We start from the raw sequence: 121,896 nt of genomic DNA on the forward strand, positions 1-121,896 counted from the left end.
CTTTATGAAATGGTGGCACTGTGAATGACTCATACAGTCTGTATTGTTGTGACTTCTGCATTCGTTGCAGTTGTCTCAAGTGTCATGAGTGTCAGCGAAATTGTGCGAATATAAAGAGGATGCTGTGCTTCCATCCAATATAAACAGACTGCTCATATACACTGATAATCTCCGTCCTGCAATGACTTCCAGCTCTGCCGTCTGATGTTGATGTGCAGGAAATGTTGGGACCGTGCTGAAAGGCAAAAATAAACCAGGTTTAATGAGGGAGAATATATTTACTGTGCAGACAATTAAGAAATGACAGGATGGCACTTAAAGTGAGCAGTGATATTCAGGTGGTTGAGACCCAGTGGAGCTTATTTTAAGTCTCCACATAGACCCTAACCCTGGGGTCTAACCCTGATCCCCTAACACAATTATGCAGGTGTAATGACAAGATGTACAGTATTCATACACAATTCCAGCACAACAATGAGTCACTTTTTTAAAAAGAAAAAAAGCCAGTACATTTCTGTGGCACAACCAACATACATACCATTTTTTAAAGGAATTAAAGGATAACTTTTTCTTTCTTGCTGAAACTTAGACGAGAAGATGGATAGCAATTCATATCTGTACAGGAAATATATCAGTCAGTCAGCAGCCAGTTGGTTTAGCTTAGCATAAAGACTGGAAACAAGGGGAAACAGCTAGCCCACTCTGTCCAAAGGTAACAAAATCCACCTAGCTGCACCTCTAAAGCTCATTATTAACAGGCTTATTCCTTTTAATCAGTTCAATCTGGAACTCTTTATGTTCCAACAGCCCGCCTGAGGGCCGCATGAAAATGTATTCTGTATTCTCTATCTGCTGATAATACTGGACTGGTATGAGTTAAAATTATTTATTACTTTTAAGATTCTAGGCAGATGCCACTCGGTGGGGCTGCAGCCCATGTGTGAATGAAAGTTTTTATTGTTTTATATGTACTGTAAAGTTTAGATGTATTCTGTATGTGTTGGTGTCAGGGCGTCATTGCAAAAGAGAGCTTTCCCTCAATGGCCTTCTCTGTGTAAACAAAGATAATACATACTGGCATTCATGGCTGTTCTCAATGACAAAATGAGTCAAAGCAGTTCATTTCAGCTCCTGTGTAAGCTGTCTTCTTTGGAGATTCATGCACCGTCCTCATGATCTGTATGTGAATACACTTGTTCTGATACTCATCTCATGCTCTCGTCTCCTCCCACTGAAAACATTTAATATGCCACACTGCGAGTTAGAGAGAAGTACATGACCGTCGGTGTAGTAACTACTTCATCTAAATCCGTCCAAAAAGACATCCTGGAGATGCATTGTTGTTGATGCTGTGCATACTAAATGCATCCTGTCCCTCCGAGCAGACTGAGCTGAGTTGTTTGCAGCTCCAAACCACTTCTCTTCAAAAGTTCTGCAGCGGCTCCAGAGTCTGAGAAGCTCATCCTGCAGCAGACTGACAGATAATTGCCACAGAGACTCGCGTGTCCCCACAGCTATCAGGCTGTACCTTAGCAGGCCCGAAACAGACACCACGAACCCACCAGAGCAGGGCACACTGGACACAGACTGGGATTGTTCCATTATGTTCAGTCTTTCTTCCCTCTCTCCATCTAATTCATCTCTCTGTCTGCTCGTCTCTCTCCAACTCCAACTCTTTCAAGTCATCTGTCTGTCTGTCTGTCTGTCTGTCTGTCTGTGTCGGAAAATCCAAATGTTCTGAGTCAAACTTTTACTTTGTTTTTTGCATCACTTAAAATCAACATACCAGTGTAGTAATGTGGGTTAAACGTGCATTAGTAAAATGACTGAAGCGAAAACACAGGCTTGGGGCAAGTTGGTTCAACAAAAATGACGTTTTATTCCAAAATAACTCATGAGACGAGCTGAACATCACAGATCCGTGATAAGAGAGCGTATCCGAGGGAGGATTTGCCCTTTAAATTATTAATTCTTTTTAACATGTTTAGCCTTGGGTTTCTTTGTCTTGCTAATTTGCTGATGTCCCCTTGCACTGGAGAGCCATGTTTCTGCCTCACAGGGAAGTGGTTTTCTAAATCTGAGCCTGCTGCACGGAGCTGCAAACTCTCCTGAGGATCTGCTTCTGCTGGAGCTTCCTGTTTGATCAACATACTGATGAAAACTAAACTGCCTGTCTGTCTCCTTCCCATAGATGCTCTTTTGTTTTGCTCATTGGAGCAGGAATGCCAGATATTCCCCGTTTTTCAGGCATTTTTTTTCGCTTTTATTTGATAGTGACAGTAATGAGATGACAGGGAACGGACAGGAGGGACAACAGATGAAAGGTCACACGGGAGAGAGAGAGAGGGCTAAGATATGCAACAAAGGCCGCCGTCTGGAATCAAACAGGCGACAGTTTCAACCATGCAGTGACGTGGCACGCGCTGAAACCACTCCACAGCCGAGGCACTCTGTTGAGCTGTGTCATCACGAGGACCCGAAGGCTCCTCCTGAACCTGTCGTCTAATCTCACAGAGGCCAAAAGTAGTGAATCATTCGATCCTTGAGGTGAAATATTTACAGGTTTATGATCAAGAGCTTTGCCTCGAAAGGCCACTGATGTGTAGGACTAGAAACTAGGAACACTTGGGCAATGACCCAAAAACAGACTTCAGCATGCAGAGCTGGTGCAGTTCAAAACATTTGTTTAAACAAAAAACCACAAAACAAAAGGCATACAGGATGGAGAGACAGGCAAGGGTTAAAACCAGAGGAAGTCATTCAGACAGGCAAACAAATCAAACAGGGAGCAGAATACAAAAATCCCAAAACAGGAAAAGCTCAGGAAGAACAAAACCAAGGTCCAAAAACAGTGGAACAGTGGAAAAGACTGGAAAGAGCAGGAACACTTGAGACACAAGGAGGAATGACAAACTGGAACACACTGAGGGAAAACAGACTTAAATACACCAGAGGGAAGACAAACGAGGGACAGGTGAAACACGTCAGCAACCACAAAGGAGGGAAAACACAGGAAGTAAAGCGACAGATGACACATGAGGAAAACTTTCAAACTAAAACAGGAAATAAAACTGAAACGCAAAATCATGATAATCAAAGAGTAAACATTGGCGACAGTTCGAGGAGAGTTTGTGATGATGTGAAACTTCAGCACGTGATGGAGAAACAGTGTTATTCTGTATCTGTAATCTAAGCTGGAACACAATGAACAAACCTGAGTTCCATTCACTGCACAAGCGACTAATGGCCACTTTCGCTCATGGTCATGAGATTTTTCCCAATATTACAAGTTGACGAGGACGTAGGATTGATTGAAGGATACAAAGGACTGAAAAGGACACACAAGTACCAACTATGGTAGCATCTAATTCGGACAAAGGAAGGCTGCATTTCAATGGGCTTTCACATTGGAACAGGCCTTATTCATCTGATGTATTAAGTCTTACAGCGGTCGCTGGCCCTGAACTGGATGCAGCATTTCTGTCTTTTCTGCTCCATCTTTATTTTCCTGCTGCTGTACCGACAGCGCAGTGCTGAAACCTGAAGGACTGTCAATCACGGCGAAGGCCCCCGAAACACAAACCAGTTTAAACTTTTATATCTTCTTAATGGAACGGTAATTTTCAGAATCGCCACAAGACACACTGTAGACGAAGTGAAAATCTAACATTTTAAAGCATAAATTCTTGTGGTGGAAACTCAAGAAGTTTTCCTAATTTTCTCCTGTACAGTTGGTGTCTTTTGGAGTTATAGCAGCTGGAGTGTTTAACCCCATCAACTAGAAATTACATTTATATGCATCACTTATGAAAGATTTATGCCTGGAGAGAACTTCCACACACCCCTGCTAACGATAGCAAATATAACATCTTTTATGAACTTGCTGTAGATTAAACCACTGTTGGGATTTATACCTTTATTTGGTGCCGGAGCTGCGAATGTGACACGTGGCCCGCTTTCCCTGGAACACCATCAGCTGTTTCATTACACTTTACAGCCCTAATCATTTTGTGAGGCTGCGTGTCAAATGGTGGATATCTTTATTTAAAGCCTTCTCTTGTTTATCTTTTTCTTTCCGCTCGCTGACAGCTCACGAGCTTCTCATGCCTGAAAAACAAATTTTAAAACCGAAAAGCAAATCTGGAATATCTGGAATCAGGCTCTCCCTGCAGAGTCTGTGTCAGGCATGTATGAAAGACCATGTAGCACAAGATGAAAGACCAATTAATTCAGAGCTTCTGGGGGCCCCTGTCGTAGCTTGGGGCCCCCTTAAATCGTAACCCACTTTCAGGCCACTTATAGAGCCGGCGGTGCCTATGCCAAGTCAAAGCCAAATGATTAATGGTGTTATTAAACAGTTTAGAGAGGGTTGTGTGTTCTTCTAGCTGGAGCCAATTTAGAGTGATTTGTGAGGTGAAACAATGTAGTGGAATGAAGTGGAGCATGTTCGAGTGTGTGTGCATGCGTGTGTGTGTGTGTGTGTGTGTGTGTGTGTGTGTGTGTGTGTGTGTGTGTGTGGTTGTAGTTGCCGCCTTGTGCTTGGTGAATGTGTAACAGTGTGCATGTAAGTGTGTGCTGTCAGTGAGTGAGGTGTACATGTGGGGAAAGATAACTTGAGTGCATGTATGACTCTGTGTGTGTGTGTGTGTGTGAGAGAGAGAGAGAGACATGCAAAGGTCAAACTGGGGACAGGTGGAAATAAGCCAATAAGGCAGAATCTCATTTCCTGTGAGCTGAAGGGGAGAACGAGTGAGAGATGGAGAGAAAAAAGAAGGAGGGGGAGTAAGAGAGAGGGAGAAAAGAGAAAGAAGAATGTCATTGATCGAGTTTGGGATGGAGGAAGTGGAATAGAAAAGGTGAACGAAAAGGCATGGTGAAAGAGAGAAAATGTCTAAATGGAGAGGAGAGGAGAGGAGAGGAGAGGAGAGGAGGGGGTGATGAAAGGAGTGAAGATGAAAGGGAAAAGCAGGAAAAAAAAACAGGTGAGGAGACACAAGGAGAGGAATGAGAGGAATAATAAAGGAGGAGGTGGGAGAGAGAAGGAGAGGGGGACAAGGAGAAGAGACTAAAGGATATAGGCAAAGGAGAGGAGAGGAGGAGAGAGGAAACAAGGGGGAGATGGAAAGAAAGAGAGGAGAAATAAGGAGAAGAGAGGGAACAAAGCACGAGGAGAAGAGAGCAGAGAAAAAGACATGAGATGGGATGAAAAGAGGAGAGGGGAAAAGAGGAAAGGAGACGAGAGAAGAGGAGAAAGGAAAGGAGCAGATGAGTGTGGACTAAAAGAGACAAAGGGAGAGGAGAGGAAAGATTACGAAGGAGAGTTGTCATCTTTCCTCAAAGATATTCTGAGAGGAGAAAGATAACAAGGAGAGGAGAGGAGAGGAGAGGAGAGGATAGAGAGAACATGCAGAGGAGATGAAAGGAGAGGTGGCAAAGAGAGGAGAGAGGAAGAATGAGATGAAAGACGGGAGAGGAGAAAGGAGGAGAGGCGATGACTGGAAAAGACTCGAGCGAGGAGGAAAAAAGGATGAAACGGAGAGGAGAAGAGAAAGAAAACAAGGAGACGAGAGAAGCCAGTGGGAGGGAGGTGAGAAGGAGAGAGGAAGAAAGGTGAGCAGACGAAAATAGAGGAGAGGGGAGCAAAATGTGAGCGCGAGAGGATCGACAGCTGCTCGGGAGATCCTATTAGGGCTCAGCCAGCAGAGAGACTGTAACACACACACTCATACACACTCACTCACTCACACACACGCACGCACACACACCTTGCTTATTTACATCCCCCACATTTGTGTGTGCACAGGGCAGAAATTCGCCCTGAACACACACACAAACACGCCTCATCGCTCTTTAGCGGTGTGTGCAGTCATAGGCATGCATAAAGAGGGAACACACACACACACACTCATTTCAATGCACAACACACAGGTATGAACAACCAGGTGAAAACATGCAGGTGAGCTAAAGCTGCTCCAGCATCTGTGTGCTCTGATTTGAATGAGAAGAAGCTGGCAGGAAGTTGAGCTCCGTGTTCCATTAAACCCATTCAGACACCACCATCACACACCACCCGAAGACCCCCACCTCCCCACCTCCCCACCAACACCTCCCACTGCTGACTCCGCTTTCAGACTAACACTGGCCGCGCTCTCTGAGAGGAATAATGGAAACGTATGATTTCCACTCTGAGTGTAATGTGCAGGGAGTGGTTTGCTCGTCTGCTGCCTCTGCTCACGGTCCTCCGCGGGGCTCTGCTGCGCTGTACCGGCCCGACGCTGCCCCCTGCCGGGACGCCAGGGAACTGCAGCTCCAATCCAACAGGAAAGCTGCACCGGTGTGGCAGCTTGTTTTCCATCTCTTGTTGGTTTAAGGTTTGTTTTTGTGTGTGTGGAGGATGATTCTCAGCAACATTTCAAAGGATTTCAGCCTCTCCAGGCCTGTTTTGTGGGCATATCCTGTGATTAACGCACACAAGCTGCTGATGCCTCATTCATGTGGGGTTTTTAAAAGGGGCATTCAACTGATTTTACTCGTAAAGTTCAGGTTATTCATCATAAGGAGTTCTCCTCAGCTGGTGAAAAGTGGTATAACATCTTCTGTGTCTTTCCAAAGTTAGAAATAACGCACGACACATTATAAACTGGCGGCATGGAGTCTTGAAAGTAGTCATTTCAGAGGCAGGAAGGATCGATTGAAAGATGCCGTGGAGCTGCAGGACCAAGCATTTGTTTGACGGGTACATTTGTTTGACTGTTGCTGTTGCTGGAACCCTCCAGTAGACCAGCAGCAGATGATCACGGTGTTCTTGAAGGCAGCGGACAAAGGACTTTGGTTCTCGTCCATTAAGGGCTTTGTACACGAGGAGGGGGACCTTAAAATCAATCCTGAGTGTTACGGGAAGCCAGTGCAGAGCAGCTGAAACTGGGCTAATGTGCTCTCTGCTCTTGGTTGGAGTTTTGAATGGGCTGAGGTCTCTCAGTGTTTTGTTTTTTTTTTCAGGAGACCAGTAAATGCTGCGTTACAGTAATCGAGTCGGCTTGAAATAAAGGCATGAACCAGTTTTTCAGTCTCTTTTTGATTTCTAAATGCTTGTACTTTGGCTGTTTCTAAGGTGGAAAAATGATTTTTATGGCATCTTGTTGATGTGGGACTTGAAGCTTAGATCTGAAACAAAGATAACACAACAAACAAACAAACAAATACTGTTTATTGCTACAGGACATGAGATTCACACAGACTCAGCGACGGTCCAGAGACACGACGTGACGTGAGCTCTTTCCATCAGTGTGACAGCAGAATCCCAGATCACAGACATTATGTGCAACCTCGAACCAGGAGGACAGCCTTATTGCTGCAGTGCTCTGATGACAGATAGATATAAAATGACCCAGTGTGTGTGTGTGTGTGTGTGTGTGTGTGTGTGTGTGTGTGTGCGCTGCTGGATGAGGAATATGAGCTTCACAGCTTTCAGCCCTCTGCTTTCATCTCACTGTGACCTCTCCCTTTCCCAGCGTCCACACAAGATGGAAACGCCCTCACATATTACTGGTGTGTGTCCTGTATCTGCAACGCATCACACACACACACACACACACACACACACACACACACACACACCTCCACTCCCTCCACCTCAGTTTCAAATGAACAGAATCAGCTTTTCGTCCTCTCTCTGTCTGAGTCTATGCATCATCAGGGGAAAGAAGGTGCTGGCTGTTATTACAGGATGGAGCGCTGAGTGGCTTCTTGCAGCCCCCCCCCAAAAAAAAAATAAAAAGAGAGAGGAGAGAGAGGGACGTTGCTATGGAAACAGTCCGGACAAATGTAATTGTCTCCCTCCACCTTTGCAGGTCAAGGCAGCGGGCATTTCAGCTCCATAATCTCTCGTCTCCTCTATATCTGCTCAGGCCTGTGAGTGTATAATAGGTTTCTTGGAGTCGTGAGTTACAAATGTGCTGCATCATATACAGGGTGATTTCAAAGCCTTTGTGTGTGCTGTGTGTGTGTGTGTGTGTACGCTCATATCTGGTTTTGCACTAAAATGAGATACTGCATCTTTACAACCCAGAGGAAAACTGACAGCAGAGTGTGTGAAAACCTCTGAAATTGGTTATTTTAAGTCTCTATCCTTCAGTTTTCAGATGAAACCCTTTATCTGCTCTTATCATCCATCTGACAGCAGCACCATCCTCCTTAACTCCTGAACATTTTTAACATTTTAGGACAAACAAGTTAACCCGGCTGCATTTTTGGACTTCAGTGTCTCTTATTGGCTTCAACACGGAAATACTGCACTGTGGTGTTTCAGGGTAATCAGGGGTGTTTGGAGAAGATTTCTGATTGAAAACCGTAGAATTTAGGTTTATGATGATAATAATGCTAATAAACTTTATTTGTATAGCACCTTTTATACCTTTTACACACAAATTGCCGCTCATATCAGGTGAACCAAGTGAGTCCGTCACATAGAAAAGACAGAGTGGACATAAAAACAGGGAACAATGCACAACATGGGATGGAAAACAAAGCCACAGAATAATCTATCGGTAATCAAACTGTGATCGTTTTGGTGAAACTGGACTCAAAACAGCTTCATAAGCAATAGGTGAAAAGGGCAATAAAACAATAAAAAGTAACTGACTTCATAGAGGTCAAGGGTCAACACGAATCACCATTCAGCTCAGCCTCTGCACCATCACGGAGACGCAGGGAGACGTTACAGCCCGGCGTGACGGCTCTTTTTTCTCTGAACTATCAGCGTGATTGACGGGCTGATTGCCAGATACACCAGTTTACGTGCAAGCCTCACTTACACAGAAATGATGGTGTTAAATGGCGTTAAACACACGCGTGACACAGCGTGTTTCCTCTCTGACTGAAAATGTGAAACTCAGTTCTATCCACTTTACACTGTAATCCAACTGTACATTTTACATTTTCAAGTAATTCACAATCATATTTTTGACTTTAAATTAAAGCTGTGTGTTGTTCCATATAGAACCAGAGTGGACAACATACTTCAAACACCTCCTCATATACTGGAATGCAGTATATTAACAATATGAGAAGGTGCGGCTGCTGGATTTTTATTTTTCTGGTCATCTGATATATTTTTGTCTGAACTTTTAGCTCCACATTAGCATGGAGGAAAGACAGCGTGAGTGATATGGTGACACAAACACTACTCTTGGCTTGGTAAGGGAAATATTAAAGGGTCATCAGAGAGGAACTGAAGTTCCATTTCAGAGGAACTGAAGTTTCTTCTTCCTTCAGATGTCATTTAGAAGTTTTTCTTTTGGCCTAAGTGTCCAAAAGTGATTCAACTCTGCAGACTGAACATGTTAATGTGGGGAAGATCCGGGCGTACGTCACACACGGTATGTGGTCCACATCCAAACATCTGTCTATGATCATGTGTCACTTTATCAAAAGCACATAATATCTGCTCATGTTGTCGTTGGTGTAAACCATCCAGGCAGAAATGCTGTGAGCAGTATTTCTGTGAATAAATGCAATTTCATGCATGGAAAACCCAGATAAGACAAATCCATTGCAAAGTTAAAAAAAAAACAAGCAGATGTGTGATAATGGGCTTCATTATGAGGCCGTCGTCTTTGCCTGTTGACTCGCGCTCTGCTGTGATCATCTCAAAGAAAACAGCAAAGAAACTCAGAACACATCACATCTCTGAAGGGTTTGTGTTCTGAGGCCAAAGACCAGAGGAAAACAAAATGTAAATGCATGATATCAATGTTTCATCAATCAAAACTTGAGCTGGATGCATGAGAAGAATCAATGAGAAGTGTTTTTTAGAGCCAGCCTCAGTGGATGCAGAGAGAAGATAAAACAAGACAAAGCAGCAGATCCACTTTCTCAATAGTCTTTATTTCTTCCCTGATAACTTTGATGCTGATCTCAGAGTTATGACAGTTGGCTTAATTCTGTACAAACTTCCTCCCAAAAACCCAACAGTCAAACTGTGCTGCGTTTCTGCATTTCAGTGTGATCATTAAAGTGAAGCAGTGTGAAAGGAGTCCTGTGAACCGACGCACGAAATATGACCTGACCGACAAAACAAGCCCTTCTGAAGTCATCAGCACGGCCGTCTTTTGCCATTTGAACAGTAAACAGAACAATGAACTCACAGTAAAAACGTCAGCGCTCGGGCGTGCTGAACGTTTAGCAGACGAAATACTGAAACAATCAGGCGACCGCAGCAGTAACGACCGAAAGCGGCGGCCACAAACCTGATTTAATCTGCCAAAGCCTTGAAAGATGTTACAAGAAAGCGGTTTGTCTTTGAGGCAAGGCGCACGGAAAATGTTGCAGATCTGCAAAGAGCCATTAACGATGTGGTTATTATCAATACGTCAAGCTGATTTATCAAATATCTGACAGGAGCCACTTCTGCGGTCAGCTGATGACTCCGGTGATGAACAGAGTGGCAGTTTGTGAATGTGGGAAGGAGAAGTTAACTCTCATTGTGTGTGATTAACATGTGGTTACAGCACCGTCCTGCTCAGAGACACACAGGAGGAGGCTGGATGTTCACAGCGTCATCAATCTGATCAGAGATCAGCTTCACTGCTGCAGCTAAGACTTCACTTCATCATCGAATAATCTGTCCAATATTTGACCAACTGATTGATAATCAAGTCTACTAAATGTCAGAAATCTGTTACCTGCAGCCACACGTGACATCAAGTCTGAAGCACAAAGATCTTAAATTTACAGCCATAAAAAATGAAATTTTGAGCAGCTGTAACTTTTTTTCTTTTGGCCTTTTCGCTTGATAAACGACATCAGTGATGAATGGTCTGCCAAGTCTTTTAAATGGACTGATGGTCTCAGCTCCACTGCTTCGCCTCGTTTTACGGAAACTGTCCGTTTTACGGGAACAGCAGAGCGACGCGTTTGCATTCGCTGCGGCTGCTTTGAGAATCACAGCGGAGCAGTTTGCACTGAAAGCTGCTTTTCTCCATTTTCAGTATCACGCAGGTTTCATACTTTACTGCCATAGTTTGGGTCACGCTGCCAGTTTCTCCTCCTCAGAGTCTCTCTGCAGCTGCATGCTTCAGCTCGTCGTTTTTCAACCTGTTCAACTGTTTAGCTGCCACATGAAAGCAAAGACAGGTGCTCCAACACAACACCATGATGATGACGAGGGGCGATGTGGTGGAGACGGTTTCTTTGAGCGAGGACACGAACAGGCATTTAAACACCTTCAGAGCTCAGAGACAAAAAGAACACGCAAACACGAGACACACAAACCAAAATCAAACTGCCCGAAGGTCAACAGAGAGAACTTTTCCTTCTCCCACTGCTCAGCAGGACCAGACGGCCCTTAACATCTGCATCATGGCATCAGGCGAGCATGTGAAGTCCTGTGTGACTGATGTCACTGCAGGGAGGCGGCGTAACCTCACGCCGCTTAAAAAGGGTTATTCTCACAGCAACATGTTAAAAGCGTCAATGAAATGACTTCAAGTGACTCTTTTGACGAGTGACACGACATTTATTAATCCCATTCAACAGTTTCTGCATCTCACTAAACATTTTTTTGAATGAATCCACTGAACTGAAAAAAAAACTGACCCTGAAACTTATCAGAGGTTTCCTCAGCTCCCTGACGTTGCCTTGAAAGCTGCTTCACCAGTGATGGAGTCAGCGCGGTGAGCCATCCGTCTGAGGGAAGGCGGTGATGCGGCGCTGAGTCATCAGCTCCAGCTTCAGCGAGGCAAAGGTGAAGCAATCACTCGCCTTAAATCTGCCATTAACACGTTCAAACAATTCTTTTCTCTTAAATTTATTGCTCAAGAATCACGTTTTCTACATTTTCTCCCACTTCAACAAAACCTCAGCTCTGCCAGTGGTGTGACTGAAACAGAGGCTGTTCCACCGCCGTGACCTGACTCGCTCCAGGTCCCAACGATTAGACTGATTATGCGACAGGTGCATCAAAATGCTGCTATAGAAACACACAGAGGCCGGCTTTGTCCAGGTGAGGCATTTCTTGAATTAAATAATAGAAAAGGTTCTTAGGAGAAGAACTTGGAGATCTAACTTGAGGATTATTCTACTCGAGCAGCACCTGAGCGAGCGTGTTACACCTGTTCTGCAGTGGAGAGCAGTCGTCAGGTCCACTATGGCCAAGAGCTCAGCAGTGTGAAGAGGAGACCTTCAACCCCCCCCCCCAGTCAGAGACGATGAGACCACTTCCTCAATCTGTTTCTCCTGTTACCTCGGCGGGTGACATTTCGTGACGTTTCCTGTTAATGAGTCCTCTTTAACCGGCGGCAGACGCGTTCCCGGCCCGCCCTCAGCCTCCGCCGTCCCCACAGCTCAGCAGCTGCTTCTGCTGAAGCGCCCTGAAACATTTGATTATCTCTCATCAGCAGTACCGACGGAGGTCCGCTGACACATTCTCTGGCGTTTAATTGTCTTGAAACATCACACGCCCACTCCTCGACAGCTGCTGCCACCCAGGAAAGCTGCACTGAAACGTTCCAGCGCTGCTATCGCTGAGGCGGGAAAACACCAGCCCGGTGCTGACTTATTTTGGGTGGGGGGGTGGGGGGGTATTGGAGCTCTTTCGGCCACCAAACCATCAGTAAATGTTCACTGAAGGTCCTGTTCTGCCATGAAAAATTGCCTTTGTCACTGAAATGAAGGTGGCTGCGCTGAGACATCTGAAAGTGTTACGGCCTGTACAGACTCCTACTGTGGCAGCCGGATCTGAAACATTTCATTAATCTTCCTGAATGCTGCCTCCCGGTCAACGGCAGCCACGGTGGGAGCGCACTCAGAAGCATTTCATCACGTTGCCCGCCCCGATCACACCTCTCCAGGCAGTCGACGCCATAATGAAATCTGACCCAACACATGTAATTACGGTTCTGCCTCCTCCTCCGAAGCCTGAGCCCTGAGACTGAGTGGGCAGAGGTTTGTGAAGCAGCTGTGTGAGTGCTGGGTCACAGATCCTCAAACTTGGAAAGATCGGGGTGTAAGACTTTTTTCCCGCCCTCGCCACCTGCTGTTGAGGCGAGACAAAAAGCTGCAATGAAAAGTCCGGATTTCCAGTGTGGCTGAAGGAAACGTTTAAGGGAAGAAAATGTGGCAACTTGAAAGTGTAAACGGGAGCACTGATGAACTTTCTCTCCCATCAGCGGCACCCGCAGTGGAAGTCAGCGTTGGGGTCCTTCAGGAGCTTCTTGCGGTCCACGTGCAGACAGTCTATGTGGTACCAGGCGTCGCACACGTCGCACTGGATCCACTGCACCGTGTCCTGCTGGGGCAGCCGACAGCGCGGCGCCGCGCACGGCTCCACCGCCCCGACGGCCACCTCCTCGTCCTCCTCCTCATCGTCATCATCCTCATCGGAGGAGGAGGAGGAAGAGCCGGAGGAGGAGGAGGCCGAGGAAGTGGAGGAGGAAGATGAGGAGGACGGAGAGGGCAGGGAGGGCCGCGGAGGGAGAGGGTGCTTCCTGGGGCGGCCTCGGCGCTTGCTGCGAGGAGAAAAGAAAAAGAGGAGGAGGAAGAGGAGAGGGGGAGGAGGAGGACGAGGACGAGGAGGACGAGGAGGAGGAGGGGGAGGGGGCGGATTGGGCAGAGAGATCAAGGGAAAGATGTTTACGGATGGTTTAATGTTTAGATTTAATAAAATCTGTGTTTTCACTCAACATTTGCCAGATTCACTTCAAACAAGGACTCTTCTCACCCAACACTATAAAAAGTCTCACTGTGTCCTGATTTCTTACAGTCCTCCTTATATCAAACAATTAACCTGACCGTTTACAGACATCAGCTGTGAGAAACATGTAGAAAAGTAATGCTTTGACGCTCTGTGTGATGACAAGACAAAGCTTCACAGTGGTGTCAAGCTTTCAGATCGTTTGCAACAATCAGGTAAATGTTCTTCGAGTCATTAAGGAGCTCTGGTTGGTGCAGAGACAGATTTCCACAGACCGAGCTCATCTTACCTCGCTGGGTGGTGAAATCTGTTGAACTGCACCCTGCCTCGGTCCTCTGTCCGGATCCTCACCGACGGCGAGGCCAGGCTGTAGTTCTCCCCCCCGACCACCAGAGGGGAGAAGACCGGAGAGCTGTGGGCCCTCCGCCTGCCTCTCTGCGCCGGCGGCGAACTGTGCGCAGGTTTCTGCTGGCGGAAAGCCGCGATGTTGCCGTGCATCACCGTCTGGACCCGGTGCATCGTCTGCACCTCCTGCTTGTGAACAGCAGGGTTGGTGAATGACGCCTGGAGGAGGTGGTGGTGGTTGTTGAGCCTGCTGTTCGTCATGGCGCCATGGAAGCTGCCGATGGTCCGGATGCCGACGGGGAAGGGCTTGGCCTCCAGCGGCCTCCGGACGTCGTTGTGGCTCTTGGGCTGCAGCGGCAGAGGAGGAGGAGAGCTGAAACCCTCCGACTCAGACTTGTAGAGCCGCCGCCTCTTCTTCCCCCTCGCTCGCTGTTCATCCTCCACGACTCCTGCCGGAGCTGAACAACATCACAATGACAATGATTATTGTCACAGGAGCAGCGATCACATCTACACTTTTTCTCACTCTGAATAAAAACTAATGTCCTCTTATAAGCATCTTCATTAATAGTGTTCGCCAGCAGGTGTTTTAAAGCCTCCTGTGTTTGCAGAAAGCTCAGGGAGTCTACAGTGGACTCACCTCCTCGACTCCGGGGCTCGTCCGAGCTGTCGTCCTCGAGGAGCACCGTGTGTGCGGACTTCCTCCTGCTCCTGGAGGCCGACTGGAGGGACTTCGTCAAAGGCACCGAAGCTGCAGTGGAGAACGGTGGAGGTGTGGAGGGAGGGAGCAAAGAGGAGAAGCCCATGGCCAGAGGAGGCGAGGAGGAGGAGCCGGGGTCCGAGGCCGTGCCCTCATGGCTGTGGCTCCTCTTGAAGGTCCAGGCGCTGCCCTTCATCTTGCTCAGGCTGCCGATGGAGTTGAGGATGACGGTGGCCCGGTTGATGGACAGCTTGGACAGGTCCAGGTTGGCGGCCACCTTGCGGTCCAGATTGGTTCTGATCCGGTTCTGCAAGTCTGAGGAGAAGGTTCCCGCCTGGCGGACAAGACATAAATACACAGATTACAGCTTATCCACAGAAACTGAAACGACCGTCTCTGCTGAATCTGTCTCTAACAATAAAGATTACCTTTGGAATCGTGATGGCGTCGAAGTCTAGCGGGCGAACTTTGACCTTCTGGAACAGGAAATAGAACTCAGGGCTCCCCGGAGCCGACTGGCCCCCGAAGGTCAGCGTGTCACCGTCTGAGAGCTCCCACTGGGCGCCAGGCTGGAGGCGGACCTCATTGACCCAGGTGCCTAGCAAAAAGAGGCAACAGGAAGTGTTTTAAATCAAATGTCTCCAGACTCTGATTGGGTCCCGGTGACGTGCAAGTGGAAGGAAACTCTTCTTCGAGTCACATGATCAGACCAAACGAACGACCTCTGCAGTCGAAGGCGATGTCCCCTCATCACTTTTTAGAACTTTTTAATGTATGAAAGTCTGACAACCAAGACGGTATAAATCAAGCGAGCGGCGCCTCAAAATAAAGTCGTTTGTTGACTATCAGTGTGTTTACAGCTTCCAGAATTGCGGCAAAATGTAAAACAGTCTGTGAAATGGACCTAGAATTGAGGAGCTGGAAGGGTACAAGGCAATCAAACGGCCATGACGGCGCAGCACAAAATGAGAAATGCGCGGTGAATACTAAAATGTAATTTTAATAGCAGGAATGAAAAATGTGTGAAACAGACTGTGAAATTACTTGAAAAATTAGACAGTGAGGGCGCAGTTTAGATCCGCAGCCTGTCAGACACAGTTCACCGGCCTTAAGAGAAGACTTTCGCTCTCAATCTCCTCCCTCGCTTTGTGCCGCTTCCTCTGCTCTTCAGGTTACACTTCAGACTGTTAGCAGGCCGAGGCAGCGAGGTGTCGAGCCTCTGACCTCCTGCACGTACGACGGGAGGCCGTTCGCCTCTTGTGTCTGACGCCTACTTGCAGACATCATCTCCGCTGTCAGCGCCGCTTAATCGTGAATTTGCTTCAACACTGACTTTCATCCAGAGCTGAAGACGCCTATGACCGCTTGATGTCTTAAAATGACATCTCAAAACTCGTAGAATCTTTTCATTTCTTTCAAACGGGGCCGAAATTCAAGTTTATTTTCATAGCTGATGATTTTCTTGATTAATCAGGGATGGATTTGGTTTACAAAAAGTCACAAAATAGTGAAAAATGTCCACCGCAGTTTCCTAAAGGCCAAGGTGACATTTCCAAGTGGTGTGTTTTCTACAATCAACAGCAACTCTGTCGCTCTGTAATCAACTAAGCAATTAAATCAGCTAATTGTTTCGGCTCTGCTGCTCAAACACGATGCTGCTTTGAGATGGAAAGACAGTTACACACATAAAGATTTACTTCTCAGTCTCTCAGCCTTTCATAGTCAGCAACCTCAGCCCAGCTGGACATCTGTGGGGGGTTCGGACAGACGTGTTTGAAGACATTTCACACAGGCTAACAGCTAGCAATGAAAACAAAAAACTACTGTTTCCTGCATTGACGAGGTATGTCCTGTGACGTGTGTGTCAGGGACACATCAGCGTTTACACCACAAAACACATGAGGTCACAGACCACCTCGGCTAGTGGTTTGAGTGATCGGATCTCAGTGCGGCGTGCTGGTCTTGGTGGTATTTCATGCTATTAATGGAACTGTGAAGACGCCACGCACCTCAAAAGGCTGGGAAAACCCTGCAACCAGTAACAGACTTTGCGTCTTTAGAGTTGAGGTTTCAGGGGTGCGTTGAACTCCCGCTGTGGCTGTTTGTGTGTCTGAGGCTTCACCTTCACTGCACGTCTGCAGCTGTGTTTGGGCAGCTAATAGCAGAGTATGTGTTGGTCTGCGGGGCTCAGCTGCTGTCAGGCTGCAGCTGCTGGTTCTGGTATTCCTGTCAATCACGCAGCAGAAGACTGCGTGTGTGCGTGTGTGTGTTACAGCATGTTTCACCTGTCCACGATATTCAACATCTGTATTTTGTCCATCCAGACGTGTGTGTGAGCCCAGGTCTGCTTAAATCTACACTTTCATTTGTTCATCTGTCTTTCTAAACACAAATATTTGTACCTCTCTCCATGAACGACTGGCAGACTGTGAGCGCGTGTGGTGTCTTAATGAGAACGTGATTATTTCTTGCGTCACTTCTGTCTGTAGTTGTGGATGTACGTGTGAGACTCGCTCACCGTGGCTGCTCCTGTCCTTGATGTGGACCCTCCAGCCCTCCTCCTGCGGCGTCGCGTCGCCTCCGCTCACCTCCTTCTCCGCTCGCAGCTCGGCGTGGATCCGGGACACCGACGTGGAGTCCAGCGTGACGTCGCAGAGCTCGGCCGCCCGGCCCAGACGGAACACGGAGTGGCTCAGCGCCGGCCTGAAGGTGTACAGGTCCCGCGCCGAGTCGCCGGCCGACGAACCGATCCGAAGTAACTGGAAGCATGGCTGCACCCCGGACAGCATGACTGAAGGGTTTGATTGTCCGCCACCGCCGAGCCCTCACCTGCCCCGTCCAGAGGCCACACCTTATCTGCGACAGGCCCCGAGTTACAGGAGGCTGCGATCCATAGCGAGACAGAACTCTTTGCTAGAGGACAGAAGCTAAACTGAAGGCATTTGGGTCGAACCAAGGAGCGCTGCCTGCAAACATAAAGCTATAATACAAGATTAAATGTCCCAGACACAGACCTGAAAGCAGCGAGTGTGAAGGTTAGAGGCAGGCGCTCTCAGCAACAGATGTTCGCATTAATGTGGGGATCTGATGGCGTGTTGTGTCCTGCTGTGAATACATGAATAAACGATGAGGATGTAAGAGTTCGGGATAAGCCGGTGAAGTGTGGAAACGAGCTCCTGCACTCTGTTATGAGCTCAACCTCTAACAGACTAAATCCCCCACGGAGAGAGCGGCACCGAGACGGCGGCTGTGGGAACAGAGAGCCTCAGCGAGGTGGACAGGCTGCGTGTTACCGTGCTGCTAATTCGAAAGGTGCAGTCAACATTAAAACCGTGAAAAGTAAACCTGCCAGAAAACCTGACAGCCGTGACTTTTAGAGTTCTGACGTTTAATATTTCCAGGTGTGAACAGCTGTCATCTGAGAGCGTGTGTGAGAGGGAGATTAAAATCCCCGGCTCTTGACATCAATTGACATCAGCCGTCTCACAGGTGGGAAGGCTGACGGGGTGTAACGGCTGAGGAGCGTCTGATCTGCAGGAAAACAAAAGAAAGATCCGTGAAACACAAACGGCTCGTGCTTAATTGCTCTACTTAGCGTCTGAGAAGCAGTTTAGACTTTCTAAATGTGATTCATTGGACACTTCAGACGACATAAAGGCATTTCTCTACAGGCGCGCGTTAAACGGAGCTCATGTCAGACTGAAACAGAAACATACAGATGCTAAATTTACAGCAGATCATAAAAAGCTTCAGTCTGAAGGTTTGCCGTCTGCAGCGCGCACCGCATGCAGGGGATCAGCTGCCAAATCATGGGACCGCGACACAAAGCGAGAGACAATAAGCACCACGAATCAACGCTGTTGGAGAAATAAACCCCTTTTTTCAACCATAACTGCATCTGCCCTCGTGTAATCCGCGTATTTACTCGAGCTCACGTTGATTAGCGCTGAGGTAGCGTCGCGCTGGCTTTTAGCTTGTCAGTCACACACAGGTTTAAGCTAGCGGACGTTAGTTCCTCGTACGACCAAGTCAAAGCTGCCACTTACAACAACAACGACGAGTTTCACACGAGCTCGTGTGGAAAAGTCCAGAAACGGCGTCGCCGGCTCCGCCTCGCGCTTCTCCCCGAGCCGCGGAGGAGGAATGTTTCGGCTCGTGCAGGACTTTTTCGCCGTTGTTTTTCGGGCTTCGGTGGGGCTTTTCGCCTTCTTTCCTCCCAGGAGGAAGTCCTTTGAAATTTGGCGCGCCACTCCCGGGGCTTCCTTGCGCTTGAAGCTACGTCATTTCCTGCTCCGCCCCGATTGGCTGGCGGCCAGGGCGCCTTCAGCGGGAGCGGACCGCCTCACTGGATTGGATGGTATGAACGAGTCCTTTCAGTGGCAGTTCAGTGTGGAATGTAACTAAGTACAATTACTCAAGCACTGTACTAAAGTACAAATATGAAGTACTTGTACTTTACTTGAGTGTTTCCCTTTCATGTAACTCTGTATTTCTAATCCACTAGGCCTACATCATGGGGGCAAATATTACAGTTTTTACTCCACTACATTTGTATGACAACTTTAGTTACCAGTTACTTTTCAGATTACAGTTTTCCTGTTCAGTGAAAACCACGTATCTCCAAATTAGGTGATTTTGAATGTGGAGTTTGAAGGATGACTCGTTCCTTTGTGGGTTGAGAAGATTCTCCTGAATAAACTCTTAAAAAGCCTCTTGGATCAGATGGAAATGCATCGTGACAAAGCTGAAAACAGGCTCATGATTTTTAGAGATACGTGGTTTTCACAGAACAGCGACGCTACAAACATGATGATCTGATAGAAAATGATGCATTGCTGTAGATTAAACTAGCCAACAGAATATAAAGTAGTTCAAATGAGCCCAGCCTTAAACATCTACTGCAGTAAAATGCAGCAAACACATTAATGCAGCAGGAATATGAATCCAAAGACATCAGATATGATAGAAAAACACCATTTCACCGCATAATGAGTACCTTTACTGAAGTAGATTTGTCCGCTCATACTTACTTTTACTCAAACGAGGTTATAAATGCAGGACTTTTGCAGCAGAGTATTTTCACTGTGTGGTGTTAATACTTTTACTAAAGGATCTGAATACTTCTTCCACCACTGATGGAGCTTATGTACGTAGGCTGGTTCACTGAAAGCAGTATCACACTACCACTTGCTGTGTACAATAGAAATCAAGGTTTAAATACCCCTTTCATGCATGTATAAATACCTTAATGTTTGGTATTCTCATAAAATACACATTGAGAAATGCAGAAACTGTTTTTATTTCTAAAGTTTACCTGCAGGACACAAGCTGTCTCCTACTGCATTTTCATTTCACACCTCTGTCAGCTGCACTGGCCCATGACTGGCCTCCACAGAATCATGCTTGTATTGACACGAGTTAAACTCCTTTTAAAGTGAACGCAGAGGAACTTTCCCTCAGCAGGAAGTGAGTTTGAACGCAGCCTTCTCGGGTCAGACTCATTATTCTGCACAGCGGAGCTCAAATATTCAGGTGAAGTAACTGTGAGCAAAAAATATTTCTGAGCAGAGAGAAACTTTGTTAAAAACCTTTAAAACAACGGGAGCAGCACACAGATTCATGCTACACTAAATTCAGCAAGGCCTTATTTGCTATTATACATATATATATATATATATATATATATATATGTCTCTATTTGTCTCTATCGAAGTAAAAGCATGCGAATACTCCACTACAACTAAAAGTCCTGCATTCAAAACCTCACTTAAGTCATGTATCTGTCAAATTCACTTGAAGTATCCAAAGTAAAAGTACTCATTCTGCTGTAAAATGGTCCCGTCATCAGAAAGAAATCACGAAATTTGTAAATATGAAAAGTAACTAAAGCTACAAATGTAAAGCAAAAAATGTAAAATTTGAGATGTAATGGAGTAGAAGTATAGAGCTGCATAAAATGGGAATACAAGTACCTCAAATTTGTGCTTAACTACAGTACTTGAGTTACACAACTGCTTATCATAACTTCTATTTGCCACAACGTCTGGGTGGATTTAAGTAATCTCAACGTTGAAGAGGCCGTAATGTGTCCTATGAGCTGGTTTATCTGGAAAACGGTTGAAGATTTGAGGTTTTCTCCAAACTGTTTATCCAAACATGGTTTTCTGGTGTCTTTTAGAAATGCTTGCTAACGTGTTACTGACATTCAAATGGGCATCAAAAGCAGTGACACAAAAAATAAACCCTTTGATTCGCTCTCTGATGAAAAGTCATTTAATTGGAATTGTTCATTCATTACAGAAAAAAGAGAAGCTTTACAAAAGTCTGTGCAGGATGCCAAAAGGTTTTATATAATACTGGTATATAAATGATTTATTGTTCAAGCAATCGGGGGGGTGTGGTCGCCTGTTCATGGCGGTGCCGTGAAGTATCATTAGAGTCAACATCACCCAGCTTTGCAAAAACAACACATGAGATCTGAACTCTCAGATATGAAGCGTGATTCTTCCAAAACAAAACCAACAACAAGTAACGACAGAGACTTTCATGCAGGTGAACCAGAATTTCGGGTAGAACATGGAGGTGTGAAACACTGTGATGTCTCCTTCTTTTGTGTGTGTTTGATCGATGACAATACTTCAACAAATACACCCAAACTATCTTGATGTGATCTCACTTTTTTTGATATAACCTCTGACATCTGATGACCTGAGCACCAACCACATGCTTCGCTTCCCTGATTCTCTTGTGCTCCACGCAGACATTCCTGCCTTTCTTAAAGACTAAACATCATCATTTTACCATCAAAACCAGTGTGATAATAATGGAAATGAAGCTGTAATTACTTGAATGCGAGAAAAGGAAATCATCTGCAGACACATTTTGAGATCAAGTGAGAAGGAAACCTGACTTTTCTCATGTTAAAGGCTTTTTTTTTTGTTATTTTTGCAGAAGCAACATTGACAGTGACGATACTTCCTCTGCCCGAGTCATGAGCTACAACAAGCAAGGGGATCTAATTTAGCCTCATGAGCCATCCTGACTTTGCGGTTTCCCATAACCAGATTAGAACTAGGAGAGTGTTTGCATATCACCAGAGACGATGCATGTTCAAGGTTAAGAATTGGAGCCGATGCACATTAATCAGAGGTGATGTTAAAGGAGAGAACCAGCGCCGTAAATCTTCACTGCGTGTCATTTGATTGGTCTTACATTAAAGGTTAGCATGCCTCAGCAAAGACGCCTTAGATAAAAACGTGAATGACATATTAGAAACTACCCTCATAAAAACTAAATACCATGAAATAACAATAAAATAAACACAATGGAGGCTTCAGGTTTTCGTATTTCATAGATTTATCGCATATTTTTTACTGCAAAATACTGAATGGCAGCAAATGGCTTCCACTGAAGGAAAACAAGCTTTCCTGTTTCAAGCTACACTGACCGCGCTAACACCAACAAGAGATAAAAACACCCCAAATGACCTGAAGCAACCTTTAAAAACACCAGTATTCTCCTTCAACCATCACTCTGAGCTGAAAGCCAGCGCTGAGGGGTGATAGGAAGAGTCAGGAGGATCATGGGAAACCAGAGCCAGACATCGACGGCAAGATCAGGATGGACTCAGGAGCTTTACAGGAAAAGTGCAATTCATATTATGACTATGATTATTAGCTATCAGCGTCGCGCCTGCTGTCCCACAAGCAAATCTACAGGTCAGCATGCTGCAGTTACACTAACTCTTAGGTATACACTGGGACAGCAGATACAGGTTATAATATCGGAGTAAGGAGAAATACGAAGCACGTTAACAGCGAGAGAAGTCTTTTTGGTGCTAAATGTGACGCTACAAAAAGTCCTCACAATGACACGTATTCAAGCATGTTCATTCACTCACAGGAGGTGTGATTTTTTTTCTCCAAACGCACTTGTTCAGTTTGAAATGACACGTTTCTCCCAGTTATTATATGAAAATTAGTTCTCTGACTTCTTTTTCTCTGGTATAAAAAAACATTCTCAGGTGCTGGGAGCGTCACGGTGGGGACAGACGTGTGACTGAAACACTTTCCGAGCAGACAAAGAATGCATGTCTGAGCTATTCTCAACGCAGCCCAGAGCAGGAGCGCCGCTGAACTGGGATCAGCTTGTCAAGAAAAATTTCCACCTGGTGTGAATTCGTGTGTTCCTTATTCATAAAAATGTTCTTACAATATGCTCAGAGTGACAAAGACCAGCGGTTTTCAATTATTTCCCCCAATTATGTGTCATGAATCAAAGATAAGACTACATTCAATCACAGTATGAGCCGCTGAATTGCACTGGAGTGAATTAAAACTAATTGATCTTCAGTGCAGTTGACAGCTCCTCTGTTATTTTGCTTAAAAGCAAACTTCCATTGTGATCAGAGGTATCGGCAAGCCGTGACACCGCAGGCATCATTTCATGGTTTTTCATTGGATTCTTTGGAATTACAGAGAATAGTAGATTAACAGGAGCAGATCGACCAGACGTGAAAGAACATTTCATGAAGTCTCCCCCCGCCCACACACAGATCAGCACTTCTGTTCTGAGGGGCTTTGTGAATAGCGGCTCTGATGTGCAATGAAACAGGAAACATCAGACAAGGTTGAATGACAGGAAGTGAAATCCTTTCATGAGGCCTTCATCAGCTGTGATTGCCTGAACTTTAGTTTTATTATTCCAACAAATCCTCTCTATAAAGGCGCGAATTTGTTGAAATTTCTAGTCGGTTCATTAATCTCAGTGGATGTGACCTAAAGCAGTGAAATGGGGGTCAAACTCTTTACGCCCCACATCATTAAAGAAATACATGGCGTTGATTTGCTTCCTTATGTTGCACAATGGGAAGAACAGGAAAACCTCCCATTATTCCAACCCGCATGAAAGGACTGCGTAAGTGTTAATATGGGTTTTTACTGAGATGTAACTGTCAGCACTGAGCGATGGTGATCACAATATCTCAGACTATTACTGCAACACAGAGGCTGATGTAAACAGTGCTTCCCACTCCGCGTGTGATTAGAGTCTGTACAAGAGTTGGGTTGAAGGGTTTTTATCAGTTTGCCCTCAGTAGGGTTATCTGGGACATGTTAAGCTACTCTACCGTTACAAAAAGTTCCCTTTATGGACTTCAAAGTGTACGTAATGAGCACACGTTGAAGTAGGAAATGAGACATTGTGGCTTCATGAGCATTTAGCAGACGCGACATGCATCCAAACACCTCTTGGAGCAGCTGGTGCGCATATTTTTCACGTTTTGACGGAGGCTAGCGCTTTCCCCCTGCAGTCATTGTGCAAAGCTGAAATATGTAAGAGTGTTTCTTCAAATTAGACATTTTCCTTCAACAATTATATTTTTACCACCAGTTTTAAACAGAACTGAGATATGACCGGCGTGGTTTGTCCTTTGGCTGCTGCTTCAGTAATTCTAATAATAATATTCTGACATCACTGTGGAACATGCAGATTTTCTGTCGTTCGTCTGTCTCGGTTCTTCTTTGCTGGACCTGAAAGGAGGAGTCAGACTCCACGGTGGAGCACAACACCGATGCCGTGTCGAACAGTGCCCCCCAGAGGTGACCGCTCATACTCCAACACAGCTGAAGTAAATTCTAATGAAAGGATTTCTCGCAGCATCACGGTGACTTAACCTGTAAACATGACATGAGCTCGCCCGGAGAGTCTTCCCAGCCGATCTCCAGGCTAACGTGTTACTTTTCTACCTACTGTGGATGAGTGGTTAAAGGATCAATGCAGCGTTTTGATAGTATAAAATCTTGCATAAGCCTTGCAGTAGGAAACATAACTATTTTCACACTATACACATGCAGACCACATATCTTTTATATTTACATCAGTGACAGAGGGGTGGCTGAGAGTGACTGGTGTTCGGGTTGGGGGGTTACATGTGCTGTGTCAGGCTCCTCTTTCCGCCCGGTGGATGTTAGAGATGTCTCAGTGCCATTATCAGTAATATTGCTTTAGATTTAACAGAAAATGCTTTGACCATCAGTCTGTCAGCAGCCCACCTAAAATTCCCATCAGAGCTTCTTGGAATCGACCTGATATTTACATCCGACACAATGCCAGTGTTAAGAGCCTTACTGCTGCCTCTGTGTTCGTATCTGTTTAGGTCAAGAAGTCCCTGCATGTGCAAAAGCACTGTGCCATGAAACAGCCATAAGTCAACAACTCAGTGACATGTAGGTCAGGTGTTTTACACTCATGAAACCTCTGCAGAGGATAAAGACCCAATCCAAACTACACTTTCCTGAATAAGATGGAAGCTAGTTAGTCATTTTTTGCAGATCCATAATGTATTTACAATAGCTGCGACTTATTTTCCCCCCTTTTAATGACACTGTGAACCTTTTCCTGGTCTGAAAGGGATCACACGTGTGAAATTTTGTGCTTTTCTCGTCCAGACACCAAACATTTGTGTCTGACATCAATTCAGTTGCAGCATGAGGTAGCCATGCTGCTAACAGCTGTCAGTGGAAACAATGACAGTGCATCTAAATGGGACCACTGGGCCAGAGGATGTGGATATAATGATACCGCTCTGGTTCCCTAAAGGTGTCATAATGCTGCACTCTTAGTGTGCAGGGGCTCTACGTCAGACTGTTTGGCCCTGTGGACAGGGGACACGCTTGGACGGAGTCTCCTCAGCAGGTGTCTTTGGTGTAAATCAGTTTCCTGTGACCTGGATTAGCCCACAGGCTTCTTCCTCGGCAAGAAAAGGGAACTAATTAGCAGAAAGCAGTTGTTAGGCCATGAGAGCTTCATCTAACTGACTCCGTTCCTGCTTCTCTGGAGATCCGTTTGAACTTGTGTCGCTGTTTCTGCGCTCTCACCTGTGTTTCTGCGGTCCATCGCTTCTGTCTTTTCTCTCCCTATTTTCACACAAAATGTGTTTATTGTTGTTAAGCGTGTAATTAAATGAGCTGCCGCTGATTTACTCTTGTGTAAAAACGAGATGCTTGAAAAAGAAAACCTAAAAAAAACAACAGGACAAGCTGCCTGACTACATCTTTGCCTCATCCTGGGAGGGGACAGAGCAGTTTTTTTTAACTCACACATGCTTTAGAGATCTTAACTGTAAACAAATCTGAGATCAGTTTTTGGGATTTGAATGCCTTTGACCCAATAAGAGGCGTAACATGGCCACAGACTGGCTGAATACATTTAAACTGAAATATCTGTAAACACTTGACCTTCTTTATACTGATGATTAAGCGGATGTTGAGCCAGACATCTTTATAATACTGCCAATAGCAGCATCAGCGTCACTGGGTCGTATGGTGGGCTTGGATTCATGAAGCAGCAGATGTACAGAGCTGCTGCTTCTTAGTTACTGACATTACTTTAACCATTAATTCAGGATTTTTATGCTCTGAGAACGTCCTCCTCTTTTTCATTTCCTATTTTTCATGGACTGAAGGGGACCATGTCTCCATGCACTGAAGCTCTAACATTACTGGTTGTTTTGTGTGAACCCTCCCCTTTCACACACACACACCCACACACACACCTCTCATCATCACGGTTAGTCAGTTTCATCCGGTCGGGGCTGCGGGCTGCGTTGTTACCACAGACTGGTCCGGCTGCGTCTTTCCAGTCACTTCATTTTGGCAAACAACTGGTCTTCAGTCATCAGAGCTCTGTCCGCTGGATGGAGGCTGAGATGAAAATAGGAGGCTTTAAATCATGCAAGTCATTTATCTGTTCCCCGAATAGTAGAACAGTACCCGGTTCCATCTCTGTCGTCTCTTTTATCACCACTCGTCACTCTCTGGTGTCTGTGAATCGGTCCTTCTGTGAAGAGAACAAGAATCCAATTATGTTCCCCAGAGCTGTTCCAAAAGTACCAGGAGTGTTGCACAGGATTCGTCAGGTTTCATGTTGCTCTGACGGGGCTTGTGACAGCTCCACCGGGGATCAAATAAAACCAGATGAGGACAGTTTCTACAGTCAGCTGTTGTTCTTGTGGGTGTTTTCTCAGGCATTGATCATTAGCGAGAGTGAGACGGGGTGGACGCTTCGACGGGTTTCTTTGGATGATGCCTTCCAGCGCGGCAGATCTGACAGCCGAGATATGAGAGGAAGGAAAACAACCAGCGGCACTCGCACAGGAGAGGCGGTATTCAATCTACAGAGCTTGTTTCAGTTTGCAGGGTTTTTTTAGAAAGAGTAGGTTTTTCTCATGGGTAGTGGCGAATGAGTGCTGAGACAAGCACTTCTGTCTGAGAGGCAGGCGGAGACACTTTCTGACATACTTGTACTGTTAATAATAGAGTCTCTGTGTGGGTGGGAAGAAATGCAATCATCGCGGTGTTTGTCTGATGCTGTGAGAGCAGACAAAAGCGCTGTCAGAGGCAACACATTGAGATTCGCCTCCATACAGGAGAAGCTCTTTGCTGTTGTTGTTAGTAGCCTTGGTCTTGGAAAATAAAGTCTGATTCCTTGGAGCGTGCCGACTGGACCTGTCAGACTCATTTTTTTTGACAACCTCTCGACAGGAGCTAAAGTCATTTGATCCCATTTAGGTGCTTTCCTGAAAGTGCTGAGAGTGTTTCACCCTTTTCACATCATCATAACTTCTTCTCGAGCCTGTGCTTCTTTGGCCCATTGAAGCTTGCATGCAGTCAGTCTACTCTAACGTCAGCAGTTTCCTGTAGATCTGAACTACGATAACTAATGTTTAATTCAAATGCATGCATTTTCCATATGTACAGAATTGCTTTGTTCTTCTTTTGACAGAGCTCGGGGTTACTCGTTTGCATCTCCTTTAGTGCATTGAATTTTGGATTGTGCATTATGTGCAAAGTTGCCTTTTCGTTATTTTTCTTGTGGGTTAAAGTGACATCTGGATCCAAGCATGAATATGTTGCCTGTGAAGTTGATTTCAAATGTGGTGATCAATGACTTGGTGGAGTTTGGATGATAGGCTTCCTGGAAACACAGAGCCAGATGGCTGTAGATGTCATTACTGTATAAGGACCATGAGCTAAAAAAATGCACCGTGGTGCCTCCTCTCAGGTGCTCTGAGCGGATCCCTCCATCTGCCCGGCTTCTCCGCTCTCAGCCCCTCCCTCTGTCTTGGCTGAATCCGACCCAGCAGTGCCCCTGGAGGCTGCTCCTGGTGACGCAGCGCCGCACAGGCTGCCATCGGGGGTGGCAGCCGCGATCGAGCGAGGATTGGAGGCAGGGCTGGTGCTCATGGCGGAGTCAGGGGTCCGGCTGGCGCTGAGGTCGCCGTGGGGGGCCAAGGTGGCCTCCAGGCTGTCGGAGTGAACCCCTTCGGTCATGGCTGTGGGGGAGACGGCGTTCAGGAGGGGCTTGTGGGAGGCGTAGGTCATCGCAGCATCAGTGTCACTGTCCAGAGGGACGCCAGAGGTGGTAAACTCCACCCCGGAGTCGCTCATCTCCAAAAAATTGTCTGAGGTGAGAGTATGGTAGCGGCCTGGTTTGGACACCTCAAGGCCCTACAGAGAAAGAGGGAGGAGGGAGGAGGGAGGAGAGGAGGTGAAGGTCAAAGGAGATGAAGGACACGAGGAATGTGAGATTATAAAAGGCAAGGAGGAAAGGAAAGAGGAGAGAGTGGAGGAGGTGTAAAGAAGACGACAATAAGAGGAGGCACAAGAACAGAGAGAGCGATGGAGAGTCCCCCACCAGCGGGAAGGAGGAGGGGGAGGGAGGAGGTGTAGGACCGAGGAAGGGAAGGAAAGGGAAGAGGTAAAAATCGAGGTCAGGGAAAAAGCAGCATGAATAATTTAAGCGCATGTTTCTCGGACCATATTTATAGATTTACATGGCTTCGTCTCCCCTGCAGCCACCACTGCTTATTCTCCATCTTACGTGTTCTTTAATCCACAGGAATGGACTTAAGTACGTCGTAAGAAAATTAATCTGATTTATAACAAAGATACAGGCCTTAAAATGTAGGTTATGGATGAGAGGCTACGCCCGCCTTTTCCATTAAATATGGAGGCCTTGTTTCATCATGTAGACAGAACACGTATGTTACAGCAGCACGTAGCTTTCCTGCTGAAGTCGAGCAGTTACTGGGGTTACTGGTCCTGACACTAACAAGCTGGTCTGAGAACTGCCTCTTCTGCCTGATAACACACATATGTGTAAGCATTGATTTGGTGTTTTAAAGGTCAGCAGACATCACGACATCCAGGTTAAAACTGGGCTAAATTTGAGCGTCATTTAACATTTCAAACAGTCTTTCACAGACAGCATGTAGTTCATACCTGCTTCACAATGAAATATTCAAAACCTGCTAAAATTTCAAGCCTTCCACATTAGACAAAGCTCTATGCAAACCACTCAAAGAACTCCTTACACTTTTACTTTCTTTTCTTCTCTTTATTTCAGGTTCACTAAAGGTCCTTCCATAAACTTTAATCTAATCTGTTCCACTGCTGAGTGCAGAGTGTGAAGCTGATTGCCTTTTAATTGCACTTGGCACTGAGGTGACATTATATAGTGGGTAGTTTCTGCCAAGCAATCTAAAACACAAAGATAGTTAATGATCTCTGTTTTTCAATCAATACACCGCTTTGAAGGAAAGCTTCCCTGACAGTAAAAAGGGGTTTTGTAATCAGGTTTCAGACATTACTCAGCTGCAGCTCGCTCGAATAATCAAGATCAAGACTTCAGCCTGAGGCGTTATTGCTCTAAAGATTCTCATATCTTATCAAATTAGTCCCCAAAATGCTGTTGGAACACTTGTTTTGTTGACCCATTAGCCTGATTTCCACTCCAGGACCGAACACTCTCACACCGTGATGAAGAGCTTATAACATCTGAGTGTGACTGCATCTGTGGTGCCTCTGCACGTCCCACCACTGACCTTGATCGTGACCTCCGTGCTCTCTGAGGTCTTATCAGCAATGGACTGCATCAGAGATTCCTCAGTGAACCTGGTGTAAGCCTCATGGACCACCTGCAGACCCGCACACACACACACACACACACACACACACACACACACACAGGAAACATGTCAAACTGTGGCTCACATAATGTCCCAGCAGCTGAGCTTTTGCAAACTGCTCATCAAAAATACACAAACACTGTTAGAGGAAATACACACACACACATACACACACGAGACACCTGTAACTGCACAGACAGCTCTTAAACACACATCTAAGATACTGAAGGAGAAGCTTGTGTGACATGACTGAGACTTTATTGGTCCTCGTGGAGGTTGAGAGGAAACAGAGCCAAATGGGCTGCCATCGTTCAAAAGTGTCCGTTCCACTGAACTGCAAGAAAGACAGCATCAAAGAGGGGAAGGGATACGGGAAATCAAGATGCACCTGGTCAGAAGAGTAAAAGTGGGAGAGCAGGAGAGGGAGGACCGTGATGGATGGGTGGAGAAAGACACAGCCAGTCGGAGGCAAAGATTTGAGAGAAAGGGGTAAGAGATGAAGTGAGGTATCTGAGAGAGAGAGATGGGATGGAGGGTGAAAATGGCCTTTTGGCAGCTTAGCCAGCGGATGGGAACACACTGTGGACGGCAGAGTGGGACAGTGAGAGGGAGAGAAGGAAGCAAGAGAAGAAGAGCAGAGAGCACGATGTGGAGAACAAGAGAAGAAGAGCAGAGAGCACGATGTGGAGAACAAGAGAAGAAGTGAACGCTCATGGACAGACTGGTGGAGACACAGAGAGGCAGAGAGACATGGAGACGGAGGGAGGGACTCGGCACAGGCAGCGAGCCAGGCGCTACCATTGATTTCAGATTCATGTCGGTCTCTTGGGTTGAGTCCCGAAAGGTCGCTGACGTCCTCTCACACATGCTGTCTGTCCTCAGCTCTATGAGGAAATCCATAACATGTCAGACATGAAGGGCGACTGCTGTCGTCTCAACCTCCGCTGTCAACACACAAACACCCGGCGCAGCTTCCCACGCGCACAAGGACATTTCACGGCACATCAGAAGCATCTGCGCACACACACGTAATGTAAGCATATACACGAACATACAAGGACACACAAACGCACACCCACACAATACATGTACACACAGACACACACAGTGGGCGGAGGAGGATGACCTGCTGATTGGACATCTATCATTTACTCGTCAGTCGTCTTTAAACGTTTCATATTTGTGCTTATTTACAGTGACTGACCTGTTTAACACTGTAACTTTCACTGGTCATGTTTCACTTCTTAAAGAGCATTTCTACTTGTTGTCTTTTCTTAATGTTGTTTTATGTTGGTACAAACAGAACTGCTATTTCTCTCAGTATAACACTATTTATTTATTTATTAGCTTCTAGTGATAGCGTGGCGACATGAAAGAAGTCATTACAGAATGATCTTTTTGTGCTAAAAGGGGGGAAATAACCGCTATTAGTAAATACTGGAAAGCTGAGAACTAAAGAGCCGAACGACAGTGTTGTTTTCAGTGTTGATCTGAGTGAAGTTTTATTTCGTAGTACAGTCAGATACAGACCCACAGTGCAGCTGGTGGCTGTGGGCCACAAACTGGGAACTAGAAACAAAAAAATACGTTCACGTTCTTATTAAACGATGCCAAACGTGGCCACGCAGGTGAAAAAATACACTTAAATTGTACCTTTTGAAGATGTACTCAGTACACTTTGTGCTATTTTTGTGGCCTTCGTGTATACTTAAGTGTATTCAAGTTGTCCTTGAGTACCACTTGAGTATAATTGAAGTGCAAATAGTATGTTAGGCTTTACAAATTTAAGTGTACTGAGGTACACCAGTGAAAATTATTCAAAACACACTCGCAATACAATTGTATTATATCACCAATGTGTTGGAAATACACTTAAATGTACTTCAAATGAAGTGAAATTAACCTAGACTTTAATTAAACATTGTCTTACAAAGAACCTGAAAATAAGTATACCTGCCATAAGTACACTCTGTTAGATTTAGTTTAATGCAGTGCTTTGAAATACAGCTTCAAGTACTGCAGAATTAGTATATTCATTTTTAATACATTGAAGTAGACCTTTAAGACATCTAATTCAAAGTACACGTTTTAAAAGTACATGTCAATCATACTTTAAATTAAGCAGAAAAGGTAAAAGTGTACTTGTAATGACTTTTCTATGCTTAAATTATATTTCTAATACACTAAAGGACAAAACTTTTTGACGGGCTCATTAACATTTCACTGACCAGTGAGAAAGAAGCAGCTAATGAGTGAAGAACACGCTCAGTCACTCAACGTCAGTACTGCATCACTGCTGACATTTGGGAATAAATGTAAAACCAGCACGTCACAGAGGGAACGTCTCAGTGTCATGTCACATGTTGATCTACTGCTCTGCATCACTTGAAAACTAGAATACGAACACTTAAACACCTGATGCACAGAAACGAGACGAACATAGACAGACACACAAAAAAACAGCGAGGGCGCACCCACTGACTGTCCGGGCAAGTAGTTGATTACATCGTGGAAGGTTTAATGAAGCCTGTTCAAACATGTTAATCACTACTGCCCTGAACACGTACGGCACACACAAAACCAGCACAGATACCCACACACACACACACACACACACACACACACGGCATATTTACCTTATAATTCACCCACACAATAAAACAACACTGAAGGGAGAGATGCAGTATGTTCATGTGTGTGCGCTTAGCTGGCTGAGTCACCACGTACTGTAAGCTAAATACAGCAGTGAAGCCACAGTTATCATAACTCGATGGTTTATGAGTAACTGCAGTGCGAGATCTGTGCCGTTTACCAGCGGAGAGAGAGAGAGAGAAAGAGAGAGAGAGAGAGAGAGAGAGAGAGAGAGAGAGAGAGAGGGAGCGACGAGGAAGGAAAGTGAGAGGAAGCAGAGGAGTGGGCGACGCTAACATCTGCTCACAAACGCTGCAAAGACAAAGTCACACATGACGTCAGTGTGACTTTCTCTGATATCAGTGCTCAGCTGCAGTTACACACACCGATGCACGTGGAGGAGATACAAACCATCTCAACAGGTTATTTAGTCTCCATACTTAAGTTTAAAATCTTACTTTCTTCAAGCAAGTGAAAAGAACTGGCCTCCTTTCGCTTGTTCAGTGGAACGGAGCCAAGCAGAAACAGCTCTCCTCCTCAGACGAGATTTTCACTTGTTTTAAGAAAACGTAAGATTTTAAGGGTAAATATCAGATTAAATTACTTGTTAAAATGGACGTTTTTTGCAGTGTGCACCCCGACCTGGTTCAAAACTGTTTCTAAAATCCTGGGAGACAAATGGCAGTCTTGGCACTGACACCTCCATTAACCTCCATTAAAGGTCCAGTGTGTTGGATTTAGTGGCATCCAGTGGTGAGGTTGCAGATCGCAACCAAGTGCACACATCTCATCTCACCCTTCACCTCTGTGGCTGTTCAGTTTGTCCATTCTGGGCCACCGTAGAAACAAGGCAGTGCAACACGGTGGGCTCCATAAAGAGACTGTTAACACAAATGTTAATGATGCCTTACATTTCAGCCAATAGATCCTCCTAAATCCTACACCCTGGACCTTTAAGGGACCAAACTGTTTAGCATGTTTTAGCCCAGTCACTGCTAAGCTACAGCCAATCATTGTCAAAGTACACCAAGACGTTTTGAGATTGATTCCCTGCGTTGGTTTCTATTCCTGCACTGTTTATATGAAATCTACTTCAGGGAAGAACCTGGTGCTATCTGACCCTCTGACACAAAAATCTACTCATGCATACTTATAGTCTGCATAAAAAGGGATGCTCATGCACAGCTCAGTCATTTGAAAAGTCTGTAAGGATCACAGAGACAGCTTGTCCCAAGTTGCGGTGCCAGATCCACTTCAGGTAATTCACTGACTTTTTGTCAAATTAGGTCTTCAACCAACTTCTGCTTGTTCGTGAGGATTGGTGGCAGTTTCTCCGCAGTGTCCAGGATTCAATTTAATGGATTTTTATCATCTCAAAAGCACCACAATTTACAAACTGCCGAACACGCCTTTCTGAGACTGTCACCAATAGTCTTGTCACACAGCAGCAAGTTGATCGAGGAACTTATTTGCGAAAAAAGCGGTACATTTCTGTAGACACCAATATGAGGAAGGCAGAAAAAGAGGCCAGAACACAGTTCTCTCACCAAGAAGAGGCTCCGTTTGAGGCTCCTTAAAGTAAGAGGGAGAAACGCAACGCACAGGCAACAGCGTTAGCTGGGCCACCAATCACAGACATCCAGCTGTTAGCATGAAGGCCTCATTTCCACAGTGGGAATTTGAACTCACCAAACACTCGAGAAACTGAAGATGCACATCATAGGAACAATAAACTGGACGAACATTTATCATTTCAGACACCTCATCCTTAAGATTCTTAGACATTAAACATAAATACAAACATACATACAGAGAACGCAATACGAACACGATTATTAGTTTATCTAAGAAGTGATCAGTGTGGTGTAGCCTTGACATGTGCAGCAGCTCTGTGACTGTTTTCCCAGAGAGCTGGATTTGAACTGGGTAAGATGCTGGTTTTGACACGTGAACATTAAAACATGTCTTATTCCCCCATCTCAAAACAACTAAACTGAAATGAGCTCTGCACTCCCAGGTGAGTAACGTGACATCGAATGTTCTGTGCAGAGCAGTCAGGCCGTTTCTCTGTCTTTCACGACGAGCGTCTCATCTGTCTGCAGTGGGTTTTTAATCAGCGAATGAATTCAATCAGTTTGAAACATCATTTAATGGTTGGGGGAGGAGGGACTAACCGTCATCCATTTCAAATGATCCAGTAATTTAGTCAATCAACCATTTGTGGAAGCAGTTGTGGGCTCTGTTTAGTAAAAATCATATAAAGGTAATTTAGTTTATTTTCTGGTTTGCCACCATCTTTAAACTGATGTTGTCAGGATTAAAGCAGAGTCATATTATGTGTGATAGGATAAGACAGGCCGATTTAGTCTCAAATCAACATTTTTCACACACGATTGATCCGGACATCTTTCTGGTACTTATTTGGTCTCTGAATTGGACGATAATCCCTCGGTGGAACAATCGGCCTGATGTTTGGGTGTTTTCTATAGGTGACTCAACTCTTTGTAATGGGATTTTAATCGATCCATGAATTCAGTTTGCTAACAAATCCCCAGCTGGGGATGCTGAGTGGAGGGTTGTGGTGACAGAAAGGTGACGTGCCGACTCCGCTGAGTCCTCCAATCAATCAGTGAATGAGCCAGTATGGAGCAGGTGAACAGAAGGAGAGCAGAGTGCAAACAGTCAAGTGGAAAATATTGGGGGTTTTTTTAGGTCTGTTTTTCTTCCTGTGTGTTCAGAAAAACCTTTGAGGGTCCTCGCTATTAATCCTTAATTTAAGACTTTTATTCAAAATTGACTGAATGAGAAACATGACTGTGCTTTAAAGGGATTTTTTCTAGTAAATCAACCATTTTAAAAAATTACAATAAATCATAAACAAACTATTTGTAGAACAAAAATGGCTAAAAAGCAGTTTTATTTGTCAGCTAACGACGAGTTCCCTGTCGTCGAAAAATGTCACGTATCAAAAGTGTCTCTGGAGAGTTCACGTAAACACGAGAGGAGAGAAAAGAGACCAGGGAGCAGTACTAGAAATACTACGTTTCCGTGAGCTGTCCTCAGCCACGTTGATGCCTTTAATCTGGCTGTAACCATGTGTGTGAGGTCCAGCACTGCAGGGCAGGAGGTGGACCAGCTGACCATCCTGACTCCCAAAGCAGGAACAGAACCCCCCTTTTGATTCTTTCCCATCCAACACACACTTAACTCTGTGACCGGACAATATGCCTCCGTAACAGAGAAATGAGGATGATGCACTAGGTGGGTGTTACCTGTCTGAAAGCCTCGCCGCCGCCGTCTCCCTTGCCAGCCTGCTGAGCAATGAGCATCAGCTTCTTGTTCTTCTCGTTCCTCTTATGAATTTTATAGAGACAGGACAGCAGGCACACCAGCAGCATGAAGGCGATCAGGCTCAGCAGGGAGAGGATGGCTACAGTCAGGGGAGGAAGCTTATAGGCTGAGAGGGAGCCGAGGAGAGGGAAGACGATGAGACAACCACAGAGAAGAACGGTAAGTCTTCTGTGACGGCAGAAATGCCGCTTCAAACTGGCTTTGCTGCGCAGCGGCATTTTTCATCTTAAATCCTCACGTTAACTTGCATTAAAATATTGGCTGTTATCTAGTTAAATACTAAATTTCTTCCCCTGTGCAGCTTAGGATAGTAAAATGACAGATCATCAGTCATAGCATGTTTCCAAATATAAATATAAATTTGTTTACTGCCTGCTACAAACAATGGCTTCCTCTCTAAAGCTAATTTGCCCATTCATGACGACTGTACGGACACTACGTCCATGTTTAAGGCAAGGCAAGGCAAATTTATTTGTAAAGCACAATTCAGACACCAGGCAATTCAAAGTGCTTTACAGAAGCATAAAATACATTAAAATCATACATTTCAAAGAAAGAAAGAAAGAAAGAAAGAAAGAGATTAGAAGAGAACAGACAAATAAAAATTAAATACAATTAAAGGGAAATTAAAAACAGAAACCAGTAAAAGACAATAATTTAGCATTTAGAATGATTATAGTCATTGAGCAAATATATTTACTTTAAGTAAAAGCTGTAGCAAATAATGTTTTCAACTCTGATTTAAATGAGCTGACGGTTGGTGCAGACCTCAGGTGTGCAGGGAGAGTGTTCCACAGGTGAGGAGCATAAAAACTGAAAGCTGCTTCACTTTGTTTGGTTCTCGTTCTGGGAACACACAATAGACCTGTCCCTGATGACCTGAGAGGTCTGGATACTTCATATGGAGTTAATAAATCTACAATATATTTCAGTCCTAGACCATTTAATGCTTTGTAGACCAACAGTAAGATTTTAAAGTCTATTCTTTGACTCACAGGAAGCCAATGTAGTGATCTGAGGACTGGTGTGATATGGTCCATTTTTCTGGTGTTTTGTGGGTGTCTGGTATTTAAATTCCTTCAATATTTCAATGATTAAAAATAGAAAATAGGCAATATCATAAAGCAACATGCTGTAATATTGCTCATAACAAAGCAAGTTCAAAACTAAATACAGTAATTAATCATTAAAATGTTAATGTTAAATGTTAAAGTGTTTTGTCTCTTACCGTCTACCTCTATGTAGACATGAGCCACAGGAAACCCAGCCAGGTCTGTCACTTTGAAGACACCCGTGTCGGCCACGTGGACCTTCTTCATGATGAGCTCGGATCCCTCCACAGTCAGCCTGCCCTCCAGCAGAGGGTCCACTGGTGTCACCAGAACCCCCTGGTCCACGATGACCCGGTCCTGATTGTCTGATTTGGGCCTGTAGACAATGTTAACGTTGGAATGGTCCAGATAGAGTTTCATCTTCAGGTTTCCTCCATAGGAGAGCTGCAAGAAGTTCTGGTGCTCTGCGGAGAATCAGAGGAGAAATGTCAACAGTCGCTCAGAGTATATGAATAACTTGCCAAGCAACATGTAGGCCTCCTAATGTGAACACATTTCTAGGATTTCATTTGATTTCAACCTTTCCTGATTTCCCAGAGTGAGGAAAATGTTCTTTTATCTGTAACTGTCTGTAACAGTGAACAGGAACTAGCCATTAATGCTAGCTGTTCAGTGTTAGCAGCAATAGCACAAACAGCTGAAAAATGCACAATTTCCACCACCCTGGATATCTAATGAAGAGGACAGGCCACAAAACACGTGCTCACGCTTTGCAGATAGACTGCTAATTAGGAGATAGCCATGCTAGCAACATGGCTGATCAGGCTGATTTACTAACTTTAATGATCCTTCAGCACCATCATCACATTAAAGCTTTGATTACGACTGAAAACCATCAGCAGTACCAGCCTTAGCTTACCTTAGCTTAGCTGTAGACTATTTTGACTTCAGCTATGATGCTAATTGAAACCGACATCGTAAAATGCTAAACATTACCTGCTACTAAACATTAGCATGCTAACGCCGTCGTTGTGAACATGTTAGCATGCTAATGTCTGCACTTAGCTCAAAGCACCACTGTGCCAAAGGTCGAGGATCAGTCACTGGTGGGCTGCACACAGTCAGTCTTAGAATTTAGCGGCACCTAGCTGTGAGGTTGAACATTGCAGCCAACGTCTCACCCCCCGCTATGGTGGCTACAAAGCTCATGGAAACACAAAAGGTTCTGTGTTACATTTGTCGCTTCTGGGCCACTGTAAAAAAAAAAAAATGGCTAATTCCATGGAAGAGGACCTGGCTGCTCTGCACACATAAAGAACTGATTCTAAAGACAACACAGCTACACAAATACTGTAAATACAGAACAGTGAATATTACATCACACTTCTGTTAATAGATCCGCCTGAATCCTACACACAGACCTGGAAAAGCATCGCGTACAGAGAACACTGTATCTCAGTATTTACCACATTTTATTCCCTTAGCTGCCTTGAAGTAAATGTGTTCTTGATATATTTTTATCTACATCCTATTCTTCACTGCTGCACTGCTCCATCCTGCAGGCAGGTTCAACCTCATTTTAAATACATAACAATTTGTGACCTTTTCTGAGATTAAGGCATTAGGATTTTCTCAAGGTAATACACTCAAGAATCATGCAGACAGTGACTCCAGGCCAAACTGAAAATGCACAAAAGGCCCAACACTACTGGTATATTTATGTCAAAGGTATCCACCTAACTCTGCAACTATTAGTAATTACAAAGGCTTATATCAAAGACCTGGCTCATCACATTTCTCAGCAAATTAATCAGCACTGCACGTAAACAGGACACACAGTGTGTACAGAATAACGACACACGCACATGAGTCTGATAGAGTGAAGTAAATCTGCCAGGAGGCAGCAAAGCTCAGATCTCTCCTCACCTCTGACGTTCAGGCAGTTCCTCCTCCTGACTTTGCCCTCGCGGTCCAGCACCGTAAAGCTGCCCTCGTCCGTCATCCTGACGGCGTGAAGTGTCACCCGCTTCTCCGACACGCTGAGGCGTCCCACGTATTCTTGTGCCAACACCGCCGTCTGGTTGTACAGCACCACGGGTGGGGGCTCTGTTGCATGGTGTAGCTCAGTCTGATTGACCTGAATCAGACTGGGCCTTCACGTGGTTAAAAAACCAAACACAGGAGAAAAGAACGGATGTTACCTCAGCTTCCACACCTGTAGTTCAGCTCATTTGGTCCAGAAAAAAAGACTACACTCGTACATTTTGGTTCTGGTTCGCTTCCAGTTCACGTCAGCTTTTTACAAATGAACCCAGAGGAGGAAACATGAAGTTATACGGACAGGTAACTTGTTGACTGGACAGTTTTGGCGACTGTCATCATCAGGACCCACGTGAGGAAATCAGATTCTGGTGACTGACACCACATTCAAAGATGTTCCCTTTTCCTTTGAGAAACTGAGCCATCCTTTCTCAAGTAGTTTTTTCTTATAGTCTTGTATGTATTGAACATACATCCAGTTGATTTTATTCTGAATCCTTTTTTATTGTCCTTTTTGTTCTTCTTCTGTCTCTCTTTTATTCTTGCTGTCTGTAACGATGTAGCTTCTCCGACGTGGGATCAGTGAAGTCTTATCTTTAATACCTCTGATGTGTATATTTATATTCTCTGGTGTCTCAAAGAGTTCACAAGTAACTGGTTCAAAGCATTATTAGTATTATTAGACTGCAAATTGACCTCATGTATGAATAATGACAAACAGGTAGAGACAGGAGGCGTCTTGTACAGTCGTGATTTAAAGCTTATTATTTTGGCATTGCTGTCACATACTTCTTAATGGACTTAATGAAGGGACAAAGCACACGCAGCAGGACACGTGCACAGCAGATTTAACAGCTTCTGACCTATTAATAAGGGAATATACCCACACTAGCATGCATATGTGTTACTGTAGTTACCAAAGAGTTTGCATAAATATACACATGGCTTATTGATCATCAACTAAAAGATCACTTCCTGAACAGATTTCACGATCAGCATGGATTTATTGGCAATTAAGCTTTTTAAATTGTACTGGCGGTTCGCTCATTTGCTTTCACTTTGCACTTTCAGTGACCGTACCTGAACTCCAGGGTGATGGGGCCTTCGACATGGTTGAGATGGATGTTGTAAGTATCTCCATACTTCACCACTTGCTCCAGAGCGCAGTCTGATCAGTGAGGCGAGAGGAAGTAAAGGTCAAAGCAGGGTCTTTGTGACAGAGCTCTGCCATGATGTGGTGGGAGTGACTGTGTACACATCAGCTCTGCTGTCGAGTATCAGCGGTGAAACAGCTGCGCGGTTGATTGTACAGCCCCGTTAATTTAACTGTAAATCTCCAGACCTGAACAAAATCTTCTGTTTTATTATCAGATCTTTGAGAATTTGTGTTGCACAAATGAAGCTCATGATACATTCTGTGATGCAACGTAAGGCTAAACACTTTTTATCATCATGTAAGACATAATTTGGTATTTGTGCAGTCATGTGTGTCCTAAATATTCCATGCACACAATGTGTATATGTTCATTTCTGCATTATTTGTCTTTGCTTGTTGCACCACTTTTCTAAATATGAACAATATTCACTGTCAACACTACGACTTTGGACTGCTGGGGGACACTTTCTCAGGCTCCCCTCGCCCTGTGCAGCAGACAGCTCACCTCTGACAATGAGGATGAGGTGCTTGGCTGTGTTGGGGTGGTTGATGTTCTTGATGACGTACACCCCCTCGTCCTCCTCCTGCACGTCCTCCAGCACCAGGTCGCCCAGAGAGTTGATGCGGCCCCGTGGATTCACCCGGCCTGCACGCAGCAGAACCACCTCAGCGGAGCGATTGGTCCTGGGTTTGAACACAACGTCACTAAGGTTCCCCGGCAGCACGTCGATGTGAATGTCCTCCCCAAAGAAGGCCGTCTTGTGTTCCTCTTTGACTGGCAGAAACAACCAAGATGTTTGATTAAATATTATAAATATCCTGTGATTTCTTATCTGCTTTCCCAGATTTGAACGTGAGCTTCATATCATTTTGCATGCGTATAATGTGCTAATTCTCAAAAAGCATTCCTTGTCATGCATTGCAATTCAAACTAGCGTGCAATGTTACCTTTCAAAGATGCTGAAACAACTGCGAAGGAAAGAATAGAGAGGGGTTATTTCAAAATGCATCTTTTTTTTAGTTCTGTGCTGATTCGTACAAAGATGTCTGAGGAAGTCGGAGTTCCTTTGTTCTTATTGAAAAACCACTTCCCCAAAAAGTGTGAAAGCATTTGAAATGTAAATGCCTCACATAATGGCATCTAAAAATACACAGGAAGCAAATACAATCCAACCTTTCTCCTAAGAAAAGAAGGGGAAGCAAATAAGTGAAAATTAACTATATGACAAAATAACATATAGCTTCCTTTGATGTGCTTTTCATAGAATCTATGCAAATCATTCAGTTGAAACAAATTCAGTTTTGCAGGAAGTCTGTTTCAGCCATTCATTTATCCGAACTCGCTCCCGAGTGGCTGATTATGTTTGCGCTTACCAGTGCAGAACAGGGCGCTGAGCACTGCAGCGCTGATTGCTTTCATCTTGAATAATCTGCCTCTGGAAAAGAGAAGCACACACACAACCGACGGCAAATAAGAAAAGCTTGTTGTAGCAAGATTATGGCTCCAAAGGATCACATCATAACTTTGTCAAAAGATACGTCTTCCTTAATCATTTCAAGATAAGACCGGATCATTTTATTTGACATCGTTTTCTTTCAAAGACTTTCTTAAGGCAAAGATGGTTTGCTAATTTGGGATCAGTGTTTAAGTGAAAAACACATCTGCAAGGCAGAAGCATACCAGCTTCAATCTGTGTCCTCAGGCTGAAGAGAAGTTCCCTCCCCCTTCTGCTCTGCACCACCCTGCTACAGTAAATGGCATTTCCCAAATTAGCCCTGTAAATACCAAAGGGAGAGCTGCCAACGCTCCATGACAAGAACAGCTATTGTGCTGTTGGAAAGTGAAATATGCTATTCAGCCAAGTTTTCAAGTGTCTTCAAAGCAGAGTGATGCATGTGTGAGTCAAAGACATGACACTGCGTGGGGAGCCAAAGTCCTCCATGGCTCCTGCAGCATGACGGGTCAATCAGCTCTCCACACGACCACCAACCGGAGGGCGTCATGAGGAGGAGAGGGAAGGAGGGACAGAGCAACTGAAGGAGGAGAGTGAAGGAGGGACAGATAACTACTGAAGGAAGAGAGGGAAGGAAGGACAGAGAACCACTGAGGGAGGAGAGGGAAGGAAGGACAGAACCACTGAAGGAGGAGAGGGAAGGAAGGACAGAACCACTGAAGGAAGAGAGGGAAGGAAGGACAGAGAACCACTGAAGGAGGAGAGGGAAGGAGGGACAGAGAACCACTGAAGGAGGAGAGGGAAGGAGGGACAGAGAACCACTGAAGGAGGAGAGGGAAGGAGGGACAGAGAACCACTGAAGGAGGAGAGGGAAGGAGGGACAGAACCACTGAGGGAGGAGAGGGAAGGAAGGACAGAACCACTGAAGGAAGAGAGGGAAGGAAGGACAGAGAACCACTGAAGGAAGAGAGGGAAGGAGGGACAGAGAACCACTGAAGGAGGAGAGGGAAGGAGGGACAGAACCACTGAAGGAAGAGAGGGAAGGAAGGACAGAGAACCACTGAAGGAGGAGAGGGAAGGAGGGACAGAGAACCACTGAAGGAAGAGAGGGTATACCAGAGAGTACAGGAGGGAGTCGGAGAGTCATCCCACTGGGATGATGAGATGGACAGGAGCCAGCTGGCATGAGGAGACTCTCTGACCTTTCACGAGTGCTGCACTGGATTAGGCTAAACAGGAGCAGCACAGTGTAATTAAGGTGGGATAATCAGAGTGATAGATAATGGAGGAGAAAGAGCGGGAAAGCTAATAGAACAGAGAATTACTAAGAGCTCCTCTCAAAGTACTCTGCCAAGCCTGGTCGAGTCGAACTCAACTAGTTCTGAAAGGCCGTGAGGTTACAGAACGGAAACGATGGATGTCAAATCCCCCAGAACAACAATGGGAACAAAAGAAAACAACTACTTACCACAAGAATGACAACCCAACATATTCTCTTCTCCAGTTCTCATTTTCCAAGTTTTTCTTTGCCACAAGAATGTTTTCAAGTACATCTTAATATAATACTCACGTGTACTGCATGTGCTAAAGTTACCATCTCTTAAGTATGATGTCACGTTTCCCGGAAGTCATGTGACTTCTCAGTTTTGTCGCAGAGACAACTACAGTACAACTCCACTGTCTGAATGAGGCAACCCAGACATCTCCAACCTCCCCACAGTCTCACCAGCAATGGTCAGCAATGAGACGACTGACTGCAAAACGCCAAATGAGTGAAATTAGGAAAAAACACCGGACCAACAGTCATGGTTAGCTCATGGCTGCATATATTTAGGGCAGCAACGACTCCTCGAGTCACTTGATTACAAAAAATCCTGATTAAATTCGTTTTAATTCAACTCGGTTACACTCGTTTAATCTGTACACTTCTTGTTAGGAACTTTTCCTCCAGCGCAGGGCTTTCTACCAGAAACATACGCAGCACATCGTGTTTCACACAGATGACTTTCACTGTGGCACAATGCGTTCACACGGTTAGTGGCGCTGATTACAAAATGGAGCGAGAGCAAGCAAATAGTGGGGAGGCAAGAGGGGAGACAGGCCAGAGGAAACGACAGAAAATGTCTGAAGTTTGGGATCATTTCAAATTGAAGAAAAATTTGCATGTCAGAAAGTGGTTTCGTTCTTGAATTTCTATCCAAAAGCCTGTTGATTACACTGAAAATGAGATCGCCTCCTGCTTAATATGTCCTATATTACAGACGTTCAGCTGCAAAAAGCTGTAAAAGGTGCAGCAGGTTTCAGAGTTCTGCCCCAAACTTGAAGTCTGCAAAGTTATTTTCCTGTTTGTATCCAGTGCAGCATTATGGAAAAGAGTGAATCACAGCATCTTTAGACTCTGACACAGGGAACAATAAAAAGCCGTTGAATTTCTGCCAGCTCCATCAGATGAGGGATGAGAGTGCTATTTAAAGAAAAAAAAAAAGAAAGCCCATCTACTTTCCCCTGCACATCAACAGACGCACAGTCGCTTCTAAATGACAGCCTAGCTTTAAAATGGGCTGAAAAATTGCTCAAGAGGCTCTTAGTCCTTTAGCTAAACACAGTAATCACAGCATATTTTCTCATCGGTGCCCTGTGTAGCAGGTTTGAATGGTCTCACTTTAATGTTCTACAGAGCCATTAGCTTATTGCATGTGTGAGTGCTCATATAAGGGTGCTGCAAAGACATAAATCACAGGTTTGATTCAACGATGGCGACAACTATACACCTGTCGAGAAAATGAGAGGTTCCTGCTGATTAAATAAGGCCACTGACAAGATGCACACATTCACATATGTACATTCAAAAACTGAGACATGGAGAAAGTCTTCAGTGAAGTGCAGTCAGACCAGCGGTTCTGCATCTGAAGATTACAACTGAGCTGAGACCAGTCCTCCCTGAACCCCCCGACCTCTCAACCCCAAAAGAAAAGTTCAGAAAACAAAATTCGAACACATATTCAAAGAGCGGCACACAGTTTGATTGGAACTGGAGGACTGATGATATGTTTCCCACTGTTTTCTCCTTCATGCACGCTGTGGAGGTCCTGCTACGACCTATCAGATCCATCAGACTGAACGAGGCACAGCATTCACTGAAGTGCGGGTGACACATCCAGCAGCCTCCGCGGGGTGAGAAGCATGGAGGTTGCCTCTTGATGTCAGGCTGAAGAGATCAGCCTGACATCAGTCCTGAACGATGGACTTAAGAGCCTCTCCCCCGCCTCACCTCTCCTCCCCCACACAAGGCAGGTGGGCGGGAGCACCATGTCTCCATCCTCCTCTTGATACAGTATTGTCTCTCTCACATTTCTGCTCTGTCTCTGCTTTTCTGTCTCATCTTCCTCTGAAACACTTCTGTCCTCCCTCTGTTCTCTTCTTAACTCTCTCCTCAATCATCCCTCGAGCTGATTCCTGTGGTCAGACTGATGTGGGCAGGCTGACACACTGGGTTAGTCTTGGCCTATAATTAAACACAGCTCATATGATGGTTTCTCCTCTACGGGCCGTTGCTGCAAACTGCTGATTTCATTTCATGAGTTCTCTAGTGTTGCTGTCCTGATGTTCAAAAATGCTAATGCAGGTTCACCAATGACTCCATTTAATAATCACATGTTGTGATTTCAATGATAGAATCTTTGATGGAAACTATGGGTCCCCTGTCCTTTCCTCCTCTGCGTCTCCACCGCCGCTCCCCCTCTCTCCCCCTCCTCAACCTTTACGCAGCCAGGAGCAGCGGCTGGTGCAGCCAAGGGTGTGTCACGACAGACACGAATGAGGGCTGCCCCGTCCCGGAGACGTCCGGACGGAAGATGGAGGAAACGAGAGGTGCAGAATCACCACAGTCAGACACACTCTAACGCCAGACTCCATCCATAAAACACTCATTTTTTAAGCCCGTGCTATTTCATTCTTTCACAGTTGGGCTATGGTTCGCCATCCCATCGCTGGGCCTGTTTGCACTTCCAGTTTGAGCTGAAGCAAAAATTGATTGAGCAAAAAGATTTTTTGCTGGAGGAGATTTGTTACAAAACAAATGGCACCGAGATAACCTGGTGCATTCCGAAGACATCAGAAGACTGTCCTCATCCCTCACTGCACTCATTCAACACTCCTAATTGACTCTTGCATGTGACAAATACTTAGTCAGCGGCTCTAACGTGTGCCGTAGGGCCGAAGAACATTGCGTAACCATTTCCACCTGAACGGAGCAGAAAACACCCCTTAATTCAGAAGGATATCCCGCATACAGGACGCGACAATGCACCACAGCCTGGGCAACACAGGCTACACAACATTACTACCGTATCCTGCGTTAAAACCACTTGCAGACCTGATTATCAGCAGAAATATCAGTGCATTTACAGAATTAACCCAAAATTGGTGGAAGGAATGAGGCCATTTGGAGCGCAAATCCCTCACAAAATAATGTCTCGTCTGAGCAGTACCCGGATTCCTGTGAATTTGGTCGTTTTCCTGGTGAATTTCAGAGAGATGACCGTATGTTATACGTCTGGAAACCGATTGTGATGTTAAGGTGCCTGTACTGGCTGCCATCGTGCGCGCCTTCGCTGCGTTGCTGATGGTCACACGCCCTAAATCAGCCGTTCATGCCGTGTGGGAGAGCTCAACACAAGCAAAGAGTCAAAACAGCGCAGGAAAAACTGCAGAATTTAACCCACTATGTCCCTGTTTGAAGCCAAACACCAAGCGAAAGACCAATTGTTGTAATACGGCCTACAAAATTATAATCGGATGTAATTACCTTTGTCAAGCCTCGAAGTCGAAAATCACTGGACTGGGAGGGGCTCACGAGTGATGCTTTCTGGAAATCGCCTTTCCCCCCCTTTATTTCATGAGTCTCGTCCTCCCCATCACCCCCAACCCGACAACAACACACTTCAATGGGGCCGGATCGGGAGTAACTGGAGAGTTTCGGTTGCTGTCGGGTTTGTGGACCGTTTGAGATCGGCGGAGTTCGGAAAGCTCGCTCGGTAAAAATCGTCATTTGTGGCTCGGAGCCCCAAGCAGCCGCGCACAGGCAGATTTCTCCGATCTGATGTTCATTTGGCCAAGCAGACAATAGTTTGAAGGAGGAATCTTACAAATCAGACTGTGCTGCTAGTATGGGCACGTTTTAAGAAATGGACAATTTTCTTCCTCACTGTTACAGGATGAGAAGTTTCATATTATCCGTGTATAATTTTAAGATACATCGTATAAATTTATGAGGAGCATTTAAAGCCCTGTCCATTAGCAGATGGGGAAATAAAGATTGTGTCCAGCTGACGTTATGACGGTCCTGCTGCTCATACTGCCAACATTACAGGGGGCACAGCATTTGTTTATTTATAACAACTCATTATCTTATTATCTGTTAACCAGAAAAACTTTGAGCAATTATTAGTGGCATAATGAGAGAAGAAATGTTTCAGTAATGTTGTTTACATTTGCATATAATAATAAACAGGACATACATCACTTGGAAATGTTTGCCTGGAGATAGTCTTTATTTTTCCATTTGCTACTCGAAAAGTACTGTGAATGACGAAAAAAAATGTATATAATACATAAAAATCATACACGGATATTATCAAACAGTGAGGAATGAGGAAATTAAGAGCGTCTGTCTTCTTTACATGTCCCTATACCGCCCCCTTCTGGAGAGACATGTCACTGTCCTCTGAACTGAGTCAGCGTCCAGTTTTCTGGATTTTGATCACATAAAGTCTTCAGATTCCATTAAACATCTTTGTCCTCCCGGAAAGTCCCACAGTCAGATATTTTTCTTCTATTGGTGATAAAACTTTGGTGCGTGTGCGTATTTGACTTTCCGTCGTCCTGCCGTGCCTTTACGATTCAATTCCATATTCCTTTATTTGTCCCGCGAGGGGAAATTAGTTACGGTTGCTAAATTACTATTGGACAGTCGTTGTTAGGGGGCGGGGTTTAGCCCCCCCTTTTGTTTTGTTTTGTTTTGTTTTGTTTTGTTTTGTTCAAACTTAGAATTCCAAAGTTCCAAAGTTTCGTTCAGAGTTTTCAGAAAACATTCAGGACACGAACACAGTTGGTTTGCGACAAGCTTGAAAGCTTTCACATTAGTACTGAGTTTAATTTAATTCCGTTTTTAGAAAACATTCACATCGCTCCAATGGCGGGAACAAAGACTCTTAAAACAGATACCATGACCCCCGTCATTCCTCTGACAGGGGTCGACGCAGGAGAAGCTTCCTCTGGCAATAGCTTCGTAGATAAAACCACCGAAGCAGTCAGGACGATCCTGGCGAACCAGGTGAAGGACTTCATTGCCGTGAATGAGGACTTCACAGAAGAGGAAAACAACCTGCTGAGGATCAGGGACTGGAAGGATTTCGGCGATGCGGCGTCTGAGATCGTACGAGTTGTCATGGACGAGCAAAAGCAGAAAATGTTCGCCAAATCAGAGGCAGAGTCCGGCAAAACATCCTGCTGGAAAAGGGTGGGAAATGAAATCATGGCATGTTTTTTCCGCAAATTTGCCAGAAAGTCCTTCATGAACTCCGTGGCACAACTGAGGAAGAAATTCGACTGCTTCCAACAATCTGAAGAGTCGTCCTCACTGAAGCAGCTGCTTGACGTGTTGGATTGGAATATGGAGGACATGATCCCACAACAGGAAGGTCGGAAGAAAAGGAAGGCCACAGACAACGTGTGCCTCTACCAGAAAACTGCCATCGACATCATCAACGACAAGCACAAAGTCATGGCTCACCGGCTGGAAAAGGCAACTTTGCGCCATCTAAATCCAAAACAAGAGCGCAAAGAGCACATTTTGGTCGAGGTTCAGATAAAGGTGAACACTTTCATGGAGCTGATGCTGAACTGGCTCAACCAGCAGGCACAGGAGCATGAAAGGAAGAGGGACCCCGTGAGTGCTGCTCTGGAGCAGATTCAGGAACTCCTGGTAGATCTGCCCGCGCTCACGGAGGGTCACGCGCCAGCCTCCGTCACTGACGAGACAGCTGTCAGTGATGAAGCTGAGGAACTTCCACGTCAGGCCACATCACAGCCTGGTGGAGGGTGGGACGACCTTGCTTTCACCATGATGGCGACAGCAATGGTTGAGCGGATTATGAGAAACACATCGTTTAGGCCGCCGCATGATAAGATCAGAGCCCTCACGCTGGCACTGAAAGCGACGCTCTCGGCAAAGATCGCGGAGTGTGGCTTCACCGTCAAGCCAAAGCCTCCCCACTTTGAGCGGATCGCCGAGGAGGCCTACAAGGACCTGTGCAAGAAGATGAACACTCCAGGGTTAGTGAGAAGGTATATGCTGTTAGAGGATGAAATCATGAACGAATACATGGTTGACAGCGTAATTAAGAGCCTCCCGAAGCCCAAAAAGACCACGAAGTAAGCACAGTAACCATCGCTGGACTTCGGGGGGGGGGGGGGGGGGGGGGGGGGTTTACCCCGAGTGCTTCGGTTTCTCCCATGTTTAAATAAATTCCGACATTGATTTAAATGTAATTAACATGTTTCTTTTCTTGTTATTTGCTGCATAGCTGTAGATGTATAACTCAGACTAAAGTTCTGCTGGTTGGCAGGTAATAATGGGTTGTTACCAATGAACTTGATGGATGGTTTTCAGTACAAAATTCAGTTTTAGGGATGAAGGTTAAGAGTATTTCATGTCGGCTGAATCAGCGGCAGTGCAGTCATCGTGTCAGCTGCCTCTGTCCAGGGTCCTGAATGTGTCCCAGTCCTCTGAGCTGCCTCTGTCCAGGGTCCTGAATGTGTCCCAGTCCTCCGAGCTGCTGCTGTCCAGGGTCCTGAATGTGTCCCAGTCCTCCGAGCTGCTGCTGTCCAGGGTCCTGAATTTTGGTCTCAGTCTCATTCATTTATTTTGAATTCGGTTTTAAGTTAAACCAAATGACATGTCATGGTTGTTTTATATTATTTACCCACTTTTTATTTCAAAACTCACTGAAGGATTATTTCATCATTCATTTGTATTATTTACCTATTTTCAGCTATTTTAAGGAGAGGTAATCATGCTCTTTGGCTCTGGTTGTTCTAAACCTCGCCTTTTGTGCCTACACTTTAAACTGTTTCAATACAGACAGGGGAAAAAATTATTTACTTGTCCTGCAAGACATTCTAGAGTGACTTTTTTGTTCAACCACAAATATTTAGCGAACACATTCTCCGACATTTTGCAGCCAAACTGTTGCAGACTAAAAAGTTCTCATTACAGAACAAACAAATGTAAGCATGAGCACAAAAAATGAAAATTAGTGATCTGGATTCCTCCCACATCCAAAAAAAAAACAAACCAAAAAAAAACCTATGATAAAAACAACAATAAAATACAAATAAGGGGGAAATAAATCCATTGAAAATGACTTTTCTGTTTTAAAATGTTTCTTTTCTTGTTATTTGCTGCATAGCTGTAGATGTGGCTCAGACTGAAGTTCTGCTGGTTAGCAGGTATTAAGATAATGGGTTTTTCGAAATGAACTGCATAGATGGTTTTCAGTGCTGTGCAATCTTTATTTGCAAAACACCATAAAATTCAGTTTAAGGACTGAAGTGTTAGAGTATGTTGGCACAATCAGCAGCAGTAAAGTCACTTTGATTCTCAGTCTCATCTTTGGTGTCGTTTTCTGAAAAGTGGTTTCAATCACACTTGAAGAAGTTCATCAATAACAACCAACACTGCAAGCGTATTTTTTTTCCTACAAATGCTTTTTTATTTCTGACAAAAGTTTCACAGTCACTGGGATCCCAAGTAAAACTGTTCCACAGGAATTAAGGTCCTAACAACCAGTAAAGCACACACAGACAAAGACAGCGTGCAGAGGATCACATGCTGACCACAGACGACATCTGTGTGATGTGAACATTTACCAGAATGTTAAATTGTGCACTTCTTCACAAGACAAAACATTTTCCAGATGACATATAAAAGCACAGACTGATGTTTTTCCCGTACATTTCACGCGTTTCTAGAAGCCTTAACGATTATGAATGAAATAAAGTGTTAAAATGACTCACTGTCCCGTCAAACACGTACAAGCATCAGAGGCTGAGCTGCTGAACTGAACATTTTCTGTGGATTGAGAAAAACTCTGGAAATTGTCACTGTGCTAAATGTGTAGTGAGATATGAACACCAGACGCCACCTAATGACTCTAACGGCAGAGATGGTGACTGACAACACGTTCACTTAGTAGTGATGCAGGTTTACTCCATGAGGACAATGTGAGAAAGAAGTCCAGTGCTGAACAGGAACGGAGAGGTTTACATTTATCTCTGGGTCCTGAAAGCTGACAAAAAGCTATTTCTGAAGCTTTACTTTCAAGGTTCTTGGCTTGGTGCAAAACTACATTTTAAATCAGTAATTTTAGCGTTTAGCATAACATTTGTTGGTGGTAGAATTAGCTTTACAGTGCAAAGCTTTTTCCCAGTATTCCTTCTTAATTTCTGGGAAACAGTACAAGACAGTACGTGATGGAAGTGAATGTGAGAAGTGCTTTTGATGATTTGTACATTTGCAAAAAGATGTGAGTGTAAAAAGATTCTGCGAGGCTCGTCTTGGTAAAACCGGCCCACATGGCGTCACAACAAGCTGCAAAGCATGGCACGAGTTTGGTTTGAATGAATGAATTCTCAGCCTGCCTCTTTCACGTCCTCTTTCTCATTTCTTGCCATTGTTTCTATGCCTCCACTCGCCAGTTCGGACCCCCCTGCTTCTCTAACCGGCCTTCCTTATCGGTTCTGCTACGTGCCTTCAATTCTTACAAAATACTTATTCTGTTCACATTTTATGAGATTTGTTTTTTCTTTTTGGTTAGCAACTTCCTCGATCTTCAGCACTTGTTGCGTCGTTTGTTACTTTTTTAGGCATCCTCTTCCACTTCTTCCTCAAACTCCCCCTCCTCCTCAGCCGTGGCGTCCTGGTACTGCTGGTACTCGGACACCAGGTCATTCATGTTGCTCTCCGCCTCAGTGAACTCCATCTCGTCCATGCCCTCTCCGGTGTACCAGTGGAGGAAGGCCTTCCGGCGGAACATGGCGGTGAACTGCTCAGAGATGCGTTTGAACAGCTCCTGGATGGCTGTGCTGTTGCCGATGAAGGTGACGGCCATCTTAAGGCCACGTGGCGGAATGTCGCAGACGGCCGTCTTGACGTTGTTGGGGATCCACTCCACAAAGTAGCTGCTGTTCTTGTTTTGGACGTTCAGCATCTGCTCATCCACCTCCTTCATGGACATGCGGCCACGGAACACAGCAGCCACCGTCAGGTAGCGTCCATGGCGAGGGTCGCATGCCGCCATCATGTTTTTGGCATCAAACACTTGCTGGGTGAGCTCGGGTACCGTCAGGGCGCGGTACTGCTGACTCCCCCTGCTGGTCAGAGGGGCAAAGCCCGGCATGAAGAAGTGGAGTCGAGGGAAGGGAACCATGTTGACAGCCAGTTTCCTCAGATCAGCGTTAAGCTGGCCGGGGAAGCGCAGACAAGTGGTCACTCCGCTCATGGTGGCTGAAACCAGGTGGTTTAGGTCACCGTAGGTGGGCGTGGTGAGTTTGAGAGTGCGGAAACAGATGTCATAAAGGGCTTCATTGTCAATGCAGTAGGTCTCATCTGTGTTCTCCACCAGCTGGTGGACTGACAGCGTGGCATTGTACGGCTCGACCACCGTGTCTGATACCTGAAGACAAAGAGACAAAGAACAAACGGGTGTTTTTGGAGCAATAATCCAACAACATGGCACAAGGATGTCATTTTGTTTGTTAATTATGTAACTTACAGGTATGTAGATCTTTTAAAAGACATAGATAACATACATGTAGCATGTGTCCTGTACTGGTTTGCAGTCTTATGGACTTAATGCACAGAGACATTGTGCAAAGAGACAGCCCTAATTTGCAAAGGCACATGAACAAATTCTTTTATTTTTACTGGACACAGTGGGACGATGTTTTCTGAGTTACCTTGGGAGAGGGCACCACACTGAAGGTGTTCATGATGCGGTCAGGATACTCCTCCCGGATCTTGCTGATGAGCAGGGTGCCCATGCCAGAGCCGGTGCCTCCTCCCAGGGAGTGCGTGAGCTGGAAACCTTGCAGACACTCGCAGCTCTCAGCCTCTTTTCTCACCACATCGAGGACAGAGTCCACCAGCTCTGCCCCCTCTGTGTAGTGACCTTTGGCCCAGTTGTTTCCTGCTCCACTTTGACCTGGGCAATAAAAAAAGAGGCTAGTATCTCTTCTTCCCTGCCACGAGAACCAGTGCTTAAAAACACTGCTTCCATTTTGATGATTAATGTTTAGATGCAGGAATAACAAACAGAAGATCTTTTTTGAAGCTGATCTGAGGGACTGGGATTTTATGGTGGGAGTGAGCTTGTCTGTGCCACACAGGAAAATCAGTTGAGTTCTATTTGTCAAATGGAAAAGACGTGATTAAAACCACAAAATTGGGCAAAAGGGACACCGAGAGTTTATCCTTCACCTGGAGGCCAAATCCTTAGAGCATCAGACTTCCAAGTGTCCTCAAGCAAGATGTTCAAGCTCCATGACTGCGGTTTTGTATCTCGCTGTGACCTCTGACCTTTGTTAAATGAGACCACTTTAAAGACTCTTCCCCAGTGGAAGTATTCTTACCAAAGACAAAGTTGTCAGGTCTGAAGATTTGCCCAAAGGGTCCCGAGCGGACCGAGTCCATGGTGCCTGGTTCCAGGTCGACGAGGATGGCTCTGGGCACATATTTCCCACCTGCACACAGACAAAGACACCACGTCGGCTCAGCGCTTTAAGAAGCAAGGCGTCACAGCCACAAAACCAAAGTAGAAAAAAGTCGAAATGTACGGACAAATTTAATAAAAGTTGGTATTTTGCATAAACACTAAGAGAGAGCTGAGTCTCTCTGTGTGGTGCTACAATGTGGGCTGTATTGTCCTCATCATGTCCACTGACCCTTATTCAACTGGGGTTTCTGACAAATATTCTCACTTTGTGCAGTTATTTACAGGTAAGAACGCTGTGAGCGTCTCATTCGGTTGCTGCTGGACTTCAGTTCAGCACCAGCAGGCACACGGGTGCAGCATCATCTGCGGCCACAGGGTGGAGTCAAACACTTTCAGACTCCAGGAGGAAGCTGTCAAATCTCCATAAGGTTAACATTTTGTGATATGTTGTGGCCAAATTGAGCAGCCACATATCGTGTTTTCAGACTATTTAATCCATCTCACAGCATTATTTCACTCATTTTCAGAACGTAGACTTCTCATACCTTAAACTCTCGGGTCATATCAGGTGAAACTAAACCATCGAATGTTTTTGTATTAACAGCACGGTGCACTCTGGTGTATGCAGAGCTACACAGCTAATCATGAATATCAAATACAGTTTCTCCGAATGAGTGTCAGTGTCGGTGGCTCTTTAAGGCAGCGTGGCTCTCACACTGAATCTCATTGAGTGAACAGGTGAAGACATGTCACACATGTGCACATCTGTAATTTTCAGCATGTGCAACACCAGCATGTGCTTGTTTAAAAGCAGCTGTGCTTCTTCCCCGCTCCTCGTTCCTTGCAGCTGCAGTGAATATATCTGTCCACAGGGGGGACGTCTCATCTCAGACCTCAGGATGTGTCAGGATGTGCTCACCAGTGGCCTCGTTGTAATACACGCTGATCCTGTCCAGCTGCAAGTCGCTGTCTCCGTGGTAGGTTCCCGTCGGGTCGATGCCGTGCTCGTCGCTGATCACCTCCCAGAACTGAACACACAAACACACGAGCCAGCACATGATCAGGGCAGAAGCTATGGACTGTGATGAATGTGGCACTGCTATTAAAACATATCTGATGAGTAATCAATCCTCCCCTGGGCCTGAAACTTCCATTTATAGCTTTAATTCTGATAAATGTACTCAGTCAGTGGTCTGGAACGCCTCAGAAAAAAGGCGCCTTGTGTGCTGATTAAGACCAGAACTGAAAGCTAGTTTACCAAGGAGAGAAGAGAGTGGTCTACAATCAGCCTTCTGTCTGTGCTTCCCAGCAACAGGCCAGCGTCTGATCACCTCTTTCAGTCACAGGATCAGCTAAAAAAGCAACATGTCCTGTAAAGAAAATGCTGTTTCTTTCTTTGGATTTGGTCAAAGCAGGCAGCAGAAAACAGCCGAGAAGCAGCTCTGTTTCACTGAAGATGTAAATATTCCACCAGATTTACAAATGAACCACATCTGTATAATGTCTGTCCGAAAAATACAGAAATGACCCTGATTATATTCAAGTCTCATCAAGTTTTTCTGCTTCCGCTCTTGGGAAAATGACCAACACAGAGCAAAACAAAGATAATTTTAAAGGTTTGAGACAACAAAAGGAGGAAGTGCTGGGGGCAGAGTGAAAACCCGGATAACTGTGTCACAAACAAAGCGAAGAAGAGAGAGTACTGGAACCACAGCAACAAGAGTCTTCAATGTGGATTAATGTGGGAATTCATTTCTCAATTAATGCGTTCATCACTTTGATTAAAATGTTAGGACACTTTCTCAGATGTAACATAACGTCATATCGTCACGTGACGCACCGAGCCAGCGGTCTGTCTTATGGCAAAGCAGCAAAAATGGAGGAAGAAGTGAGTCTGGTTTTCTTCGCATGAAAGAGAAGAATTTGCACTTCTGTCTCTGAACCAACATCAGAAAATCCTTTGGGCAATCAGGGCTAATCTGATGTGTTAATTAGAAGTCACAAGATATTCTTGTCTTCAACACAACGTTGGCATTTTAGCTGTGGTTTATTTATTTTTATAGGAAGGCAGCACGCTGTTTACTGATCCCCACCTGGATTTGCTGGTTTGGGGAAATCACACGCATCAACACAAACTGAGGCCGCCACACCACCTCCACAGCTTCTGAGTGTGAAGACGCCTCGGTGCGTTCGCGGGCGGGGGGTCGGCGAGCTCAGAGCGTTCTCAGAGAATTCAGTCGGCCTCCTTTCTGCAGGCTGAGACGTTAACGCCAAACTCAGTTAAGACGGGAGCCGACTGTCACAGCGGCTCAGTCAGCTGACCCTAATCTGAGCCGCGGACAGTGTGTGTTTAAGAGAGAGAGGGTGAGATAAGCAGGGCGAGGGCGGCTGTGCATGTGCGAGGGAGAGGGAACGAGACACTGGTGGGCAAGAAGTCCTTTAAATCCTCACTGCTGTCTCCTCACCGTCTTCGGCTGTCCCTGAATTCACCCCCTGTGATCACCATGGCAAAAGGCTGGTAAGTTTAGTCAAGCAGTTTTGGAGAGGAAACACCTTGACTTTACTGGGCCGCCACATAACAGACCTGAGCAGATTTCAGTTGGATCCAGATCGGGTAAGTGAGGGAGTTCAGGCAAAGTTAATCCATTGTGCAATGAGGATGACCTCAGTCTGACCAAATCCTCTGTAAATACACTTGTCTTCACTGATCAGGGCCATTGAGCCGTGGAGGCAGAGTCACCCCATATGTTGCTGCCTCGCCTCTTGTCGTCCAGCCAAGAACCTCAGAGCAAGTCTGCTGGATTCAGATCCTCCAAACCACCAGACTGTTTTTCATCTGCGAAGGACTCAACAGCCAGTTTCTGAGTGACAACGTGACACACCTGAGCTACACTCACACTCAGAGAAACACATAAACAATATATAGAATCTTTTTTGGTCCTTGATGACTGGTTGATTTAACAGGTTCCACTGTACATCCAGCCGAAACACTGGTTCACTCTAAGGCTGCAAGTTTGATTCAAAGATTATCTTCTTGAGCAGTCAACTCATCCTTTAGCCTACAAAATGTCAGAAATCGTGAAAACTGGTCAAAATCAACCAACAGTCCAAATACGTTCTCATATTTCAAAGACTTCTCAAAGCCCATTAATAATTTCATAATTCTAAATAAAAAAATCAAATATGCACATTTGAGAAGTTGAAACAAGCAAAGGTTTGGCATTTTTGGGAAAACACAATAAACTGATTCTGAAAATAGCTGCAGATTAACTTCCTTTGATGGACTCGTCAATGAATCGTGCAGCTCTGATTGGCTGACGGTGGATCTCTGAGGACTGAAGTGTGGAAACGCCTCGTGACGTTTAAAGCACCTCATCGAAAAATAAATTAAAAATGCTGCTAAAAAAGAAAAGACTGATTTTGCAGATAACCACTCTTCACTCACATGTAAACAAGGTTTTCAGGGTCACTGGTGGTTTGGGGCCCGGGGCCCGTGCATGTGATGCACTGGCTGGCAAAGCAGCCATTTAAAGGCCTCTTCTGTGCTTTGAAAGCAGACACTGACACACTTGTTATCTGGTCCCCTTCAACCCCTCCTGCTGCATTCCTCTCCTCTGCCTCAGCAAATTTCTCCTTTCTTTTCACCCTCTTGTTTGTTTCCTCTCCCTTTTCTCGGCGACAAAGCGTCCGGCTCTGCAGGCGGCTGAGACAGCAGCTGGCCCCGAGCGTCTGCTCGAGTCCGGTCAGCTCCGTTAATCACGGATCAATGACCCGAGTCGCTGTTTTGTCAACAGTCCCAAATGTGTGAATTGTTACTGTGTTCATATGCAAGAACGCTCTGAGATCACTGTTTGGTTATCCCAGAAATCACTGCTGCTCTCTGATGTATTAGTTTTTGCATCGCTTCCTATAGTCTGACAAATACACACTTGCTTACACAGATTCTTTTGTTGGACTACAAGTGTGTTTGGGTACACCTTCCTGTACTTTGTGGCACTTCTATGACCCATCTCTAAGATATTTTGGTCCTGTCTGGCACTTCGTATCCATCTCATGATAATTTGAGTGTTCTCTCATCCATTGATAAAGCTCTACTGAATTTCTATTTTGACTCAAATGTTACTTCATAGTTTTGCTGATATCTTTGTGCATTAACTTTGTCAAATGTATTCTACAAATACAAAACATACGTTTGGGTAAGAAGTTTGGGTAAAATAAAAATTAAAAAAATCAGACATGTTAGACAAACTTTAAGTTCTGCTCATCTTAAATGGTTAACAGCCTTTGAAACAGAAGGCAGGAGTGAAAACAATAGAGCTGCATGATGTCTGGGCCTGTTACATCTTTATGCCAAAAAAATCTTTTGTTCTGTACTTCGTTTCGCAAGAGACAAAAACCAAGCAACTGACTTTAGCATTTTAATTAAAATTAAGCACTTTCTGAAAAACAAAAGAAAGGCCTCGTTAAAAAGTTGAAGAAATAAAGAAAGCTTAACAAAAGTGCCCAAAAAAAGAGGAATAAACTACTTGTTAACAACAAAAAGTTCATTTGTTCCCACTCATTCTTCTTACCTTAGCACCAATCTGGTTCCCGCACTGGCCGGCCTGGATGTGCACGATTTCCCTCATGATGGATGTCAGTCGGTGGTGTGTGGAGGCGATGCGCGCTGGTCTCGATCCGCTGTCTGATCTCAGGCAGACTGAAAGCAGGGCTGAAGAGGCTGAGCGCCGCTCAGAGCTGCAGGCGGGACTAAAGCGTTCATCACGCTGATCATTGGCTACTGTCGCATTAGCCACGGTTCTGATTGGTTAAAAGGGTTATTTAGAGGGGTTTCCTTGTCTCAAAGGCAAGGACCGGAAGAGGAGAGGGAGTGCCGTGTTTGTCATCACTGCCCCGTTGGAGGCTCAGTAACCGGAATGAAAGCTAGCGGAACACAGCAGAAGAGAGAGGAGCTTAACCGACCAGAGCTGAGGCTGTGACTTAAACAGCTGTGACTTAAGAAGGTTATTATTAATCAGCACAGCTTAAAAAATGACTTGATTGTCGACCCATAAATAAACATAAATACAAGATGATCCTGTATAAATATGAAGCTAAGTTTCTAAACTCATCATTCACTGGAAGGTATTTTAAAGATCTGAGAGTTCTTGTGTGCTTAAAATAATAACTGAGTGTATTCATATTGTATTCGTTCATCATCGTTTTCTGTAGAAATTAAATGCTTCCAGACAGCAAAAATAAAAAGGAGACATACAGAAAGAAGAAAAAAGACTATGCGTGTGTGTGTGTGTGTGTGTGTGTGTGTGTGTGTGTGTGTGTGCAATAGCACAAACACTGCACTTACAATCCATATCTGACTCATGTCCTGATCAATATGATAACTGTAGTTTTCATGCAACAGTCTTCTTATACTCTTGTATATAATGTACATATATGTAGTTAAATTTTATTTTCTATACTGCATCCCCCTTTTATTGTCTTTTTGATGTTTCTCTGTCTCTCTTTTATTCTTTGCTGACTGTAACAATTTAATTTCCCCCATCGTGGGACTGATAAAGTTTTATCTTATCATTTCTTATCTTAATACTCATATAAATATTGATAATAAAGTAAAACTACAATAATAGTTTGCGATAGATTTGAAGACACTGACTGCATTAGAGCACATTTAATTGCATGGTACCTCTCGAAACCTCATGGACGCTTTAACGGGCCCGCGCCCCCGCAGGTGACCCTCAGGTGACAGTTAACCACCACGCCACTAGATGGCGGCCTCGCACAGTTTGACTGATGGGCTCTGTCGCCGCTCGGCTGCAGGTTGTGTTGTGTTTTCTGGCCGCACCGTCGTTCATCAGCTGGTGTCTAAAACGGTAAACCGTCACTTGGGATACGGTTACATTATTTTTAACCACAGACCGCTACTTATCCCTTTATTCCCACCCTACTCCGCCTGAAGCACATCGTTTATTTACTAACCGGTAAGTGTGTGACAGCCCTGCGCGTCTGTCCTCATCCATTCTCGATGTGAACACAAATGTGTGTCAAATTGATGGAGTTAATGGGTAAACTGCTAGCATCTAGCAATTAGCACAGAGTAAGGTTACACTGATTTGTTAAAGATTTCGTGGAAAATCGCTCTCATGTGCGGGTTTTCTGTTAAAAGTACGGCTCCTCTTGCGGATTTTGCTGCGCAGCATTTGCGTAAATTAGATTTTGGCCCTGCTGGTCTGCTGTCTGGTCCCCATCACGACCCCTCCCTCCTCTTTAATTATGGGAGCCATAGTGTTTCAGCATGAACTGTTACTGGTATTTACAGACCTTCATTTTGGAAATAAGATGATAAAACGTGTATATATGGCAGAAGTGAGGTGCTTATCCCACATCGATGCCACAATAATTCCTTTAATGACTGGCGTGTTGAGGTGGGCTTTAGCAGTGACTGCTCTCATGTGTTACTGCTGTCTTTGCTTTCCAGGGTCAGTAAACATGTTCTACACCTGTGGTCCCAACGAGGCGATGGTGGTGTCAGGTAAAATGATGGTCAAGTAGCCCTTCAAAATGATTGTCATACCTGTGATATATCATACCTGTAAGATGCCCCAAATATCTGGAAATATTTAACAGTGTTTAGATAATAGCAGTGGATTATTTTCTTCATATCTCTCGTCCCTCCCAGGCTTCTGTCGGTCTCCCCCGCTGATGATAGCTGGAGGCCGAGTGTTCGTCATCCCGTGCATTCAGCAGATACAGAGGTCGGCAGATGTCAAGAATATTAACGCCTTCATTTGCATTTAATGTTTTTAGCACTTGGGAAGACGTGGAAAGATGGTAAAAGGCAGTGAAAAGGTAGTAAAAAGGAGATAAATCCTGAAAATATGATGACCAAATGTGCAGTTAAAGATCTAGGATGACTGATGGACACAGATTAAAAACAGTGGACGTCTTCCACCTCTTTACCAAATGAAAATGATTATGTTGTGTTTGATGATTGTATGTAAACCGCCGCTTACCTCACAAGAGCAGGTAGAGTTCCGTCTCCTTGTCAAATTAAACATACTTGGCCTGCGTGTTGGGACACGTTTGGATCTTCCAGTGCAGCTTCATGTCAGCCCATCATTTGCCACGAGACTTATTGTTTTGTTTGTCCGAGTGTGTAGCTGACTACAAACCAGAAATGACATTATGTTGATTTATACCATCAGAGCAGTGGGTAACCAATCAATGACCGTTGTGTCCTTTCTGTTTTACCCTGCCTCTCTCCAGGATTTCCCTGAACACTCTCACTCTGAATGTCAAGAGTGATAAAGTCTACACTCGCCACGGGGTGCCCATATCTGTAACGGGGATAGCTCAGGTCAGTGAGCATCACTGCTGAGGAGGTTTTCGCTCAGGGGGCCAGGTGTAGGCTAATAGACAAAGTGTTTCTGTGAGGAAACCAACCGTCAGCTGGCAACTTAACACTGCTGAGATGTTTAATGTAGATGCAGCTGGAAGGTCGTGTATCTGCTCACGGCCCATCGTGGCTCCTCCACCTCTCTGAGTGTGCAGCATTTACCAAGCAAAGCTGAGTTTCAGCCATATTTGACCACAGATTTCTCACCTCATATGATTTTTTTAATATTGGAGCACAGTTAATTAGTTGTGGCCACGCAGAGTCAGTCACTCAGTGTTTCTCTGAATAATAAACGAGTTGCCGTTCTCCCACAGATGAAGATCCAGGGTCAGAATAAACAGATGCTGGCTGCAGCCTGCCAGATGTTCATGGGCAAGTCGGAGCCCGAGATCGCTCAGATCGCCTTGGAGACGCTGGAGGGACACCAGCGGGCCATCATCGCCCACCTCACTGTTGAGGTAAGGATCTGATGTTTTCAGTGTTCGGTTTACTGGAAAGGGTTCATGTTAAAGGCCTGTTTATGTCACAGTGCTTTCCTCACTGTAAAGGTTAGCTGACATCAGATACTGGTGCTAATAATTGGGCTGAACTTGTAAAACCGCTCTATCTTCCTCTCACAGGAGATCTACAAGGACCGAAAGAAGTTCTCAGAGCAGGTTTTCAAGGTGGCTTCCTCCGACCTGGTCAACATGGGCATCAGCGTGGTCAGCTACACACTCAAAGATGTTCACGACGACCAGGTAACCACATATCTTCAGATAACGACTCCTCAGAAGTTGAAAATTCTATATACTTCTCAACAATAATTTCTGTTTGATGTGTATTTAAAGGTTCAATGTGTAAGAATTTTGGTTTAAAACACAAAAATGAACAAAAGTTATGAACAAAACGTGAAGAAATCACAGTTCTGATGTTATGTCAAAGACATCTATGCATTGTGTTACAGAGATATCTGCTGAAGTTAGCATGCTGAGTCAGCTAACAGGACCACTAGCTGAACTGCTAACTAAGCTAACTAGAAGTTCGGCTCAGGTAGCGGTTACCAAAAACATAAAAACTGCAGACAGAAAAATAACACAGACCATCAAGGTGCACACTTCGTGAAAGGAATTCTCTGCATCTTGGATGAAATCATACATCTAACTTTTCTTCTTCTGTGTGCAGGATTATCTGCATTCACTGGGGAAGGCTCGGACGGCCCAGGTTCAGAAAGACGCTCGCATCGGAGAGGCCAAGAACAAGAGAGATGCTGTGATCAGGGTGAGCTGTGTCATGCTCTCTTCATCCTCTAGAATACTCAGATGATGTTTCCATGAAGTGCTTCATTTCACTGTAGACACCCTCTTCGCTCCAGGCAGCATCAGAGCTTATTTAAATTGTGGTCTTAATTTTTAGCATCGTCATCCTGTTTATCCCATTTTCAAGAGTTGTCCCTGTTGATCCATATTTCCACCTCATTTCTCTGTTCCTTCTCTCCCTCCCTCTCCCTCCCTCCCTCCCCCCCCCCCTCTGCAGGAGGCCCACGCGATGCAGGAGAAAGTGTCGGCTCAGTACAAGAATGAGATTGACATGGCAAAGGCCCAGAGGGACTATGAGCTGAAGAAGGCAGCCTATGACATCGAGGTCAACACTAAGAAGGCTGAGTCAGAGATGGCCTACCAGCTGCAGGTGCACAACAGTGAAGAAGAACTGGCTAATGTTATGATTTGACCCCTGAGTTGGATGTTTGCAGAGTAAAATTGGAGACAGGGTTTGTGCGTAAGTGCCTTCCATGTGCTCATTTACACCTCATCTCCCTTTTCCAGGTAGCAAAGACGAAGCAGCGTATTGAGGAGGAGAAGATGCAGATAAAGGTCGTTGAGCGGGCGCAGCAGATCATGCTGCAGGAGCAGGAGATCACCCGCAGGGAGAAGGAGCTGGAGGCCAAGGTGAAGAAACCTGCAGACGCTGAGAGGTACCGCCTGGAGAAACTGGCCGAGGCTCAGCGGTGAGTTGCAAGGGTTTGTTGTCTTGTTACTGCTCTTCCACAACAATAGGGTGATGTTGTGAGTAGGCGGTCTTCAAGCTTTCGTACTGTTTGCAGTACAGTTTCTTTGTTAATGTGCGCCAAGGCAAGAGCCTGAATCCCTGTTGTTTTGTAGCTGGGGTGACTCTGCATCTTTCTCCCTCCCTGTCCAGGCTTAAGTTGATTATGGAGGCCGAGGCCGAAGCCGAGTCCATCAGGGTGAGTCACAGATCACTGAAGCAGAATCCCGACTCGTTGTCTTCAGGCCTTACGCCCACAAGCTTTCTTCTTATGTATGAGTCTAAGAATGTTCCCTTTTTTGGGACTGCTCTCTGGTAAAGTAAGCCCATCCTCTTGTCTTCAGGTTAAAGGTGAGGCTCAGGCGTTTGCAGTTGAGGCCAGAGGTCGTGCTGAGGCGGAGCAGATGACGAAGAAGGCGGAGGCCTTCCAGCAGTACAAGGATGGAGCCATGGTGGACATGCTGCTGGACAAACTGCCTCTGGTGAGAGACGACAGACTCTCCAGTCCAAAACAGCCAGTAACACGCGTGTTTCATCTGAGTTTGTCAAGGTCTGATTGCGGTTTTAACGCTTGGTCATCTCTGTCTTCCACCAGATCGCAGAGCAGATCAGCAAGCCTCTGTGTGAAGCCAACAAGGTCACCATGGTGTCCAGCGGAGGCGGGGAGGTGGGCGCAGCCAAGCTGTCAGGAGAGGTGCTGGACATCATGACCCGCCTCCCGGAGGCGGTGGAGAAGCTGACCGGAGTCTCCATCTCCCAGGTAACACGTTCATGCACCTGCAGCCACATGTGCACTCACACAGCATTTACTAGTATATTAATTTGATCACCTTAGTAAGCTCATATGGATAATGTGTCAGCAAACATTTGCCTGTTTACACGTCCAGCAGACCCTGAGCAGAATATGATTCCAGCGGCGTGGCCATAGATTGAACATGGAGCAGCTTTCCTGGTGTTGGACAGGTAGCAAACAGGTTTTATCTGAGACTGTTTGCTGAAAACAGCTGCTTGGTGCTGACTAGTGTAGATCAGAGCAGTGAGACCATAAATGGGCTTAAAAACTCCATAGACCTGCAGAGATGAGTGGTAATGCTTTAGTGTTTGTCGCCATTTGTTGATATTGAAGAAGTGATCAACTGAAAAGCCTCTCTTTCGCTCCACTCTGCAGGTGACCTCTTGTACCGGCTGAAGACAATCAACCAGGCTGGACACCAGGCAGATCTGCTCTCCCTCTGTCTCGTCAGCTGCCTGGACTCTTTGCATGAGTCTGCTAACGCTAACAGCCTCTTTCCTCGACTCTTATTTCTGTCTCTCATCACCTGTGAAGCTGTCGCCCTCATGTAGCTCTGTAGCTCTGTTGACATTTCGCTGTGTTGTGAAAACGGCGTTCGCTTTCTTTTCTGTCTTCCTTGTTTGTTTTTTTTGGTCCAGCTCCATCTGGGCTAAAGGGCTGAGCTCCTCTGGCTGCAGTCACAGTTGTTATTTTAAATTATCTGTTGTTATTTATTCCATTATGTCCACTGATACTGCATTCAGCATAAACACAAAGCATTCAAATTACAGTACTTGCCACATGTTTTCAACAGCAGCGTCTGTGGATGCAGTACTTTTATCATTTCATCACTCTGTCCGAACAGTCTTACATCTTTTATGTGTTTAACGACCTTTAATGTCTCCTCCATAACTGCCTGCGCACTGCCTTGCTGCCAAACCTTAAGTGCATCTTAATATGAAAGTTGAATACAAGTATAACCCTCATTTACTAATTCTACTAACATTACATCGTCCAACACTAGACCAAGCCATCACTTCATGATTTTCTGACAGATTTCAGGGTAGTCACCTGGTCAGCCCTTAAGTCTTTGAAGGTGTCATGGATGGTCACAAACAAACAGATAATTAAAATTGTGATACCATCTGTAAACCATTAATATGTTTTATATTTTTGAAATCCGTCTTAGTTTTCTTCGTGTGGTCTTCATCTGCTGTGTCTACTGATGTCTTCTAGTCTTGTCCTTGTGAATACTGTTAACATTTGGAGGAGTTTAGGGAATCATTTGCTGAGGGAATATGATAAAGGAACAATCAAAGAGTGAAAACCAGCCATGTACCACACTTAATGTAAAAATATTAGCAAATGTGATGCATGTTCATTAACCCTAACACACCTTTAGTCTGTCTTCCCTGACTTCAGGTTCTACACTGAGCACTTCTGTATTAAACGTGTTTATTATCTGATCGGTAGTTTTATATTTAGCATCAGAGCACTGCGATGGTCACTTTAAACCTTACGGCTCCTTCTATCAAATGCATACAGTGTCAGCAGTTCAGGAGATTTGGCTCAATTTGCCGTTAAGCTCACTGTAATGAGGGTATGTATTACGACGCTACGAGGAAAGTTCATCGTTGAGCAAAATCAAAGTTGCTAATGGATCAAAAGCAGTTTGATTTTGTCTTAACCTGACGCTGTGAGTTAATCCCCCTCTTTTTGTCCGTCCTTAACACTGGGGTCACAGGTCAGGGTCAGCTGCAGAACTGAGAGGGATCTATCGATTCCTAAAGACACTTAAACAAAACAGATCTTGACCAAAACAGAAGCCTGGACCTGGATCAGCGAGTTCAGGTTCCCTTGGGACTTTGCCGCCGTGCAGCCCTGTAATACATACATTGTACTAAACGTATATCTTCAGTAAAGTGGTGCCGTTTGTGTTACAAAGGCCGGTTATGTAGCAGCTCTCATAAAGGTGGAGCCTGTGAAACTAAAGGTGAATGTGGTGTAAAGTGTAGCTTTAACCTCTATTGTAGCAGTGGGAATACCACAGTGTCACTATGAGAGAACTGCGTTGAAATGATCAACTGTGTGTCATTGTTTTTTGAATGAAAGCTCATGAATGAGATGCTAAGCAGTCGGTTAGATTAGCAATTGTTAGGTGAATGTCAGCTTGTACTTCAGGGAAAGAGATGTTCAAGGTTTGATATTTGACGTTAATAGCAAACAGTCCGTCGTGTCCACCTCCAGCCTCGTGGAATCATCTCCTGTGTTGTCAATTAGTCATTTCTCATCTCAAAGTCAAAGCATCAGCCACGCAGAATGTTATTCTAGTGAAGGTTTAGGAGCTCTTAGTTCCTAAAACGTATTCCAACTTGCCTTACACCCGAACCCTGTCACGCTGTCACCCTCTACCTCACCGTAACCTCTGGCTGGGTGTTCGAAACGTTTGATGTTGACACTGTATCTGTTTTGTATTGGCATGAAAGCTACTGAAACATTTAAGAATCTCGTAATCACAACAAGCACTGCAGTCCTTCCTTTGTCCTCCATGACACTCATTCGAAAAGGCTCACTAGTTGTCTGTGAATGTGTTCCCTGCACTGCTGATTACGGTACAGCCGAATGCATTGACATGGTTTTCTGAAGGTATTCTTATTTTATTTTTAGTTTGTGTGCATGCCCCGATACCTGTCACACTTCAGCTGTACTTTAAACTTGGAAATGCATATGTTTTCAGTCAGGATGCTGACCATTACTGTGGGATTACCAAAGTAGGAGGAATTACTTATTGGTCAGCTTTAGAAAAAGAAATGTGATCTTTGTTCTTCTCTAATGGGATGTTTTAAGTGTAATGATACTCTGAAGTGGCACTACATAGGGATTATAGATGTATTTCTAAAGTATATATTTGATATTTGATGCAGTAGTACTGTTAACTTCACAGGTCACCATTAACAACTCTTCTAACTGTTACTAACAGCAGCCCCAGTGATTCCCGTTCAATGTGTTTAGACTATAGTCGGGTTTGGTAGAGTTTTCTGTGTTATTTGAACTCCTGCTGTAGTTTGCTGGTGAAGTTTAGCCAAAATGGAAGGTACCACTTTGTTGCTTTTTAAGTACCGTCTGTGCACTTTAGGAAATTTGTGTTTTTAGGAAAATGTTGCTCTTGAAACCTGTACACAATAAACTTTATCATTAAATTGCAAAAGGGAAACTGCTTAAGTCCTTCACTGTTCCTGAAAGCAGAATAATTATATCCTGTATTCTGCTGTGTTACTTACTTTGCTCATGTTTTGATTCTGTTTACACATTTGATTTGTGCATGTTTTTGTCTTTGTATTTTTGTTCCAGTTTTTAGTTTTATAAATGGGAAAGTTGTGTTGCTTTTGATCTGTAACTGCATCATGTTTTTATGGGGACCCCATGAAGGACAGCTCTCACGTGCATCATGGGGCCCTAGTAAACTTTTTTTCCCCTCAATATTTGTACGGTTCTTCTTTAACTGATCGTCCAAAGAATATTTATGTTGATTTCAGGTATCTGATGGACACCTACACTGTGCAGCATCAGTGCCCTGCTCAAAGTGTCCTGGTGGTTTTGTAGCTGTTTTTGCATCTTTATTCATTTGTCCATTGATTCAAATTAGCAATCGTCTAAGCACAGCCTTGATGGTAAAGATAGACATAAAAATCTGCATAGGCTAAACAGAAATGGAATAGTCGTGATTGGACATTGTGGATTGGAAGTGTGGCTATTAAAATTAATTTAATAACTGTATTATGATGAGGAACACAGTCATATCGTCCATTTTAAGACCAAAATCAGCACAGAAACTGATAATCGTAAGGATGCACTCAACGCCGTACACTGACGGGATAATTAACAAACCGGAAGACACTGAATGGATGTTGTGTCAAGTTAGCTAGAGATAACCGAACAAGTACAGGAAATAAGAGGATGTTGTCTTCAAAAGTAACACAGAACCCGCCTGAGAAAACGTGCATAAACGTGTGTTTATAGAACAAAACTCAAAACAGTCAGTGGAACTAATACATTACATCTAGAGTGGTGTCTGTTGCCAAATAGACGGTCAGTGTAGTAGTTTGCTAATGATTTTTGGTTATGGAGAGCCAACATTTGTTATATTTGATCACAATTTCCATTTATGCAGTAAATACATTCATAATGCATTTGTAGGCCTGGTTTTCTGATTAAAACGCGATCGATATTAATCAATATGGCTTTTATTTTGAAAAACGTGACCGGACACGCAGCCGTTTAACTGTTCGACTGACTTGACTCTGCCGAGGAGAGCTGGAGGGAAAAAAAGGAAAAAAAACGAAGAAAAAAAACGCATATCTGAGGGGTTTGAGGGGCGGATTTGGACAAAGTTTCCCAACTGTCCCGACCCGAGGAAGCTCCGGGGGGGTTGACGGGGAATCGATTTCACCGGTAATTAACAAAAGGAGTTATTCGTCGGTTGTTAATTATCTGTTATTTTCAGTGTGTCTGAGAGCACTGTCGTCCCAGCCGCCGGAAGTCTGCATGAAGCTGCGTCTCCAACAGAGGCAACGGCGTCGACGTTTTTTTCTGTCTTCGTTTTTTTTTTTTTTTTTTTTATTCGACACTTTTTTTTCTCTTTTTTTATTTTCTCTCAGCGAGATGAGCAGGGAGTGAGGAATGGAGGCGTAGGGAGCGCGGATGTTTGTGTTTACTCAGCGACAAGCTAGTTAAGCATATGAATATACAGGCCTCCTCGTAGCTAGAGCAAGCCAGCGAACAAAAGGAGAAAATTAATGGAGGCAAGTTAGCTAACGTTAGCGCCCCTTGTCCTGTAGCGTTAAGCAGCTAACGCTAGCCATGTTTGTTTACAACTCAGATATCTCATTAAGCGCTGGCCGGCTGGTTAGGCTCTTCCAGGCTGACTGCTTTGCAAGGGGCTCCCCGAGTGAAACGATTTCTAATCCTTATTGACAAGATTTCATCAATCACCGCTAACGCCAGCCCGCAGCTAGCAGTGCCACAGTTTGGGAGCCAGCTTGTGCCCTTCGTCAAAAATGGCTCTTAGAGCACTGAAACGTTGACTTTGTATCGCACTAATAACAGCCCCTAAGTTGCGTACAGTCTGTGAGAAATGAATTAATTTGCCTCAGAGCCTTGCCCCATCATTTATTTATAGCTTGTGCAACTACAGAAGGGATAGGAGGCTCATGAAAATCAACGTAAAACATGCCTTGAGTTGTGCATTGCCAGTGTTTTGCATGAAATACGTCGTTGCATTAATTGCTGCTGACTTAATTTTGTTTGGGTATTACTTTTTATGTTGAAGTTTATTTTTCATGGGCCTATATTTCCCTGAAGGGCTAAACAGTTAGAGGTTATTTTAAGTGTCAGTTGAGCTTTACTAACATGTAATTACATGCATGCTTTTCTTGGTATGCGAGCAAAAAGGTTATGCATGGCATTCACGATTTTCACATGCATACAGGAACCAAACCTCAAAACCTCTTTTGCTATTAGCCGATAACAGTAGCAAAGCGAGGAGAATAAAGTGCAAATGCATGCCGAATAGTCCAGTGAAACTATGAAACTTCCTTCTTTGTGCTCCAGAAAACATGTTGCCTGTGTGTGAGTGGGAGGTGATCAGGAAGCAGAGGATCAGAGGTTTGCTAATGAAAAGATAGACAGTGGATCTTTGAAACAGTGAGTGTTGTCCTCAGCAAACCGTATGCAATCTTAGAGAGGATGTTACTCTCAACCCACACAGTACGAGCATCTAGTTTGGGAAAACAGGCCTCTGTGTTTTCCAAAACTAGACTCATTAACATGTTGCTGATGAAGCAGCTGCTCTTCAGATTGTGTAGTTTGTTAATAGCAGCACATACTGTGTGAGGGACTAGAGATGACGTGCATGGACTGAGTTACAAAACATGATCCAAAGCCTCAAAGACTGATAATAACGAGTGTTATCTCAACTCTTTCCTCTTCTGTCCTCCTGTTGATTTTTTTTTTTTGTCCATCCCTTATGTGATGAACATCTTTACCTGATTCCTCTCACATCCTCTGCTCTGTAAATCTGAACAAACATTTAAAAAATAATTGCTTAAACTTAAAAACAAGTCAGTTTTGTAAGAGCCATCTTGAGGTCCCTCAAAGCAGCGGATGCAAAGTGGCATATTCAGTAGAGATGTTAACCAGCCACAGTGGAAATTTAGGCTGCTGGCTTGTGTTAGTATTCCACACTAATCTGTGTACTTAGCATGATCAGTGCGTCAGGTGATAAGAGGAGAGGATATATGGAAAGGAAGCAAACTAAGATGATTGAAACGCAGCCGTGCATGGTCTCGTTTCACTTGAAAGTAAAAAAGAAAAGAAAAGAAGAGCATAGTAGGAAGGAGGAAGAGGAGGAGAAGGACGGGTGATTTCTAAGTGTGTTGCTTTTTAATTACAGAAATAATGGACGATTCCCATTTCAACTCATCATACTTTTGGTCTCCCGTCCCCACTGTACAAGGACAGGTAGAGACAACCTTATTGTTGGAATTGTCTTGAAATACACATGGTGTAGTGGTATGTGCTATGAGCTATGTCAAAAGCTACGCGGAAGCGATTCTCACTTTGAATTGAAATGCTTTGAACTCTACATAACACCACTGATTTGACCCTGAACGTATTGTTAATAACACACTGAATAATGCTCACTCAGCTGGTGAAGTTGGCTCAACCTCACATTGAAGTTATCTGAATATGACTTCACTTGATTACATGACCATTCCTGTCCCTCTCCTCTCTCATCTCTTCAACCTCCCTTTGTTCCTTTTTTCGTTTGCTTTTTGCATCTCACCTGGCCTCCGTTGTCTGTTCTCTCCCATTGCCTTCTTCTCCTCCTCTGTCTTCTCCCTACATGGATCTAACCCATTATCAACTCCTTCACTTCCACCATCTGCTAACTTAAATCACTCTTGTGCTACCAACTTCTTCCCTTCTTATGCCCCTTCTTTGTCTCCTTCCCCTCTTTCTTTGTACTTTCTTTGCCCCTTCATCACACATTTTCTCTCACCTTTATTGCCTCTCCCTCCATCACCTCCATCTGCTCCTGTCTTTTTCCCCCATGCAAACTTAACCCATCCTTCACTCCTCTTCTCCACTTCCTCCCTTGTGTCTTTCATTCCATCTTGTCGTTTACTCTCGTTCCTCCTCTTCTGTTCTTTCTCCTTTCAACTTCTTCCGATCTGCCTCCTCTTCCTTCCTCATACACCTCTACGCCTCTATTTATACCCCACCCATCTTCCTCATCTGTTACGGCCTCCTTCCTCATGCATTTCACCCTTCATGCTACTTCCCTGTTCTCACTTCTTCTGATCCTGACTCACTTCATCACCCCATCTCTACCCTTGTGAAATCTTTTACCCTCACCCATCCCATACTTCTTTCTTCTTCTTTATTACTTCACCCTTCCTCCTCTCCGTCCTTTTACCTCCAACCCGCCCTTGTACTCATCCCTGTCTAGATTGAGAACGCCATGTTCCTGAACAAGACAAAGGAGCAGCTAGGTCCAGAGAAGACCAATGCGCCGTCCTTCCCTCACTCCTCTGCGTCTTCCACCTCCTCCCCCCACTACCCCACGGCTGTGCTCGCCATCCCCGGCTCAATGGACGCGGGGGGCGGGGTGCGGGTGGTTCCCAAACAGGAAGGAGGTGGGGGTACCGCAGGAGGAGGCGGTGGCAACAGCGGCGGCGCACCTTTAAGTGTGGTCGGGGGACACCTGCACCAGTCGCACACCTCCCAGAACATCACCGTTGTGCCTGTTCCCTCTACGGGTATCATGACCGCTGGTGAGTGGGCCACTGTGTCCCGTTTCCCGCCTGAATCATGACACCCCCCAGCACGTTTGCCATTTCTGTACCGTCTTATTGTGTCTGATTGTTGGTGTCAGGAACACAAAACTTTATACCTGTCAAAGTCTCTGTATAAGCAGCAATTTTAAGGTACAAGATTGTGAAAGAATATTAATCTGAATCATTTGTAAAGAAAAAAAAGCACCATGTCAAGTCAGTTTTAGCGCTTTGGCTCTGACCCTTATACAAAATACTTCTGTGGCTTTAAATATTGGCCATGTCTGTGATGAAGGTTATCTGAACAGTGCACATATTGTGAGCTACTCTTTGTCGAAATAGTAGCCTAAAACGTTCAGAGAATTCATGTAAAATGTTTGTTTTGACCAAATGGACAGCTGGATCACAGTTTCTCTCTTCCTCTTAGCGGGGTTAGTGATCACCACCCCTCAAGGCACACTGGTTCCCACTGCCTCCACGCAGTCCTTTGTAACTGGACCCCACACTGCCACCACCATGATAGTGTCTGCACTGCACCCCTCAAATACAGGTAAAACACAGACGCAGTCCTTTCAACATTTTTGTTCATGTTCATAATGTTTTAACATGGATTTGTCAGACGACCGTATTAGCTTTTTCATCACATCTGCACAGTAAAACGCACAATTAAAAACTGCCTGCTGTAAACTCTGATGGTCAGCGAGCAGCTCTAGTGGAGCAGGGGGGGAGCGCTTCACTCAGGGCACCATGACACAAACATATAGACGATGATTCGTTACTCGTTTGATGTAATAAGATCCTGTTTTCTCTTGGTGTTTGGAATTCTTCAAACATTTCATCTCCTGCGATCAGACACAAGAGATTCTTGTTTTCTGCCCACCCTTCGTTTATTTTTCTGTTGTTACATCCATGCACATGCAAGCATGCACACGCCTGTGTGTCCACACTCTTTCATAAGACCTTGTGTTGCTCCTGACCAAGGCAGCACGTCTCTGCACAGCAGCTCATGTAGGTGATGTGTGGGACTGATCACGTCACGTTTTTCCATCTCTAATAGATGCTGTCTTCACACGACACTGCCCAGCGCTCCCTTTCCTCCCCTTCTTTTGTCTTTGCTTTCTTTTTACTTTTCCCTTGTTTCCAGACAAGAAGGAGGACATTGCTGTCCCTCCTGCGGTTGTGATGCCGACGCCATCAAAGCGAGGCAGGAAGAGCAAGCAGGTGATGGGAAGAGTGGCTGGAGTGGGCGGGGTCCTCCCTGCAGGAAGCGATGCATTAATATTGGCGCACCTTGCTGCTGGTGGACAGGTGAGGCTCTCATGTACTCCTTCTCTTGTTTTTGTGAGACTCCTGATATAGTTGTCACTGATTCTCTACACTGCATGAACGCTCGGTGGTTGTGCTTTTCTTCATAGCTAACACATTTCTGTTGTGTTCCAGCATCACACTGCTGACCCCTATGACCTGTCCAATGATGAGGATGATCATACCAACAAAGATGGCCCCAAATCCTACAGGTAGTGGATGTTTGGAGCCCAACATTGAGTCTGTGTGACTGTTTTGTGTGCCGTAAAGGTTTTCTCTCTCTCACTCCTCACTTGCGAAGGTGTCGGATGTGTGCAGTGACGTTCTTCAGCAAGTCAGACATGCAGATCCACGCCAAGTCCCATACCGAGGCCAAGCCCCACAAGTGCCCCCACTGTTCCAAGTCTTTCGCCAACTCCAGCTACCTGTCCCAGCACATCCGCATCCACAGCGGGGCCAAGCCCTACACCTGCACCTACTGCCAGAAAACATTCAGGCAGCTCAGTCACCTACAGCAGCACACACGGTACTGGTCTGAGTGGTTTGCGTGGTCCTCTGTCTGTGTGTGTGTGTGTGTTGATGTGGTTTCTGTTGTTAAAGCATGTGTGGTGACTGGTGTTGGGAGGAATGGGCAGGGAGTTGGGGATGTGCCGGGGTTTTGGGAGAGTGTTGACAGTGTAAAGCTCTTTTTGCACAGTCTAAGCATCACCTTTGAAGGAACACCAACCTTAAATCATGGTTCTAAGCTTGATATTTTTATGTATTTATCCTTTCTGGTAACTGATTAATTATCAGGACAGCTTCATCATTGAATTTAACAGTTGCTCTGATCACTGAAGAGCTAAAATTCTCTCAGAATCCGTGAGAGCCTGCGTGTTTGGTAGAGGTGAACCAACACCATCAGTTACCACCAAAGTATACATCCAGTGAGCAGAGGGTTGATGTCACTGTTCTCATCCTGCTGGTGATTCTGTCATAAGCTTGGTACTGCATGCATGCTGCCTTAGTTATTCTGTTTTCTTTGGATTCACCTCCGTTTTCACACTCCTTCTAACATCCGCTTTGGTTTGAAGCACCTGCTGGAGGCTTTTCTACACCTCATGTAGAGTTAAAACATCCTGTTTTCATGTGAATTGCATGTCAAATGGAAAAAGCAGTGAAAATTGAATTTTGGCTGAGGTCACAGAGTCCTGCAGGGAGGTTTGTTTGTTGGCCAACGTGGACGTTAGCATTGCAGTTAGCATTATGTTTCATTATTGAAGAACATAAGCTCTGGGGCAAATAGAAGTTTGGGATACTTACGCATTTCATTCAAGAAATTAATCGTCACAATTGAATAACACTCTTTTTGATTTTTGAAGCATAAACGCAATAACCTGAAGTAAAGCGCCAGCATTAGGCTGTAACTGAATTACACCATGGTTGCAAGACTTCAACATCACCACCACTAAGATTCCTACTACACTATAGGAGAAGGCCGTAACGGTGGACTAGGGAGTCGATGAGTTTCTGTCTCTGCTGTGGTGATGTTGAATGTCCCCGACAACCTCTGTGGTCTCATTTCGCTACTTGATAGCGACCGCCTTTTAAGGGCACATAAAAGCTTCAAATTCACGAGTTCAATTCACATCTTTTCAGCTTGTGTTTACCACAGACCTCATTTCAGACATCTAACCAAAAACCTACACGAAAACCCAACAAAGAGAACTAGTTTCCATGTTTTAGGACTCATTCCTGCAGCCCTTTTGTTGGAGAGATAACAGCACTAACTGTTTCTAAATGACAGAGTTGATTATTAGATAGTGAATATGTTGTCAGCTGGAAAGTCAGTCTCGTAGTTTAATCACACAAGTGTGAGTCCACTTTGCATGCTAACTTTGTCTGATAATTTACCCCCTTAAAACATTGCACGCCCCCTGCTGCTTTCGCCATTCTTGTACTGCACTGAGTCTGCCTGCATGGTTCACACTCCCCCATGAACAGATAAAGCCACTAATCCACCATTGAGAATGGTTTTACTCGCATTACATGTAACTGTGTGACCATGGAAGGGATGAAAGCGCCCGAGTCCCATTCATGCTGCTATGATTTTTATGTTTGACCTTGTCTTTCACCTTCTTTGTGTTCTCATTTCCCTTATTGCCATGCACTGAGTTTTCTTTGTGGGTTTCAGGCCATTAATTTTAAACAGGAGGATGCGCTCCACTGGTCTGCCACTCATCTTGAATTCACATTTTAGTTTGACTGCAGCAGAGGCTGACGTTCATAGACACACTCACACTCCACCCAAAGCAGGGCACACCAAATGGAGAGACTGCAAAAGAGAGAGAGAGTGAGAGCGAGAGAGAGAGAGAGAGAGAGAGAGAGAGAGAGAGAGAAAAGCGTGACTGTGCTTGCTGTATGTTTTTGTTCTGTGTTTTCACAACTCAGACACAGCACAAAGAGCACACTGTCGAACTTAATGATCTGTGATCAACGCAGCCGATCGCAGATCCTGTTAACTTTAACGCATGATTTCGGTTCATCGTGAAGTTTGGTCATGCTGTAGCTTAAAAATATCTCGCTTTTTCTCTCTCTGTTTCTCTCTCTCCACCTCCTCACCCCCTCCAATCCCGGTTTCCCGTGTTAGAAACCACACTGAGGCCAAGCCCCACAAGTGTCCCCACTGCTCCAAGTCGTTTGCCAACTCCAGCTACCTGTCCCAGCACATCCGCATCCACACCGGGGCCAAGCCCTACACCTGCTCCTACTGCCAGAAAACATTCAGGCAGCTCAGTCACCTACAGCAGCACACACGGTACTGGTCTGGGCTGGGCTGTGTGGGTTTGAATGTGTTTTTATGTGCATGTCTGGGAGCAGGTGTGTGGAGAGTTACTGCATTAAGTTTGCATTTTTATGCATTTAATTCTTTGTGTGTTTTTTGAAATTTGGGTGACAGGCTCTGTTAGGGTTGAGGTTTGTCTCAGTATCTTCTCAGTGTAAGATCAAAGCTGCCAAACTGAGACATTTTCAGTTGTTATACAGAGCGGCTTCAGACCTGGCCTCTGGTAATTTCCTGCCTTGGATGGTTTAATGCTTTAGATTTTTTAGTGATGCACAGCGTCTTGCCTCATCATACAGTGGTCTAAAGGCAGGGTCAAGTGTGAAGGGGTACAAATCACCCCAAAGTTTTTTCCAACTCGAATCATTGAACAGTTAATAAAACCACATACCAAAAGGAACTTAGGAGGAATGAGTACACTGTGTTTGAATTGGCACAACTCTGCTGTTTGTACGACGTGAAGAGGAAGAAGATTTATTGTCACACACACACACACACACACACACACTCACTCAGCATAACACAGTGGACTCTGGCTGCGTGTCTCTGAAGAGCAGGGATAAGAGAAAACTTACTAAAGACTCACAGTGATGCACGTCACCCTCGTTTTCTTTTTCTTTATGCAAGTGCAGCAAGAAAATGTAATTCATAGAGTGTGAGTGACTAACGGTGTGCCCAACTGGCTTTTCAGGATCCACACCGGTGACCGACCGTACAAGTGTAACCATCCCGGCTGTGAAAAGTCTTTCACTCAGTTGTCCAACCTACAGGTAAAAGACTTCACAGGTTTGATCCCTGGTGCTGAGGCTGGGACTCACCTGCCTTATGCCTCCTTAACACACTGTGTATTTAGGAAACATCACTTGTTAATTGTGCTAAAAGGCTGTTGACCCCACCCCTCACCTGTGTCTGTCCATGTCTCCCCGCAGTCTCACCGTCGGCAGCACAACAAAGACAAGCCGTACAAGTGCCACAACTGTAACCGTGGGTACACAGATGCTGCCAGCCTGGAGGTGCACCTGTCCACACACACCGTCAAACATGCCAAGCTGTTCTCCTGCGGCCTCTGTAACCGATCCTATACCTCGGTAGGGTCTCTAAGTAAACTTAAAAAAACCTCAGACACAGAATTCACACATGATTCTGGTCTTACTGTGACAGAGAAGACACAGAAGAATATCTTGATATTAATATTTTTTTTACATTGAAAGTACTTTATTACACAGAAATGCATTTGTCTTGTATTCCCACCTGATGTCCTCACGTTGGACTTCTTTTTCACCATAGATGATCTTCTATCTGCTCAATGTGCTGCTGTGAGGAAAGAAAATACAAAAGCAATAAATGTCCTCCCCTTGTATCTCTCCCCACCTCCAGGAGACCTATCTAATGAAACACATGAGGAAGCACAACCCCGACCCGCTAACGGTGGCAGCGACGGTAGCTGCTCAACAGGCCCAGGGTCTGACGCCAGGCGGAGGAGGGGGCCGAGGCCGAGGCCGTGGCCGAGGGAGAGGAGGTGGGGGCAGAGCAGGCCAGCTCCCAGGCCAGACCAACCCTAACAACGCCACCCAGAACCCTAACCCCGGACCCCCAGGCAGCTATCAGTCGCACCAGCAGCCCACGGAAGCTGTGGTTCAATGCCCATTTGACCTGCACCAGTACAAGACAGTGTCAGCCAGCGAGATCCAGTACAAACCAGTCACTGTGGCAGACCTGCCAGTGACACACAAAGACCTCTGCCTCACCGTCTCCACATCAGCCATACAGGTGGAGCACATGAACTCTTAGGCTGCGTCTTCCCGCTCTGTTCAAGGAATTACTAATTGCGTCTGCAGTGTAAAAAGGTCCATATGAACAAGTAATTTAACTGGATTCAGTGTTACAGTCTTCTGAGAAGAAAAGGCCACTAGGGTGGAAAGATATTAGCCACATGCAAATCATCAGATTTATTCATACTTTTCTGAATTTGAAAATCTAATAAGACACGGGTGGAGTCAGTTTTGATTTCGGCTTTGAGTGACATCATTTTGAAAAGAGGTGATTGGTCATTTTCAAGTTCAATTGAATCCACCCAAATCAGTTTCTTCCTTAATCTCAAGAGGCTTTAATTCTGAGTACGACGTTAAATTACTTGTTCCAACACAGATATTTTACACTGCGCTTCTCGATTCCTGAGCCCACTTACGCCAAGTATGTCTCAGTAGAAATGCTGGGCGAGGACACTGATGGAAGGAGTTTATTCCACAGCCTGGAATTACGTTCTTCCTGTTTGTGAAGACTTTACCGAAACCTAATCGGGAATCAGTTATGAATGAGATGGTGATTAAATCTAGACCCGAATTCCTCAAAACCATCTTTAGTCTAGCTGCACCTTTAATCAGCTCTAAGTCAGTGGACCAGTCTTCAGCTTACTCGCGTTGTAAAACAGACTTCACACACTGATCCTGAACCAGCAGTCCTCCTCTGAGACCCTTGATGAAAGAAGCTCACTGGTGTCTCTTCTCTTTTTTGTATTGCATTGTTTGCAATAGGCATCACAGCAGGATGAAGGTGTAAAATATCTGTAAAATAAAATTACACTATTCTCTGTACATTTATGGTCCAGAGAATTATGTAAGCTTTGAACACATTCAGATCACATTAATCTGAACATTCTCCATTATTTAGTTCAAGCCAAAACGCGGGAGAGAAACAAGGCGCGGAATCAGAGACAGAGACTGTAGAGATTCATAACAGCGACTGTAAAGCAGGGCAGTGGTATTGGTCTGACAGATGTGGAAGGACTAGGTAAATAAGCTGGAATGACACTGCCAAGACGCTGCGGACAGCAGAGGCTGGATGAAATTCACTGAAATTGAGCCTGAGAAAAGACCACAAAAGGAGGGGGGCAGCAGAACGAAAAGGACGTGGTGTGTTACGGGATTAGGCTAAAGCCTGGGGCTGAGTCTCAAAAGTGTGCATTTCAGAAATCGTGAGGTCCTTATTTACACCCGCCTCCCCTCAGACAGCGAGGAGCTGAGGAGCCATTTCTTTGTCTGAGCCCAAAGTGTTGAACAAAAGAGACGGAAGAGTCCAAGAATGCACTAAATGTGAGGAATCTGCTGCAGAGCGAGATGGAAACAGGAGGGGAGAGCGGGTGGCTGGGGTGGGAGGGGTCATAATGAAAGCACTTGATGAAGCTTGTACTTCATGCCTATGTTTGTCATCATTGTACGTTTTTTTTTTTTTTTTTTTTTAATATATCATGTATTTTTCTACCAACAGAGGAACGTGTGAACAAACTCGGAGAGAAAGCAAAGTGAGTGCATGAATGTGAAGGGAACGGAGAGGAAACATTTCCCCCCTTTTTTTTGTTACTGTTCAAAGAAAGACGGTTTACTACCCTCCAATGAGCAAAGACCCGACTCGTCATTGTCAGGGCAGTTGTTGGGGAGATAATGATTGTGTGATAAAAACGGCTGACAGGTACTGTTATCGATCTTTTTTTAAAGAACTTTTCATACATACTATTACTACTTTCATTATAACTGTATTGCAAATGTTACCCACGTTATTATCAATCTGAGGCATTATGGTATTGCAGTATGCTGTACATAAAATAGATAGAAAATACTTTTTCATCTGTAAAAGGGAAGTATGTCCTGTATAAAGCATATATAGAAACTAAAGGAACTCAAATTAACAAGTACCAAATCATTGGCTGTGTCCCAGGTCAGCTCATGTGCAGAGGAACCGTGAGTGCCGTGCTCATCAAAGTCTGAAAACAAGGGATAAATTACAGAATTGGAAGTTTGGGAATTGCTCAAAAAGTTTGTTAAACTATGAGAAACTGTTTTTTTTTACTCTTTCTGTCCTGTATGTGCAGTACTTCCTGCAGCGTGAACCACACTCGCTCTTTGCACTCGGTGATATTCGTTCTAATTCCCTGAAACAGTTTGGCCAAGTTAACCGTGTGTATGGCGCTCTTATTCGGCTTGTCAGGCGACATCGTTGTGGCACACGTTACTCACTGCAACCTGACAAATCTACAAACGATCTGAGAGTTTATCTTAACGGCTGAACAACATGAACCGAGGCCGCGCCGCAGGTGACCTGGGACGCTGCCGCCATGTTTTTGTGCACAAGCTATCTCTACCCAGTCAAAATGTTCAAGCAGCCCGTTCAGCTGGCTGACTGTCTTCATGTATACTCCTCCATGTATTTCATTGTGTCTTTTTATGAAAATAACACATTTTCAATATTCTTGTTAATGTTATTACTGATGCTCCTGATGATAATACAGTTATTAACAGCCCTCTTATGCTACACTCTTGCATACTGTATGCACAGTTACACCTCTTGCTCATCTGAACAGACTGTTTCTTCCCTTAAGGAGAATAAAGTTCGAAAACAGTTTATGATGAAGAAAACTAATTGTCTGATTGGTTTAATTAAAATCCAGACTGTGTGACACTGATCAGAATGAATGATTATCTCACTTTTTTTTTTGACTGATTTGATCAAATCTGAGGGCCGACTTGTACCTGATTTTTGTTGCAAAAGCTCTCTTACAGTTTTGGTGAATAGATTGTCACCTTTTTTCTGCACAGGCTACTTTTATTTAGTAATAAAGCTTCATAAGCAGCATGACAGTGGAGAAAATTGCAAGCTGTAGTAAACATCTGTTTTTAAAGCAGTTAACATATAAAAGAAGGAAGAGTGAGGAGAGCGTCCCAGACAGCAGCCCCCACAATTCAGAGTACTGTTTGGACAACTTAAACTGTGCTGTGAAAGATAAATAAATATATATTTTAATAGCCTATTAAAAGTTTGTCAGGGAAGTGATGCAGCGTGTGTTTTTAGCAGAGAGGTCGCTTAGTGGTGAAAAACATTTTCACAGTAACAACAAAACAAACTGATACTGAGTTTGACTTTATAATACAATCACTGTGTCTAGATTCAAAATTACAAAGCGATTAAATAATACGATTTCTTAAAAATTAATGAGTGTTGAATCAAATTTCATCAGTGCTGCAGCTGGAGTGAAGCTTAAAATATGACTCGTTTGATTACCTTCAAGCATCGGCCTGTGGCACGGAGGCAAGCCTGAGAACAGCGTTATCCCGCCCTCTCTCTGCATACAGAGAGAGGCGGGGTTTACACTCGCTCAACCAATCACGGCAGCTTGTCCGAAGCGCCCACCAAAACAGTTCAATTTCAAATTCAAACGGCCGGAGACGGTGAGCTGGAGAGATCTGTGGCGAAATTCAACTTTTGTTAAGGTAACTGTTTTCATAAATTAAAGCTCTACAATCATTTCCCTCATTGCGAATCTGTAACGGGGCAAACGAACAGGAACGACACAGGAACGATAGCTTCTGTGATTTAACGTATCGTTAGCTATTTACCTTTTTCTGTTCAAGCTAACGGCAACCAACAGCTAGCTAGTGAAAACATGAACGTTGAATCGTTTGTTTCACACGATTTACGGTAACCTAATCGGAGCTCATCTAACATTTAACACGCTCCCCTTGTGCTCATTTTACGTTTGTTTCGATAGAGATTAACGAGCTTTGGTTACGTTTCAGCAGCCGTGAACGTAACGTTACTGCTAACCATCGCTCCTGTAACGCAACCTAACGTTAGTCGTAGGTGAGGGAGCGTTGGCTGTGGGGAGTCTCGTTTCTGTCTCCGGCACACTTTGGCTTGATTATCGTCGTTCAGAGAAGCTTTATTAAAGATATCAAAGAAATGGAAAAACCCGACAGGCCTTTCCAAAAACGTCGATCTGTTTCTCATATTAGCACTCTGCGTCCTAATCCAACAAAGACAGATGTGTTTGCTTGATTTACATAACAAGTTTGACAAAATATTAGCACTTATGTTTATCTGTATTGACGTTACTATCCATTATTTTCTATTTTCATCCTAATTGTGGGTGAGTACTCTTATTCTGTTGCACAAAAACATCATGGACATCTGTCATTTCTGGCTGTCTCGATAGGAAATAGAGCTGCAGCTTGAGAAACTGGTTAAAAGTCTTTTGTTTTGTCATGCAGCGGATTTCTTTCGTCATACAGACGGTTGGAAGAGTCTTCAGGGATTTTGGAAAAGCAATGAGTGTTGTGAAACTGCCTCTTTAAGCCATAGCTGGGTGTTTATTTTCCAGAGAAACACACGTTCACGTCTGTAACTCAAATGTAATTGCAACACAAGATCGGTGCAGACTGGGGCTAACCTCGCTCCTGGAGTGGCAGAGAAATGGTGATACCTGAAATTTTTCACTGTCTGTTTTGATCATGATTTACCTTTTAACCCCCAACAGAACATGTCCCGCTTGCCTGTCATGTCAAGCAAAAGGGTCCTCACAAGCAGCAGCAGCTCGGAGAATGGCCAAGACGCTGCTCCTGCTCCGGTTCGTACTAAAAATCGTCTTTCATTTCATTGGCCTTGCCAGTTATTCTCCGTCTGTTTTATTCTGTAGCTGCTCCTCGCGTGTTTTAACCAGTTATCCAGCTCATAATTTCCAGCACCCAGATGCTGGCCGAGCGCTTAAGCAAAAACTTTTTCTTAGCTGTGAAGCTCATTGTTATGTTTGTGTTAAGTTTCTGACTGTGACACAATCACAGGAACATGTACAACGTACTGTGATATAATATATATATTCACGTTGCTGCCTCCACCTGTAACATTTCACCCCCCAGTAATGGTGATCATGCGTGACAGGTGTGCTTTTGCTTTATGCTGGTGGTGTTTTTCATGTTTGCAGAAGAAGATTCGTAAGGACCCAGAGTCTCTCAAGCCACAGGCAGCAGCTACTATCATGGGGTGCAAGCGGCCTCCTGTTGCAGCAACCAGGGCGCCAGTTTGTAAGTTGTTCACTCAAACTTGAGTTTTAGACTCTTTGTTTTTTCACCAAAGTCAAGAACTGCACAGAATTCTTCGTGCGAGCATTTGTGCAGACATTTATTTTTATTTACTCTTCTTCATTTGTAGGTTTGTCTGTTCTGTTTAGACATAACGTGTACCGCTCTGTCCCACTTTGTCCCTCACACAGCTAAGTCGGTCAGAGGCATGGGGGCTGCCACCGTGGCTGTTGCTCCTTCCAGAGGTAAGATGAGCTTTCTGTTTGTCTATGAAAGGAGGTGGGGTGCCTTTTGTTTGTCAGGATTGCAGGCCCAATGTTCACAAACCATTACCTGAGCAGTGAGGGAGCATTATGTTTAAATGTGTAGCACATTTGGATGTAAGAGCCAGAAAAGCACAATGTATTAGTATCATCAAGGCAGTCGGTTCTGTGTTAGGTGAGAGATTTTGACACGATTTGTCATGCATCCTTGTTTCAGGTGTCCTGAAACAATCTGTAGCTTCAACTGCAGCCAAGGGAGGCAACATTAACAAACCTGTAGCACCTGCTGCCACAAAAGCAGGTGAGAAATCCACCCCGCTTGGTTTTTGTACTGTTGTAAATCATGTCAAATGAAGTGAGTTCAGTTTGGGGGGGGTTACATTATTGCAGCAATATCTTAGCATACAGCACAAGGTGTTCTCAGACTGCATAATCTTATTAGAATATGTGTTACTGATCACATTAACGGTGGCTCTGTTCTGTCCAAGAGTCCAGGAAGCCAAAACCCTTTTCTAGTAATGACCTGAAAGAAAACTGGGCAAGAATCTTGAGTTCTGAATGGAGCTGTCACACCTGTTGATGATGCCGTTGTGTACAGGTGGGGGCGGGACCACCAGGCGGCATGCATGGGACCTGAAGGGCAAGGTCAGCGACATGGAGGGTAAGATCCGTAACTACCAGACCAAGGTCAAATCTGTCAACCAGGAGAACGAGACTCTGAGAGACACGATGGTCCAGAACAAAATGAGAGTGGCTGAAGTGGAGAAAGAGCTCGAGAGGCAGAGGAGCCAGATCAGGTGCAAGGACGTCTTCATTTGGGAAAATATTAAATGCTTCACTGTCGTCATGCTGCTGATTTGTCTGTTTGGATGCCAATAAATGTCTTTCTTTTTTGTGGCTTTAGTGAGTATGAGAAGGAGCTGCAGGCATTGTCAGGAGTCCAGGAGGAGTTGGAGAAAGTCTCTCATGATAAGAGCGCTCTTCAAAAAGAGCTCTCCAACTTAGAGGGCAAATACAAGGTCATTGAGACTCTCCGAGACAGCCAAGCGACGGAGCTGGAAACTCTCAAGGTACAAAGTCTGCTGCTGGATAGCAGCTGATTCTGGTTACTCTGGCTGTGTGGTATCATTACGTAAAGAGACCCTTTGGCAGACCTGATCTCACTAAAGCGCTCAACCCTCATGGAACTAGTGCCATAATCTATGGATTCATATAGGACAATAATTTATTCTAGCTCAGAACTGGGCACTTAACCAAGAAAGGTCCTGTTTTCCTGAAAACCAGCCAAGGACATTTTTTTCATTCAAAAACCATATTTCAAAAGTTTCACTTGTGTGTGTCTTCCCACTCCAGATGAAGCTTTCAGTGCAGGAGTCAACTCTGGCCCGCCTGCAGGTGACCATCAGAGACGCAGAGGACACGATCCGCTCGCTCAAAGAGACTGTGGCCCAGCAGAAGGACGAGCTTCACGCCGGCGAGATGGAGCGCAGGCGGCTCCACAACACCATCCAGGAGCTCAAGGCAAGTTACAAACAGCTCAACGCAGCCCAGTGACGTCACCCTCTGAGGCCCCTCAGCTGATCCCTGGGCCTGGTTACCTGCCTCTAGTCCTCGTCTAACTCTACTCGGTTCTCTTTAAAATTTCTTTGTGGTTATTTTTAACATCCAAATCCTTCTGTCGATTTTGCTTCAACCAGACAAATGTCACTCTTTTCTCTGACTAATAAGACTAACTTGTCTGTAATCCTTTTCATACAGGGCAACATCAGAGTCTTCTGCAGAGTGCGCCCACTGGTGGATGGAGGCCTCAGTAAGCACATCCAGCTCCCAGCCAGTGACATCAAGACGATTACACTGGCCAAATCGGAGGAGGTGAGAGTCTGTCAGCATACCAGATCTCTCCCGGGCATGTTTGAGTTTTTATAGTCACTCCAGCAAATATTATCCACAGTGTCTGTGGTGCGTTTACTGTCTAACTAGGTACATTGTGGGAAAAAGAACAGCAATATCTAAATGGGTTGGATATCAAAGCCACCATAACAAACGTGTCTCTCGGTGTCACAGTGACGTGTGGTGCCCCATCATCACAAACGCACCTAAAAAAAGAAAGAAGCAACATTTTGCTGTTGTGTAAACGTCATTCTGCTTTTTTCCGTTTTTCAGTCTCACACAGGCAAAGCTGCAGAGACTCAGAAGAATTACAACTTCAGTTTTGACCGTGTGTTTGGCCCCATGGCTTCACAGCAGGAGGTAAACAATACACACACGCATCACAATTCACAATAAAACAATCTGATCATGAATAAATACCACCTGTGTTGAAATACATGAATGTTTTAGAGGCTGTTTTCCAGCAGAGCAGGAAATTCATGGTGACTTCGCCTCTTTGTTCTCAGGTCTTTGAAGAGATCTCGCTGCTGGTGCAGTCAGCACTGGACGGTTACAACGTCTGCTGCTTTGCCTATGGCCAGACAGGAAGTGGAAAGACGTACACCATGGAGGGAGACGAATATGAGAACGCCAGAGGTGTCATTCCCAGAGCCGTGCAGCAGATCTTCAGAGCAGCGGAGAAGCTGGGAGCCCAAGGCTGGGAGGTCAGTGTGTAATGTCATGCACGTGAATACACACACAGAGACAGAGAGTCACATTCAGAAAAGAATTCTGTCCTGAGGAGAAGTCTGAAATTAGAAGAAAATATTTTTAATCAGTTAAAGTGTTTTTAACCTGCAATAAGTGACCTTTTGGGCCTCTGCATTTGCTTTGACTGTCAGTTATTTCTATTGGGACGTTGCCTTTGTATTAAATCTTATCATTCTAAACATGTAAGCTTGATGAGTCACGCACACAATGGCTTTTTAGGAATGGGCTGATGTGAAAGTCACACTTATACTGGCCAAAATAACTTTGAGATATCACAAGATATTACCCCGATAATCATCAAAGTATGTAACAGACTGATGATTAAATGTCTTAATTTAACCTCTAAAGCCAGACGGTTTTGGTCTAATGAAAATAATTTGCAGGCATCATAAGATACACTTTGCATGAAAGCTCAGCCTGCTGTGCTGCGTCGCACCAGCAGGTTCATGCTCTGCGTGCCGCCGCCACCAAAACAAACCGAGGGTAACACAACCGATGTCTGTCTGCTGTGTGTCTGTGGAGGAGATACAGCATAATGAGGGAACGGAAACATTTTTATTGAATGCTTGGAAACATTTCTGTGTCACCTCAGTTCACCTTCACGGCGAGCTTTGTTGAAATTTACAACGAGACCCTGAGAGACCTCCTCTACACCGGGAAGGCCAGCAAGAGGCCTGAGCACGAGATCCGAAAGCTGACCAACAACGAGGTGAAGATCACCAACCTCACCTACGAAAACGTCTCCAACGAGGATCAGGTACGGCGGGAAGAAGCTGAAGTCACATGACCGTTTGGTAACATAATGTGTATGTTAAAGAAATCAGCCCAGTGTTAAAGTACACAAGTGTGATTAAAGTATCACTGTGACTGTATTTACACGTTACTTTACGGCGAATACTCGATACGATCTCCTCGTCCTGCCAGGTTCTCGGCCTGATTGCGTTGGCCAATCAGAATCGCTCCACAGCCCAGACGGCCCAGAACGACCGCTCCTCTCGCTCCCATTCTGTCTTCCAGCTGGATATCGAGGGAGTGAATGCTGGCAGGGATGTCAAGTGCAAGTGTGAGTAGAATCCAGCTGATTATGCCAGTATGAGACGTGTGGTTTCACTGGTATGTGCACCATGAAAACTCTGGTTAATCAGTTGAGAGAGCGATGAGAAACTTTGGTCTGTGTGTGCATACAGCCACTCTGTGCCTGGTGGACTTGGCCGGCAGTGAGCGCATGGTGAAGAGTCAGTCTCAGGGCGAGCGCTTCAAAGAGATGACGGCCATCAACGGCTCCCTGTCCAACCTGGGCATCGTCATCAGCGCGCTGGCCAACAAGGTGTGTAAGCCGGAGCCTGGATGAAAACGACAGAGCTGTTCAGAGACGGAGCCTCTGAGTCTGCGCTGTGTGTTTACACCCCACGCTGGGCCCGACGAACCCTGAACATCTCTTCTGTTCATCTCGGTGTTGATTTGTTTGTTTTCCAGGAGAGCTTCATTCCATACAGGAACTCCAAGCTTACCTACCTTCTGCAGGGCTGCTTGGGCGGAAACAGCAAAACGTGAGTTCTTCATCAGCACGGCTTTAAGACGTGACTTTACCGTCTTCTTGCTGATTTTTAAATTCTCGCCCAGCTTAACGTATTTAGGAGAGTTTTCTTTAACGAGTTCATTTATGTTGACTGTATTTCTGCTCTCCTCATCCCAGCCTGATGTTTGTCAACATCGCCCCAGAGCCAGAAAGCTTTGGAGAAACCCTCAATTCCCTGAGGTTTGCCAGCAAGGTCAGTGACACCTGTTATCGTTTAACGTCCTGTCCTGATGAGGCAGCTGGTGCCGATGACATGAGCGCATTAATCATATGATATGAACTTTTCCCAGCGTGACTTTGATAGATGGATTATTTTGTGTTTGCTCTCTTCACAGGTGAACGACTGCGTGATTGGGACTGCGAGCGCCAACAGGAAGTAGAGCAAACAAAGCTGAACTCTGTTGTTGCTGTTTTGACCATATTTTATGGTCACTCCGTGAAACACTCAGTGTAACTGTTTGTCACGCCTTTTCCTGACACATTGTGCTGATTGGCAGACACGATTAACCAATCAGTAAGAACCAAAGTTATTATCCTTTTGTATATTCTCAGGGCCTTGATTAGTGATCACTAACACAGGCTTTAACACTTTTTATGCTTCTATGTAAATCAAGTAGATGTGTACAGATGCATATTTCTCTTTTTAACGCATATAGTTGAGACATTTAACCTCCTTTGGATATGTCATATTTTATGAATAGAGCCGTATCGTTCAGTTTTTTCCCCTCAATTTAAGCATGCTTCAGTGCGTCATGTATAATTCTCACAATAATTGGCAATAAATGTAGTGCAATGAAATTATTACTGTCATTTTATGTGTTTCTTGGTTTTCGGTGGTAGGTGGTCCTTGTTTCAGCGTGGTGGAATCAGCTACTCACTGTAGATTTCCTGTGCCGACTTATGTTTATTTTAAATAAAGCAACATTACTGAAACCTTCCTGAAGCAAACTACAGTTGAATTCCCTTGTTTTGCTTTCTGGGGAGATGAGTGGAGTGACTGGACTCAGATATGAAGGAAACTTCGGGGTCCATGTGGCTGAGGCTGACAAACTTCACTGCAGTTATCAGTTATGTTGACACATCAGCCCTGGAGGATTAAGAGCGGTTGGTGATGTACAGTGAATCTCTTGGACTTTATATTAAAGTGGTAAAGGATGGAAGCTCATTGATTAATCAGCATGTCACATGTGACAATGTTCGCTTCAGCCTCAGATTGTTCACTTCAAACATGAATCATCACCTTTTTCTTTGTAGTTATTTTTTTCTGTACAGTCTTTCATCTGTTTTTAGAATTTTTTGAAGATTTGCATGAAGGAGGATTAAGAAAATGATGGGAATGTTTCCACAGTATATGTGGGTATACGTGTACCTTTGAGATGATTTGGAGTAAATAAGATAAAAAGTGCTGATGTGGGTAAAATGAAGTTCATTAGCACCTGCAGCGTAATCATTTCATTCAGTTTATTTATTTATTTTTGCACTGGTATTAATATTAGAATATCAAGCCTGCATTTGAATGTGTTTGATTATTTAATTTATTTTTTGTCGGCCCAAGTCTGGCTCGTCTGTCTGGAAGCCTTTTAAAGGCGACGCGTCGCTGTCTGCCGCTGCAGGACAGATCAGATGGGAAGAACATTTCCAAAAAATGGTCCTGAAACTTCAGGGCCTGCAGAACCCGGCCGGACTCACTGCCCTCTGCTCGGCCACAGACTGTCCCTGTGAAGGCTGCGGTGTCCACTGAAACGGTGAGTTTCGTGTCCGCGGCGGCTCGTGCTTTCCGTAGCCGGCCGTCTGAGCTAGCTAGCAGGCTAACGCTCCGTCTGTAACGGTGCGATCCGAGTCTGAAGCTGTGACGGTCTGCAACTGTTTCTCTGTCTGCTGTCTGAGAGGAGAAGACTTGCATCAGCCGGACGTGCCCACAGCAGCGCCGGCCTCTCCTCCAGCCGGCGGCTTTGCTTTCGCGGCTTGTCAGCTCAAAGTGTGTTTGCAATCCAGCTGTTGATTTTCTGTGCAGCGGCGGTGGATGTGATGTGGACATTTTCTGTGCAGGCAGTAAACACATGATGGCTTGTTTTCTGCAAAGTACAAAATGACACTGTTGATCCGAGCTGTTCATAACTGTCATTATGCTGGCAGAGTGTCGTCAGTCTGAATCAGCCCTTATGATGCATGACATCCAGTAGATGTTAGATGCTGCAAGTAAGCTGCGAATATACAGAATGTGCAGCTTGTTGTCATTGCACTCAGGCACAGTGACAAGCAGCAGGGGCTGGCTGCACAAAGACACACTGTGACTGTGGCTGACAGCTGACAAAGACACTTCAGACACTTCAGGTCTTCAGCTGCACAAGCCGGTCAAGTTCTTGAGCGTCTCAAGTGGGAATAAATTGAGTTCTGGGTGAATTAAGAGTCTTTTCTCAGGGACAACATGGTCAATGGAGGGAGCTGCTTCCTTGATTGGCCCACTGTTCTCTCTGCATGTACATCTCCCTGCTCCCACACTGGTAGGATAAAGGATGGAGATGTGATTAAAGCCTCGTGTCTGAAAGTCAGTCAGGCTGAGAGGAAACCTTGAGTTATCAGGTAACATGAATTGTTGAATTACATTTTACCACTGAACACATCTGGGTTTTCACGTGTCACTGAGATGTGGATTTTATCTCCTCGTCAGCTAAAAGTAATGCAAAGCAACAGCTTCAAAAAGCTTATGATGTTCAGTTTTTGTCGAAATGTGTTGATTTAACTTTGAAATCGTTTCAGAAGCTGCAGTTTGTGGTGCTGTTCAGTTACTTTGCATCATATATACAGAGAGGTGTTTCTAATATTTTGTCCACCACTGTTGGCCCCCCAAAAAAAGATGTCTAATGACTGAGTCGGATTTCTCATGTTATGATTAGACTGTGGTTTTTTCCCTTGTGACACACCTTTATCTCACATCTTAGCCTTGATTGTGGCCTGAACACCCAAATTCAGCATAAACAAACCAGGAAGGAACGCCATAATGGAAGCAGCTGAACTTGATATTAAAATATCACTGTGGAGTGATGAAAGTTTTTTTTTTTTTTTTTACCTCCCAGATGCAGTCTCTGCCCATGGAAGTGGGCAGCAGCAGCAGCAGCAGCAGCAGCTCAGCCCCCAGCGACACATCTGGCTCGGTGGTGCAGGTGTGCTTCCCCAGCGCTCAGGCCTCGGTGCTGGACGGTCTGAACCGGCAGAGAGAAGACGGCAGGCTCTGCGACCTCTCCATCCACGTCCAGGGACATGTGTTCAAGGCCCACCGCTGCGTCCTGGCCGCCTCCTCGCCGTACTTCCATGACCAGGTGGGAGTGTTACGCTGTCGTGTCACCACAGAGAAACAGCCCAACAGACGATAAAGGAGGGTTTGCTTTAGGGCTTGGCTGCTTCATGATTGGCGAGTCGCTACCACAGCATGGCCTCAGGCTCTCAATCCAATCAGAATAGAGGCGTGGCAATGTGTATCCGTGACAGCTCCACCTCCTTATCCAGGTGTGGTCGCTTCTGCCTCCAAAAACCAAGATGATGACGGCCATGTTGCCACACTCGAGGCGTGGAAACGGTAGTCCACCCACCAATGGGTGACGTCACAGTGGGTTTATGCTTGAGCGAGACTCAAGTTTTCTAATACGCCCAGAGACATAAAATCTGTGTCAAAAAGGGTTTCAGCTGTTGCAGTGACAGTTGGTGGAGGTTGTATCGTACCTCCAGTTACCTGTCTGAGGGGCGGGCAGACAGATCAACATCAGCAGACGGCCTAAATTAACTAATCGGTTAATTTTCTGCCATGATAAGTGTGAGCAGTGGAGAGTGTGGGAGAGACACGCTCATTCTTTATTGTGGCATGTTGTTCTCCCCCCGCCCTCAGGTACTCCTGAAGAACATGTCGACAGTCTCCATCCCGGCGGTGATGGACCCGCTGGCCTTTGAGAGCGTGCTGAGCTGCGCCTACACCGGTCAGCTCCAGATGCTGCGGGACGACATCGTCAACTACCTCACGGTGGGCAGCGTCCTGCAGATGTGGCACATCGTGGACAAATGCACCGAGCTGCTGAAGGAGGGCCGGGCGGGAGGAGGGAGCAGTGGAGGAGGCGTGGTGCAGGACGGAGCCGGAGGAGGAGGAGGAGGCGAGGGGTCCGCTAACCTCGGGTGCAGCAGCAGCAACGGTGATGGAGGTGCAGGTGGTGGTAGCGGAGGCGGTAGTGATGGTGGTGTCGGTGGTGGTCAAGCCCAGGTCGTAGGGTCCAACGAGCCCCAGCGTGCCTCCCAGCCTCCCAGCCGCCCGTCAGTGAGTGAGAGCCAGTCGCCCAGCAGCACCAACTACTTCAGCCCCAGGGACGGGAGCAGTTTTGGGGCGGGCGCAGCCGCAGCTGGGGCCTCAGTGGACGGAGGCGGGGCGAGCAACACCCCCAGCTACTGCACCCCATCGGGAGGGGAGGAAGCCTTCCTCATTGAGGAAGAGGAGGAGGAAGTAGAGGAGGAAGAGGAGGAGGTGTTGTATCACCAGAGGAAGAGAGGAAGAGGAGGAGGCAGCGGGAGGAGGAAGAAAATGAGCTCAGTGTCAGAGCAGGAAGTTGGGGTCAGCGACAGCTTTGGCGTGTCGTCCTATCAGGTGAGGTGTGAGGGTCCAGGTTCTCCTTCCTTTAAAAAAACTTTACGGTTTACGAAACTGCTTTGAAACACTCAGTTGTCAAACTGCTTTTTCCCTGAAAATACAAAGTTTTCACTGACAACAAAGACCAGATGTCTCTTATTAAATGAATAATAACCTGAAATATTTCAATTGAAAGGACGGGGATGACTCAGCGTTGCCGCCGCAGAAGCGTCCCACCTACAGCCAGCCCAGCATCATGCCTCGTAAACAGTGGGTGGTGGTGAAAACCGAACGCATGGAGGACGACGACCTCATCGTAGTGTCCGGGGAGGAGGGAGGAGAGGACGAGGAGGACGAAGATGAGAGGGAGATGGAGCTGGCCAGAGAGAGGGAGAGGAGTGACTTCAACATCTCCAACGTGAGGAGCCTTTCAGCAGAGCTGGGGGGCAGAGCCGACAACGACATGGACTCACAGGTGAGCTGGTGGACTTTTCATGTGATTAAAGCATACTTCTAATCCAAACCTGGTGGAAACTGACTGTGTGGTTTTTATACCACCAGCGGGGGGCGCCAAAGTTGCATGTTTCAAATTGTACACAAAGAGTCTGAAGCTCAGACAGCTTCTTTCTTAAGGTCAAAGTGAAACTCGGCCCTCTCAGCCCGGGCGACGTGCAAAACAAATACGTTTCTTTAAACTTAGAAACTTTTCTAGATTTGAGCAGCACGTGAGAGCATCTGAGCATCCGGCTACACCACCTGGTGCAGACTGAGGGCTCCATGCAGTCTGGGAAAAATACATGAAGTGTTTCTAAGTAATTGTTCTGATGCAGCAAAAAGAACAACTCTTCCCTGTTTGACTGCAGGTGGACTACTGCCAGTCTTCAGAAGACTACCTCAAGTTTGAAGGCAGTTTAATGGACCAGACTTTAGCTCAGCACCTTCACGACGGTGCGGCAGGTCAGAGCCAGAGCGCCAACCGTGCCGTCTCAGCGCTGCTGGGCCAGGTTCAGTCTGCAGCCACGGCCCGGGCCCAGCTCTTCCCCCTGGACATGCAGGGGAACCAGATCCTCCTCTACAGCCAGGCCTCTGGACTCTCTCTGGACGCCGCCGCCCCTCCCCTGGGGATGGCAGGTGGTATGATCGGAGGAGCCTCTTTCAAAGGTCCCAGCCTGGAGCACGGAGCGGTCCACCTGTCGGTGCACGGCGGTTTGGGGGTTGATGGCATGGATGGTGGCGGGGTTGGAGGTGGAAGTGGGGGTGGTGGCAGTAACAGCAACACGGGGGGTTCAGGGAAAGTGTTTATGTGCCACTGTGGTAAGACCTTCACCCACAAGAGCATGAGGGACCGCCACATTAACATGCACCTGGACCTGAGGCCCTTCCACTGTCCCGTCTGCGCCAAGAAGTTCAAGATGAAGCATCACCTCACAGAGCACATGAAGACGCACACAGGCCTCAAGCCCTACGACTGCCTCGGCTGCGGCAAGAAGTTCATGTGGCGCGACAGCTTCATGAGACACCGCTCGCACTGCGAGAGGCGCAGCGGGCTGGGAGAGAGCGGCGAAGGCGGGAGTGGTGGCGAGGGAGGGAGACGAGGAGGAGGGGGAGGTGAGGATGGGCCAGATTTGATTTCCTCGCCTCACCTCCTCCTGTCCGCAGGTGAGGGAGGACAGGGCGGCATGCTGGGAGGAGGAGGCAGAGGAGGGGTGCCGGTTTCTTCTCCACACCTTTCAGGCTCCGTTCTGTCGCCGCAGCACGCCGGCGTCTCAGCCACAGGAAGTAGCAGCAGTAACGGCAGCGGCGCTCCTCTGAGCAGCAACATGGCCTCCGCGGGGGTCGTCTCTCAGAGTCCAGGTCAGGGATCAGGGATGTTTGGCGGTCTAGGGTTGGGTCGAAGCGTGTGTGACGAAGACGTGTGTGAAGTCAGTGCCAATGACAGTAGCGTGACTTAAACCAAAACTGTGTCCAGCGGGTTCCTCCTTCTCAGCAAACAGTCGTGCTTCTGGTTCCTGCTGCTCATTTTACGACATCGTAAACTCTTAACTGCCAACGCGCAGCGTTCCGAGCAGGAAGCGTGTGCGAGGCTCCCGCTGGACACACAAACCTGGAGAACCCGTCGGTGTTTGTAGAGAAATGGAACTTTGAGATTCCAGTCGACTGTTGTGCCGTGAAGTTTCTCAAATAGACTTGTGGTCGTGCCGATGCCATCTTAAATTATCCTCAATTCTCGTACCGCAAAGACTTTAGGAAACTCGCCTCCGAAAAGTGGCCTCATTAAAAATGGACCTCTTGTCTCAGTGAGTAAGCTATTGTTTTAAATATCCGAGAGGTTACTAAAGTTTATTTTTTTGGTTTTGTGTCGAGAGGAAACCAAAAATGAAAAGACAGCGCTTCACTAAACTGTTACCTTCCGTGGCGACGTTATAGTATCAGTAGAGTAGAATAATGGCTGTTCTAACTTGCTGTGAGTTTCTGCAGTGTTGTATTGTATCACTGTCATATGATTTACATGAACAAAACCACAAATCTGCCAGAGAAAACCTTAACGGAGAAAAGAAGCTGAAGTTGCAGATTAGTGTGTTTTCTTCGCTGACGGCAGCAGTGGTGCATCTCTGCCTCAGTGTCCCATGCAACGAGCACTGCCAAGATGTTTTCAGTGATACTGCGGCGCTGCTTTGCTTGAAGCCCCTTCTGGATTACAGTAACAGGCACAATCATTCGTCCTCATCGCCCTGATCGGTGGCAGACGTCGATTCTCACCCGACAGGAACAGTTCGGTCTTATTGCTGCTTACTCATTCATCTCCTCCAGCCTGTGGCCGGGGAGCTCTGCCTCATTCAGATCAGTTTTCCAAACTTAACGTGTGGCTGTCGAAGCAGCAGAAGTCGGAGATGAAGTTGTCTGTCTCTTTTCCGTCATGGTCCAGGTCTACATAAACACACTACCTGACCGGTGAGCTCAGAGCTGCTCAGCAGTGGAAGCCCCCGCTGCTCTCAGTTTTGCTGCCGTCACCTGCTTTCACTTTCTTGTTGTTCACAGAGTTCTCGCGCTTTGAGAAGTATATTATCAGTGTAAATATATAGAAATATATGTCGTTTACTCCTCAGACCTGGGACAAATACTAACCTGTAATAGTGATGCGTTTGCTGCTGTCTGGCCTGCTTTGGAAGGAGTTAATCTTCCCCAGAAATCATCCTAAGCTGCAGTGCGTCACTGTTCGATTCAGTGAAGAGTATTAAAACCAAGCAATGCTAGATGGTGGTCTCACCTCAGCTACACAGTGTGTTTACAAGCGTACCTCCTCTGAATGGTTCACCAAGTAGATCTGAATCAAGTTATGGACCCAAATGAAAAGAAAACCTCCTTTTTCAGCAACTCAAACATTAGTTTAATTCTTTTAACATTACAGATGTGTTCAGCGCTACACGTTTCATTTTCTTCTTCATGGGGAGTTCTTTGTCTTTGAATTCCAGTATTTTCCGCTGGTCCCACAATATTTTAAAAGCATCATTGAGTCCTGCGGGTCCCAACCTCCCAATAGTCTAGAAATGTTGAGAGAAAGGTTTCTCTTTATGGACAGTGGAGGCACAGTGAGCAGCGTTTCCCTCGCTGTTCGTGTGGATCAGCAGTGGTTTTCCTCTGACACCTGTTCCCGCTTTGGTCCTGGAAACAGTCCAGGAGCTTTGTTATGAGGAAAGAACTAGTTTAAAATGAGCTAAAGATTGGTTCAGGTCAAAGTTTTCTCAGAAGTGCGGATTAAGATTTCAAATAAAGAGTAAAACCAGCAGCCAGCGGTGTTTGGATTTCACTCTGTGGAACTAACTGAAGGAAATGCAAATATCTGACAAACGTCCTGAATTTTATACAACCCTGATTCTAAAAAGTTCAAGCTTAAAACAGGATGTGATCATTTGCTAATCATTTTTGACAAATACTCAACTGAAATCAGTCCAATATATTTAATGTCTAACCCCATCAGCTTCACTGATTTTTCTAAATATCTGCTTATTGTGAATCTGATGCAGCAACATGTTTCACAGACTGAAAGATGTGGAACGCTTCAAAAACACCTGTTTGGGTCATTCCACAGGTAAACAGGCTCATTGGTGACAGGTGAGAGGATCATGATTGGGTATGAAAGAGGCGTCCTGGAAAGGCTCAGTCGATCACATGATTGACTAAAGGACGTCACTACACTGATGTTTTACACAGCGTCCAGACTTCTTTGGATTCAGGGTTGTATTTCTTTTTTTGATTGTCTTCATTTTATTAACAGCGGTAATAATTTAACACTACTAACTGATTAGTTGACAGGCAAAAAAAAAATTCACTGACTCACTTCTGATACTCTATTATTATGAAAAACAGCATCAGGTGGAAGAAAATCCTAAACATTTTGCAGTTGCAGGCGTTTTTCTCTCTGTCCATTGTTGAGTCTCACCTTTGGACACCATCGTTTTATCATCACCGTCATCACTTTAGACTTGTTATGAAGAATTAATCGAATAACAATAATAGAAACTCTAGTAATAGTAGCCATGTTTTATCACCGCTGAATACATTTTTTGGGGACAGACGGTGATTTGTGGGACCTCAGCACTTGAAGTTGATCATCGTTCACTCGCAGGAAAACAAACATGAAATCAGTGTGTTTCCTCTGAACCTCACAGAACTGTAACCTCACGTCACACACACACACTCCTCCTCCTCCTCCTCCTCCTCCTCCTGTGCTGTACCTGTGCTGAACTCTTTCATTTACACACATCAGTGCTGTGTGATGCGTTTAGGGACCACACTGGACACGTACTGTTAGCACTACTGATGACACACACTGACCACAGAAGGTGCACAGTGTCAATAATTGCTGCCTGTTTTTTTGTTTTTTGTTTTTTTTTTTCCCATTAAAACACAGAGTTGTCATGTTTGTAACATTAATTATTTCTGTTTGTAATAATTTGATCTTAAAGTGGGAACGAAACAAGTCGTCGGTACATCGTTTAAAATGAACGTGTGTTTGTTCCACGACAGCAGTTTAACCGACATTAAATATTAATTCACCACATCACCAGATATCTCAGTGTTAAACTACACAAAAATCAGGAAAACACTCCAAACACAGTCCACCGCTGATGCTGATGCTGCTTCTGCTTCTTCTTCTTCTAGTTGTTCTTCTTCGTTGTCGTCTTCTTCTTCGCCGTGTTCATCTTCTAAATTTCTGCATCGTCTTCTGCTTCTTCTTCTTCCTCCGCGTTGTCGTCTCATTTTTCACGGTCGTCTTCATCGTCTAAACCTCCTCCTCCTCCTCCTCCTCCTCCTCCTGCGTCGTCGTCTTCTGCTCGCTCTTCTCTTTCTTCTTCTTCGGATCGGTCACCGGAGCCGCTTGTTGCGCCTCATTGTCCATCGCTTCTTACCTTAATACATCATCATCTTTATCAATGTGCTGTGAATCTCATCCAGGTGTAACCTAAATCTAAACATTTGGCCCACTCTAAATAAAAAACAGTGGGATTAATCAACGTTGGTACAGAAAAGGGTTTTCTGGAAGAGAAAACTCATTACTACGACCTTAAATTGAACGTTTGATCAGTATTTGCGGCCAGATGTGTGCCCCCTTGTGGTCACAGTTGGTACTGTTCCAGATTAAGACTATAGGATAACTGTGTGTGTTTATGAAGCTTTGTGGCTCTGTTCTTGTTTCACTCCCATGTCTAACGTACTTAAATTAAACCAAACTGTGCAGAAGACGTCCTCCAGTGTACCAGTGCAGCTACAGCACAGGGCAGGCAGTGATGGGAGAAATATTACACATGACCTCATCAACAGTTTGCATGCCTTCAGAGATGGTTTACATTTGCAGTTACACAAAGCAAAGAGACGTAGGATCTGACCTTTTACCTTCTGTGAAGGAGCAGTTTGGATATTTTCATACGCAGGCTCGGAGCTGGGCCTGAGTGAGAGGCCCGCTGGCTGTTGTGTGTGTTTGCTCCGTGCTCCAGATGTGTTTGTGGGTTATTTTGGTTTCACATTTGTTCCTGTTTGTTTCCTCCACTGCTGAACAGCCACAGAGAAAACACAGGATGATTGTAAGAGCAGAATGTGTGAGGAATGTGAAATGGTGATCTGAGGCCTTTCGTATGTGTGGAGTTCAAGACATTAGAAGTGAGCCGAGTCTCAGAGTGAATGTACGTGAAGAAGAGGAGCGACTTTATCTGTGTGTTGATGAGAAAGAGGCGTTTTGTGTTCAGAGGCTCAATCAGAAATATGTGGATTGTGCTTGTGAAAGCAGGGCGAGCGAGGGGAGATGAAATGATCAATGAGAAAAAAAGATTTCTCCTCTTTTCTGTAACAGCCCTGATGTTAGATTCTGTAACGCTCAGTCAGCTACAGCTCAGACGTAAACACGACACAGGAAGGTTAAATTCAAGTGGAAGACGTTTGCACTGATGTGCATCGCAGGACTTTACAGTTAACCAACAGCTCAACATGTGGTCTGCACAGTGTGAATCTCATGGAAACACAAACACAAAAACTATGTAAAAAAAAAAGAAAAAGGCTGTTGTAATTTGATCTGGTTATATCTCCTCCACATCTCCAAATTTAGCATTAAGTGCCCTCAAATTCTAAAGCGTCCAGGAAGTGATTCTTAAAAGACTTCGAGGGGCCTGACGCTTTGTTATTTCACTGCCTTCTGGAGGATTAACGCGATGGACGCTTGGTGTGTTGGTACATTCCTTCAGGAGACGGCAAAGATGGACGCATCGGCGTGGAAAGCTGCTGAAAACTGGACTGACGTTTTATTTTCATACATTCCACAAACTATGTGACACAACACGTCTCCTGACTGACCAGCTGATTGTTGAACAGAAAATTGTCAATAGACATTTTTATGTAAATCCTGAGTGGTACTAATCATGTAATAAAGTACAGTCCATCAATATTCACCTCTGACCTGTATCAAAATAATGGATTAATAAATTATTTGGTGCAAATGATGTCTGAGTTTGTCTTCAAGTCTCAGAAAATCTAAATAAATCTCGCTTGTTTGCAGCTGCGGGGCCTAAATGTCTCAATGTTCAGAGAAAACTGTAACTGCAACAGCAACAAACACATTAATTAATGTTGCAATGAGGTAAAGAAGCTCCAACAAGGGATTCAACGATGCAGCCTTTTCTCTCCTGATGCATCTCATCTGCTGACAGCGTACAGGTGTGTCGGCAGTGTCCTCTTTTATCCACGTTTAAAATCTGAACAGGTAACACGAGGACAAGGATGAAAAAAAAAAAAGGGGTGAACGGGTGAAAAATCCAAATAAACAGAGGCTGCGTAGTAAAAAAGTATTTCTTTTATTATCAAAAATGAAAAGAAAAAATTCACAGTGAACAATGGATCACTCTCCTGCATAAATGAGGCCTGACAGGTCGCAGTCACGTCAACGACATTCCAGTAAGTTTGAGGAGTGCGTCCTCCAAAACACGGTTTCACCAGTCAGCAGAACCGAAACGGGGATTCAGGGGGAGAGGACAAAAACCGGGTTTGGCGAGAGGAGGACTTTCCAGTCTAGTGCTTTGATTAAGACAAAAATAAACTTTATTTGAAAGCTGGCGGGGAAGTGTTTTATCTGAACACCCAGCCAATCAAAAACCTGTGAAAGCAGCACTAACAGCTCAAATCATGACAGAGTGTATGAGAGTAATCGTGTGTGTCGGAGTCAAACTGGACTTCCTTCAGAGCTGGTTTGACCTTCGTTCGGGTCGAGACAAAACCAGCGTGGACGCGTTCCACTTGGCTGGGCTGAACCTGTGAGGTGACATCATGCAGTTATCCGGGCTGGACTCAACTGTTTGAGACGCGTCTGCATCTTGAAGAAACACTTTTGTCCTGCAGCTGCTTAAAGGACAAGGCTTTTCTTCACGTCAACAAATCCCACGCAAAGACCAAAACCAACCAACACGTCCATGTCCCTGCTCTCAGACCCGAGCCCACCGGTTCCTACTGAGGGTTAAACCTTTAAAATGGGTCACAAACGAGGTTTTACTTATCAAAAAAAATCCAAGAACAACTGGGCACTAAAGTTTTTAGCAAACGTTACTCAAGAAGGAGTAAATGCTGAGAAAGTTTATTTGTCTGGGACTATTTTCAGCCGTGGAATAATACTCACGTGGCAGCAGGAGGGTGTGTGTGGAACTGACTTGTGCATGTTCAGTTTAATGAAGGTAACAGTGTGGCTCTGAGATCTATCAGGCTTTGGATACAGTCAGAGTGAAGCAACAATTCTTCAATGATTTGGGTCTTTTCATGGAATTTGACGACGATGCAGAATATTCCTGACCTTCTCCTTCAAACACTGGCTCGCTAGAAGCCCTCAGTCAAACCAAAATCTATCTAGAAACTATTCAGCTATCCTGCAGCAGAGATAACTTATTTCATTACAAACCTAAAAACAGAAATATGGTGGGAAACAACAGAAGGAGAAATGTTAAAACGTCAGCGTTGCTGCACTGCTGCAGTAGTACAAACCACCACACAGCTCACTAATTCAATGCATAAATAGCAACAGTAACTCAACGTCATCTCCAAGTGATACTCCATACAGACCGCCCCGTCCTTTATGAGGAAAATGCGACGGAAATATAAAAATGTAAACAAACTGGAGGCGAGCTGACGCAGCCCTCGCCATCGAGCGTCCGTGAAAGCAGAACTCCACGTCGAGGCCTCGCGTCCCGACGCACAGCTCGTTTGTTCAGGCACTGATTTCTGACCTAAACCACGCTAACAAAAGGTCAAGCCCGGAGACGATCGTCCAAAGAGAAGTGGTTTCAGCTGTGCGCTCAGAGCAGCTCAAAGCTCTCATCAGTGCTACCACCAACTGGACGCCAGGCGCATTAGTAGTATTGCACCGAAAGGCAGGAAGCAGGAAGCAGGCGTCCGGCTGCTTGGATCAGCCGACAGACTGCGGCCAAAAGGTCAGCCGAGGTCGACGTCAGCCAGCGTTTCTCCGCTGGGAGGAATGACAGCTGTGTTCTGTGGGGCGCGCAGCAGAAGAAGAAGAGGGCTCCCCAAACCCCGATTTTCCAAAAACCTCGTCCTGTTTCGGCAGCTTTCCTCCTCACTTTACCGAGTCCTTTAAAAAACACGTGGCTTTTGTTTAGCAATGTGTGATCATGTGACACGAGGTACTAAATTCGTAGCTTCCTCTGTCTTCCACAGCCATGAATGGCTGCTGTGTTTTTGGCTGAAATCTGACGTCGGCAATTTCTTCATTTTGACTCATTTTGAAACTTTTTTTGGTCTTTAATTCTTAAAGACACTCCTCAGAGAGGCCGGCCTTCAGGACATCGGGGCCAGAAAACAGGCGACATGTGGAGGATTCCTGCAGGACAGTGCGAGGTCAAAGGTCATTCGGAGTCTGACAGGACGATGATCTCATCCGGGTCACACTGGGTGGCCACGTTGACCTGGAAACACAGACGGTGGAACGGTTAGGAAACGTGCAGTCTGACTGAACTGAAACCAGTTTCACAGATCTTCTCGTCTGTTTTTGCTTCAAAGCTCTGAGTTCATCACTTTATTTCATCTGAATATCAAACATGAGAGATGACGTCTCATCCGTACGCGGCCCCACCTTGTTCTTCTTGGGAGGCGGCGTCAGCTGTGAGCTGCTGACTATTTCCTGTGTTGGAGTGTCTGCTCGGCTCGGCTCGGCCTGCTGCGGAGGGCTGCAGCTAAAAACTCCCATGTCCAGAGGGATGTCCGCCTCGCTGAGGAGGGAGCGATGGGTGGGTGCAGAGTGGGGTGGGGTGGGGGGGAGTCAAGAAGAAAGAAAACGTGAAACACAATCCAATAAATGAATCTAGAGCCATGTTATCATCAGCTGAAGCTATGCCTACCTGTCATGGACGATTATGTGCTTTGTGTTTTGGGGGTTCCCTGATGTAATGTCCTCCCTCTTCCTCTTCTGGCTCCTCGTCATTCTGGAGCTGGGAGGCGGCGACGTGCCGTTGGTGGTCTGCGTGTCGCATTTTTCTACTGTGACTGCTGGTGAGAGGGGCGCAGACACCCCATTGGCTGCTACCGGCGAGACTGCTGCGGGGTCACTGGTGCCTTTGCTGGTGCTCACCAGCACGACTGAGACGTGATTGGAGGAATCTACAGGCTCCTCTAACCCCGCGAGGTTACCATTAGACAACGGCCCCTGGTGATCAGTCTGCATTGGCTCTGATTGGCTGGGGCTGTGTCTAGGGGAGGGGATGTCAGACAGCGGCGATATTTGGGACTCGCTTTCATCAGAAAGAGGACTGAGCCCACTTGTGACCGGCTCCTCGTCCTCATCTTTCACGCTTCCTTCTTCCGCTGCAGAGACGCTTCCTGACACCTGGTCGGTCTGATCCTCCTTGTTGGCACCGTCACACGCTTCCTCGGCCTCGTTACTGTCGTCTTCCTCGTTCTCCTCATCGTCTATAAACAGACAAAAACAATGAATGGCAGTGGCAGGAAAACCGACTAAAATCACGACTTTAAACACTTCTGCGTGCACGTCTCTGCTCTGACCTGGTCCGTCCTGCTGAGTGCTGGCCTGGATCTCCTCCTCGATGTCTGGGTCCGACGACTCATCTTCTTCCTCGTCATCCTCCTCCATCTCCTCTTCGTCCTCCTCTGCCGCTCCGTTCACCTCTTTTTTGTCTTCTCCGCTTTCTGATTTGTGGCCCTGAAAATAAGATGTGTGAGGTTCAGACGAAGCAGAAGGTCGGGGACAGGTGTGGTGTTGGCGTCGTAAATAAAGATCAATCCAAACGCCTTCTGGGTTGGAAACAATATGAAGCTGCACTTCAATTTGCCGTTTTCCCACCCTGATCAGCGGTGGCTGTGTTCCTGCTGCTTGAGGGAGCACACCCATGTTTTTATGAGTTTTCACTACGAGTTATTGTTTCATTACAGCAGACGCTTTTCCAAAAATATCATCTCTTCACCACGTTTCTTGTACCTTTGAGGACACCAGTGATTTCTGATTAATTCCATGCTTTATTACTATATAGTTTGTACAATATTGTTGAGAATGTTAACAGCTCAGATGCATCAAAACAAATCTGCCGCAGCGGTGCATTCATGTGCATGTTCAAGAAAATCTGTCAAGCAAGACCCTCGTTTCATATGGAAACACGAAACCAAGAGCGTGACAGCAGGAGAAGTCTGTGATGGCTTCCCTCCTTCCACAGATGCTCTCGTACCTCTTTGTCCTTGCTGTTTCTCTCCAGCCGTTTGGTCCTCTCCTGCTCCTCTGTGTCCTCCTGTTTGACAGCGTACTTGTTGATGACCTCCTCCAGATGGGACAGAGCCACTTCTCTGTTGGACCGAAGCTTCCGCAGCAGCGATTGGTCCGACAGAGCCGGGTCTGTGGCTGCGGAGGGTGGAGGAGAAAAGGGCACGGGTGGGAACGGGGGTGAGGGGGGACGGGCAGAAAAAAGAGGGAGGACAATAAGTCTGAGTTAGAGACAGTGAATGTATATTCTGTCATTCCTGTCAGTCTCTCAGAGCCTCACCCATCCTGTAGGAGTCAGTGAGGTGCGAGCCGAAGTTGTACACCATGTCCAGGTGACGTCTGTTCTGCATAAGGGTCCCGGTCTCCCTGAAAGCCTCCTGGGCAATCTGGACCAGCTGTTTTCTGCTCAGGCACAGTTTGTGGCGCTCGCTGGCCCGCAGCACCTGCTGGAGGATGTCTTGGTAATCCGGAGGGTTCCTCTGAGCCTCAGGACTGTTGATGAACCGCTCGATCTGCATATCAAAGACACGCACTTTAAAACTAGAACTCCAGTCCACATTCTGCCAGCAGACACACGGACATGTCTGTGGTTTGTTCACTCATCTGCTGACAGCTGCTGACTACTGAACTTGGCACATGGTACAACCAGCTCACCTTCCTGTTGATCTCAGGATAACGAGTGCTACTGTAGGGGATCCTATGCTCAATGACTCGGCCTGTTAGCGTGCTGCAGCCCTTTAGTTCACACAGCTTTTCATAAATCTTCATCATCTGGAAGAGAGGAAGAAGAGGACAGATGGAAGAGGTGTGAGTTGCCACACAACGCGCTGCAATGGCTCTTTTCACAGCTGTCGGAGCCCCGAGCTGCATCAAACTCCAGCCTGACCTTGCGTTTGAGCTTGTGCTCCTGGATGTACAAAGATTCATCAGACGCCAGGTCGTCTAAACTCAGTTCGGCCTGCTGCAGGCGGCGGATCTCGTCGTTGTACACCTTCAGCAGGTTCTCCAGGTACGCTATCTGAGGGAAATTGAGAACATACACGAAGGGTGACTTCTGGTCAAGAGGTTAAGAAGTAACCCTGGTTAGCTTTGTGTTTGTTCTATCAAGTTGTATGTCCAGCAGACACAGATGTGAGTGCCACATTCAAGCCATTCCTTTGCTTTTTTTTCCCCCTCCTCTGGATCTGTAAACTGGCTTTTCAGCTCACAACACTAAAAGTGTCAACCTGACAGAAAAGGCATCCTGGCTCTCCACCTGAGAGACGCATCCCTCGTCAAGTTAGCAAAGTAACAGCAAAATGTGAAGACAACACAATGACTTGAATTATTTTAGCTGCAGATCAAGTCAAAAGAAGAGGCTGAACACAGTCAGCTCAAAGTGACTGTAAAGTGACAGACTGGACAGAAATCTCTGTAACAATTAAATTTAAAAGAAGTGAAAGTTTTAATTTTTCATGTAATCAACTGACCAACCCTGTGTGCTATGAGAGGTATCAGAAATCATCCCAACAAAATTATAACTACTACAATCAGCAGCAGAATGACTTCCTCAGCCAGTGTGTTCAGCACTAACCTGTTTCCTGGACGCCCTCTTCGCCTTTCTCTCTGCACCCTCTTCCTCCTTTTTATTGTCCTCCCCGCCCTCCTGCTGCCCTGAAGTGGAAGGTTGCTGATCCTCCACTGGCGGTTTCGCTCCTTCGTCCTTCCCCTCCATCTTGACTTCAGTCTTGTCTTTACTTTTGAGCATAACAGAGGTAGACTGGTGAGAAGCTGATGTTGAGGTACAAGGCCCGGGCTCGACCTTGGTGACGTTCTGCCTCCTCTTGGCTGCATGCTGCTTTAGTACAGTGCACAGTTCATTGATGTAGACAAAGGTTTTGGAACGATTCGCCTGGGCGCGAGTCAAACATCTTCCCAACGTGTTCCTGAACTCCACGGACGACAGATAGTCCGGGCAGGCCTTGGAATGCTTGGTTTGGAGGAAGGTCAGGACCTCGGGACAGTCCTGAGTGAGAGCTGAGCAGTGCTCCACAAACTGCGGGGATGGAGAAGAAAAAAAAAAGAGGAGGTGCGAGAAGGCAAGGTGAGAGAGGAAGGACACACGGTATGAGAACACATACAGCAACAGCACATCGTGATTCAGGCTTTTCCAGTTACAGAAATGAATCATTAAGCAAACAAAACACTGTTGGTAGCGATCAGCCTCTTTGAATGAAATCACCAGTTTGTGTCCCTTCATGGAAGCTCACCTCAGTGAACAACCTCTGATTCTCCACCTGCAGAACATGCGTCTGCTTCTTCGCTGAGGCGAAAGGCGACCGGGTAATGTGGGTCGGGACGGGCTGCTGAGCTTTGAGCGTCGAGACATTTTGGGCTTGAGAGGACGAGGTGGAGGGTTGAGGACTCTCCTCTTCATCATCATCGTCGAGGACTATGATCTTATCTGCCATCGAGGCGGGAGCCACCGCCATCAAAAATGTTGGTAGTGTCTGCTTCAGAAAATACAAACAGCGAGAACGTTTGAGAGCAACAGAAAGTACGAGGTGTCAAAGAAGCAGCAGGAAGTTGAAACCTTGATATCAGTCAAAATGAAACTTAAAGCAGACTTGGTGAGTAGTGGGAAATCAGGACAGGGTTTGGTTTCAATATCAACATCAATACTGCACCAAAGTTTTGGCACAGATAAGACAATACTTCCCCAGATGTCTTCATTGGAGGAATATAAACATATTCTCTAAAATTGTCCAAATTATGTTTTAAAACAGGAAGCAGCATTCTGTTGTTCCTGCTTCTCAAAAGTCAAGATTTGAGGCTTTTCTTTGTCTTACGTGATAGTTAACTGAAGATATGGGGTTTTCCACTGGTGAAACTGGCAACTTTAAAGACACCAGTTTGGCCTCTGGGAACTCATAAGGGGCATTTTTACTATTTTTCATCCGTTTTATTGAACAAATCAACACAACACGCATGAACACACACAAACACGGTCATATATTGTGAATTTTGCCATGGAGCTGCAACACTGCTCCTTCATTCACGGGCAAGCACAGAAGCCATTAGACATCTGCCGTTTTGTTGCCTGTGGTTTAAGAAATGAAACGAAAAGCCCCGAGTGTTTCCGAACACTTTCAGTGAAACTGAACAGTTCAGAAATGGAAGCTTGATGACACAGTACATTACAGACAGATAGGAAATTACACAAAAACTGTCGTAAACACACATTTCTGAACTGACACACACTGACACACTCATACATACCTCTTGTTTATGAGCTGCTTGACGCGACACCAAAACAGGCTAATGTTCCACCACGAGGCATCATTTAAATGTAGTGTTCGAGTTAGCTAACATTAGCAGTAGGTAGCTAGTTAGCTTTACGGTTAGTCAGCTAAGTAAGAACATAACGAGCCCACGGAAACGCCCGCACGCTGTTTTTTATTACATAACTTAACTGAAGAGACAAAATAAATCCGCGATACTCCTTAAAACCGTATTTTTAATCCTACAGACTTTCTGTTTACTAAAACAATGCTGAGGAACTTGTTTACGCTGTCGACTCGAGACAGAAAGTGTACCCGCTAAAGTCATACCAGCATCAATGCCTCTGATTGGTTGATGGATGGGTTTCAGTAGTAATGTCGTTTGCCATTGGGTGAATCCTCCCCTTAAATACCATTTATGTATTTTTTAAACGGATGTTTTTTTTAAACATCGCGGATTACGTCTAAATTACGTTAAACTTACATAAACGATTACACCGTGCGAAAAAAAAAGAAAAGAAAACGAATGAAAAGATATAATTAATCTCAATTCATGACTATATATCGGACGGCTGAGATTAAACAACTAAATGACGCGTATTATTTCATTACTCTGTATTATGTGTCTATTCAAAATATAACACTTTCAATTAGGTACTAGAATACCGCTCCAAAACAGAAAGTATGCGCATGTAGTTTTATTCTGAAAAGGACAACGGAAGTCACTCTTCCCCATTAGTTTTAGCTTAACTTTTACTCGATTCGATATTCTAATATTTACTGTGCAGTCACTTTTGTTTTACTACACTAAAAAAAAAAAAAAAAAAAACGCCACCACAGTAATTATACTCTGTTATAATACTTCATAGACTGTACATTAGTTTAAGTACACAACTTTTCCCCATTATCTCATCATAAATGTATTTTCAGGGTATTTTTAAACAAGGTGGCACACCAGCATGTTTGAGAGGAGACAGGAGACTGGGGCAGCAAGATTAAAGAAATATGTTTATTTATTATTGTGTTTATGATTTTCACATTCTGCTACAAATTGTTAATGTTCCCTTCAGCAGATTTATCCGCTCTACCTGTGCCATTCACATTAATATGTCAAGTTAATTTCGCATTAGCCCAGGCTGCTGGGGCATCACTCCAGCCAGCACGTGATGAGGGCGCTTACTGTGACACACAAACACACACATAACAAAAGAGCCACAATACACAAGCATTATATTATCTGTATTTACAAAAACCCAATTGGGAACGTATGGGAGCATCATGTGGACGCATTCACGTCTCCAAATTAAAGATCACATCATTCCTTCACAACTTTCTGACCCTTTTCCAGTGTTTGCAACAAGAAATAGTATTTAAACAGTGGGAGGCCAATGTGATATAACAGGTGCGTTGCTTTAAAGCGGAAGATAAAAGAAAGGTCACAATGTGCATGTTTAGTCCTGGCAGAAGCCGTTTTCAGAAAAAGATTGCTGCCTGGTACCGGAGCGCAGCAGCATGTCTACAAGCATTATCACTGTTTGTGCAAAACAGTGAAAACAACAAGTCACACAGAATTGAATGATCTCAATTAAGCTGGATCTGAGAAAAAAATGGTGCTGAAGGTAAAGGTTTAAACCAATTTCACACAGAGATAATTTAAATAATTGGCACAGCTGTCTGAATGCAGTCCGCCCTGAAAACCCACCGGAATATCAACAGAGAAAGGTTTGCTGGGCGAGTGTCACACTTCCACTGCAGCTCAGTTTGCTCTTCTTTATTTGTCTTTCTGTAAGCGGAAGAAGCAGAAAGTTATTACTGAGCCGAGTCACGTGAAACACCCAGGAGCAGCTCCAGGGTTAGAAAATAAAAGTTCACTTATATAAAGACATTCACAACTACACATTTTGTATATTAGTATTTGAAAAAGTAAGATCACCTTGTCCTGTTTATCCGCCGCATCTGAGCCTGCACACAGTGGAATGAAAGACAGAAAGTCAGAAAGAGGAATCAGAGAGAAATATCTTACTGTATTTTCTTTAAACAGCACATTCATCCCATCCTGCGTCTATTTTTCTATCTAAATGCTGTCAAATGTATTTAAGTGCATTTATTTTATCTTGATGTATTCGGATGGTGAGACAGTATCAAGGCTTTTGCAGCTTGAAATAAATAAATGGTTGGAGAATTAATAAATAGATATTATATACATTCATCGTTTCTGGATTATTTGCTACCTGAGCTGGTGAAGGTCCAAGAGACGAACTTGATAAGACCATAGAGGACTAACGCCACACCGACCATTGCCATCGAGTCCTCAATGGAGGGAGCACTGAACCCTGAAAAGACAAAAGACACAATTCATGTCTTAACTGCGCCGTATGTCCTTTCTCCATCAGGACAACAACATGACGTTACAGATTTCTGTGGGTTTGAACGCTGCTGGAAACATCTGGGATAATTTAAGTAGACAACTCAACTACATGTAAGACATACTTCTAGTTGACATTTTAGTGCTGAAATCTTAAACAACAAAATTCTTCCACATTACCCACGACACTGAAGGTCGCGCTGGCCCGTCTTGTGCCTCCGGGATGGACGGCCACACAGGTGAGCTCCCCTCCTCTGCCCAGGTCCAGCGTGGTGCTGTCAAGCTCCAGCCGGGTGCTCTGGCTGTAGGTTCCGTCCCACGCCTGCCTGTGGCCGCTTATGCTGCCTGATCCCAGAGGCCTGGACTTCCCATCAGCGCCTTTAAACTCCCAGCTCAGCTCCAGGGAGAGGGGGGCAAAGCCGGACGCCTCACACTGGATGGTCAAAGCCTGGCCGGGAACGATGAGGGGCAGAGGGGACGGGTGGAGGGAGAGGGATGGAGGCTCTGGGTAGAGGGAGAAAAGAGTGGAGGAGGAAAGAAAAGAGGAAGACAATAAGAGAAAGTTAAAAATCTGCTTCTCAGTGAAATCTCACCATGTGCTCTGTGCATGAAGCATGCAGGTTTGTCTTCAATCACACAACGAAAAGAAGCAAATGTTCCCTCACCGACAATCTCAAGCTCCATCGTCACCTGAGCCACCAGGTAGGGCAGATACACGGTACAAATATACATCCCGGAGTGACGCACTTTAGCTTCCTGCAGGATCAGGGATGCATTTCCCTTCTCGTGCAAACCCTCAAAGTCCAGAGTGGCCCCTTCCTCTAGCGTATCGGCCAAACGGTCCGACTTGCCGTCGTAGGCCAGGACCAGTCGTCCGTCGCCCCTGAACTGGTAGCGCCACTCTACGGCAAAGCCCGAGCCGGACAGAGGCGAGGAAGGGTCGGCCCAGAAGCCGCAGTCCAGCAGCACCGGTTCCCCGAGTCTGGCCTGCACCGAGACCGTTTTACTGGTCACGCTCAGGATGACTGAGGAAACAGACGAGAGTCAAACCACCACAGAAAAGATTTGGAATTTTCTGATCATCTGAATTACAGATTTCTGGGAAAAAAAAAAACTAAACATTACCATGGTGCTCTTTGGTCGCTGTGGGAGCACGGCTGATAGTGGAAACGGTCAGCTGTTTGTCGAGGCCCTGATGGGCAGCTGAAAACCAATCAGCTTGCAGGTATATGGGGCTAAAGCCGGAGTCTGTGAGCGGAGCAACCCATTTGAGGGTGGAGTGGTGCGGCAGGAAGGGGTTGATCTCACACTGCGGCTTCGTGACAGAGCCTTTGGGGGCGTTCAGTGAGGGGTGGCAGAGAGTGCCGGCTGGGTCTGAAGAAAGAGGAGTCGGTATGTTTACAGGAGGAGAAAGGAGCAACAGCCGTCAGGCCTGCTTAAAAACCAAAGTGAAATCACCCAATCAGGTAGCAGACACTCAAATATGAGTCATGGAAAGACACATGATGTAAACTGAACGCATGTCCAGATTATTAATGCAATGTGTTACAAAGGAACCTTAAAGGCAAATGTTTCAGTGAACAACGGAGTCAGTAAAGATGCAGCGAAAGCACAGAAAGCACAGCCTGGATCGAATCATCTGAACTGCTGCTCGCATCTTCCATTTTTTCACCAATCCAAAGGATCAAGTGAAACAAAGATGCGAGTCAGTCTGATTTTCAGGCTGCTGAACCTGCTGCAGGTGAGCTTCTGTCGCGATGCTCTCCATCTTCCTGACCCGTACAGCTGAGTGTTCAGCGTGCCGCTCTGAACTAACCGGTGATGAAGTAGACTCTGTCGGGGCTGATGTCGGACGGAGCCTTCTGGGACTCGGCGCTGTGACCCAGCGCGTCGGTTCTGATGTGAAGCAGCGATTTTTCCTGGCTCGTGGCTGCCGTTAAACCTCCTCCTCGTCCGGTCTTCTCCTGCACAAACCAGCACTCCAGCACTGGACAGCTGCTGCTGCAGGCTTCAGACAGGAGGTATAACAGCATGTTAACAATGAATTCAAAATATAGCACAACTACACTATATTCTGAAATACTCTGAGTCCATTTCTGTGTTCAGTATTCTTCCAAAAGCTATTACAGGGTTAATCTGATGTAGTATGTTAAACAACACAGGTATTGTTTGCATAGTTAATGTCCTGGGAAATACAAAATCTAGATAAAATTATGACCAGCACTGAGTACAATGTTACATAAGGCCTTGCAGGAATTAAAACTTGACAGTTTGAAATTAAAGTTGACTGTTACTTTCATTATATTACTTTCTGTTTAGTTTCCTGCTTTTTCCTGTCAGTGCTTGGACTTTGAACAATAATTCTGCCTAAATGTAGCCTAAATTTTCGCTTTTGTTTCCCCTCGGTGTTGTGTGGACTTTCTTGTCTTAACGGTACTGAGTTGACGGTTGACGCTCTTTCGCCACCATTAGGTGGAACAGTTTCGACCGCGAGAGGGCGCCAAGAACGCTTCCCACCAAACTCCATTTAGAAATATACCATAATTTAAAGTAATCCATATTAAAGTTCAAAGTATATGAGGACTAGGAAATTACTTTGGATATTTTATTACTTGGCTGGATGTTATGCTAAATTCGGCGTACATGTTTTACGAAAAATAGCATGTTAAAATATTTAGTAGCCTGAAATTTAGTTGGAGTTGTTTTGTACACTGTGACCCTCCGTGCGGAACGATAGCAGACAGCTGTTCTTCGAACTTTTGAGTTCGGTTACACGAGAAAACACGCATCCAGGCTCCAGACATGCTGCACAAAGCATGACAGTACTCTGTTTGGTGTATTTAGACGCAGCAAACCGCAGCAGAGCTGAAATATGGACAGGCATTTAAAAATGGACAGATATTAGCTTAACGTTACCTTGGATGAAGCAGATAACTGCAACCAGGGACAGTTTGTAGATCGTCGAGAAGTTACTCATGACTGTCGGTCTTCTCTCTGCTGTCAGCTGCACTAAAATCTGTCCAACAAATGACTTTAAGAACCTGGTTTTCCCCTTCAACTCATTTTACTTTCACTTTCACGTACACCGAGTCCGCCAAGTGAGCCAATTTCCGGTCTTCATTTCAAAATAAAGCCGTGATGATTACAGTTGAGCGCCGTCAAAAGAAATTATAGAAATTAAACAGCATATCTTCCCAGTCAATAAAATTAACTGTAAAGACAAAGCCTTTACCAAAACTTCAAATCAAATGCTGATTGAAAAGTTTAAAGCGTACAACGACAAGTTCTCCAGTTATACAGGTAGATGGCGCCCTGTGATAAGCGATAACCCCCCACAGTTCAGTCTGGACGACGTTTGTGTGCCCTTTTTTCACTTCCTGGGTGTGCTCATTTCTTTAAAAAAAACAAAACAAAACGGTTTTGCAAAAGTTATTTTACCACAGCTGTGGTTAGTTAGAGTGTTTGCACAACAGGTGTGTGTGCAGTGTGACTCTTTTAATGCAGAAAAGGTGGATTAGTGAGACAGGTGAACATGTCAGGCTGCGAGCTCTCAGGTGGAGAATCCAGAGGTCAGATGAGGACATGAGATACACAAACAGTCGACCAGTGTACTCACACACACACACACACACACACACACACACACACACACACACACACACCCCTTTGTTTTTATGGACCAATCAGTGAGATGAGCGACCGTCACTCACGCACCTCCATCTTGTCATTGCTCTAAACTAAAAACACTGGGCCTCATACCCACAGAGCAGCGTGTTTGTGGGTTTGTAACTAACAAACTGATTCAATATATTCATCAGATGAGGCATTTCTCCTTCTATGGTGCAGTTTAAAGACAAATGTAAACACTTTATGAGCTCTCAGTCTCACATCAACATCTTTGGTAACTTCACAGAACACATTTCCATCAACACCAGAAGAATGAGGCAGAACAAGGAGGACAAGAAGATGGCCTGGCAGGCATCTGATGAGGTGATAACAACCACGGCCGTCTCTTCCTCCCTGCTGTGCGGTGCAGTCATTTGTATCTGCGACACACAGCGAAACGAAACCTACGACACGGATCACGTGATTTCCCTGAAACACCACAGAGGGACGTCCTGAGGCGGTTCACAGTCAACGGCAGGTTTTCCTCTGTTGATCGAGTTCATGCCAGAAAAAGGTGCAGCTCAGGTTGGCAGAGACAGAAAGGAGTTAATCAAGTCACATTGTGGCAGGTTGAGTCTGTTCCAGATAATTAAAGCATGCTGTTACCTGGAGAGTTTCATGTCTTTGCTGCTTTTCTTCAGTCCTGTTCGCTCTGAGTTTATGTTGTCTCATGTAAAGTTTAATTTGACTTTCTTGCATTGCCATGTAGCAGAGCTTTGCCTCATGACTTAATTCTTCCCTTCTCTCCCTTTAATCATCTCACATGGATCACGTATATGTATTCAATGGATTTTGGTGGTGTGGTGAATTAAATAATGACAAATGAAGAAAAAAATGATTTGCCCCCACAAGCTATCAGGGTTTAAACAACATGACTAAACCTCTTGACAATTTCTATTTTCTGACAACATATTTTATCCCAGCTGCCGACCTCAGGCTGGGACACATCATCCACTTCTATCAATACATCTTGATTTTGTCCCAACACGACCCAGACAGCCATTATTCACTCACTGTGCTGATTAATGACACAAAGTCTGGGATGAAAATCAACATGTGACAGATCCAGTTTCTCTGATGAGTTCAGGCAGCTCATCAACATTCACACAGACTCTGTAAACGACCTGAGAGAGCTACCGTATGCTCACAACACATTGATAGTTAGGAAGAAAACCAGCAGAGGGTAACACAAAAATGATGCTGTGCAGGTAAGATCCTGTCTGCTGAATATGAAGCATTTAAAACAGACAGTTAAAGTCTGTCATCATAATCATATTCTGCTTTCTCTGCATTTCTACAGAATATGCCAACAATCACAGCATGGAGCGCATGAACTGTGTTTTTAGCTGAACCAGTTTATTCAAACAGTAGAAAAAAGTGTTTGTCAGCATCATTATTTGTATTTTTATGTCATCATGATGAAAATGTTACAAACCATGATGTGAGTCATCCAAGTACAACAACTCACGTTTCCTTCAGTTCAATCAACACAAGATTAAGTTCACCATAAAAGGACAGAAAAAACTGGACATTTGATCTTTATTGAAAAGTGAGACAACAGCACAAAAGGAAAGAAGTGTGGAGAAGCTTCAAACACCCCACAACCCTTTAAGAAACAAATATCTAACAATGTACGTTCGGTTCGATCCCCGGGTCGGGCAGGGCCTTTCTGCGTGAACTTAGCAAGCATCTTCCCGTGCATGCGTGGGTTCTCTCCGGGCACTCGGGCTTCTTCCCACAGACCAAAAACATGCTCATTAGGTTAATTGGTGACCCCCCCCAACCCCGAAAGGGATAGTCGGTATAGAAAATGGATGGATGGTCCCCTGTTCCTAAATACAAGCAGGATATAATTTCAGTGCTGAGAAGCTTAAAAAATCCCACAACCTCTAAAGAAAGTCGGCTAAAACTAAATTAATTCAAAACAGATCAAAAGATGAATAATGTGGAACGAAAACCAACAAACTCCTGATTCAAAGAGAAAAATCTTAAAGACTTAAATTAATCTTCAACCTGCTTAAAATCACAACTAAATCTTTAAATTGCTTAACTTTTCAAGAAATATACAAGCTCACTATTCGCACAAGTGGAAATTTTTTCTTTCATGCTGTTAAATAAACCATGATGTCAAACATTTTCTGGAACTTACAGGATGGAAAACAAGCAGAGAGCCAAAGAACGTTTTTCTGAGCAGAAACAGTGAAGAAAACTCTCTGCTGACTGTCAAATATGTGTGTTTTCAAGGTTTATGTCATCAAATCACCACATTATGTGAAGATGGGGATGCATGAATCTGTGTGTGTGTGTGTGTGTGTGTGTGTGTGTGTGTGTGTGTGTGTGTGTGTGTGAATTTCTATAGATTTACAGACCATAACTGATTGGAGCAGGAAACACCTTGAGTATGAAAGTATAATTCTGCTTGATTTGTTGCAGATGAACACATCCTGATGATGGATGTATGAAGATGCTGTGATGCGTTCATGTTCTCCATAAACCTAAAGAGACAAAAAGAAACACATTAAATCCATCAAACGGAAGCAAAATCATTGAGCGTAAATGTTGAAATGAGTTCAATTCCACAAAGCCTCATTTTGTTGAATCGTTTCGACTTAAAACATCCTGATTGATTGAAGTGTGAACATCGTGTGAGCCCAGTATTTACCTACTATACCACCATGTTCAGCAGCAGTCTGACAAACTGCTGTCCCTGTTTGTCTGAAGCTTCACATTTGACTTTTTAATCGGACTCTTTATCTGAGCTGCTGATGTGAAGCTTTCTGAAAGCACCTTTCTCTGAATAATCTCATTTCACTTCATAGAAAACAGCTGAAAGTCAAACATTTCCTTTGGAAAGAGTCACACAAGTCTTACAGTGAAGAAACAAACAACGACACAAAGTTCTTCTCCACAAAGTTTAAGGCAGCTTTGTTGAGCAGCAGCTGTGAAATTCATGTCCCACATGAAGCGACTCACTGTGTTCAGGCTGCTGCTGCTGTGTTTGTCTTTCAGGCCTCTGGGTTCAGTTGCTCCATGACCTCAGGGTTGATCACAGCTGGAAGGTCAGAGAGACGTCGTTAGCCCTCATCCTGCTGTCAACTGACACTGTGTTTAACAAACAGCTAACACTGCCACAAAAGCTGCTCAGCACAAGATCCAGAAAGGCCTTTTCATCTACAGAGAGCGTGTCAGCGCAGAGCAAACACAAGAAAAAGAGCTTCACTTACCAGATGGAGGCCGTTTGGCTGAAACGAGAAGAAAAGACAAATTATTCACGTGCTTCCAGTCGAAAACTCTCTCAGCTTCTTTCCAGCTCCTCAATAAATCCCGTCCACCTTTTGTTCACATCTCCTGTTATTTCTGCTGCCATCACCTCTCCTGACATCATCACGCTGCAGTCACATGATCACCACACTGTGGCTCTGAGCCTCGCAGCGCTTCCTGCTGTCTGAAGCTCATTTTGATGCTCGGCCAACTGAGGTTTGTGATCAAAGCGTCCAAATCAAAACCCTGAAAAAACTAAGTGTCTCTGTTTGAGTCTCTCACCGTTCTTCTTTCTGTAAACCACGAATCCAAGAGCGGCGACGATGACGAGAGCGAGAACAACCACTGCGACGATGACGATGGGAATGACAAGAGAATTCTCTGTTGAGTAGAAAACAACAACAAACAGTCACAACCTGAACAGATGAAGCAGGTTAGAAGACAAGAACGTCCATCTGCCCAAAGGACACAATCCTGCATACAGACGCTGTGTGTTTGTTTGTGCTGCTGCTGTTGTTCATTTCACTTTTTATCTCCACTCGTCTCCACATCATTACTGTATCTGTGCTCGTTGATCCTCGTCCAGCGTTTTTAGCTGCGTGTCTGTGCTGCTTTCTGTCTTACATGTTGTTTGTGGTCACAATGAGAGCTTCTGACAGTCTGATTCAAAGTCCTTTCTGACTGTCTGCACACTTGGACCACAAACTTTCTTCTGACTGATTTACTGATGGACACAAACGTTCATCCACTCATTAAATAATCTGCTTATCTTCTAAAAGTGACAGCAGTAAAGTCAATACAGGAAACCTCTGAACTGTGGTTACACATTAAAATGGTTAAACATGGTCTGAAGAAACAAAAAAACGAGTGGTTTAAAAACTGAAATAAATTATGAAAGTGATTAAAAAAACACTTTATATTAAAATATGTGATTAAATGAATGTTTGTGTATTTCATTATTGAATTTCTTGTATTAATTAAAGTAAAAATAAAAATGATGGTGGACGACGATGATTCCTTTAAAACTTTAAATCAGGAAAAATAACTTTCATTCTTTCAGGGATTTGCTGACTCTGTTGTCAGCGTGCATTGATTTCAAATCAATCAAAGCCTTCAAATGTTCTAGAAAAACTGCTTGATGAGAGAAAGTGACAGCAAAGACAAACATAAAAAGACATGAAGTGCAGGACGGTGACAGTAAAATAAAGGTGTGTTTCCCGCCTTCATCACTTCTGATCCCAGTCTTACTTTCATTGCTCCTGATCTTTGCTTTGTCCAGTCTGGTGACGATGTCGTCCTTCACACCAGAGAGATGAAACACACATTCGTACTTCCCCCAGTCTTCAGACGCTGAAGGTTTCAGGTCAGCGCTCGTCTGGAAGGTTCCGTCGTGGTTGGGGAGGATCTCTCCGAGCTCCACGTCCTCATGAAGCTCCTCTCCATCTTTCCTCCAGATGAGTGTGGCTCTGTCAGGGTAGAAACCTGAAGCGTGGCAGCTGACTGGAGAGGAGGGAGTCTTCTGGAGGAGAGACACTGAGGGGAGCTCTGCAGAGTCCAGAGACAGACACTTTAGAGCTTCTTCATGAGGATTTACTGAACATTAATATCATCATTCCTGTTTGATGTCATCTGCTTTAAATGCTTCAGCAGCAGACACTTTAAATATGTTTGCAATGAAAGGAAACATGACTGAAGAGTCGCTGAGAAAAGAAGGAGGGACAGAGGAGGACAAAGACAGGTGAAGAGAGGTGAGGAGGGTGAGACAGATCAAAGAGGGACGAGGAGGACAGAGAGTGAGAGAAAGACAGAAGACACAGAGAGAAAATGGAGGGAAAGAGACATGAAGTGAGACAAAGTGGGTCTCTGTATGTCCCTTCATATTTACTGTAATGTTCCTGCTGCTTAGAGACACATGAGACAAATGAAGGTTGTTGTGTCCATTAAAGGACATCAGGTCATGTGATTCTACCTGTCCTCAGCAGAGATCTCCTCCCATAGTCCACATACTTCTTCAGCCACTCAGGACAAATCTGGGTGTAGTATTGCTTCTGACTGCTTATCCAAGCTTTGTCTTTATCCCACTTTTGTTTGGTGATGACAGCTTGTTGTTTCGCAGCGATGAACGTCTCTGTCTTCAGGTCAAATGATATGAAGTCTTCTCCATCATAACCATCTTGAAAATAACCATTAACCTCTCCAGTCTCATCGTCCCACTCACAGCCGTACATCCTCTGGTAAGTGTGGACACCTGAGAGAGAGACAGACAGAGAGGACAGTGAAGCAGAGTGAGATCACAGCCCAGTCATCCATCACCAGTCCAGATCACATCTTCACCACAGACACACACTGATCCACAGACGCCAAAACAGAGGATCTACGCCTCCTGCTGTCATTGGCTCCACCGAAGACGCTCACAGCCAATCGTCATGTGGACGGCGTGGACGTCTTCCGGACAGACGGAGAGGCGGAGGCTGCTGGGAAACAGAGTGAGATCCTAACACACTTCATGTCCTCTCTGTTCTTTGACCACACTGAGTCCACTGAGACCAACAGCTGATCTCCACTGTTGAAGGTGGTGTGTCTTCATGTGAGCTGCAGGGACACACACACTGAGCCGAGTCCTGACCAGCACACTGCTACACTGTCTCTACTGTGTATTATGGGATGGACACACTGTGGTCAGCAGAGTGAATCTAATCTCATCTGGAGCTCTGCTGTATATTATGGGATGGACACACTGTGGTCAGGACAGTGGAGTCGTGCTGTCAAACTTTTTAAACCTCTGATGTGAAGGAGACGTTTCCACGTCGTCCTGTCAGACATGTTCATTCAAACATACTGCTCCTCCTCTCATACGGGGACCCAGCAGAAGCAGCCTGTGTCCCTTTGACGGTCCCGCGCCGTACTTTAAGAAACCAGGCGCTGACGCTCCTCTATCAGCTGCCTGTTGGAAACTGTTGTGATAAACAGGTTCCTTCAGTCCAGTTATTGTGGAGCAGCTCACTGCGGGCAGTCCAGCAGACGTGTTGAGGTCTGATCGAGTGGAGATAAAGTGTTCAGAAGCTCTGCTGCTTATTATGGGATGGACACAAACACTGGATCAGTGGAGGACAGCAGCATCCAGGACTCTCAGTCTCAGTGATGTTTCTGTCTGAGTCTGACTGTGTTTCAGCCAAGAAAAGCCTCCATCACACAGTGTGTGTGTGTGTGTGTGTGTGTGTGTGTGTGTGGAAACATCTGTTTGCTAAAATACAGGATTCAAATATAAACAACATTTTATCAGCAGAAAGTGAAACATAAACAAACCTCCAGTTTGGTTGAAGCGCTGCTTCAAAATTTCAATGTTGTCTTTGAAGGACTGCTGTTCACCCATTCGGATCTGAGTCTCATACTGCCAGTAGTCTGGATCATCTTCTGTGACTCTGCTCATCCAGTCCTGTTTGGGTTCTGCTCTCCTGGTGTTACTGTCATAGTGATCTATCTGAACGTCATCAACCATCCCGACACCCACAAACTCTGGGAAGTTTGGGACTCCAGAAGAACCAGTGTAGAAATACTTCAGAGAGTGAGCCACTGTAAGAAAAACTTCATGTCATGATTTCAGTTTTCACAATTTCACTTTGATTCATCACTGAAAAACCTTATTTTCCTGCACACACAATCAAAAAGAACTACAGCGCATTCAAGACATCCTCATCATCTCTGCTGTGCAGTCGACAAACACACAAACACCTTCACAAAGAAACATTTCGCTCCACAAACTCTTTCATATTTCTGACGATCTGCTCTTGAAAACACGTCTTTATTGTGAAATGAGACGTCAGAGGAGTCGCACGTTCACTTCATGCAGTCTGTCCCTGACTTTCACTGACACACAGCAGTCTGTTGGACGTCCACGTCTCAGAAACCGAGCAGAACATGAAGATCTGACCCTGGTGCAGCTCACTTTCACATATCTCTACTGATGTAAGATGAAGAATTATCTCTCAGATTAACACCCAGAAATCTCTGATCATCAACATTTTGCTCAAAACCAAATCTTCTGTATTTGATGACGATCCCATGAAATGTTCATGTTCACAGCTCCACGTTTCACAAAGATCTCTTCAGGAACATTTTTCCCTTCATCTCTCATGTGGTCGTTCTGTGCACTTTTTATTAGTATGACTTCTGTCCTGGATTGAAAGCAGCTTCTTCTTCTCTCTAACGTCCTTTGTTAAACTGCAGCGTTCCTCCACCATCAACTCATGTTTCTTCACGCGAAAGAAGGAAAAAAACTGACAGAAATATTCACATAATTCAGATGAAAATAAATCAGGATTAACAGCACTGAATGAACGACAACACACTTTTTTCTAGAAAACGGTCATGAACAACTTAAAGGCACAAATGGAAAAGTGCGCTTTTGGCTCCACTTCCGCTCAACAAACGACTGTTTTGCGTGTCTGCTGCCATTTTAGCATTAAGATCGAAACCGGATCGATCCTCCTGATAGTCTGGAATAATGGCCCGAATCAAAGGAAAACAAACCAAACGGAACAACATTTTCATCTACAGGAGAGACAAGCTTCAATTCAGAGACACAGAATATAAAGACACGAAGACTTTTTTCTTCAACAATCAACGGACATGAAAAAGTCTTCACTCACCTGCCGCCGCCCCATGTAGACCTGTTCCCAGCAGAACCACAAAGATCAACGTCCTCATTGTGCATTTTCACATCTGAAACTTCGGTGGACCTGCTATCGACCGGCGACCGGTTCAGGGTGTACCCCGCCTCTCGCCCGCTGACAGGCTCCAGCCCCCCGCAATGAATGAATGAATGAACTTCGGTGGAATAAACCGACTTTTCTTCGTCAAGACAAACTCCAAACTGCCAGCTCGAGGATCCACAGGGAAACGAGACGCTGATACCATCTGAGCCAATGAGATTTTAGTCCGTGCATGGCGTCACTTTTTCTTCTTCTTGTATTTATTTGGCGGTTGGCAAACAACGTCTGGTGCATTACCGACACCTTCTGAAATGCAGTGTGGGTCTGGATACTCCTACCTCACAGCCTCCTGCTTAACCCAGTTCTCCCAAAAAATAAAAATAAAAATTTAAAACATAATTCACAAGAATTCTTCTGCAGTCTGTCTCTAGTCCTCAAAGGAGCTCCCTCTCCTTGCAGTTGCTGTAGTAATTGTTGCCTTGCCTGATTATATTTAATACATGATTCTATCACATGTTCTATGGTCTGAGGTCTACACTCACTACAGTAGCCATTATCACGTTTTTTAATTAAAACCGATGTATTATTTAGACCAGTGTGACCAAATCTCATTCTGGATATCATATCTTCCTCCTGTGTCGTCCTATATGTACCTCTAGCATTGCCCATGTAACGGAGTTACTATGTGGTGAGATTCCACTTGCCACATATAAACTCATCTCACGACACAGGAACTTATTTGTCCTATGACAATTAAATGCAGCACCCCTGTGGATTAGGGTCGTGCATCCCGGGGGCAGCAGCAGTCGGATCTTGCTGTCTTCTCGGTAGGTGCATGGGTTATGAGCTCTGGCATGTGCCATATCAATTACTTAATTTTAAGGGGTTGTTTTATATAAAAAATATAACTCCCGTAAGGTTGAGCACGTGTCTTTTGTTTTTTATAAAAAGTTCACTGTTTCTCTTTTTTTTCATGTTCACGAAATTGGCTAGTGCTACACGTGTAGCTAACCTGCACTTTCTTTTCATTTTTCATTTTCTAGATGTATATGTGTGTGAGAGAGAGGACCAAGGCTGACTGTGTTAATTTTTCTGCCAGATATAAAATAAAGGGCGAGTTGCCAACAGTGAGGGTCTTCATTAGATGAGTTACACAACGCAACGAGAGAAACCACCACACCTCTGGATGTTATAGCAGCCTCTCCCTGTGCTTGCTCTGTCCCATTCTGATTGCCAGTTTTTCTTCAGCTTGGACTTAACTATGCTTTTTATTTCTGATTTACTGTAGGTAATATTTAGACTGGGGCGGCACGGTGGCGCAGCAGGTAGTGCGCGTGCCTCACAGCAAGAAGGTTGCTGGTTCGAACCCGGGGTCGGGCAGGGCCTTTCTTTGCATGTTCTTCCCGTGCATGCGTGGGTTCTCTCCGGGCACTCCGGCTTCCTCCCACAGGTTAATTGGTCTCTAAATTGTCCGTAGGTGTGGGTGTGAGTGTGTGAGTTGTCTGTCTGTGTGTCTGTGTATGTTGCCCTGCGATCGGCTGGCGACCGGTTCAGGGTGTACCCCGCCTCTCGCCCATTGCTAGCTGGGATAGGCTCCAGCCCCCCGCAACCCCGAAATGGGATGCGCGGGTAAAGAAAATGAATGAATGAATATTTAGACTGACCTCAGGCAAGGTCATAGCTTCTTTAGCATTCTTGTCTGCCAGTTCATTTCCTGGTACTCCTCTATGAGCTGGCACCCACAAAAAGGCAACATTAACCCCAGAGCATTGCAATCTATGCACCAACTGCAAAATATCCACTAAAATGTCTTTTCTGGACTTTGAAGACTCATTCTGGATACTTAGCAGTGCAGAGGAGGAATCTGATGCAACTACTACCCTCTTTGGCCGATTATCCTCTACCCATGAAAGTCAGTGAGAATTGTTACTATCTCTCCTGTATATACAGCTAGATTGTCATTTAGCCTTTCCGTTCTGCTTATCTTGTACTTGGGTATAACGAATGCTGCACCCACTATGTTATTTTCTGCTTTTGATGCATCTGTATACACTTTACCCTATCACCATAATTACCTTTGATAGACAGCTCTATTGATTTCCCCAGTGTTTGTAAGTTCTATAA

General features: G+C 45.1%; 10 protein-coding genes across 18 annotated transcripts; 4 read left to right on the forward strand and 6 right to left on the reverse strand.

The window, feature by feature from the left end:
• Positions 1–13,025: 13,025 nt before the first annotated feature.
• On the reverse strand, positions 13,026–17,551 carry tcf19l (transcription factor 19 (SC1), like). Its single transcript, XM_076755080.1, has 5 exons — positions 17,254–17,551; positions 15,164–15,333; positions 14,676–15,069; positions 13,980–14,493; positions 13,026–13,505 (listed from the first exon to the last, which is right to left on the reverse strand). The coding sequence occupies exons 1-5, from the start codon at positions 17,522–17,524 to the stop codon at positions 13,163–13,165; spliced, it is 1,692 nt and encodes a 563-aa protein (XP_076611195.1). The 5' UTR covers positions 17,525–17,551; the 3' UTR covers positions 13,026–13,162.
• A 4,131-nt stretch (positions 17,552–21,682) lies between these two features.
• On the reverse strand, positions 21,683–46,442 carry LOC143334882 (uncharacterized). The gene is made up of 10 exons (XM_076753835.1): positions 46,195–46,442; positions 41,308–41,369; positions 40,882–40,902; positions 40,439–40,708; positions 39,858–39,945; positions 38,664–38,890; positions 36,914–37,201; positions 35,607–35,791; positions 29,620–29,712; positions 21,683–28,243 (listed from the first exon to the last, which is right to left on the reverse strand). Exons 2-10 carry the CDS (start codon positions 41,351–41,353, stop codon positions 27,794–27,796), a joined length of 1,668 nt encoding a protein of 555 aa, XP_076609950.1. The 5' UTR covers positions 41,354–41,369; positions 46,195–46,442; the 3' UTR covers positions 21,683–27,793.
• Positions 46,443–50,137: 3,695 nt separating this feature from the next.
• Positions 50,138–57,861, reverse strand: LOC143335253 (tubulin beta chain). The gene is made up of 5 exons (XM_076754539.1): positions 57,733–57,861; positions 54,081–54,189; positions 53,079–53,189; positions 52,407–52,651; positions 50,138–52,123 (listed from the first exon to the last, which is right to left on the reverse strand). Exons 1-5 carry the CDS (start codon positions 57,787–57,789, stop codon positions 51,311–51,313), a joined length of 1,335 nt encoding a protein of 444 aa, XP_076610654.1. The 5' UTR covers positions 57,790–57,861; the 3' UTR covers positions 50,138–51,310.
• A 1,080-nt stretch (positions 57,862–58,941) lies between these two features.
• On the forward strand, positions 58,942–66,830 carry flot1a (flotillin 1a). Of its 4 annotated transcripts, none has more exons than XR_013078415.1 (14): positions 58,977–59,139; positions 59,637–59,690; positions 59,838–59,913; positions 60,425–60,515; positions 60,869–61,012; positions 61,175–61,294; positions 61,719–61,814; positions 62,070–62,222; positions 62,360–62,541; positions 62,733–62,778; positions 62,924–63,061; positions 63,175–63,339; positions 63,467–63,542; positions 63,748–66,555. XR_013078415.1 is itself a non-coding variant. In XM_076754767.1 (13 exons), the coding sequence occupies exons 2-13, from the start codon at positions 59,648–59,650 to the stop codon at positions 63,766–63,768; spliced, it is 1,275 nt and encodes a 424-aa protein (XP_076610882.1). In that variant the 5' UTR covers positions 58,942–59,139; positions 59,637–59,647; the 3' UTR covers positions 63,769–66,830. The 4 variants fall into 4 exon arrangements, 2 of the variants coding, with proteins under 2 accessions (XP_076610882.1, XP_076610881.1); XR_013078416.1 differs by having other exon boundaries at positions 59,001–59,139; positions 63,470–63,542; positions 63,748–63,881; XM_076754767.1 differs by lacking the exon at positions 63,467–63,542 and having other exon boundaries at positions 58,942–59,139; positions 63,748–66,830.
• An 830-nt stretch (positions 66,831–67,660) lies between these two features.
• Positions 67,661–79,724, forward strand: znf384a (zinc finger protein 384 a). Of its 5 annotated transcripts, none has more exons than XM_076754464.1 (11): positions 67,661–67,803; positions 69,803–69,870; positions 70,862–71,186; positions 71,614–71,736; positions 72,331–72,494; positions 72,627–72,703; positions 72,793–73,017; positions 75,121–75,288; positions 76,004–76,082; positions 76,242–76,400; positions 76,690–79,724. In XM_076754464.1, the coding sequence occupies exons 2-11, from the start codon at positions 69,808–69,810 to the stop codon at positions 77,101–77,103; spliced, it is 1,797 nt and encodes a 598-aa protein (XP_076610579.1). In that variant the 5' UTR covers positions 67,661–67,803; positions 69,803–69,807; the 3' UTR covers positions 77,104–79,724. The 5 variants fall into 5 exon arrangements, with proteins under 5 accessions (XP_076610579.1, XP_076610583.1, XP_076610581.1 ...); XM_076754466.1 differs by lacking the exon at positions 67,661–67,803 and adding an exon at positions 67,854–69,054; XM_076754465.1 differs by lacking the exon at positions 67,661–67,803 and adding an exon at positions 67,854–68,153.
• Positions 79,725–80,496: 772 nt separating this feature from the next.
• On the forward strand, positions 80,497–87,592 carry kifc1 (kinesin family member C1). The gene is made up of 17 exons (XM_076754880.1): positions 80,497–80,576; positions 81,620–81,709; positions 82,064–82,163; positions 82,352–82,405; positions 82,641–82,724; positions 83,022–83,220; positions 83,328–83,493; positions 83,777–83,944; positions 84,182–84,295; positions 84,587–84,673; positions 84,820–85,017; positions 85,656–85,820; positions 85,988–86,126; positions 86,251–86,390; positions 86,540–86,613; positions 86,760–86,835; positions 86,978–87,592. The coding sequence occupies exons 2-17, from the start codon at positions 81,623–81,625 to the stop codon at positions 87,020–87,022; spliced, it is 1,896 nt and encodes a 631-aa protein (XP_076610995.1). The 5' UTR covers positions 80,497–80,576; positions 81,620–81,622; the 3' UTR covers positions 87,023–87,592.
• A 695-nt stretch (positions 87,593–88,287) lies between these two features.
• zbtb22b (zinc finger and BTB domain containing 22b) lies at positions 88,288–93,335 on the forward strand. Its single transcript, XM_076754480.1, is given in 6 exon segments — positions 88,288–88,316; positions 88,318–88,387; positions 89,720–89,962; positions 90,526–91,269; positions 91,448–91,726; positions 92,115–93,335. Coding segments are annotated over 6 exon segments (2,454 nt in total). The 3' UTR covers positions 93,204–93,335.
• A 5,240-nt stretch (positions 93,336–98,575) lies between these two features.
• Positions 98,576–106,105, reverse strand: daxx (death-domain associated protein). Of its 2 annotated transcripts, none has more exons than XM_076754481.1 (11): positions 105,767–106,105; positions 104,758–105,000; positions 104,082–104,543; positions 103,395–103,526; positions 103,163–103,279; positions 102,789–103,020; positions 102,477–102,646; positions 101,800–101,956; positions 101,139–101,706; positions 100,874–101,009; positions 98,576–100,706 (listed from the first exon to the last, which is right to left on the reverse strand). In XM_076754481.1, the coding sequence occupies exons 2-11, from the start codon at positions 104,977–104,979 to the stop codon at positions 100,647–100,649; spliced, it is 2,256 nt and encodes a 751-aa protein (XP_076610596.1). In that variant the 5' UTR covers positions 104,980–105,000; positions 105,767–106,105; the 3' UTR covers positions 98,576–100,646. The 2 variants fall into 2 exon arrangements, with proteins under 2 accessions (XP_076610596.1, XP_076610597.1); XM_076754482.1 differs by having other exon boundaries at positions 104,758–104,997; positions 105,767–105,895.
• A 652-nt stretch (positions 106,106–106,757) lies between these two features.
• tapbp.1 (TAP binding protein (tapasin), tandem duplicate 1) lies at positions 106,758–111,233 on the reverse strand. The gene is made up of 8 exons (XM_076753918.1): positions 111,050–111,233; positions 109,950–110,141; positions 109,259–109,507; positions 108,799–109,158; positions 108,314–108,637; positions 108,000–108,101; positions 107,702–107,730; positions 106,758–107,551 (listed from the first exon to the last, which is right to left on the reverse strand). Exons 1-8 carry the CDS (start codon positions 111,108–111,110, stop codon positions 107,540–107,542), a joined length of 1,329 nt encoding a protein of 442 aa, XP_076610033.1. The 5' UTR covers positions 111,111–111,233; the 3' UTR covers positions 106,758–107,539.
• A 2,921-nt stretch (positions 111,234–114,154) lies between these two features.
• On the reverse strand, positions 114,155–119,861 carry LOC143334921 (class I histocompatibility antigen, F10 alpha chain-like). Its single transcript, XM_076753926.1, has 8 exons — positions 119,710–119,861; positions 118,367–118,633; positions 117,030–117,308; positions 116,309–116,605; positions 115,343–115,441; positions 115,024–115,041; positions 114,773–114,851; positions 114,155–114,294 (listed from the first exon to the last, which is right to left on the reverse strand). The coding sequence occupies exons 1-7, from the start codon at positions 119,765–119,767 to the stop codon at positions 114,805–114,807; spliced, it is 1,065 nt and encodes a 354-aa protein (XP_076610041.1). The 5' UTR covers positions 119,768–119,861; the 3' UTR covers positions 114,155–114,294; positions 114,773–114,804.
• Positions 119,862–121,896: the final 2,035 nt, after the last annotated feature.

The sequence above is a fragment of the Chaetodon auriga genome, chromosome 17, assembly GCF_051107435.1.
Source record: "Chaetodon auriga isolate fChaAug3 chromosome 17, fChaAug3.hap1, whole genome shotgun sequence".
Taxonomy (NCBI): Eukaryota; Metazoa; Chordata; class Actinopteri; order Chaetodontiformes; family Chaetodontidae; genus Chaetodon; species Chaetodon auriga.

What these genes read in the sequence shown, in the direction of transcription:
- tcf19l (XM_076755080.1), bottom strand. Translation starts at nt 17,524, where the DNA reads ATGCTGTCCGGGGTGCAGCCATGCTTCCAGTTACTTCGGATCGGTTCG. An exon ending in CAAGGACAGGAGCAGCCACG is followed by an intron (nt 15,334 to 17,253) that starts GTGAGCGAGTCT and finishes TCTTTTTGCTAG; the next exon opens with GCACCTGGGTCAATGAGGTC. An exon ending in ACGCCATCACGATTCCAAAG is followed by an intron (nt 15,070 to 15,163) that starts GTAATCTTTATT and finishes CTTGTCCGCCAG; the next exon opens with GCGGGAACCTTCTCCTCAGA.
- daxx (XM_076754481.1), bottom strand. Translation starts at nt 104,979, where the DNA reads ATGGCGGTGGCTCCCGCCTCGATGGCAGATAAGATCATAGTCCTCGAC. An exon ending in AGCACAAGCTCAAACGCAAG is followed by an intron (nt 103,280 to 103,394) that starts GTCAGGCTGGAG and finishes CCTCTCTTCCAG; the next exon opens with ATGATGAAGATTTATGAAAA. An exon ending in GAAACAGCAAGGACAAAGAG is followed by an intron (nt 101,957 to 102,476) that starts GTACGAGAGCAT and finishes TCTTATTTTCAG; the next exon opens with GGCCACAAATCAGAAAGCGG.
- LOC143334882 (XM_076753835.1), bottom strand. Translation starts at nt 41,353, where the DNA reads ATGAAAGCAATCAGCGCTGCAGTGCTCAGCGCCCTGTTCTGCACTG. An exon ending in CCTCATCCTCATTGTCAGAG is followed by an intron (nt 39,946 to 40,438) that starts GTGAGCTGTCTG and finishes CTCACTGATCAG; the next exon opens with ACTGCGCTCTGGAGCAAGTG. An exon ending in GCGGCGAGGCTTTCAGACAG is followed by an intron (nt 29,713 to 35,606) that starts GTAACACCCACC and finishes GCGGGTCTGCAG; the next exon opens with GTGGTCCATGAGGCTTACAC.
- LOC143334921 (XM_076753926.1), bottom strand. Translation starts at nt 119,767, where the DNA reads ATGAGGACGTTGATCTTTGTGGTTCTGCTGGGAACAGGTCTACATGGG. An exon ending in GCGCTTCAACCAAACTGGAG is followed by an intron (nt 117,309 to 118,366) that starts GTTTGTTTATGT and finishes TCTCTCTCTCAG; the next exon opens with GTGTCCACACTTACCAGAGG. An exon ending in GAGATCTCTGCTGAGGACAG is followed by an intron (nt 116,606 to 117,029) that starts GTAGAATCACAT and finishes TGGACTCTGCAG; the next exon opens with AGCTCCCCTCAGTGTCTCTC.
- LOC143335253 (XM_076754539.1), bottom strand. Translation starts at nt 57,789, where the DNA reads ATGAGGGAAATCGTGCACATCCAGGCCGGCCAGTGCGGGAACCAGATT. An exon ending in GGAACCAGATTGGTGCTAAG is followed by an intron (nt 54,190 to 57,732) that starts GTAAGAAGAATG and finishes TTGTGTGTTCAG; the next exon opens with TTCTGGGAGGTGATCAGCGA. An exon ending in GTGTGGTGCCCTCTCCCAAG is followed by an intron (nt 52,124 to 52,406) that starts GTAACTCAGAAA and finishes CTTTGTCTTCAG; the next exon opens with GTATCAGACACGGTGGTCGA.
- znf384a (XM_076754464.1), top strand. Translation starts at nt 69,808, where the DNA reads ATGGACGATTCCCATTTCAACTCATCATACTTTTGGTCTCCCGTCCCC. An exon ending in CACCTACAGCAGCACACACG is followed by an intron (nt 73,018 to 75,120) that starts GTACTGGTCTGA and finishes TTCCCGTGTTAG; the next exon opens with AAACCACACTGAGGCCAAGC. An exon ending in GTAACCGATCCTATACCTCG is followed by an intron (nt 76,401 to 76,689) that starts GTAGGGTCTCTA and finishes CCCCACCTCCAG; the next exon opens with GAGACCTATCTAATGAAACA.
- flot1a (XM_076754766.1), top strand. Translation starts at nt 59,648, where the DNA reads ATGTTCTACACCTGTGGTCCCAACGAGGCGATGGTGGTGTCAG. An exon ending in CGAGGCGATGGTGGTGTCAG is followed by an intron (nt 59,691 to 59,837) that starts GTAAAATGATGG and finishes CGTCCCTCCCAG; the next exon opens with GCTTCTGTCGGTCTCCCCCG. An exon ending in TGCTGGACAAACTGCCTCTG is followed by an intron (nt 63,062 to 63,174) that starts GTGAGAGACGAC and finishes GTCTTCCACCAG; the next exon opens with ATCGCAGAGCAGATCAGCAA.
- kifc1 (XM_076754880.1), top strand. Translation starts at nt 81,623, where the DNA reads ATGTCCCGCTTGCCTGTCATGTCAAGCAAAAGGGTCCTCACAAGCAGC. An exon ending in ACACCATCCAGGAGCTCAAG is followed by an intron (nt 83,945 to 84,181) that starts GCAAGTTACAAA and finishes CTTTTCATACAG; the next exon opens with GGCAACATCAGAGTCTTCTG. An exon ending in TGGGAGCCCAAGGCTGGGAG is followed by an intron (nt 85,018 to 85,655) that starts GTCAGTGTGTAA and finishes GTGTCACCTCAG; the next exon opens with TTCACCTTCACGGCGAGCTT.
- tapbp.1 (XM_076753918.1), bottom strand. Translation starts at nt 111,110, where the DNA reads ATGAGTAACTTCTCGACGATCTACAAACTGTCCCTGGTTGCAGTTATC. An exon ending in AGCGACCAAAGAGCACCATG is followed by an intron (nt 109,159 to 109,258) that starts GTAATGTTTAGT and finishes CTGTTTCCTCAG; the next exon opens with TCATCCTGAGCGTGACCAGT. An exon ending in CGCGACCTTCAGTGTCGTGG is followed by an intron (nt 108,102 to 108,313) that starts GTAATGTGGAAG and finishes TTGTCTTTTCAG; the next exon opens with GGTTCAGTGCTCCCTCCATT.